General features: G+C 45.3%; 2 protein-coding genes and 1 pseudogene across 15 annotated transcripts; 2 read left to right on the top strand and 1 right to left on the bottom strand.

The window, feature by feature from the left end:
• Positions 1-33,433: 33,433 nt before the first annotated feature.
• Positions 33,434-37,340, top strand: LOC130603760 (sodium-coupled neutral amino acid transporter 7-like; annotated as a pseudogene).
• Positions 37,341-40,134: 2,794 nt separating this feature from the next.
• On the bottom strand, positions 40,135-46,673 carry LOC130603757 (sodium-coupled neutral amino acid transporter 7-like). Its single transcript, XM_057417758.1, is given in 6 exon segments — positions 40,135-40,216; positions 40,310-40,364; positions 43,183-43,391; positions 44,075-44,116; positions 44,118-44,220; positions 46,616-46,673. Coding segments are annotated over 6 exon segments (549 nt in total).
• LOC130603758 (CCR4-NOT transcription complex subunit 1-like) lies at positions 46,602-130,315 on the top strand. Of its 14 annotated transcripts, none has more exons than XM_057417771.1 (49): positions 46,602-46,749; positions 55,090-55,372; positions 59,138-59,245; positions 61,989-62,087; positions 62,620-62,688; positions 62,788-62,842; positions 63,279-63,482; positions 65,145-65,313; positions 67,485-67,611; positions 67,903-68,013; positions 69,814-69,984; positions 70,542-70,669; positions 78,419-78,659; positions 80,140-80,259; positions 81,584-81,706; positions 81,946-82,097; positions 94,222-94,372; positions 94,974-95,175; positions 96,967-97,095; positions 98,803-98,927; positions 99,707-99,993; positions 104,400-104,478; positions 105,903-106,133; positions 107,061-107,201; positions 108,070-108,249; positions 109,246-109,362; positions 109,760-109,870; positions 110,438-110,515; positions 110,817-110,991; positions 111,478-111,608; positions 112,156-112,452; positions 115,009-115,149; positions 115,252-115,356; positions 115,929-116,048; positions 116,580-116,774; positions 118,450-118,592; positions 119,162-119,270; positions 119,365-119,534; positions 120,638-120,869; positions 122,927-123,175; positions 123,786-123,949; positions 124,229-124,346; positions 124,796-124,897; positions 125,185-125,358; positions 126,682-126,831; positions 128,790-128,970; positions 129,359-129,491; positions 129,594-129,728; positions 129,873-130,315. In XM_057417771.1, exons 2-49 carry the CDS (start codon positions 55,271-55,273, stop codon positions 129,949-129,951), a joined length of 7,113 nt encoding a protein of 2,370 aa, XP_057273754.1. In that variant the 5' UTR covers positions 46,602-46,749; positions 55,090-55,270; the 3' UTR covers positions 129,952-130,315. The 14 variants fall into 14 exon arrangements, with proteins under 14 accessions (XP_057273754.1, XP_057273746.1, XP_057273753.1 ...); XM_057417763.1 differs by having other exon boundaries at positions 120,638-120,890; XM_057417770.1 differs by having other exon boundaries at positions 96,967-97,110; positions 116,583-116,774.
• Positions 130,316-143,706: the final 13,391 nt, after the last annotated feature.

The raw sequence follows: 143,706 nt of genomic DNA, 5'->3' as shown, positions 1-143,706 counted from the left end.
GTACGCACCCAAATCTGGTTCCAACTCCCATCACATCGCGTTCACAATTTATACACTAAAAATTTCGTAACTAATACATATTCAACACAGATTACGTCATTTACTAATACATATGCATCAAGGATTGCTACATCAGTCTATTACGACATCAGCCTCTTCTGCGCTTTGGCAGCCCCCTCTGGTGGTCGCCCTGATGAAGTAAGGAGTCTTCCTCAGATGAAGCAAGAAGTCCTCCTCAGGTTGTCCTCTTCACCTTTTCTCTACTTGGCTAGGTCCCAATCGTCTTGTGGATGTTAGCATTCTCTTATCTTCACCAGGATGCTTCTGGTATGCCCTTTTTGGCTATCTTAAACTTAGGTTCTGCTTGGGTAGAGTTTTACAATACATACACCCATACTCCCCTCACCATATACAGTTCTGTTAGCTCTTGCTACCAAGACTACCATTGTAACATTTAGTTATAGAGTAACTATGATACAAAACGGCAAAGTTACGACATCTTCTAATATACAAAGCCTCACTATTGATTTATAAATTTCTCAAATATAATCATTTTACTATTTTATATGATTATTTTATTGTAAAAACTTCACCCTCTCTAACATACCAAGGTCCAAGCTGTGAGAGTAATCATATTCCTGTCAACACTCTCGAAAGCATGATGCATAATTACCAGCCGCTTGTTTCCAAATATTCTAACCTATAATGGTAAAGGGAATCCACAGCTTGTCTTTAAAGGTGCAATCACAGTTTCCACTTGTTTTTCCCTAGTTTGCCCTGCTGTAGGGCAAAATCCTTCAGCCCCTGAAGAAGACACTGCGCAGTGCAAACAAGGTAACAGCCGACAGGGTCTGGAAGAGGGTTAGGATGGGAAAAAAAAAATGGTCATCCTTAAGCTCTTCCAGCATATCTTCTCAGTGAGAGGGATAGAATATGACGATAATCTGTTAAAAAGGTTGTTGCTCTGGAGTAAAGAAAAAGAGCTGATCCAGGGGGTTAAGGAAACTTTTGATCTCGGGACTTGGAAAAAAATTGGGGCACGCCTGTGGGATCAAGTTACTTGTGGGTTTAAGGAGGTGAAGTCTCTTGCTGCCCCCTGGTTACTACTAAAAGGGACTCTAGCCGCAATGAAGGCTGAGAAACAGGCGGCAAAATCCGTTTTTACAGCTCTCTCTCACTCGCCTTCACAACAGCAGGGCTCGGCACCTACATTAGATTCAGCACCCGGTGCTACAGCCATGGTAGTGTCGCCTGTTTCGGGCATAAAACATTCTGGCCAAAAAACAGCACGCAGTACAGTACGAAAATTTGAGGACCCTGCGCCTTTCCCCCATCCTGTGTCGACAACACCTTTACCGGCGGTAGCTCCAGCTGATAGGAGCCAGTAGCGGCTACTGAGCAACCGAATGTTAACCCTTTTCGTGCTGCTACTGCCCCTAAACTTAATCTCCAAGATTTTTTTGCCGGGGTGGGACTCTCCTGAGGAGGAGAGCATAACTCCGAATAAATACCCACCTCTGCCACCTACACCACCACTTGCATTGCTCCCACCGGAGCCGCAAAATGAGTGGAACTGGGGACAATGGACAAAATCCTTAGATAAACAATTGCAGGACTTGCGGGACCGTCTGGACAAATTGGGGGAGGAGAGGCAGCAAGCCCCAGAAAAAAACGGAAAAAACAGAAAAAACAGATAAGATCAGTCCGTGTGATGTGCCCTTACCACCAACTCCTACATCTAATAAAGCTAATCCGAGTGCCATGAGATGGTGAGGCTGCATTAAGGATGCGATTATAGACGGTACTATTTTACCGATAGATGTTCCCGCTGCATTCCCTGTTATTATAAATTCTCAGGGACAGTCTGTCTGGACTCCTATGGACTGGAAAGCTATGAAAGGAATTAAGGGAGCAATTACTCAGTATGGGTTGTCTTCCTCATATACACAGCAAATGTTATCTGCTTTCTTTTCTAGTAATGTTACTCCAAATGATTGTCTCAGAGTGGCTGCAATTTTATTAACTCCTTCACAGCTCCTACATTTTAAAAGTGGGTTTGAGGAGCTTGCTGCAAGGGCTGCAGATGAGAATTCAGAGTGTAATCCTCATCACCCTTTGCACGGTGTTTCATCTGAAATGTTACTGGGAAAGGGACAATTTCACCCTGATGGAGTACAAGCTTGTATGAAAATTGAAGTTTTACAGCAAGCACAGCAATTGGCTTTAGCTGCTCTGAAAGCTGTGCCGGAAGCGGGAAAACCTAATCCTTCATATACATCAGTAAAGCAGGGACCTACTGAGCCCTATATGCAATTTATTGACAGATTGACAGAGGCTATAGAAAAGAATATTGATCTGGCATCTAATGCTAAAGAATCGATGCTTATGTCTCTGGCTATGGAAAATGCTAACCCAGCTTGTAAGCGTATTTTACAGGTTTTGCCAAAATCTGCTGGTCTTCAAGAAATGATGGATGCATGTTCTAAAGTGGGCCCAGCAGAAGGAAAGGCTGGATCCATGGCTACTGCCTTCGCCGCTGCTGTTAAACCCTTTTTACAACAAGGTCAGGGTGATCGTGGGGGTACTAAAGGTATGAGATGTTATAATTGTGGACAGATGTTGCATTTTAAAAAGTAGTGTACTGTAAAGAAAATCAGTTCAGCAACCCACCCCCCTCAGTGTGGTGTTACTGATCTTGCAGACAAACGTATTAAATGTGACAAATTTGGCCACAAGACAATTGAATGTCTTTCAAAGTTTAAAAAAGACGGAACCCTGTTGGGAAACTTGAATGTGAGTGCGATGCCACCCCGTGTGACAACCCAAAATCAGGGTGTCTGGACTGCATCCCCTCCGCCACCGCAGGGAGTGCCGGAGTGGACGTGGCAACAGCAATAGATTTTACCATAACTGATACTTCTGTTCATTGTATTCCATCTAAATTAAATGGGCCTCTTGGTCATGGGTTATGTGCTTTGCTACTGGGACGATCATCAACATAAGGAAAGGAATCTTTGTATTACCCTGTGTAATTGATGCTGGCTACACTGGAAATATTGGGATCATGGTGCAAACGCATGCTCCTCCGGTCAACATCCCTGAAAATTCGAAAATAGCTCAAATCTCAAATGATGATCTGACCGATCTCATGCCCCTTTTAAAGGGTGAGTCAAAGGAAGATCAAAAAAGAGTTCTATCAAAAGCTCAGTATGAGGCCTTAGATCACATCATGACAAAAATCACTAATCTTGTCCCGATTGTCAAGGCCAAGCAGTAGGTATAGGCCTTGGAGTCAACCCTCAAGGCCTCCAGCTGTGACAAATGGATGTGACTCATGTACCCTCTTTTGGGAAAATGAAATATGTCCATGATACTATTGACACTATTCTCTTACAGGACAAGCTATTATTGAATGAAGACATCAAACTTTGAAACAGTTGTTGGAAAAAAAAAAAAAAACGGGGGAAGAAGGACTTACACCAGTAGCAAGAATACAGAAAGCTGTATATGTTATGAATTTTGTGCAATTGACAGGAGACTTTAATGACTCCCCTTCTATAATACATGGTCAGGCATTAGGTTCAGGTTATATGACTAAAACTCCAGGTATTCTGGTCCAGTAAAAGGATTTGGAAACCGGCATTTGGAAAGGTCCTGTGAAAGTAAAACTAACTGGTTGAGGTTATATATGTGTAATTACAGATTCCGGTCTGCGGTGGGTGCCAGCGCGATGGGTGAAACCCTGGAAAGAGTCAGCACTGCCCCAGGACACCCCCCTTGTCAGTGATTGAATTAATTGAAATTTCAGCTTAGGACTTCCATTTTATGGATGTTTTCAGTCCTCCTTGAAGTGAAGAGAGCAATCTTTTTTACGTTAAAGTAAAAAAAATACAAACCAAACAAAAAAAAAAAAAAAACAAACCATCCACTCCACCACCCCCCACCCCCCCCCCCGAACCTACAGGAGACAAACACAGGATACAGGCGTATTGTGTGTGTTTTTGGTGGTGGGAAGGTCGTTCGTATGCTCTTATCAGGGGTACTGGGAATACCGTGACTCATTTAATACAGTCTCTCTGTGATACTCATGAACTAGAAGTTGGTAAAAATAAGTATGTCCAGGTTTCTATCAACCTTTGGAGACTTCTGTAGATATTGCTGGCCACTTCTCCCAACATAGGCTGGCCACCTGTGTCGGAATGAGTGTGCATTTTCGTCAATATAAAAGCCCAAGCCTCATGCACTGTGGAGGAGGCAGAGCCTCTGCGGGGCCGCCCGTTAAGGTTGAGCCTGCCACCTCGCACTGCAATGATGCTTCTCAGAGCTGTTTTTCTGTTAGTCTCCACAGGGTCCTTACGCCACGTTCTGTACGTGGGACTGTGTAGTGGGAGTAATAACTGTCTTTTTATTTTTCAAATATTGTACTTGTGTGGAGTGTGCTTGTGGGATCCCACACGCATGTGTGTGTGTGTTGAGGGCAATCGGTGTTTTGTGTATTGCTGGGTTCACGTAAAAGTTTTTAACGGGTAGCTGTTTAACATTTCGGGCATGAAAGAGTTAATGTAAAAGTGCGGCTGCTGGCAGGTACTTATTGTTGCTGCTGAAGCAGGCAGGCGGCTGTAGCTGCTGCCGAGCAGGACAGCTCTTTTGCAGCGAAAAAAAAAAAAAAGAGCAATGATGCTGCAAATATGCAGTTTAACTTGTCTACTTCTCAAGAACTGATAACCTGGGGGAGGGGTATATTTGTGTCCACCTGACTACAAGTCCAAGGTCGATGGTGACTGCCTGCAAAGTTTGTCAAGCCTTGCCATGAGCTCGACAAGACAAATGGAAAAACCTGATGCTTCAGCTACAGGAGCTGACTGTGAATACCCCAAGCAGAATGAGATAGAGGAAGAGAAAAAACGAATGATTGCAAAACATCACTTGGGGGCAACTGAAAAGTAACATCCTGAATATGTGTGCTTGTAAAGTAGATATTATTAGAGGTTGTAATTTTGTGTATGAAACCACCTGTATTTGCTAGCTAGTTGCTAATAAGAAACTACACCTTGTATTGTATAGATTGGTCACTTGTAAAAGAGATGTTAGAGTATGGAAATTTGCAGTAGCTGCTAGAAAATGCTAAGGCAAAAGCTAGAAAGATTTTAATACAATGGTAGTGTTATAAAGCAGGTGATGGAACAAATTAAGAGGGGGGGAGAATTCCACTGGTAAGAAATTTCTTTGGCTACTCCCTCGCTTCCATCAGCATCTTTAACATGCTACTGCACCCTGTAATAGTTACTCTGCTAATGTAAATTTGTGTGTGCCTTGCTGTAGTAGCAACCTGTTACTGGATGAAGCAGGTGAAACTCTGCATTGACAACAAGGTGGTAGGACTGAGGCTGACAAAATGCCTGCTACCACAATCAAGGGCAAGACTGGGTTGGCCTCTGTGTTTGCCACCAAGAAGAACCTTTAGCTCCGCTGTTGGCTGCAACCCAGCAGGCGTGGAGCGGTGGGGACACAAGCCATGCCAGACCTTGATGTGAAGGATGGCCTCCCCTGTTACCAGAGAGCCATAGAGGAGAAAAAAGGGGCAGGCCCAGCAGCCTGTAGTTGGCATATGTTGGAGATATAATCTAGCCCAAATCCCCTGCTCAAGTAGGGTCACCCAAAACATATATAAAACAAAAAGGAGGAGATGTGGAGACAGTGTTCTCACAGGAGAATGCATAATTGGTACATAAACTCTGAATAATCCTGAAAGATACAGCAAGGCCATGAGAGGCCTGAAGAAGCTTAAGCAAGCAAGGTAAGAAGAAGCTGGATTTCACCAAGTTAATGAGAACTGTGGACTGTTGGCAAGCTTTTGAGGTCAAGTTCCCATGCCTGTGCTTAACCAATTATATGCTAGTTGCAAAGGGTCTTCAAGACATGTATCCAATCATAATATGCCAAATCACTGTAAGTGCATGTAAGAAATAGTATTTAAGGTGTTAAGGCTTTGTAATAAGGGGCTTTTTGTCTGATCATATTGATCTCTGAGTCCTTATATATTCTGTGGCAAGCCCCCTTCTAATATTGTCAGTGGCTGTGTTTGTGCTTGATTCTGAGTGACCAAGCCACCTGGGGGTTCACCGATTTGTTTCCAGTGTTGCAAAATGCAACCCAGTGGGGATTTCTTCATAACCCTCTATGGAGGCCGTGGTCTTGACCTCCACCCAGATTCCAGATTGTTGCAAAACACAACCTAATGGGGACCTTTTCAGGATCCTCCCGTTTGGAGGCAGTGGTACCCATGATCCTGACCTTCTCCCAGATACCAGAGTCCAAACAACCAAAACCAAACTGCCTTTTACCCACTGTGCAGGGCATCCCACTGCACCTTACGTGGAAAGGGACCAGAAAGAATGCCTTTTTCAAGAAATAAAATCAGGGGTCCTACTGAGGTCCCAAGTTGGTCTGGGGAGCTTTGGTTCCTTTCAGGGAAACTCCCCCGACGCTGGTGTGAAGGTCCCATAGACTCCTGGGATCTGTGGAAACACAGCAGAGTGTGCCTGTTCGGGAGCTAAATTATTGCTGTTGAGACAAGGAGGCACAAAATCACAAAATTAAATATAACCCTTTGTAAATAAATAGAATCTGTTTTAAGTAACATTAAGTTTGATGGCTTTGTAACAGTAGCAATGAAAAATAACTGAGGTACATGTTTCACAGAAAAAAAATTGTGGAGTGCAGCTAAAGAACATACTGAGAATTCTTGTATAAGATAAACCGTTGTAGTTGAGGTAGTTTTAGGTCCTTATGACCTTAGTACAAAATAAGAAAAACAGGATTTGGGGATGGGGAGTATCTGGGACTATCAGGTGTCCAGGATGGGCTGCAGCTAAACTAACTGATAAGTAGAAGGACAGGATGATTATTATGTCTGCAGTGTCACTGAAACAATTAAGCTGGTATAAACATTATCTACTGCACATGCTTCAAAGGCTGCCAGAAGTGATGAAGATTGTTGGAAGAAGTAAACGACCCTCAGAGACCACCACCACAATTCTGTACACATGCGGGGAACTTTCTGCAAAATTATGTAATCCATACGTAGCCTCATGAATATGTATGTATGCCCAGTGGCTATAAAAGGACGGCTTGTGTGGCAATTGGGAGACACACTTTAGGAGGAGCTATCCCCTGTGTCTCCCGGCGCTGCAATAAAGAATACCTGCTTGTCAGCTTGAAAACTTTGTTGGCAAGTTTGTTCCTGGAGTTTTCTCCGAATCAATTTGGCACCCCAGATGGGACCTCCTCTGCTCGGCTGCAGGACCCGCTGAGGACAGGGCTCCCTAGGTCACTCGGGAGTTTTTCCCGGAGGGACCCCTTGACTCATTTGGATCACTGTGGGAGCAGACAAGGACCATCTTCATAAAGGGTATTCTTTTCTTTTATATAGTCTGTAAGGTACTAAATTCAGTTGGTAAACATACGCAAGGTTAAGAAGCCTTCCATAAGCCAAGATAGGAAATCTCATAGTGTCGTGGTTTAAACCCTATCCGGACAGCTTGTTCACTCACTCCCAGTGAGTGGTGCCAGGCTGAGAGCAATCGAGGACCCCCCCCCCAGGGATCTCCCCTTCCCCGCTCCCGTGAGGGATGGGGAGGAGGATCGAAAGAGTGCAACTCCCACGGGTTGAAACAAGAACAGTCCAGCAACCAATGTACAACACAAATCACCACCGCTACTACCAATGACAACAATGATAAGAAAAAATAACAAGGGAAGAGAATACAATACCACCGGCCAAGAAATGAGTCCGACCCAGAAGCCCGTGTCCTTCCAGGTAACTCCCAGTTAACCCCCACCCCGGCCATGACGTGCTGCGGTATGGAATACCTCTTTGGCTAGCCTGGGTCAGGCGTCCTGTCTCTGTTTCCGCCCGGCTTCCCCTCCTCCCTGGCAGAGCATGAGCCTCACAAAGTCCTTGGTCAGGGTAAACATCACATAGCAACAACTGAAAACATCTGTATCACCAGCACTGTTCCCAGGCTGGAAGTCAAAACACAGCACTGCACCAGCTACCATGAAGGAGAAAAATGACTGCTACTGCTGAACCCAGGACACGTAGGTAAAGGTGTATACCCGGCTGCTAGCATCCGTTTGGTATACACCCACAAGAAGCAGGGAGCATCTTGTGGTTTGGGTCCTACAAGACGCAGGGGGTGTCTTGTGGAAGCAGTTTTGGATCTTATTGATATTCAACTTATTTTGTGGCTTGTTATACTGATGATTTTGGTCTTGTGATTTTGGTATTGGTGACAGGATGTTACAACTATGTTATTATAGAATCATAGAATAGTTAGTCTCTTTCTCAAGTGTTGTAACTGTGTGGAGTGTGCCTGTGGGATTCCTTGTGTGTGTGTGTGAATGTGAGACTGATAATGGAAAATCAGCAGAGTGGAGAGATCTTGAAAAAGAGTCCTTTGTGGTGTATTTGGGCACATTGGAAAGAATTGGGAGGGTCTCCCAGGGGCTCAGCAAATAAGAAAACGTTGATAAAATATTGTAACCAATGGTGGACTTTGTATGCTTTGGAAGATCACAATAAATGGCCTAAAAATGGAACTCTGAACTATGATTCATTGTTAAAATTAATGTTGTTTTGAGGCAACAAGGAAAATGGGATGAAGTAATGTACGCAGGTATGTTTTTCACATTGCGAAACAACCCGGCGTGACAGACAGAATGCATCCCTTAATTTTGGCTTTGTAAAAGGACAGGGAAAGCCAGAAAGCTAATCTGGGGAGATGTTGTTCAGCCTGTGATATTGGGGAAACATGTCTAAAGTAAAAAAAAACAAAAACAAAACCAGAGTAATCAGGAAGATAGTTTGGAGAATCATGTATCACAGGTATCTCTGAGAGGAGCACCCTCTGCATCTGTCCTATCTAATATTGATAAGGAGGAAGAGGTTGCTGTCACTGGCAACAAGCAGCAGGTTCACATTCAGAGTTCAGAAAGGGTTAAAGCAGAAGTGCTGTTGCAGCGGCAGGCATCTGCAGACCCTGCAGAGCAGGGTGAGCAACTGTGAAAAAATTAAAAAAGGGAAAACCAAGGGGGAAAGGAGGGGAGCTCATGCGGCTCCTGTGTTTGAGCATGGGATGAGTGCTGGGGCAGGCAGAGGTTAAAGAGTGAATTATTCTGTGGGAGCGGATCAGTGTGAATACTGTAGGGAATTTGGAGGTTGGAAGTGAGACTGCCCTAGAGGGAATACCCACAGGATGGCTCCAGTGACTGAGTTGGAACTAGACTGACAGGGACCTGGGGAACATACCCAAGCAGATCCACTGGTTAAATTAAAGCTAGGAAGAAGAGGAAATAAAGTGAAATTTTAGTGGATACAGGAGCAACATATTCAGTGTTAAACCAGAGGGAAAAGAATTTGTTACAGATGCGGGAGATAATGGCCACCAAGGAAAAAAAAAAAAAAGGCATTCTTTCTGAAACCCTTAAAGTACAAATTGAGAAAACAAATGGGAATGCATGAATTTTTATACATGCCAAAATCTCAAAAATCTTTACTAGGGTGAGAAGCAACATTTAAAAAAGGCAAAATGGAATTAAGTGTTAAAACCAATCAATTAATTGTAGGTTTGAGTTTATTTTTAATTCAACAGAAAAGCAGAAAGGAGGACCTCCCTGAAATAGAAGAAAACTTTAATCAGGTATGTCTGGGAGTATGGGCATCTGAAGTTCCAGGTAAAGTGAAAACTGCTTGGCCTGTTAAAGCAGAAATAAAAAGGGGGGCCTGCACAATTAGAATAAAACAATATCCCCTAAAATTGCAGGAAAGGGAATTAAAAAATCATTGATAAATTTTAAAATATAGATTATTAATTGAATGTGAACTGGAATATAATACTCCTATCTGGAAAATAAAGAAATATGATGGGAAAAGTTGCAGATTGGTTCAAGATCTTAGAGCAATCAGCAAAACTGCAAAGGATATTCATCCAGTAGTAGCTAATTAGTATGATTTATTGACTAAATGGAATAATAATCAGAAATGGTTTGCCATCCTGGATTTAAAGGAATCTTTCTTTTGTTTAACATTGGCCAAAGAAAGCCAGAATTTATTTGCTTTCGAATGGAAAATCTTGACACAGGAAGGGAAACTCAATTAACTTGGACGGCATTACCTCAGGGGTTTAAAAACAGTCCAGCGATTTTTGGAAATCAGCTAGCATGAGAACTAGAATCATGGAAACCACTCACTCAGATGGGGACTCTGTTACAATATGTGGATGAACTATTAATTGCCACAGAAACAAAGGAAGAATGTATCCAGTGGATGGTGGGATTATTGAATTTCCTGGGGCTGAATGGTTCTCGGGTATCCAAACAAAAGGCCCAACTAATTCAAACCTGAGTTTCCTACTTGGGATATGAAGTAACAGAAGGACAGAGAGAACTTGGAACTGCTAGAAAAGAAGCCATTTGTCAAACTCCATGACCGTCGACCGTCAGTGAGCTAGGGACGTTCCTGGGAATGACCGGATGGTGTAGACTTTGGATCCATGATTATGGAGTTCTGGGAAGACCACTATATGAACTGTTAAAAGGAAACCCTCCCTCTTTAAAATGGACTGATTCAGCAGAGGAGGCTTTTAGAAATTTAAAAACATAGCTAATGAGAGCTCCAGCTCTGCGACTTCTGGATGTGACTAAACTGTTTTGGCTATATTCCTATCAAGAACAGGGAATAACTTTGGGAGTCCTCACTCAGAAATTAGGACCCTATAGAAGGGCAGTGGCGTGTTTTTCAAAACAGCTGGATGAAACGAGCAAAGGATGGCCTGGATGCCTAAGAGCTGTGGCAGCAGTTATCATGAATATTGAAGAGGCTTGCATATTCACCTTGGGACAAAAATTACTGTACTGGTGTCCTGTAAGCGGCGAGGAGAAGCAGACAGGCCAACCCAATATGGGTGATAAGCAACTTCTACTTTATTTGTGACGCAGTTCACACATATATAGGAGTGGTATTCAGCCACTCCTTCTTGGCACAACAGTATTGGTTAGCCCCCCACAGCTTCCTCCACATTCTCCTCCCAGGTCCGGTCTCTGGCTACCTGTGGGGGCCACCCCCTGCCTTGCTTGCACAGTCCTCCAGAACTCTATGGTCCTGCTCTTAGAGTCATTCTGCAACAGTGTCCCATATTGTATCAGCAGTCCTGGAACAGAAAGGAGCCCACTGGTTATCTCCTTCACGTTTTTTTTAAAATACCAGGCCACCCTTGTGCAACACAATGATATAGAAATTGTGGTCATTAATGTGAATCCAGCATCCTCTTTGCAGGAACAATCGACAGAACCACTAACACACGACTGCTTCGCCACTATAGAGACTGTAAATTCGAACCAACCAGATTTGATTCTTGGTTTACTGACGGTAGTAGCTTTATGAAAAATGGTGAACGAAAGGCACCACTTCACAGGTAATAGAAGCTAAACCTTTACCCACAAACACCTCTGCCTAGAAGGCAGAAATAATAGCATTAATGAGAGCCCTGGAATTGGCTGAAGATAAAAGGATAAATATTTGGACTGATTCTAAATATGCATTTGGTGTGGTCCATGCACATGGTGCCATCTGGAAAGAACGAGGACTTTTGAACACACAAGGGAAACAGATTAAACATGCTACAGAAACTGCTGTTCAGCTACCTGAGGAAGTAGCTATTATGTATTGTAGATGGTATCAACAAGGTGACCCTAATCAGAAAATTGGAAATAATTTGGCCCATTTTGAGGCCAAATGAGCATCTGAACAATCTCAAATCATGTCCTTAATCCCTGATGGCAAACTAACAATTGAGAAATCTGATCCTAAATATTCAAAAGAGGATAAAAAGTTGATTGAAGATCTGAAAAGACAGGAAAACAAAGAGGGTTGGGTTCAGATACCTGATGTGCTAATTGTAATTCCCTATAATCAACTCTGGAAGCTAGTTCAGGAGGAACATAATAAAACAAATTGGGTGAAAATAGAAATCAAATTGGGACAATTGGGAGAGGAAGTTATCTGGGACAGCAGTGGCAAATAGATTTTTCTGAATTACTGAGAAAAGGAGGTTATTGATATTTGTTGGTGTTAAAAAGAATATTAGGGACAAGAGCTGTGGAGACAGTGTTCTCACGGGAGAATGCATAATTGGCACATAAACTGGATAATCCTGAAAGATACAGCAAGGCCATGAGAGGCCCGAAGAAGCTTAAGCAAGCAAGATAAGAGGCTGGAATTCACCGAGTTAATGAGAACTCTGGACTGTTGGCAAGCTTTTGAGGTCGAGTTCTCACACCTGTGTTTAACCAATTATATGTTAGTCACTAAGGGTCTTCAGGACATGTATCCAATCATAATATGCCAAATCACTGTAAGTGCATGTAAGAAATAGTATATAAGGGGTTAAGGATTTGTATAAAATGAACAAGAAGCATAACTCATATTGAGTCGTTCTCTTGATTCCGGTCGCTCTCTCCAACATTTGGCGCCCGAACAGGGACTCGAGGTTGGACTCGGACTTCTTCAAACTGTGTCCAGCTGTTGTGGCAAAGGCACAGACAGAAGAAGCGGTTGAGGTTGGACTCGGACTTCTTCAAACTGTGTCCGGCCATTGTTGCAAAGACACAGACAGAAGAAGCGGAGGAGACGACAGGTGCAGGAACGTCTACTAGCAAAAGCGGTGAAGCTCGGCTAGAAGAGACAGCTGTTGTGGACGGCGCACCCACGCCTCCACAGGTAAGACCGCACTCTAAAATCTGCTATGGATCAAGAGGCGGCACTCACACTTTTAGAACAATTACTTGCTAAGCGAGAGGCTAGTGTGAGTACGAAAAATCTCAGAGAGCTATGTCGGTGGGCGAAGGAGAAAGAACATCTTAAGGACCCACAGCTAATGTTCAGTATTACTGAATGGAGGGAAGTTGGGGACTTTTGTGGAATGCTACTATTGAAGGAAATAAAACTGCTAAAGAGGAACAGGTGGTGGTGAAGCTCCTCCAACACATTCTCTCTAAGAGAGGACTGCAATATGATAGTGCCGCCTTACAGAGGCTGTTAAAGTGGTCCTGTGATCGCGAGTTTAGTAAAGGGATCAAAGGTGCACAGAAACACTCTACACTTTGGAGATTGGTGTTTGAGACTTTGAAAGAGATGAAATTGGAAAGGGCGGAGGCAGCTTCTGTATTTGCCACCACAGCTCCAGAAGGGGTTGTCTCCCCTAACCCCCTTCATAGTGCTGCGGCTATGACTTTAGTACCTCCTGTGGTACATGGAACGGCGCCGAAAAAATCAACACCCGGAGCCGATGAAAGCAAGAGCCACGTTTGCAGATGGCCACATACCGAACAAGAGACACCTGACAAGAAAGACATAGCTGCGAACAACGGAGCACCTGAGTTTGACCCAGAATCAGACTTCGAGTCCCCTGAATCTGAGCCAGATTTATATCATCTGCTTCCAGACTCTGACTCGTCGTCTCCCGGTGTCCTGGGTTCAGCAGTAGCAGTCATGTTTTTTCCTTTGTGTTAACTGGTGCAGTGCTGTGTTTTGACTTCTAGTTTGAGAACAGCGTTGGTGAAGCCGATGTTGTCGGTTGTTGCTAAGTGATGTTTACCCTGACCAAGGACTCTGTGAGGCTCATGCTCTGCCAGGGAGGAGGGGAGGCTGTGAGGAAGCAGAGACGGGGCGCCTGACCCGGGCTAGCCGGGGAGGTATTCCATACCACAGCACGTCATGCCCGGGGTGGGGGGTAACTGGGAGTTACCCGGAAGGACAGGAGCTTCCGGGTGGAACTCGTTTTCTTGGCCGGTGGTATCGTATTCTCTTCCCTTGTTATTTTCCCTTATCATTGTTTTAGCTGATAGTAGCGGTGGTGATTTGTTGCTGGACTGTTCTTGTCTCAACCCGTAGGAGTTGCACTCTCTCGATCCTCCTCCCCGTTCCTCCGGGAGCGGGGAAGGGGAGAGCCCCGGTGCAGGGGGGGAGACAGACACGGACCTTGATTGTTGTCAGCTCGGCACCACTCACTGGGAGTGAGTGAACAAGTTACCTGACTGGGTTTAAACCACGACACCCGGGTTGGTCTGCTCAGCTCATCAGCAACTACTCACTGGCCTTTGAGACGTTCAGCTGCAATAATTGATGAAAAAGTTTGAAGCCCTAGAGATTCGGATTGAGACATCTCCATCGGCACCTCCACCTTATCCTCCGTAAAACCCCTCCTTAAAGAAGGCAAACAGGGGGAGGGGGTGGGAGAGGTATCAGGGGGCGCAAATCCTGCACACTGTTGGCACTGGTTAATCAAAGTTGCGATTATTACTGGTGAATTTTCTGCAATGGGCCTCTCTGCATATCCTGTGTTTACTACACAGCAGGGGGTTAAAGAGTGGGAAGCTTTTGATCTCAAAATAGTTAAGGAGGCGTGACAAGCGGTGACCACATATGGGATAAAATCCTCTTATACTCAAGCTGTATATGTTATGATTTTTTTTTGCGATTGACAGGAGACTTTAATGATCCCCCTGCTATAATGCATGGTCAGGCATTAGGTTCAGGCTATATGACTAAAACTCTGGGTATTCTGGTCCCGTACAAGATTTTGGAAACCGGCATTTGGAAAGGTCCTGTGGAAGTAAAACTAACTGGTTGAGGTTATATGTGTGTAATTACATTACGGTCTGCGGTGGGTGCCAGCTTGGTGGGTGAAACCCTGGAAAGAGTCATCACTGCCCAAGGAGAGCCAGGACACCCCCCTTGTCAGTGTTTGAATGAACTGAAATTTGAGCTCAGTACATCCGTTTTATGGATGTTTTCAGTCTTTCTTAAAGGGAAGCGAGATCAGCACGGGATATAGACGTATTGTGTGATTTTCTGGTGGTGGGAAGGTCTCTCGTATGTTCTTATCAGGGGTATTTGGCATACTGTGACGGACCGTGGACTTGGGACCCCATATACAACTCATTCGATACAGTCTCTCTGTGATACTCATGTACTAGAAGTTGGTAAATATAAGTATGTCCACGTTTCTATCGACCTTTGGAGACCTTTATCGATATTGCTGGCCACTTCTTCCAACATAGGCTGGCCACCTGTGTCGGAATGAGTGTGCATTTTCGTCAGTATAAAAGCCCAAGCCTCATACGACGTGGGGGAGTCAGAGCCTTTGCGGGGATGCCCGCTAAGGATGAGCCTGCCACCTCGCACTGCAATGATGCTTCTCGGAGCTGGTTTCCTGTTAGTCTCCACAGGGTCCTTGCGCCGCGTTCTGTACGTGGGACTGTGTAGTGGGAGTAATGATTGCCTGGATTTTGTGCTTCAAATATTGTAGTTGTGTGGAGTGTGCTTCTGGGATCCCACACGTGTGTGTGTGTTGAGGGCAGACGGTGTTCTGCGTATTTTTTTGTTGTTGGGTTCATGTAAAAGTTTTTAACCAGTAGCAGTTTAACATTTCAGGCAAGAAAGGGTTAATGCAAAAGTGCAGTTGCCGTCAGGTATTTTTGGTTGCTGCTGAAGCAGGCAGGCAGCTGTAGCTGCTGCCGAGCAAGCCGGCGTTTGTAGCTGTGCAAAGCAGGGTGAGCGACTTTTGGAAAAAAAAAAGAAAATGCTGACCTCTGATTCAGCTCCCAGTGCTCCACCAGCGGAACGGAATGGCCAGGATGGACGCCAGAGCCAAGGAGTGAAGGGAAAAAAAAAAAAAAAAAAAAGAGTCAAAGACGCAGCAAACTCCTTGCCGGTTAACAATATGCAGCTTAACTTGTCTACTTTTCAAGAACTGATAACCTGGGGGAGGGGGTATATTTTTGTCCTCCTGCCTACAGGTCCATGGCGACTGCCTGCAAAGTTTGTCAAGCCGTGCCATGAGCTGGACAGACGAATGGAAAAACCTGATGCCTCAGCTACAGGAGCTGACCGTGAATACCCCAAGCAGAATGAGATAGAGGAAGAGAAAAATGAATGATTGCAAAACATCACCTGGGGGCAACTGAAAAGTAACATCCTGAATATGTGTGCTTGTAAAGTAGCTATTATTAGAGGCTGTGATTTTGGGTATAAAACCACCTGTATTTACTAGCCAGTTGCTAATGAGGAACTACACCTTGAATTGTATAGATTTGTCACTTGTAAAAGAGATGTTAGAGTATGTGTCCTGGGTTCAGCAGTAGCAGTCATGTTTCTCCTCCTTGGTAGCTGGTGCAGTGCTGTGTTTTGACTTTCGGCCTGGGGACAGAGCTGGTAGCGATGTTTTGGTTTGGCCAAGGACTTTGTGAGCCTCATGCTCTGCCAGGGAGGAGGGGAAGCCGGAAGGAAGCAGGGACAGGACACCTGACCCAAGCTAGCCAAAGAGGTATTCCATACCACAGCACATCATGCCCAGGATGTAACTGGGGTTAGCCGGAAGAGCTGGGAGACTGCAGGGTTGGAGGAGGTATGAGTCAGAGCTTGGTCGGGCTTGGGGGGCGAGTTATTGGTTGGCTGGTGGTGAGGTGTTGTATTCTCTTCCCTTGTTATTTCCTTTATCACTGTTATTGGTGGTAGCAGTAGTGATTTGTGTTATACCTTAGTTACTAAACTGTTCTTATCTGAGCCCGTGGGAGTTTCATTCTTTTTGACTCTCCTCTCTGTCCCTCCAGGAGTAGGGGGAGGGAAGAAGGGGGGGAAGTGAGTGAACAAGCTGTCTGACTGGGTTTAAACCACGACAGTATGGAAATTTGCAGTAGCTGCTAGAAAATGCTAAGGCAAAAGATAGAAAGATTTTAATGCAACGGTAGTGTTATAAAGCAGATGATGGAACAAATTAAGAGGGGGGGAGAATTCCACTGGTAAGAAATTTCTTTGGATAGTCCCTCGCTGCCATCAGCATCTTCAACATGCTGCTGCACCCTGTAATAGTTACTCTGCTAATGTAAATTTGTGTGTGCCTTGCTGTAGTAGCCACTTGTTACTGGATGAAGCAGGTAAAACTCTGCATTGACAACAAGGTGGTAGGACTGAGGCTGACAAAATGCCTGCTACCACAATCAAGGGCAAGACTGGGTTGGCCTCTGTGTTTGCCACCAAGAAGAACCTTTAGCTCCGCTGTTGGCTGCAACCGAGCAGGCGTGGAGCGGTGGGGACACAAGCCATGCCAGAGCTTGATGTGAAGGATGGCCTCCCCTGTTACCAGAGAGCCATAGAGGAGAAAAAGGGGCAGGCCCAGCAGCCTGTAGTTGGCATATGTTGGAGATATAATCTAGCCCAAATCCCCTGCTCCAGTAGGGTCACCCAAAACATATATAAAACAAAAAGGAGGAGATGTGGAGACAGTGTTCTCACAGGAGAATGCATAATTGGTACATAAACTCTGAATAATCCTGAAAGATACAGCAAGGCCATGAGAGGCCTGAAGAAGCTTAAGCAAGCAAGATAAGGGGCTGGAATTCACGGAGTTAATGAGAACTCTGGACTGTTGGCAAGCTTTTGAGATCCAGTTCTCACACCTGTGTTTAACCAATTATATGTTAGTCACTAAGGGTCTTCAGGACATGTATCCAATCATAATATGCCAAATCACTGTAAGTGCATGTAAGAAATAGTATATAAGGGGTTAAGGATTTGTATAAAATGAACAAGAAGCATAACTCATAATGAGTCATTTTCTTGATTCCGGTCGCTATCTCTGACAAAGAGCAATAGTTTTTTTTTATCCGATTCACCCTTTCATATCTGGAGACTGGGTTTAAGAATATTATGCCTGTGTACAAAGAAATGCCACAGGTGTAGGTCACTATTCAAATTGCATTCACACTATTCATATAGATGGTATCATAGTTCAGTGGTGGCCCGTTCCTGAAAGGAAAGGATGGTATTGGTTATGTAGAGAACATGCTCTTGAGACTCTACCCCCAACTGGAAGGGGGCATGCACTTTAGGTGCTGAGGTACCCAATCTTACTATTATTGGCTTCACAAGGAGGGGGTTGTTCCATAATCAATGGTTCCTATATAGATCAAAGTGGCATAATTGTAATAGAACTGGAGTAAATTTGGAAACATACTGAAATATTTCATGAAATGACCAAGGATGATACCTCTTAGGGTTTTGAAGAAATATGGTAAAAGTTAACTTCATGGTTACCTAATCTCTCTTGGTTGAAGCAACTGGTGTCAGGAGTCTTAATACGAATTCTTTTAACCCTAATTACTTGTAGCATGATACAAGTGTTCTTTTTGGTGTTGTAAAAGGTCCATAATTGATTATGAGGATTGAAAAAGACATAAGGTTAGACAACAAGTTGAAAGTGGTAAATACTTTGCCAGAACTCCTTAGTACAATGGATTTATATAGCAAAAGAATTTGCAAAGGTAAAAGAAAAGGGGGGACTTGATATAAAGAATGCAAGTGCCTGGAAAACATACGGTTAAAATACTTTTAACTTAACTTAGGTCTAAGATAGAGAACAATGTTTGTGTTGTAAGTCTGTGGTGTGATGAAAGAATTTAGTAGTCTTACTAAAAAGAGTGCATTATTTCTTTCCATCCTTCTAATGAGGGAATTATTTCTTACCATCCTTCTAATTATCAGTTAGTTTGGAGACAGTGACTCCCGAACATCTGCTAGCTTAGGATATTCCTTGTCTGCCCATCCTGTTCTGCTTGCAATAGATTTTGTACAAAGCTCACGCTGTTCTAAATCTTTGCCAGCTATCAGAAAGTTACAGATACGGTTGGTTTCAGCTAATTTGTGATTACTGGGGTGTCCTGGGTTCAGCAGTAGCAGTCATGTTTTTCCTTTGTGGTAGCTGGTCCAGTGCTGTGTTTTGGCTTCCAGCCTGGGAACAATGTTGGTGAAGCCGATGTTTTCGGTTCTTGCTAAGTGATGTTTACCCTGACCAAGGACTTTGTGAGGCTCATGCTCTGCCGGGGAGGAGGGGAGGCTGTGGGGAAGTGGAGATGGGGCGCCTGACCCGGGCTGGCCGGGGAGGTATTCCATACCACAGCACGTCATGCCCAGGGTGGGGGGTAACTGGGAGTTCCCCAGAAGGACACAGGCTGGACAACAAGTTGCAGAAACTGCTGAAGGAGAGGGTGAATTGAGTCAGTTTGCCCAGGTGAAAGCCATCCAGCTGGCCCTGGACATTGCTGAATGGGAAAAGTGGCCATTACTTTATCTCTATACTGATGGATGGTGGCAAATGCCCTGTGGGGGTGGTTGCAGCAATGGAAGCAGAGCAACTGGCAACGCAGAGGTAAACCCATCTGGGCTGTTGCACTGTGGAAAGATATTGCTGCCCGGGTGCAGAACCTGGTGGTGAAGGTACGTCATGTAGATGCCCATGTACCCAAGAGTCGGGCCACTGAGGAACACCAGAACAACCAACAAGTGGATAAAGCGGCTAAGATTGAAGTGGCTCAGATGGACTTAGATTGGCAACATAAAGGTGAATTATTTTTGGCCTGGTGGGCCCATGACACTTCAGGCCATCAGGGCAGAGATGCAACATAGAGATGGTCTTGTGATCGAGGGGTGGACTTAACAATGGACACTATTGCCCAGGTTATTCATGAGTGTGAAACATGTGCTGCAATTAAACAAGCCAAGCGGTTAAAGCCTCTTTGGTATGGAGGACGATGGTTGAAGTATAAATATGGGGAGGCCTGGCAGATTGACTATATCACACTGCCACCAACCCGCCAAGGCAAGCGCCATGTGCTTACCATGGTGGAAGCAACCACCGGGTGGCTGAAAACATACGCTGTGCCCCATGCCACTGCCCGGAACACCATCCTGGGCCTAGAAAAAAAGATTTTGTGGCGACATGGCACCGCAGAGAGAATTGAGTCAGACAATGGGACTCATTTCCGGAATAACCTTATAGATATTTGGGCCAAAGAGCATGGCATTAAGTGGGTAAATCACATCCACTACCACGCACCAGCCTCTGGGAAAATCGAACGGTACAATGGGCTGTTAAAAAGCACACTGAGAGCAATGGGTGGGGGAACTTTCAAGCATTGGGATACACACTTACCAAAGGCCACCTGGTTGGTCAACACCAGAGGATCTGCCAACAGGCATGGCCCAGCCCAGTCAGAACTTTTACATATTGTAGAGGGGGACAAAGTTCCCGTGGTGCATATGAAGAAATTTCTGGGGAAGACAGTCTGGGTTATTCCTGCTTCAGGTAAAGGCAAACCCACTCGTGGGATTGCTTTTGCTCAGGGACCTGGATATACTTGGTGTTTAACGCAGGAAGATGGGGAAGTCCGATGTATACCTCAAGGGGATTTGATTTTAGGGGAAAACAGCCAGTGAAATTAATTGTATGCTGTTGCCTGCTTTGTAATACTTTTATAGCTCATCAACTAGATTTCTCCAGGTCACCAGCGACTAGCCCTGACTTCCCTCCAGCCATTATCCCAACAGAGAATGAACTTTGATAGAAACGGATGAGTTCCGCAGTAAAGGAATGACCAGCATCAGCAGGCAACGATCCAATACTGCACAAAGCCTTTCCTGCCCTGAAAGATTGTTACAAGAGATGGAACCTGACATCATGGACCAAATGGACTCGGCAGCATTATAGGGATTGGTCCATGCACTAAGAAAATGATCTCTTGCTCTTGGTCTGTGTGTATATGGATGTATATATGTGGGAGAGCGATTGAAAGTGTGGGATCTGAGCATGACGTGAATGGTATGGAATAAGGGGTGGATAATGTCCTGGGTTCAGCAGTAGCAGTCATGTTTCTCCTTCGTGGTAGCTGGTGCAGTGCTGTGTTTTGACTTCCAGCCTGGGAACAGTGTCGGTGAAACCGATGTTTTCAGTTGTTGCTATGTGATGTTTACCCTGACCAAGGACTTTGTGAGGCTCATGCTCTGCCAGGGACGAGGGGAAGCCGTGAGGAAGCAGCGACGGGGCGCCTGACCCATACTAGCCAAAGAGGTATTCCATACCACAGCACGTCATGTCCGGGGTGGGGGGTAACTGGGAGTTACCCGGAAGGACACGGGCTTCCAGGTGAGACTCGTTTCTTGGCCGGTGGTGTCGTATTCTCTTCCCTTGTTATTTTCTCTTATCATTGTTGTAGTTGGTAGTAGTGGTGGTGATTTGTGTTGTACATCGGTTGCTGGACTGTTCTTGTCTCAACCTGTAGGAGTTGCACTCTTTCGATCCTCCTCCCCTTTCCTCCGGGAGCGGGGAAGAGGAGAGCCCCGGGGGGGGGGCCTCTATTGCTTTCAGCCTGGCACCACTCACTGGGAGTGAGTGAACAAGTTGCCTGACTGGGTTTAAACCACGACACCCAGCGACAAGTATGGCAGCTACTCAGTCTCCAACCATAACAGACAGCGCAGCTACTCCACCCACAAGCACAGCAGCTACACCAGCTCCAGTGACAAGAACCGGAGCTACTCAAACTCTGACTACAACACACAACACAGCTAATCCAATTACAAGCACAGCAACTACACCAACACCACTGACAAGTACAGCACCTACCCAAACCCCGACAAGAGATATTGCAGCCACTCCAACCACAGTGATAATCACTGCAGCTAAACCAGAGGACCAATTTGTGCCAATATCATTTTCCCCTGTACGTAAGGGGAAAAGCAAAAAAGAGGCAAGAAAGATGAAGAAACAATGCACTTACTACGTGGGACAGCATCTGATCAGGAGTTATTATTACGTGAATCACAGGAAGAAGAAGAAGAAGAGGTGACTTCTAGACCTCGGACCTCAACCGAGCTACAGAATATGCAGAAAACTTTTAACCGTCAACCAGGGGAACACATCATCACCTGGTTGCTCCTACACTGGGACAATGGGGCCGACGGTCATGAAGTAGAAGGTAGGGAAGCTAAGCAATTGGATCACTTGCTAGGGAAAGGGGGATTGACAAAGCTATTGCAAAAGAAATGGTCCCTCAGCCTTTGGAGGCGGCTCTTGGCAGCTGTGAAAGAAAGGTTTCTGTACAAAGATGATTTTATGAGTTGATCAGCCAAGTGAACTATGCTAGAGAAAAGCATCCAGTCTATGAGGGAATCAGCCATTGTAGAGATGATCTATAGCAGGCCGGATAACAGCAATGCACCCATAGATCCAGACGAAGTCGAATGTAAACGCCCCATTGTTGATGCGGGAGTCACGGACAACGCAGAGACGATCAATGTGATCAAACAATTGCCAAATTTATTACAAAGCCTTAACTCCTTAAATACTATTTCTTACATGCACTTACAGTGATTTGGCATATTATATATACATGTCCTGAAGACCCTTAGTGACTAACATATAATTGGTTAAGCACAGGTGTGAGAACTTGACCTTGAAAGCTTGCCAACAGTCCACAGTTCTCATTAACTCAGTGAATTCCTGCTTCTTCTTATCTTGCTTGCTTAAGCTTCTTCAGGCCTCTCATGGCCTTGCTGTATCTTTCAGGATTATTCAGAGTTTATGTACCAATTATGCATTCTCCTGTGAGAACACTGTCTCCACACCCCATGTGGCAGGAATTTGCATGGAATGCACTGTCATCATATGCTCATTCATTGGCAGCAATAACCTGGAATGACACAGTACCACAAAGGGTGGATGAAGTGACTCGTCAACTCCGAGAGTTCGAAGACAATCATCTCACCCCTTCCATCATTTCAGCTGTGGAAAAACTGTCCCAGGAGTTTAAACAATTGAGAGATGATCTCTCCGACCTATCCAGTTCCCCACGTGTACCAACCCACATCTCAGCTATTAACAACAGGTGTCCTACTGCTCGAGCGAGAAGATATAGGAGGTACGCACCATGGGCCACCCTATGGTTTTACCTGGGAATCACAGAGAAGACATGACAAAGGAGGATGGAAAACCTACCTCAGTTCTGGAGCAATGGGTGTGAGAATTGAAGAGGAGAGCAAAGGTCAAGGCCGATCATCCCATTAAAGCTAGGGCTTCAGTCTCTGGTGAGCAGGTTCCCAGATGGAGTGGAAGAGCTGATTTTACTCCAGCTCCCGTGATAAAGAAGACTAATCCCTTCCTACAAGACCTAAGTGACCAATGTTGTGATGACTATCAGAGGGGCTCTGCCTCCAGCCAGGTGGAGGAGAGAGACAATCTGATTTACTGCACTGTGTGGATCAGATGGCCTGGCACTTCAGTCCCACAGAAGTATAAGACTCCAGTAGATACCAGTGCACAGTGTACCCTGATGCCATCAAGCTATCAAGGGGTGGAACCCATTTATATTTCTGGAGTGACAGGAGGGTCCCAAGAGTTGACTGTATTGGAGGCTGAAATCAGACTGACTGGGAAGGAGTGGCAAAAGCACCCCATCGTGACTGGTCCAGAGGTTCCATGCAACCTTGGCATAGTCTACCTCAGGAGAGGGTACTTCAAAGACCTAAATAGGTACCGATAGGCTTTTGATATAGCTGACTCAGAGAGAGAGGAAATTGAGCAGCTATCCACCTTGTCTGGTCTCTCAGAAGATCCTTCTGTTGTGGGGTTGCTGAAGGTCGAAGAACAAGTGCCAATCGCGACCTCAACAATGCACCGGCGGCAATATCGCACCAACGGAGACTCCCTGATTCCCATCCATCAGCTGATCCGTGGACTGGAGAGCCAAGGAGTGATCAGCATGGCCAAGCTCACTCTTTAATAGCCCCATTTGGCCAGTGCAAAAATCTAACAGAAGGAGGAGACTAACAGTAGACTATTAAAGCCTGAATGAAGTCACACCACCATTGAGTGCTGCGATACCGGACATACTAGAACTCCTAACAAGAACTGGAGTCAAAAGCAGCCAAGTGGGATGCCACAATTGATATTGCCAATGCCTATTTCTCAATTCCTTTGGCAGCAGAGTGCAGTCCACAGTTCATTGTTATTTGCAAGGGCATCCAGTACACTTGGAATCAATTGCATCAGGGGTGGAAACACAGCCCTACCATCTGCCATGGACTGATCCAGACTGCACAGGAACAGGGGCAAGCTCCAGAACACCTGCCATACATTGATGACATCATCGTGTGGGGCGATACAGTGGAAGAGATACAGTGGCCGATAGAGATCTGCACAACATGCTGCAGCTGGTGGGGCACAAGCTGTGGGAATAGCAAACAGAAGACGTTCAGGAGGATGTAGGAGAAGGTAGTGGAAGGTGCTGGCATTTGTCCAAGAGAAACATGAGATTGCAAGGTGGTGGGAACACGATCTTTTGTGGGAACAGTGTAAAATATGTACGTGGCTGTTGGAAAGTTACCGAATGCTTGCAATGCAAAACAATACCCTGTGTGAAGGTATATAAAGGCATGCTTTAGTACAATACAGGTCTTCTCTCTTCCCCACAAGAGTCCGTGTCATCTGTCATCACAATTCTCCCCTGCTGTCCATCAGCCCCAGCACCCTCAGGAGCTGGAGGAAGCACCAGCTTCATGCTGCCATCCTACCAGCGGAGGCACCAGTCTCCCGCATACTAGGTTCTCCAGGAGAAGGCTTTGTGAGGCAGCGGGAGGGGACCTGGGGGGCTGAGTGTTAGGGCTGCTCAGACATACTCCTCTGACCTCAGAGTCCCTGCTTCCAGCAGGCTCCATCCTACTTCATCCTCCTTCATCCTCCTTCATCCTCCTCACCTGGGGCTGGGCAACGTGTCATGGTTTAAGCCCAGCTGGCAACCCAGAACCATGCAGCCGCTTGTTCACTCCCCGCCCGCCTTCTCCCCCCGCACCCAGAGGTATGGGGAGGTGTCCTGGGTTCAGCAGTAGCAGTCATGTTTGTTTTTTTTTCCCTTTGTGCTAGCTGGTGCAGTGCTGTGTTTTGACTTCCAGCCTGAGAACAGTGTTGGTGAAGTCAATGTTTTCAGTTGTTGCTAAGTGATGTTTACCCTGACCAAGGACTTTGTGAGGCTCATGCTCTGCCAGGGAGGAGGGGAAGCCGGGAGGAAGCAGAGATGGGGCGCCTGACTCGGGCTAGCCAGGGAGGTATTCCATACCACAGCACGTCATGGCCGGGGTGGGGGGTGACTGGGAGTTACCCGGAAGGACACGGGGTTTCCGGGTGGAACTCGTCTTCTTGGCCGGTGGTATCGTATTCTCTTCCCTTGTTATTTTCCCTTATCATTGTTGTAGTTGATAGTTGCGGTGGTGATTTGTGTACATAGGTTGCTGGACTGTTCTTGTCTCAACCCGTGGGAGTTGCACTCTTTCGATCCTCCTCCCCGTTCCTCCGGGAGTGGGGGAGAACCCCGGTGGGGGGGGGGGGGGGACACGGACCTCGATTGTTGTCAGCTCGGCACCACTCACTGGGAGTGAGTGAACAAGTTACCTGACTGGGTTTAAACCACGACAGTTCTTTTTTGCGCCCAACGTGGGGCACGAGGGGTTGAGATAAGAACAGATCTGACTGGATTGGTAGTCACTTGTCACAATGCTGGTTTATTGGCTCTCAACGTTGTTCCTCTTGATCTCACAGTTTCAGTATATCGTATCTTACGTCCATCCGGTATTTGCTGTATTAGTATTTTTCAAGTGTGGGGCTTGGGCTAAGGTTTTTGTCCCATTGTACTTTATGGTAATGACTTGTAATACAATAGAATCATTGATCATGAAACTGATCTGGTTTATGTTCCCAGTGTGGTCACCACCTTTATACTTTGGGAGGTATATGATGGAGGTGCTTAGCAATTACACATCTTTTTTCTCCTTCTCAGGTGCTCAACCTGTGAAGGAGACATTCTTTTACCCTCCCAGTCGTCCCCCCAGACCATTTACATTTGAGAGTTTTGAATTTTTTGAATGGCATTTTAATGCTGTTGAGACTTGTTTGCTGATGGTGATGGGAATCACCATGCTAACACGCATACAGAGTGTGTTTTGCCCACGACTGATTTCAAGAGTTAAGCAGATTCAGGTTTGGGTCTTGTCTGGGGTCAAAAGACAATGTAGGAGGACCGAGAGATTTTCCCAGAGGCTGGACAGCCATGAGTGGCAGGGTGTGTGGGATAGTATGGGCAAGTATCTAGGTCAGTGGGCCCCTCCAGTACTTTGGAATTTCACTACCGAACAACTTCAAAATCCAGCAGAATTAGTAAAACACTTAAATGAGGTGTGTGGTCATTCTGGCCATAGCAGAGATGGACAAATCACGGCAACGTGCTGGGGCTTGGCCTATGCTTACAGGGCCTTGTTCAACACTATCCAGCACCTTCAAAAGGAAAAGAATGTCGGCGGATCTGACGGCAAAGCAACAGTCGCTACTCAAACTTTGGCTGCAATGAACTGCGCAGCTACCCCAGCAGCAAGTACAGCACCTGCTCAAACTTCAACTGCAACAGACAGCGCGGTTACCCCAGCTCCAAGCACAGCACCTGCACCACCCCCAGCAACAAGTACAGTCGCTACTCAAACTTTGGCCTCAATGAACAGAGCAGCTACCCCAGTGGCAAGTACAGCAGCTGCTCAAACTTCAACTGCAACAGACAGCGCGGTTACCCCAGCTCCAAGTACAGCAGCTACACCACCCCCAGCAACAAGTACAGTTGCTACTCAAACCACAGTGATAATCACTGCAGCCAAACCAGAGGACCAATTCGTACCAATATCGGTTGCCCCTGTACGCAAGAGAACAAGCAAAAAGGAGGCAAAAAGGGTGAAGCGAGATGAAGAACCAATGAATTCACCACCCAGTCCAGAATCTGATCAGGAGTCATCATCACATGACGAAGAAGAAGAAGAAGAGGTAACTTCTCGACCTCGAACCTCAACCGAGCTGCGGAATATGCGAAAAGATTTTACCCGTCAACCAGGGGAGCACATCATCACCTGGTTACTCCGATGCTGGGACAATGGGGCCGATGGTCACGAACTAGAAGGTACAGAAGCCAAGCAGCTGGGATCACTTGCTAGAGAAGGGGGAATTGACAAAGCAATTGCAAGAGAGAAAAAGTCCCTCAGCCTTTGGAGGAGGCTCTTGGCAGCTGTGAAAGAAAGGTTTCCGTACAAGGACGATGTTACGAGTCGTTCGGCCAAGTGGACTACTATAGACAAAGGCATCCAGTCTCTGAGGGAATCAGCCATCGTAGAGATGCTCTATCACATCAAGTCCCAATAACGGGGATACACCTATAGATCCAGATGAAGTTGAATGTACACGACCCATGTGGCGAAAACTTACACGGAATGCACCGTCATCATATGCCCATTCATTGGCAACAGTGACCTGGAATGACATAGTACCACTAACAGTGGATGAAATGGTTCATAAACTCCGAGAGTTCGAAGACAATCTCACTCCTTCCATCATCTCAGCTGTGAAAAAACTGTCCCAGGACCTCGACAAATTGAGGGACGATGTATCTGATTTATCCAGCTCCTCACGTGTACCAACACACGTCTCAGCTATTAACAAAAGACGTCCTATTATTCAAGAGAGGAGATACAGAAGGTATACGCCACGGGGTACCCTATGGTTTTACCTGCTGGATCACGGAGAAGACATGACAAAGTGGGATGGAAAACCTACTTCAGCTTTGGAGGAACGGGTGAGTGAACTGAAGAGGGGAGCAAGGGCCAAGACTGATCGTCCCATGAGAGCTACGGCTTCAGTCTCTGGTGAGCAGTTTCCCAGATGGAGTGGAAGAGCTGATTTTACTCCAGCTCCTGTGATAACGAAGAATAATCCCTTTCAACACGACTTAAGTGTCCAATGCTGTGACGACCATTAGAGGGGCCCTGCCTCCAGCCAGGTGGAGGTAGGGGACAATCGGATTTACTGGACTGTGTGGATCAGATGGCCTGGCACATCAGTCCCACAGAAGTATAAGGCTCTAGTAGATACCGGTGCACAGTGTACCCTGATGCCATCAAGCTGTCAAGGGGTGGAACCCATCTATATTTCTGGAGTAACAGGAGGATCCCAAGAGTTGACTGTGCTGGAGGCTGAAATCAGCCTGACTGGGAGGGAGTGGCAAAAGCACCCTATTGTGACTGGTCCAGAGGCTCCATGCATCCTCGGCATAGACTACCTCAAGAGAGGGTACTTCAAAGACCCAAAAGGGTACCGGTGGGCTTTTGGTATTGCTGCTTTGGAGACTGAGGAAATTGAGCAGCTGTCCACCTTGCCTGGTCTCTCAGAAGATCCCTCTGCTGTGGGGTTGCTGAAAGTTGAAGAACAACAAGTGCCAATTGCGACCACAACAGTGCACCGGCGGCAATATCGCACCAACCGAGACTCCCTGATTCCCATCCATCAGCTGATCCGTAGACTGGAGAGTCAGGGGGTGATCAGCAGGACCCGCTCACCCTTCAATAGCCCCATATGGCCAGTGCGAAAGTCTAATGGAGAATGGAGACTAACAGTAGACTATCGTGGCCTGAATGAAGTCACACCACCATTGAGTGCTGCCGTACCGGACATGCTAGAACTTCAGTATGAACTAGAGTCAAAGGCAGCCAAGTGGTATGCCACGATTGATATTGCCAATGCATTTTTCTCCATTCCTTTGGCAGCAGAGTGCAGGCCACAGTTTGCTTTTACTTGGAGGGGTGTCCAGTTCACTTGGAACCGACTGCCCCAGGGGTGGAAACACAGCCCTACCATTTGCCATGGACTGATCCAGACTGCACTGGAACAGGGGCAAGCTCCAGAACACCTGCAATACATTGATGACATTATTGTGTGGGGCGATACAGCGGAAGAAGTCTTTGAGAAAGGGAGGAAAATAATCCAAATCCTGCTGAAAGCCGGTTTTGCCATAAAACGGAGTAAGGTCAAGGGACCTGCACAGGAGATTCAGTTTTTGGGAATAAAATGGCAAGATGGACGTAGACAGATCCCCACAGATGTGATCAACAAGATAACAGCAATGTCTCCACCAACTAATAAGAAAGAAACGCAAGCTTTCTTGGGTGCAGTGGGGTTCTGGAGAATGCACATCCCAAATTACAGTTCGATTGTAAGCCCTCTCTATCATGTGACCCGGAAGAAGAATGATTTTAAATGGGGCCCTGAGCAGCAACAAGCCTTTGAGCAAATTAAACGCGAGATAGTTCATGCAGTAGCCCTTGGACCAGTCCGGACTGGGCCAGATGTAAAAAATGTGCTGTACACTGCAGCTGGGGAGAACGGTCCTACCTGGAGCCTCTGGCAGAAAGCTCCAGGGGAGACTCGAGGTCGACCCCTCGGCTTTTGGAGTCGGGGATACAAAGGATCTGAGGCCAGCTATACCCCAACTGAGAAAGAGATACTGGCAGCGTATGAAGGGGTTCGAGCTGCTTCGGAAGTGATTGGCACTGAAGCACAGCTCCTCCTGGCACCCCGGCTGCCCGTGCTGGGCTGGATGTTCAAAGGCAGGGTCTCCTCTACACATCATGCAACTGATGCTACATGGAGTAAATGGGCTGCACTAATTACACAACGAACTCGAATAGGAAATCCCAGTCGTCCAGGCATTCTAGAAGTCATCATGGACTGGCCAGAGGGCAAAGATTTCGGAATGTCACCAGAGGAGGAGGTGGTGCGTGCTGAAGAGGCCCCACCATATAATAAACTGTCAGAAAGTGAAAAGCAGTATGCCTTGTTTACTGATGGCTCTTGCCGTATTGTGGGAAAGCATCGGAGATGGAAGGCAGCTGTATGGAGTCCTGGACGACAAGTTGCAGAAACTGCTGAAGGAGAGGGTGAATCGAGTCAATTTGCCGAGGTGAAAGCCATCCAGCTGGCCCTGGACATTGCTGAACGAGAAAAGTGGCCAGTACTTTATCTCTATACTGACTCATGGATGGTGGCAAATGCCCTGTGGGGGTGGTTGAAGCAATGGAAGCAGAACAACTGGCAACGCAGAGGTAAACCCATCTGGGCTGCTGCACTGTGGAAAGATATTGCTGCCCGGGTGCAGAACCTGGTGGTGAAGGTACGTCATGTAGATGCCCATGTACCCAAGAGTCGGGCCACTGAGGAACACCAGAACAACCAACAAGTGGATAAAGCGGCTAAGATTGAAGTGGCTCAGATGGACTTAGATTGGCAACATAAAGGTGAATTATTTCTGGCCCGGTGGGCCCATGACACTTCAGGCCATCAGGGCAGAGATGCAACATACAGATGGGCCCGTGACCGAGGGGTGGACTTAACAATGGACACTATTGCCCAGGTTATTCATGAGTGTGAAACATGTGCTGCAATTAAACAAGCCAAGCGGTTAAAGCCTCTTTGGTATGGAGGACGATGGTTGAAGTATAAATATGGGGAGGCCTGGCAGATTGACTATATCACACTGCCACCAACCCGCCAAGGCAAGCGCCATGTGCTTACCATGGTGGAAGCAACCACCGGGTGGCTGGAAACATACGCTGTGCCCCATGCCACTGCCCGGAACACTATCCTGGGCCTTGAGAAACAGATTTTGTGGCGACACGGCACCCCAGAGAGAATTGAATCAGACAATGGGACTCATTTCCGGAATAACCTTATAGATATTTGGGCCAAAGAGCATGGCATTGAGTGGGTATATCACATCCCCTACCATGCACCAGCCTCTGGGAAAATCGAACGGTACAATGGGCTGTTAAAAACTACACTGAGAGCGATGGGTGGGGGAACTTTCAAGCATTGGGATACACATTTACCAAAGGCCACCTGGTTGGTCAACACCAGAGGATCTGCCAACAGGGCTGGCCCAGCCCAGTCAGAACTTTTACATATTGTAGAGGGGGACAAAGTTCCTGTGGTGCATATGAAGAATTTGCTGGGGAAGACAGTCTGGGTTATTCCTGCTTCAGGTAAAGGCAAACCCACTCGTGGGATTGCTTTTGCTCAGGGACCTGGATATACTTGGTGGGTAATGCGGGAAGATGGGGAAGTCCGATGTATACCTCAAGGGGATTTGATTTTAGGGGAAAACAGCCAGTGAACTCAATTGTATACTGTTGCCTGCTGTGTAATGCTTTTATAGCCCATCAACTAGATGTCTCCAGGTCACCAGCGACTGGCCCTGACTTCCCTCCAGCCATCATCCCAACAGAGAATGAACTTGGAACATCATGGACCGAATGGACTCGGCAGCATTATAGGGATTGGTCCATGCACTAAGAAAATGATTTTTTTCCTCTTGGTCTGTATGTATATGGATGTATATATGTGGGAGAGCGATGGTGTATTGAAAATGTGGGATCTGAGCACGACGTGAATGGTATGGAATAAGGGGTGGATAATGTCCTGGGTTCAGCAGTAGCAGTCATGTTTTTTCCTTTGTGTTAACTGGTGCAGTGCTGTGTTTTGACTTCTAGTTTGAGAACAGCGTTGGTGAAGCCGATGTTGTCGGTTGTTGCTAAGTGATGTTTACCCTGACCAAGGACTCTGTGAGGCTCATGCTCTGCCAGGGAGGAGGGGAAGCTGTGAGGAAGCAGAGACGGGGCGCCTGACCCGGGCTAGCCGGGGAGGTATTCCATACCACAGCACGTCATGCCCGGGGTGGGGGGTAACTGGGAGTTACCCGGAAGGACAGGAGCTTCCGGGTGGAACTCGTTTTCTTGGCCGGTGGTATCGTATTCTCTTCCCTTGTTATTTTCCCTTATCATTGTTTTAGCTGATAGTAGCGGTGGTGATTTGTTGCTGGACTGTTCTTGTCTCAACCCGTAGGAGTTGCACTCTCTCGATCCTCCTCCCCGTTCCTCCGGGAGCGGGGAAGGGGAGAGCCCCGGTGCAGGGGGGGGAGACGGTGGTCTAGTGGAAGCTGTCCCTGCCCATGGCAGGGGTTTGGAATCAGATGAGCTTTAAGGTCCCTTCCAACCCAAACCATTCCCTAGAATGATTCTGTCATTCAGCAGAGCAGTCTTCCTTCCTCATTCCCACCCACAGCCACTGTGTTCTCAGAGGCAGGCCAAGATGAGCTGCTCACATATCCCGAGGAGGGCTGGATGCTCCTGCTGCTCCCCAATAAGATGGCTTGCACTTGTATGGCGATGATCATTTACACAGCCCCATGCCCTCTGCTCGCTCTGATTCATTCAGATTTCCGTGCCGCTGCTGTGTCTGATGCTGTCGATGTTGTGCTGCGACCTCCCCGGGTTGCATCAAGTCCTCGCACCTCACCTGGGGCCTCGTTCCATACACGGAGCAGCGCTACCTCTCCCCCTGGCCCCGTTGCCCCTCCCCAGTTCGGGAAGGATCGCACTCCACCCCCCGGTGTGCCACGGGTGGGGTGGGGGCGGAGTGGAGCAGGCGGTGAGCGGGGCTGGAGCCGAATGGAGTGGGTGGTGAGTGGGCCGGGACACGGGGGTAACCGGAGTAGGGGGTTCGGGGAGCCCAACGACCTGCTGTGGCATCCCCGGGGACAGCGGGGTGTTCACACCAGCCCTGGAACCTGCCCCTCCCGAAGCGGGGCAGGCGTGGAGCTGTGGAGTCACCCTCGGAGCGGCACCGGCTCGCAGGGTCGGGGTGTACCGGGGCCGCTGCGGACTCACCGGTCCGGGGACCCTTCCCCGCAGGCCTGCGGGGTGTCGTGTCCCCCCCCTCGCCCCTAAGGTTTTGAAGAGGATTCCCGGCACAAGCTTGGGATTTGAGCAGCCTGCAGGTAAAGGGTGGTTTGGTCTGGAAGGGTCTTTGGAGACATTGTCTAGGGGAAAATAGAGATTTCCCTGGAAAAGAGATTTCCTTTGGCTGAGTAGATCATTCCTGCCAGGCTGTGAGAGTTGATCTTCTCCAGCTCAGAGGCACTGGGATGAGATCTGGGCTGTACAACCCCCAAGGGCTGCAGTGCTGGAAACACCAGGTCTTCAGGTCCAAAAGCTGCCAAGATGTCTCATGCTGGTGGCGCCATGGGGTGTGCTGGAATTGGCCAGCCCTTTTCCTGGTGACACGGTGTTTCTGCTGCAGGCCTGGGTTGTCCAGTTGAGCCCAGCCTTGACCTTTATCCAGGAGCATGTGCACTGCGGCTCTTGCAGAGCTTGCAGGAAATGGGGATGGAAATTGGGAAGTGAGATCTGTGACACTGGGCCTGCAGGAAGGCAAGTCTTGCCATGAGGCTGCAGCTCCCCGGCACTGCAGCCACAACTCAGTCCCCCATCTGATGTCAGCAGCGTTCTCACCCTGCATTTGGGGTATGAGAGGTGAGTTCTGCTGTATCTCTGCTGGTGTGAGGACACCTGCATGCTGTGACAGAGCTGAGACCCAAGGAACTCATTTCTACCATGTCCCCATCTGATGCTCAGGTTGTTCCTTGTTAATGGACCTTAATTAACACCATGTCCTTCTTCATTGCTTCTAGGAGTAGTGAAGCACCTCACACTGCCTGCCCGTTCGCTGCCCTCCCTGCCTGATGGAGCCACGGCTGGCACAGGACCCTCCTCAAGGCAGCCACTGGAGCCTGGTGCAGGAGCACTAGTGGGATGTGGATGGTGGCATGTGCCACTCTGGGAGGGACAATGGCTCAGGGCACTGGGAGCATCAACAGCGACAACAAGGACTGGGAGTGGAGCTCCAACACCAGGGAATGGGCCAGGCTCCTGCAGAGCCCCAGCATGGAGACAGTGACAAAGAACGGAGAGAGCCAAGGGAATGGTCTGGGGGCCATGTCAGCTTTGGGATCTGTCTTCATCATTGTTGTGGTTTAAAACCAGTCAGGTAGCTTGTTCATTCACTCCCCCCCTTCTTGGCCTCCCCCTGCTCCTGGAGGGATGGGAAGGAGAATCAAAAGAATGCAACTCCCATGGATTGAGATAAGAACAGTTTAGTAACTAAGGTATAACACAAATCACTACTGCTACCACCAATGATAATGATGATAAAGGAAATAACAAGGGAAGAGAATACAACACCTCACCACCCGCCGACCGATAACTTGCCCCCCCAGCCCCACCAAGCACTGACCGATACCTCGTCCAACCCCACAGTCCTAGCCCTTCTGGGTAATTCAGTTACATCCTGGGCATGACGTGCTGTGGTATGGAATACCTCTTTGGCTAGTTTGGGTCAGGTGTCCTATCTCTGCTTCCTCCCGGTTTCCCCTCCTCCCTGGCAGACTATGAGGCTCAGAAAGTCCTTGGCCAGACCAAACATTTGAGCAGTAACTAAAAACATCAATGCTATCAGCACCGTTCCCAGGCCGAAAGTCAAAAAACACAGCACTGCACCAGCTACCAAGGAGAAAAAATGACTGCTACTGCTGAACCCAGGACAATTGTGGTCAACACTGCCCTTGGGGCTGGGCTGCTCAACTTTCCTGCTGCCTTCAGCATGGTCAGCAGCGTGGCTACAGGCATCACACTGCAGATGGTGAGAGGTACTGAAGGGACAGTCTCCTGTCCCACCCAGGGAGGGGGCATGGGGTGACATGTGGAGCCCCAGAAGGGGCTCGGGGAGGATCCAGCTCCTGGGATGAAGACCTGTTGGGTGATGTGCAGCAGAGATGCTCAGTGTGTTTGGGGGTGGCTGCCTGGGGTGGCTTTGAGGACCTCTTCATGCTGTTGCCTCAGTATCCCCTCCCTGTCTCTTCCCCACCTCAGTGCATGTTGATCATCATCAGAGGCTTAGTCATCCTGGTGTACTGCTCACAGGCCAGCAATGAGTGAACCTACCAGGAGGTGGTGTGGGCCATCTGCGGGAAGGTGCCCGGCATGCTGTGTGAGGTGGCCATAGCCATCTACACCTTCGGTACCTGCATCACTTTCCTCATCATCATTGGAGACCAGGAAGACAAGAGTAAGTGTGTCCCATGGGGGAACAAATCCAACCACTTGCTGTCCCTTCATCTGGAAGGGGACAACCTGACCATTCTGGTTGTCCCCACAGTCATTGCTACTCTGGTGACAGAGCCCAAGAAAGCTGGGAGCAGCTGCTGATACACAGACTGCAAGTTCACCATCAGCATCACGGCCTTCCTCCTCATCCTGCCTCTCTCCATCCCCAAGGAAATTGGCTTCCAAAAATACACCAGGTGGGTGGGGAGAGTCCTCTGGTGCTGGGGGCCAGGGTGGGCCAGCCAGCGCCCACCTAAGCACCATCCCAGGGGATGGGGAGTGGAAATGCTATGGTTCCATCACCATATGTACCCACTCACCCCGAGGGGTTGGTCATCTCCTCCTCTGCCTTCCTGTGCCTCAGTTTCCCCATCTGGGAAGCACTGAGGCTGCTGAGCACCATGAGGCCACACTGTCGTACTCTGGGCTTGTGTCCCTCCCTTCTGCTCGCTGGAGGAAGTGGGGAGAGCTGCTTTCAGCTGTGTTGTGCCCTGTCTTTGGAGATGGCCATCCAGCAGAAAGCAGAACCAGTAAGGGTCTCCAGGCTGGAGGTCTGCAAGCCAGGCCTGCCCCACCAAGCATCTCTGTGTAACTTGGCTGCTGGAGCTGGACCAGGACTACCAAGGAGAGTCACTTCTTTAACACTTGACTCTTTCTCCTGCCCAAACCCCTTGCTGCCAGGTCTGCTGCTCCCAGAGCAGCAGGGTTGTATCAGCATCTGCTCTGGGGACGGTGGGTGATGGTGCCTGGCATAATCCCATGGGAAGGGAGAGCAGGGCTGGTCTTGATGGGAGGGCTAGGGTGGCCTGGGTCTGGAGATGCTGGGAGGAGATCCTCCATGGAGCAGGGAGGGAGCATGCTGATGGTCTCCTGTCCCCTCTTGCAGCTCCCTAAGTGTGATTGGCACCCGGTATGTCACAGCAGTCATTATCATCAAGTACATCTGGCCCAACAAGGAGCTGGTGCCTGTGGAGATCCCCACCAGGTAAGCACAAGAGCCATGTAGGGGTGTGGGAGTGAGGGCTGCAGAGCCTGGGGACAAATCCTTCATGAGTCCCATCCCTACACCTGGGGATGCTGCATGTTGCTGCTAGAAGCTCCCAAGTAGCTGCATTGCTGCATGTTTCAGAGGAGCAAGTGGTGATGGAGAAGGAAGAGGTGTCTTGGAGACCCCCACAGCTCCATTGCAGGTTTTGAGGAGCACAGATTGACTTTTAGCTCCAATACAGCCAGCAGGGCCCAGAGTTTCCTATGCAGTGCTTGTGCTCACATAGCAACAAGGGCTGTGCCTATTTTAGGACGGTTTTGGTTATTCCCTTGGCCACCACAGCCCCTGTGGCTTGTCCCCTCCTTCATGGTGTAGGGATGTTTCTGGACCCAGTGTGGGCAGTGTGAATTTTAGGGCAGGCAAAGTTCAGACCAGCTCTTGGCACTGCCCAAGTAGATCCTTATTTATTTACTGATGCTTTTATTGTTGTGCCAGGTCCCAGAAAAACCTTGCTCCATGCAAAGGCATCATCCTGGGTAGGGGGGACGCGGTAACAGCAGAGGAGTGAGCCCATCACTGAGCACCTCCAGCTCTGTGAAGAGAAGGCTCAGTGGGGACCTTATCTCTCTCTACAACTACCTGAAAGAAGGATGAAACTAGGAGGTGGCTGGTCTGTTCTCCTAAGGAACAAGTGATAGGACAAGAGGAAACAGCCTCAAACTGCCCCAGGGGAGGTTTATACTGAAGATTAGGAACAATTTCTTCCCCAAGAGGGTGCTTAGGCATTGGAACAGGCTGCCCAGGGCAGTGGTGGAATCACCGTCCCTGGAAGTGTTCACAAACCATGTAGATGAGGCCCTCAGTGACATGGCTTAGTGGTAGCCTTGGCAGTGCGGGGGAACAGTTGAACTTGATGATCTTGAAGGTGTTTTCCAACCTGGTTGATTCTATGATTCTATGTTCCTGCCCCAGGGCACTGGGTGGAGGGCCCTGGTCTGACCAGTGGGTGTTTCTCTCCCACCAGCCCCTCCACCTGGATGGCTGTCTTCAGTGCCATGCCCACCATCTGCTTTGGGTTCCAGGTAAGGCCACAAGTCGGGTGCTCCCCTTCCCACCCTGTGGCCACCTGGGTGGGGGACTGGCGTGGTCCAGGGATGCTCCCTTGGATGATCAGCCAAAACCCTCCCTGTGTACTCACCCCATGGCTTTATGAGGGGGCTGAAGCCAGTTTGACATCTCACCACCCCTGGATGGAGATGAATCAATTTTACCCCAGCTGGGAAATACAGGACAGCCTGTTGCCCCCCTTTTGTTCTTCAGTGACAAACCTTGGGTATCATGATATCATGACAAACCCAGGGGGATCACAAGTGGGATCTTGTGTGGATCCCTGTGACTCCAGCTCAGCTGATGTATCCACTCTCTCTCCATGTCCCTGGCAGTGCCACATGAGCAGCATGACCATCTTTAACAGCATGAAGCAGCCAGAGGTGAAGACCTGGGTTGTAGTGGTGATGGTGGATATGGTGATCACCCTCTTTGTCTACACGGGCACTGTTAAGTGAGGGGGCGCTGTGTGAGTGTGTCATGGTCCTTGGAGGGGCTGTGAGCTTCTGGAGGGCAAGGAGATTTAGACTGGACATTAGGAAGAAGCTCTTCCCTGTGAGGGTGGTGAGGCCCTGGCACAGGGTGCCCAGAGAAGCTGTGGCTGCCCCATCCCTGGCAGTGTTCAAGGCCAGATTGGATGGGGCTTGGAGCAATCTTGTCTAGTGGAAGGTGTCCCTGCCTGTGGCAGGGGGCTGGAACTGGATGAGCTTAAGGTCCCTTCCAACCCAAACCATTCTAGGATTCTATCTCTCTTCCCCAGCCCCATAGAAAGCACCTCATGCTTGCCTGGTGTACCACAAAATCATGTTTATTGACTAGAGGTCCCTCCACTTTCTGCATGTATAAAATACATTTTAAAAGGCTTGTATTTGTAAGCAGTCAGGGGAGCAGTAAGGCAAACAGAAACAGCTACACCACCTCCATACCCCCCCTGCCCTCCACCACATGGACCCCTCGGGAGGGATTGAGGGAGTCCAGCAGCTCCCAGGGTGTTCTGCTGACAGAGAGGGTATGCCACAAAGTGGCCACACACTAGCTGTATAATATGCAGAGTTTATTAAACAAGCACACTAAAGCCAATAAGCACACTAAAGCAAGCACACTAATATAAATTAGGTAAATATCTATATATATATAGTGAATAAGTACAATAAAGCAAATCAGAGATATAGGTATATTGGTACCAAAGAAAGCTAGCAATGCATGAAATCATTACCATATAGAAAGAACAGAGATTAAGAAGAAATACATCACCAATTACCATTCAATCATCATCCAGGCCCACACTTCCAGCTGGGAAGCCCCATTGCAGCTGATGCCAGGAGTCTCAGGTAATTGGGAAAATTCCTATGCAGTGCGTCCATCCATAGGTGAGGCTTCTGCCATGGCCACAATAGGGTCCTGCTTTTATACCCTTCTCAAAGCAACTGGCTTTATGCCAGATTTATAATTGTTTATTTGTGGGACCGTGCAGTTTCTCATGTGTTGGCCAGGCGACCCAGTGCAGCCAAGTATGAAGGTCACAGAACCGCCTCTTTCTGACAGTCACGATGAACATAAACATATATACTCTGCCGAATACACTGTGGCAAACAACATCCTTTGTTATGGTTCTCAATCATGAGAGAGAATCAACTCTCAGCTAGGTTCCCTATTACACAGGGTGACCACCAAAGTTGTGGGGCACTGTGTCTGCCTCCACTTCGGCCATGGGACCTCCTTGTGCCCAGCACACCTTCAGGAAAGCCAGAGCCACAAAACCCACTGGGTAACAAATCCCTTTCCATCTTGATGGGGGACAGGCACTGAAAGGCATCTCTGTGTTGGCATCTGCTGCTGGGCTCCATGGGAGGTGGCTCTCTGCTCCCCATGACCCAGGGAGCAGAGACCCTCTTATTTCGCTATCCAGAGGGATCTGGACAAGCTGGAGAGGTGGGCCAGTGCAAACCTCATGGAGTTCAACAAGGCCAAGTGCAAGGTCCTTCATCTGAGTCAGGGCAATCCCAAGCACAAATACATGCTGAGGGAGACTGTATTGAGAGCATCCCTGAGAAAGACTTAGGGGTGTTGATTGATGAGAAGCTCACAGCCTTCACAGGGTCCCCCATACATTCATGCTATGCTTGAGGCTTTTCTTCCTCCTTCTCCAAAGAGGGGCCAAGCCAGATTTTGCACAAAGCTGGGCTGGACCCTCATCACTGATGCAGATACACATGAATTCCTCCCTCACCCAGGGTTTTAGAAGCCAAACAAGGAACAAGGAAACTTAAAGACTGAACAAGAGTGGTTTGCTGTTAAGGTTTAACTCCTCAAACTGAAGATTCAGCTGGAGGAACTGCTCAACCCAGGAAAAGTAGAAGTGAAACTATCATCCAGACAGGTAACAGAGGGACATCCCAGAGCAACACCAGCCACAGAGAGTGTAAACCACCAAAGGAACAATATAAAATGGATTAATACTGACTGCTTTATCCCCAAAACATCCCTTAAAACCAACACCTGGCCTAGTCCCATTCCCTGGAAGAACAGGATTGGAAATCTGGAGAAAAGCTTTTGCTCTAGTGTAGTGTTGATAGTAGGTCAATGCAGCCACAGCACCTTCTCCATCAATTGAGCAACCCCTGGCAAGGAGAACATTGCACCAGCATGTCTGGGATTGTCCTGATCCTCCCAAGAAAAATTCAGGCTGAAGGCAACATCCTGCTTTGTAACAGGAAGTGCAGCCCAGGCAGAGGGAGATGTAAGAGTAAGGACAGGAGATGGGCAAGGTGGGCCACAGGAAAACAGAGTTCAAATCAAACCAAGCACTGACACACAAGAGGACTATGGGGGTGATGGCCCATCTGATAAACATGGCTACTAGTTCCCTTTACACAAGAGATAGTCTCCCTCCAGTGTTGGGAGGAGTTGAAGCTGTGGAGGAGTTCCACCAGCACTGGGGTACACAGAGGAGAGCAGCATGCCTTGGCAAACCCCAACTGCGACCCCTTAGTGATGTCTAAGGTAGTGATGTCTACCCTGGAGGGGCAGAAAGGGCTTGACCTAGACTACAGGTTTCCTTGTAGTGATGCTCTGGCTTCACCAGGGAGTCAGGGCTGAGAGGAGAAGTCTGACTGCCTGGTGTGTTAAGACGACAAGATACAAACCACTACAAGGCTCTCTCAGTCAAGCCGCAGATTACAACGCTCCTCTTAGATCTTCCCAACACACCAAAGTGTTTTCTTCCCACTTCCCTTTGGTCCTAGGGGAAATCTGCATCTCATCAGCAGCAGTGTGGTTCAGCCTGGAGGAATCAGGCTGTGAGATCCACAAAGATGGCAGTGGTATGTCCAAGGGTGACCATGAACACCCCGTAGCTGACCTGGGCCCACCAGCTGTGGACACAGGAGGACAGGCCTTGTTTAGAGGGGACCTTCACCCCAGTATCCACAGGGGAAGAGGGGAGAAAGGAAGCACGTTTTGGTTACCTGATTGTCCTGGTTTCTTGGATCTCAGAGAGCTTGGCTTGAATCAGGCAGAGCCCTGAAAGGCAGGGGAGGCAAATCAGACTTAGCTGAGGCCTGAGCAGACACCCCACAAGCCAGAGAGCCACACTGCCTGTTACAGAGCAGAGACTCCAGTCAAAATAGTTGGGCTGCTGACTGACCTCATGCCACACTTTTGTCCTCTAAAGACCTTCTGGTTCCTGTGTCTCCATCCTGCTCCTTCCCTCCTCAAGACACAAGGCCAAGAGATCTATGCTGGCCTGTCGTGGTTTAAAACCAGTCAGGTAATTCGTTCGCTCACTTCCCCCCCTTTCTTTCCCTCCCCCTGCTCCCAGAGGGACAGAAAGGAGAATCAAAAAGAATGCAACTCCCACGGGTTGAGATAAGAACAGTTTAGTAACTAAGGTATAACACAAATCACTACTGCTACCACCAGTAATAATAATGATAAAGGAAATAACAAGGGAAGAGAATACAACACCTCAGCACCAGCTGACCAATAACTCGCCCCCCAAGCCCGACCAAGCACCGACCGATACCTCCTCCAACCCTGCAGTCTCCCAGCCCTTCCGGCTCACTCCCAGTTACATCCTGGGCATGACGTGCTGTGGTATGGAATACCTCTTTGGTCAGTTTGGGTCAGGTGTCCTGTCTCTGCTTCCTCCTGGCTTCCCCTCCTCCCTGGCAGAGCATGAGGCTCACAAAGTCCTTGGCCAAACCAAAACATCGCTATCAGCTCTGTTCCCGAGCTGAAAGTCAAAACACAGCACTACACCAGCTACCAAGGAGGAGAAAAATGACTGCTACTGCTGAACCCAGGACATTATCCACCCCTTATTCCATACCATTCACGTCATGCTCAGATCCCACATTTTCAATATACCATCACTCTTATCTCGGTGCACTCGTATCTTAGTGCACGGACCAGTCCCTATAATGCTGCTGCGTCCATCTGGTCCATGATGTCAGGCTTCATCTCTTGTAACAGTCTTCCAGAGCAGGAGAGATTGCGTGCAGTGTTCACACTTGTGAATAACCTGGGCAATAGTGTCCATTGCTAAGTCCACCCCTCGATCATGAGTCCATCTCTATGTTGCATCTCTGCTCTGATGGCCTGAAGTGCCATGGGCCCACCAGGCTCAAAATAATTCACTGTCCCCTTCAGCAGTTTCTGCAGCTTGTTGCTGGGGACTCCATACAGCTGCCTTCCATCTCCGATGCTTCCAAAGCACTGGAGGGGCCCAGTGGACTAGATACTTGCCCATACTGTCCCACACACCCTGCCACTCATGACTGTCCAGCCTTGGGGAAAATCTCTTGGTCTCCCTATATTGTTGTCTAACCTCAGACAAGACCCAACCTGACTCTGCTTAACTTCTGAGATCAGACAAAATGGTGGTGGGTAGAACACAGCCTGTGTGTGTGCCAACATGCTGATCCCCATCACAATCAGCAGGCAGGTCCCAAGGATACCCAAAGGCCATTCAAAACCTTCAGAACTCTCAAACGATGCTGCTGTACTTGTCACTGGGGCTGGTGTAGCTGCTGTGCTTGCCAGCTCTCCCACCACCAGCTTCTCTGAGTCCAGCTCTTCCTCCTCTGCCTTGCTGGGAAATGCTGCGTGGCCTCCTGCATCCTCCTGGGGCTCGGCAGGCGGCTTCCGGGGAATGCTCTCGGCCGTCGCGGGGCTGGGCTCGGCCGCGGGGCTCGGCTCCTCCGCGGGGCTGGGCTCGGCCACCGGGCTCGGCTCGGCCGCGGGGCTCGGCTCCTCCGCCGCCTTCTCCCGCTGCTCGGCAGCCGCTTCCTTCCTCTCCTCGACCGCCCCGACCTCCTCCACCGGCAGCCGTCCCTTCGCGGCCTCCGGCCCCGCTCCCGCCGCCGCTTGGTCCCCGGGGCCGCTCTCCCGGGCCGCTTCAGCAGTCGCCGGCTCCCGGGACCGCTCCCCCTCAGTTCCCCGCAGCCTCACGAAGATGGAGAGTAGGGCGAGGGCCAGGACGGTGAAGAGCAGCCGGACGGCCAGGTACAAGTCCACGGCCACGTCCGTCCCGCCCTGCTGCTGGAGCCCGCCCGTATTACAAGCCATTGCCATAAAGCACAGTGAGACAAGAACCTTAGCCCAGGCCCCACACTTGATAAACACTAACACAGCAAATACCGGCTCTAAGTAAGTTACAACATTCTGAAGCTGTGAGATCAACAAGAACAACTCTGAGAGCCAATAAATCAGCATTGTGACGAGTGACTATTAATCCAGTCAAATCTGTCGTTAACTCAACCCTTCGTGCCCCACGATGGGCGCCAAAAAGAACTGTCATGGTTTAAAACCAGTCAGGTAATTCGTTCGCTCACTTCCCCCCCTTTCTTTCCCTCCCCCTGCTCCCAGAGGGACAGAGAGGAGAATCAAAAAGAATGCAACTCCCATGGGTTGAGATAAGAACAGTTTAGTAACTAAGGTATAACACAAATCACTACTGCTACCACCAGTAATAATAATGATAAAGGAAATAACTAGGGAAGAGAATACAACACCTCAGCACCAGCTGACCGATAACTTGCCCCCCAAGCCCGACCAAGCACCGACCGATACCTCCTCCAACCCTGCAGTCTCCCAGCCCTTCCGGCTCACTCCCAGTTACATCCTGGGCATGACGAGCTGTGGTATGGAATACCTCTTTGGTCAGTTTGGGTCAGGTGTCCTGTCTCTGCTTCCTCCTGGCTTCCCCTCCTCCCTGGCAGAGCATGAGGCTCACAAAGTCCTTGGCCAAACCAAAACATCGCTATCAGCTCTGTTCCCGAGCTGAAAGTCAAAACACAGCACTACACCAGCTACCAAGGAGGAGAAAAATGACTGCTACTGCTGACCCCAGGACATGGCCCCATAGCATCCCAGGATGCTCTACCTGGAAAGATGAAGATGAAGCAGTCAGCCAAGCCCCCAGTGACAGAGATGACTTTGCCAATGTCAGAGATGAAGAAAGCCAGGAGGAGTATCAGGATGAACCAGATGATGGTCTGAAGCAGGCACCTCCTCTGCTCCCGAACCACGTCCTCCTCCACTGTCACCCTGGTGTCACCAAGAGTCAGTAGAATAAAACTCCTTAATACCAATATAGCATTAAGAAGCAGGCATTATTTATTGCGGTGCTGGATGCACGGGGGATAGCTCCTCCTAATGCGCGTGCCGATTCTTACAGGTTTCGTGCTTATAAGAATTCATCTCATACATACACATTTTAATTCCAAGACATCTCATACATATTATCATTTTCTCCAGAACTAATTAACATAGGTTACCACCCACTAGAGCATACGCAGTTTATTTTGAGTGAGGGTCCCAAGGGACTTTGGGATCCCTGGTGGTTGTATCTTTGTTGACTTTTGGCTGAACTTCTTGTTGTCTTCCTTTTATGGTCTTAGGTTGGCTTCTCTTCTGACTTCGTGAGGAACGGTTCCCAGTTCACTGAGCTGGAGAGGCACTTTGTAAAGAATGGTTCCTAGTTCAGTGAGCTGGATAGGTAAAGAATGTTTTTTACCTTTTGTTTTGTTTCTTCTTGACATGTGCATGGTTTTGTTTAGCTAAAGTTTAACTTGTTTTTTCTCAGTTAGTAAAATGAGTCCTCTCCTATCACCAGTGTAGTGGAGCCAGAGACCCTCCAAGACAGCCCTGTGGGCACAGACCCAGGGCAGGGGGGTTCCACATGCTGCCCCTCCTGCCCACACCAGCTCCTGCCTTCTCCCAGCTCTCACCGGCCACAGAAGTGCAAGATGGGGTAGGATGTCAGCACACAGCCTGATTAAGGCCTGGGCAAGGGCAATGGGGATGTCATTGGAGGGGTAGGACATCAAGACATCCTGTTCCACACCAACTCCAAAGGTCAGAAAGCCACAGACACCTGCTGGGAAGGGAGCAGTCAGCAGGGGATGGTGACAAGCCTCTTGCACATGTGTTTGAGGGACCAGACTTGGATGGATATGGAACAGGGCATATTGCAGGGGGGAGTAGATAGACTCCACTCCCTTCCTGCTCTGTCCCTCTGCTGACAAAGGGGTCATGGAATCATAGAATGGTTTGGGTTGGAAGGGACCTTAAACATCATCTAGATCCAACCCCCTGCCATGGGCAGGGACACCTTCCACTAGACCAGGTTGCTACAAGCCCTGTCCAACCTGGCCTTGAACACTGCCAGGGATGGGGCAGCCACAGCTTCTCTGGGCACCCTGTGCCAGGGCCTCACCACCCTCACAGGGAAGAGCTTCTTTATATCTAACCTAAATCTCCCCTGTTTAAGTTTGAATCCACTGCCCCTTGTCCTATCACTACAGTTCCTGATGAAGAGTCCCTCTCCATCATCCTTGTAGGCCCTCTTCAGTTACTGGAAGCTGCTCTGAGGTCTCCACACAGCTTCTTCTCCAGGCTGAACAGCCCCAGTGTTCGCAGCCTGTCCTGGGTGGGATGAAGCTGTGTCCCAAACTTCCATCCTAGCTCTCTGAGCTTTGGGTTGGATGGTGTTGGGCCAGGGAAGGGGGGGGTTGTCAGTGCTGACCCCATGGCAACTGGGGAGGAGGTCTCTGCCAGAGCTGAGGCATTTCCTCAGTGCCTCATAATACCTCGGGGTAGCTTCATACCCGGGGGAGGTCCTGGGGGTCTCGGTGGTGTCCCCCAGGTCTGGAAGACAGCTTGTGGGGTGGCTGAGGTGGGCAGGAAGGGGTGATATAAGGAAAGCGAGTGCCTGGAAAACATAGGGTTAAAGTACATTTAACTTAGGTCTAAGATAGAGAACAATGTTTGTTTTGTAAGTCTGTGGCGTGATAACAGAATTTAGTAGTCTTACTAACAAGAGTGAATTATTTCTTTCCATCCTTCTAATGAGTGAATAATTTCTTACCATCCTTCTAATTATCAGTTAGTTTGGAGACAGTGACTCCCGAACATCTGCTAGCTTAGGATACTCCTTGTCTGCCCATCCTGTTCTGCTCGCAATAGATTTTGTATAAAGGTCGCACTGTTCTAAATCTTTGCCAGCTATCAGAAACTTGCAGATACGGTTGGTTTCAGCTAATTTGTGATAACTGGGGCAAAGGTGAAAAGTGCACGGTGAGGAAGACTGCTTACTTCATCTTGAAGACCCCTGCCCATGACCACCGGAGGGCAGTGCTCAAGCACCAAAAGGGAGGAGACTTATGATAATGAATACCTAAACTAATTGTAATATCCCCCCTGCTCTCTTGGGAACCTAATGAATATGCATGATTGTATGTAACAAATATCTGCTTGCTTAACCCCTTGGCGTGCAAGTTAGGAGGAGCGATCCCCCTTGCACCCGGCACCGTAATAAACATACCTGCTTTATAACTCTCTTTGAGTTGTAGAGTCTGATTCCATGCTTCTATTTGGCACCCTAGATGGGACCATCTCTGTCTGGCTGTGGGACCTGCTGAGGACAGGACTACTCTGTGCACCCCTGAGATTTCTCGGGAGAACTCCCCCACTCACTCAGATCACTGCAGGGGCAGACAAGGACCATCACTAGTGAATCATCAGGTATGTTTGAACCAGGTAAAGGGGATACCTATAAGTCGTAAGGAGACGTCCTACACGAGGTAAAGAGCGTGGGTGCTCTTCAGGGGCTGCTCTGGGGTGTCAGGGTGGCAACCCCAACCCTAGGGAGGGGGTGGGGTGTGACTGAGGTGCTCCCGTAACTTCCTCTGCGGGACCGGGAGCCGGAAGCGTGCAAACGGAGAGGCAGAACTGCTCGGGGAAGAAGCGCAACCCCGGGGGACAAAATGTGTGGTACCCAGGCCCTGCGATGTGCTGAGGCTGCAGGGCCCGGGAGCGTACCCGGGGGGGGGCGGGGCACTGTGCCTGGGGCCGTACCACCGCCGGGGGGGAAGACACGAGACGAGGCAAAGGTAGGAGAGTATGGGGCGAACACCATTCGAGGAGAAAGACCCACACCCACACCCACACCCACACCCACACCCACACCCACACCCACACCCACACCCACACCCACACCCACACCCACACCCACACCCACACCCACACCCACACCCACACCCACACCCACACCCACACCCACACCCACACCCACACCCCGACTCCGCGCGCACTTTGGTGCTCCCCGCTATTTCTCCTTTCCGCCCCGCCCCAGCGCCTTGCCAGTCCCAGCTGATTGGCTAAAAGAGTAGGAAGGACTCGAGCGGTGATTGGTACAGTGCAGATGGGGAGGGAATGCTCGACAGGAAGTCTCGCCTACCCGCACTCCCTCCTCTTCCGCGCTGGCGTACCGCGAAGGGACGGGGGAGGGGAAAGGTTGCGACGTGAGCGCGCGACTCCGTCCGCCATTTTGTAGCGAAACGGTGGAGGCGAGAGGATAAAAGCGCTATCAGCCACAGTCTACCGTCTGCTCTTGGCCTTTAGGGTAAGTGGTGTTTGCCGCGTACAGTCCGTTCTCGCGGAAAGGCGTCCCGCGGGTATGCTGCGCGCGCGTAAGGGGTACTGTCGCGGGACAGCGGGGCCCGAGATCTCGATATGATCGTAGGGATGGCGAGTGGTATCGAATCGTAGAATCGGCCAGGTTGGAAAAGACCTTTAAGGTCATCAAGTTCAACCGTTTTTCTAGTACTGTCAAGGCCACCACTAAGCCATGTCACTGAGGGCCTTATCTACATGGTTTGTGAACACTTCCAGGGACAGCGATTCCACCACTGCTCTGGGCAGCCTGTTCCACTGCGTGACCACTCTCTTGCGGAAGAAATTGTTCCTAATCTTCAGTCTAAGCGTCGCCTGGTGCAGTTTGAGGTCGTTTTCTCTTGTCCTATCACTTGTTATTTCAAAGAAGAAACCAGTCTCCTGGCTCCATCCTCCTTTCAGGTAGTTGTCAAAAGCGATAAGATTTCCCCCTAAGCCTTTTCTTCAGACTAACTCTCCAGGTGTTCTTCATCAGACTTATTCTTCAGGCCATTCACCAGCTCTGTTGCCCTTCTCTGGCCCTGCTCCAGCACCTCAATGTCTCTCTTGTAGTGAGGGTCCCAGAACTGAACACAGGATTCAGGGTGTGGCCTCACCAGTGATGGGTACAGGGGGATGATCACTGCCCTGGCCATGCTGTTTTTGATAGGCCAGGATGCCATTGTCCTTCTCGGCTGCCTGGGCACAAGTTGGTTCATGTTCAGCAGCTGTCAGTCAGCACCCCTAGGTCCTTTTCCATGAGTAGCTCTTCTCCAAGCCTGGAGCATTGCATGGGGTTGTTGTGGCCCAAATGCAGGACCCAGCCTTGTTGAGCCTCATAGCACTGGACACAGCCCATTGATCCAGCCTGTCCAGATCCCTCTGCAGCCTTCTTATCCTCCAGCAGATCAACATTCCCAGCCAACTTGGTGTCATCCACAAATTTACTGAGGGTGCACTCAATCCTGTCATCCAGATCATCAATGAAGATATTAACTAATACTGGCCCTAACACCCAGCCCCTGCGGGACACCACTAGTCATGGTAGTAGGTTGTCCACTAGATGTGACACCTTTCACCACTATTCTTTGGGCTCTGTCATCCAGCCAGTTTCCAACCCAGTGAGGAATACTCCTATCCAGGCCATGAGCAGCCAATTTCTCCAGGTTCTCCTATGGGAACTGTTGCTATGGGAGATAGTGTCAAATGCTTTACTAAAGTCCAAATAGATAATGTCTACAGCCTTTCCCTCATTAACCAGGTGGGTCACCTTGCCATAGAAGGAGATCAAGTTGGTCAAGCAGGACTTGCCCTTCACGAGCCCATGCTGTCTGGGCCTGATCCCTCCATTTTCCCACATGTGCTTTATGATCTCGCTTTGGATCATCTACTCCATGACCTTCCCAGCACTGAGGTCAGGCTTACAGTCCTGGAGTTCCCAGGGTCTTCCTGCCCTTTTTGTAGAGGGACTTAACATTGGCCAGCTGTCAATCCGGTGGGGCTGGTGGAAGGAGTGCACCTAGCCCTGCTGTCTCCAGGGTGTGAGTGGGGCAGCCCACGAGGTGCCTGCAGCCTGGCCTGCGCCACTCCTGGCACTGCAACCACCCGCTTCCTCAGCCCATGTCCAGTCAGCAGGAGGAGAAGCTGAGTGAACTTTGATGGGCTGTGACTCTGCTCAGGATGGGAGCAGTGTTTTGGGTCTGTTGGTGCAGGCTGTACAGTGATAATTTCTGGGTGGCATGGAGCTCTTCAGCTTTTGAACTGTTTTAATTTCTCTTCCCTGCCCACTTTTGTAGTGTTGATCGTGACAAGTAGAGCTCTGGGAGACTTGGGAAGTGGCTGATGCTGGCCCAGCCCCCTCTTCCCCTCCCCCCCCAGCCTGGCTTGGCAGCCTCCTGTGGAGATCAGCATTGCCACTTACCCAGTGAAAACCAGGAGCCTGTAAAAAGCAGCTTGTAGTAAATAATGGGTGACTGAACTTTCCTGCAGACCCCATGGAAGGAATGCTTCTCAACGCTCTCCTCCAGTTAAGGACATGCTGCCCCGTAAAATGGACTTTCTTGTTTTGAAACTAGAAATTAGCAACAGATGCTGTATTGCTAGAAATAGTTCCTTTGCAATAGTTCCCAAACTTGGGGTAGTACTATGGTCTCTTTATACAGTAAGGCTACTGAGCAGTTGTAGTTTTAATTTCAACAAACAATTTGGACTGTTTCTACAACAGAAATGAGATAAAACTAAAATACAGCACCTAGTCTGTGGGTTTGTCATGAGCTTAAACTATTTCTGAATCCCATTTGTTGGAAGGAAGGGTGGCATCTGTTCTTAATGGAACTATTTTTTTTTAAGCAGGTAGCAGAACAGGTATGACACTTGACAGGTCATTCTGAGTGCTCATAATTTAAGTGTTTCCTGTTTCTAAGGTATCTATATTGGCATCAACTAAAATTACAAGCTGGAGGAGTCCAGGTGAGGTGACTGTTGGTAGTAGACTTCATTGTCCTTTCTAGGCTTATTGTCTTGGGTATTTCTGCCCTTATGCTTTTTAATTTTGCTGTTAACTGTTGATCCTACTGCCCTGGTGTCCCCAAACCAAACTTGTAGCAAGATGCAAGGGGGTTGGATCTTTAAGGTCCCTTCCAAGTTAAATCAGTCTGTGATCTTTCCTTCTGTCCTTCTTTCTTTTTGTCTGTCCTTGACATACCTAATTCTGTTTGCTCTTCTAGCATAGTGCTGGCTAGGTGTTTAATTCCTTTTAATTGATGCTGAAATGGCTGCTGGTGGTGCTTGGTTGAGTAAGTGGAAGAGAAACTGGGCAAAGGTAACTTAAGAAAAATGGACAGTTATATTTTGTGACCCTGTGGGTCATTGCTGTGAATTATGCTGGGAATTCTTATCGTTGTACCATGGTTGAAGACAGCAATATTTTAGCCAGACTTTTTTTTTTTTTAAATAGCCACCCCTACTATATGAATACTGCAGTTCCCTTTTACTTTTTGACATAATATTTTAACTCTTCTAAACCCCATTTTGGATGGGAGAGCAGCACAAAGCCTTAGAGAGCAGGTCCCTAAATTTTCTTCACTTGCCTTCATCAGAAACTTTATCCTGCAGTGCTTTACTGAAAGGAAAGTGGGAAGTGAGAGTTTCTTGGGGGTTTTTGTGGTTTTTTGTGGATTTTTTTGTTTTTTTTTTTTTTAGTGTATACAATCCTAGCTAAGATGTGAACGTGCCTGAAGTAGCCATGTCATGATTAGTGCATGCCTGATATATTTGAGGTATGTTCCAAACTTGGAACTTGAGTGGCCTTAGCGTATGGGAGCAAACATAATGTGCTCAGTTCAGTTGCTTTCTGTAAACTAAAGTTACTGTGTGTAATCATCATTGTGGCTTCCAGTTGACTGGAATTGAATCATCCACCTGTATTTGTGCAGAGTGTTTGACACTGCCCCACCCAACATCCTGGTCTCTAAACTGGAATGATATAAATGTGATTGATGGGCACCCAGTGGATAAGGAATTGGCTGGATAGCTGCACGCAGAGATTTGTGGTCAACGGCTCAGTGTCCAACTGGAGACCAGTAACGAGTGGTGTCCTTCAGGGATCGGTGTTGGGACCAGTCTTGTTCAGTATCTCTGTTGGCGACATGGACAGTGGGATTGAGTGCACCCTCAGCAAGTTTGCTGATGACACCAAGCTGTGTGGTGTGGTTGATACACTGGAGGAAAGGGATGCCATCCAGAGGGACCTTGACATGCTTGACGTGGCCAGTGCCAACCTCATGAAGTTAAACAATGTGATGTGAAGGTCCTGCACCTGTATTGCTGCAATCTCAGTCACAGCTACAGGTTGGGTGGAGAAGTGATTCAGAGCAGCCCTGTGGAGAAGGACTTGAGGGTGTTGATTGTTGAGAAACTGAATATGAGCTGCTTCAGTGTGCACTTCCAGCCCAGAAACCAACCATGTCCTGGGCTGCATCAAAAGGAGTGTGACCAGCAGGTTGAAGGAGGTGATCCTGCCCCTCTACTCTGCTATCATGAGACCTCAGTTGGAGTATTGTGTGCAGTTCTGGTGTCCCCAACATGAAAAGGACATGGAACTGTTGGAACAAGTCCAGAGGAGGCCACAAGGATGATCAGGGGACTGGAGCACCTCCTATATGAAGATAGGCTGAGAAAGTTGGGGCTGTTCAGCCTGGAGAAGAGAAGGCCCTGTGGTGACATGCAGTACCTGTGGCCTAAAATATTCATGCCTTTTGAAACCCAGTGGGAGTTGTTAGTTACCTCTGCAAAATACTCAGAGCATCTAAAGCTCAGCTTGAAGTAATTTTGAAATTACTTTCTTTGTAAGGCTGTTTCTGAATTTGTGGAAGACTTTAGATTTGTTGTCTTCAGCAGCAAGGCTTAGTTACTCCTAGCGCTCTGCTTCAGGTTAGAGTGTTTTTGTCAAATTTGAGTGCTGATTATATATTACTGGCCCATTCTACTTCGTGATATTTTGGATTCTTGCCTAAAAATATATATCATATTTATGTTCTAATAACCCAACTGTTGAAAAGAATCTACTGAAATAGATGGCAGGTTTAGCCTTCCAGTATCTGAAGGGTGCCTATAGGGATGCTGGAGAGGGACTCTTCATTAGGGACTGTAGTGATAGGACAAGGGGTAACGGGTTGAAACTTAAACAGGGGAAGTTTAGCTTGGATATAAGGAAGAAGTTCTTTACTGTAAGGGTGGTGAGGCACTGGAATGGGTTGTCCAAGGAAGCTGTGAATGCTCCATCCTTGATGGTGTTCAAGGCCGGGTTGGACAGAGCCCTGGGTGGCATGGTTTAGTGTGAGGTGTCCCTGCCCATGGCAGGGGGTTGGAACTTGATGATCTTAAGGCCTTTTCCAACGTTATCTGTTCTATGATTCTGTCTTTTGCAGATGGCCTGTTGATTTCCTTAGAAAGCTTTGAGGCTGCTTAACAGTGTAGATTTTGGTAAATATTTTCTATGTCTCAAAAATCAGCTGTATTGAACAATATTTAATGGTAATATTGTAAGGGCTTCTGAGTCCCATGCTTCCTAGCTTAATCCTTGGCTGTATCATAGGATCTGTAGTTGAAAGTAGCTAATTTTGTCAGCAAATCTGCATTTTTGTCCTGAACTCTGGCTAAGGGCTGCCTTTTCTGAACCTGGGAAGATGGTGGGTTTCCCTATGGACTGGAAGCTGCTTGATGAATTGTTGAGGCCAGTGGAGGGAGATTTTTTTTCTCACTAAGAATATACACATCTAAAAATATGCATAGCATTCATAGCTTGTTTAATCAGTGCTGTAGTAATTGAATTTTAGCCTCACATTGAATGACCTGAGAGGTACCTGTGCACTTAGAATCATAGAATAGTTATGGTTAGAAAGGACCTTAAGATCATCTAGTTCCAGGCCCACTGCCATGGGCAGGGATACCTCCCACCAAACCATGTCACCCAAGGCTCTGTCCAACCCGGCCTTGAACACTGCCAGGGATGGAGCATTCATAACCTTCCTGGGCAACCCATTCCAGTGCCTTACCACCCTCACAGTAAAGAACTTCCTTCTTACATCCAATCTAAACTTCCCCTGTTTAAGTTTTAACCCCTTACCCCTTGTCCTATCACTACAGGCCCTAATGAAGAGTCCCTCCCCAGCATCCTTATAGGCCCCCTTCAGATACTGGAAGGCTGTTGTAAGGTCTCCACACAGCCTTCTCTTCTCCAGGCTGGACGGCCCCAACTTTCTCAGCTTCTCTTCATATGGGAGAGTCCCCTGATGATCCTCATGGCCCTCCCCTGGACTTGTTCCAACAGTTCCATGTCCTTTTTATGTTGAGGACACCAGAACTGTGCCCAGTACTCCAAGTGAGGTCTCACAAGAGCAGAATAGAGGGGCAGGATCACCTCCTTCTTGTTTTTCATGTGCCTTAGCATGTATTTTTGTTGTTGTTTTTTCTCTTGTGTGGGTTAGGTGTGATTGCTATGCTGTTTGCATCAGTCTGAGGAGCAATACCTGGAGAAATGTGGAGTTTCTTCCTAAGGGCCTGAAAGGCGAACTCTGAAACTTCTGTTGCTGCCTTATAAATGAAGTGACTAAGCTGGAGTTTTTGTCCTGAGTTTTTCAGGCTGGCTGCTGAAATCTGGTGCTCCCCCAGGGACTGAATTCCTCTTGCTCTAGCTGCTTGTGGTGGCTTTGGTAGGTGCAAGTACTGTGGCATAGTGGTCCATCTGTGTAAGCGGCGAGGAGAAGCAGACAGGCCAACCCAATATGGGTGATAAGCAAGCTTCTATTTTATTTGTGACGCAGTTCACTTATATAGGAGTGGTATTTAGCCACTCCTCCTAGGCACAACAGTATTGGTTAGACCCACACAGCTTCCTCCACATTCTCCTCCCACATCGGGTATCCAGTTACCTGTGGGGCCTGCCCCTTGCCTTGCTCACACAGGCCTCTAAGACTCCATGGCCTTGCTCTTAGAGCCATTCTGCAACACATCTGCTTCATTTTTAACTGTTTTTCAGAAGCTTTAGATTGGTCTGGTATGTTAAACCTTGCCAGTAAGAACATCTTGGAAAGTATGTACTTGCCAAGCCCAGTGACGCTTTCTGGATTATTTCAAAGAGGAATGGAGTTATTAAAAATAAAATAAATTCCGGTACTGTGCTATTGAGAAATCTTGTTAACTTTTGCGCCTCTCCTCCTTCCTACGAAGCTGTTTCAGTGAGTAGGCTTTTAAATCTGTGTATAAAGGTAATGAATTGCAGCTTGTCAGAGGTATACAAAAGAATAGGAAGTTTTCCGTAATTCTTGCTGCAGTTTTGAACACACTTTAAAATTCTTTCAGAGCACAACTGCCTTGTCATTGAAAAATGCTTTCAATAACCCCCCTTGAGAATGTCTTTTTCATGGGATGCAGGTTTTCCTGCACAAGCAGGATCTTGCATAGCTTCTAGGAGTACACAAGGGTTTCTGTGGCATGATGAAAGCCTGCAAGTCTGTTGATGATTTGACTACCCTTATAACTACTTTACCCACGTTTTTATTTAAGCTAATAAACTTTCCAAAGAGCAGAATAGTCTTCACTGCCTGCGATAGGATTTGCTGCTCCTGATGTTTTAAAATGTGGGCAGATGTTAAATAAGCTTTAGTTCTAAGTGTGAGAGAGTAAAAACCTTTGTGTGAAGGGGAAGAGTTCTTAAATTCTATGCAGCACAGCCTCTTCAGCACACCTTCATGCTGCTACTGTTTTTTTTTTTGGAAAAGCCACAGTGCTGCAGGGGCTGCTTTGAATTCATGTGACCTAAGTGTCACATGTGCTAAGTTAACACATCACCTCTGTGATCCATCTCAATGATGAGGCAGAAATCATGGACTGTATAGCCAAGACAGTAAAGCAATAATTTTAATCCTAAAATGGATCTTCAGACTCTTGGCACAAAGCCTAGTGACCTTTTGTGTTTTGATCAAGTAGAGCTTCAAAACAGTGACTCTCCAGCTTGTTTCAACCTCTGATAAATTACAGTGCTGCTTCTCAGAGCAGCTTACAGCTTTCTTTGAGACTCTTCAGACTGTTGATTATTCAGGACTTGCTTTGGGATACAATTTTATTGCATTGGCAATCTGTAATTTCACAGGCGAGATGTCAAGTGCCAAGTTTTTTGTTGTCATAGAAATTTATTAATCTGGCAAGTTCTGCTGTTGTAGCTGGAAAAAACTGTTTTAGTATAAGCCCCAAGTGAGGGTTAGTTTATTGCAGTTCCCTGTGTGTTACTCATTCACAATCATTTGTTTTGGTGTGTACAGTTGAGTGCAATGCTATTTTGATGGTGTCAATGCAAAATATTGCAAAGATGCTTAAAAAGCACTTTTTTAATAAACTTGTTATTGATGCTTTAAATGATTATGACCTGTTGCTGTGTGGTATCTAATTCATTCTGCATATGATTTTCTTCTTTCTCCCAGTATTGGAAAGGTAGTCGTTCTTAGAGAGCTGTTTACTAGCTATTGAAGCCTGGCAAAATGTAGAAACCAGTAAATGTGGTCAGGTATTGTGAAAACAACTAAGCTTGTGTTGTGAAAACTTTATAGTACTTCCTTGTAGATGTAGTTATGTCAAACAACTTCTGTAAGTGAAACTATCAGTCATGTCTGTATTACCAGTTCCTTTGTTAAACTTTAATTTACTTGTTTTACCATGTTAGCTTGGAAACAAAAAAACAAAAAAAAAAGATGTGATATTGCTTCATGTCCCAGGACACTTCAGAACTTAAATCTAATGTGATACTGTCTTTCAGGTGCCATGTTTCAGAACAGAGGAAGACAACTGAGAAAGAAGAGCTGAAAACAGTAACACAGAACCAGATAGATGCTAAGCGGGGGGGGGGGGGGGGGAATTAACCTGTCTCTGAGGTGACTAAAGGGGAATAATGGTGATTTTGCGCCAGGCTCGGCTGCCTGCTTCTGCCCCAACCAGCAATGAATCTTGACTCGCTCTCACTGGCCTTGTCTCAAATCAGCTACCTGGTGGACAATTTAACCAAGAAAAACTACCGAGCCAGCCAGCAGGAAATACAGCATGTAAGTAGACTAATGGTGCTACAAAAGAAATTCTGGAAGTGTCAAATGGAGTTTCTCTTCCCATTTGGACTGTGCTCTGCCGTGATCTCATGTGTATTGCTGTGCACTGTTTTTTGTGGTGTTGAGAATCACAGATTGTGCCTCTGATATTCCAGTTGGTTTCATCTTTCAGGTCATGGAATACAGCAGCTCAGCTGAGACTAGTATTAAGTTTGTAGTTGAATATTAGGGTTTGCTGCTCTTGGAGGGTGGTATCCAAAGCCTTCCCAACTCTTTCAGGTTAAATCTTTCAACTTTTGGACGTTCCATAGAACACTGATTGGGAGAGGGAGGAAAAAATGCATTTACTGTTCAGTTGTTGCACTGAAAGCATGAGTACGTGGATACCTACATCTGAATGTCTGAATGCTTTCACTTTGTCAGATGCAACGTTTTTGTTCTTCATCTCGCTGGATGAAGTGTGGCTTGGTGGTGAAGCCAAGCTGACTGTCTGGGCCCTGGGTTTTCAGGAGGCAGGCAGGGTAACTGCAGACTGAAACCCAAATATCTTAAGATCTGGGCAAGAATTCTGGTTTAGCTGACCTTTTTAAAAATAGCTCTGAGTAGCCGGATGGACTGAAAAGTATTATCCACAGAGAAGTGGTTAGGAGGAATTGAATGTTACAGAGTCTGTTTTAGAAACTGGTTTAGTTCAGTTCCCAGCAGACAGCTGGGCCAGTTAAATATTCCCCCCCCAGTGCAGTCCTGCAGTGATTTGCATCAGATTAAGAGGCCAGAGGGGTTATTCGGAGTGAATTTCTAGGAACAGCTGACTTTAAAAGTGCTTTTATTACTTATCTTGAGGCAAGGGGGTAATTTCAGTAGTATTCACTGCTTAAAATGATCAGGTAAGCCATGGAGATGGAATATGTTTCTTGTAACCTTTGTGAGGTTTCCATGCTTTTGCAAGTTAAGCGCTTGCAGGGAGTTCAGCTGAGATCACTATTGGTTTCAACAGCCCATTTGTCCAGCAAGGTGTCACTGAGGCATGACTTGCAGATCTGTTACAAACTTTTAGGTAAAGAATAATAAACATTGATCTGGGAGAAGATAGGGTTGATCTGCCATTCGTTTGGAATATAGATCTCTAAAATGGGGACCAATTGTTTGTTATCCTTCATGCCATACATCAGGCTCACTGTGGTGAGAGACTGGAGTCTGGTCTGTGGAAATGGCTCTTTTGTGTATGGTTATAAGGCAGATCTAGGATTTCAAGACTAAACTCTTAAAATCTCCATGATACCTTGTCCTTTTTATTGTTTTAACTTCTTGGTACTACTTTCCTTCTGTGGTTACTAGTACAATTTTTTCTTGGATGAAGAGATTATGTATGCATGCTTTAACTCTGTCTCACAGTACAGTGGTATAAATTTTTGGTGTAATTGTTTTACAAAGCTTATATCTAAGCACAATTGCATTTAAATGTATCACTCAAGCATAACACTGACAAAGCTTGAGGTACTAATTTCTGCCTAAGCATGCTCTAATTAGTCATTTAACATAGGTGATGCTTTAAGACTACCTCTGTTCTGGAGACAGGCTGAGAGAGGTGGGCTTGCTCAGCCTGGAGATGAGAAGGCTCCAGGGATACCTTAGAGTAGCTTCCAGTGCCTAAAGAATAGGAAATCTGGAGAGGGCTTTTGACAAGGGTCTGTAGGGACAGGATAAAGGGGAATGGCTTTAGCCTGACAGAGGGGAGACTGAGATGAGATCTTAAGAAGTTGTGTCTCACCATCTGTGAGCAGGGGGTTGGAACTGGATGATCTTTAAGGTCCCTTCCAACCCAAGCCATTCTGTGATTCTATGATTTTTATCTCTCTCTACAGGAAAGCTAGCAATTCTCATTCCTGTCCCCTGGAAAAGCTTTTATGTGAATGTAGTTAGAGTTGAAAGATGCTATACTGCACTTCAAGCCTTCTCTTTCCCTCTTCCTTATATATAAATTTTTTAATTATTATCCTTTTGAAGTTATTTCTGTGCAAGGAAGCAACATAATTCTGATGCAGAAAAGTTGCATTGATGGCTTTAGCACGTACAGCTTTTGTCTCTGTCCATCTGCTATGATGAATTAATTTTGGTCATAGCACCAAGTAGCTCCCTAAGAGATTACTCCAGCTTCATGCCACTCTTGTTACCACATCAAATCTACATATTTAACTGGGATTGCCTCAACAAATTGTCTGTTTTCTGAAGCCTGAGCTAACCAGTAGACCTTGCTGTCCATTCAGTTTTACTGGCTTTTGCACCATTCTGAGCATCTTCCTACCTAATCATGGGGGATGGCCGCTTTCAAAGGCAGCACTGAGCATGACTGGAGTGGGCTCTTTACTCTAGATTGATGTACCACAAGCCTCTGGTCAAGAAGCAGAGCTATATCCAACTCGGATGTTTCTTTCCAGCGGAACATAAGTTGGCAGGCACTGGAATAAGCAGGCTGAGAGGGAAAGGGAAACATAGCGTCAGGTAACTGTAGAGGAATTGTGATGGGAACAATCAGAAACAGCAGAGCTGGAGCACGCAGAATCTTTTTGCACAAAGAAGCTACTGGCAAACAAGGATATGGGTGAGGTAGTGGACTTGGTGGAGGCAGTCAGTGCACATGCAGAGCTGCTGGTTTGTGCTGGCACATGTTGTGTCTGTCCTGGGGGAGCAATGGCAAAAAACTTGCCAATAAAGGTTGGATTTGATGTTAGCTGTACTCTTTAGACAAAAGAGGCAAGCTGCTGGTGATTGTGACATCAAATTTCTGTCAGTATGGGTTTTATTAAAAACAAGGAATGCTGTTGTGTTAGATGAGATTTAAAGAAGTTAATAAGCACTGAAACATCCTGAAGATACTTCAGACAAAGCTGACCTGGTCTGTAGTCAAGAGTTAAACTTGAGGCAAATGACAGGGGATGCTAGCAAAGATGTAATGCTGTTAAGATGTAGTGATGAGTGATAGGTGTTGCAAATTAACAAATATGCAGATCATACCTTTCTGACTGAGGTGTAGAATTTGGTTGAATGACTTAGTAAAAAGTCTTAGCTGCAGGTGTTCAGCCTCTGGCATTTTATTTTATTTTATTTTTTTAAAGCTTGCTAATAAGCAAGTTTGAGATGAGCTTTTTATCTTTAGATGGCAGGAAACACTTCTTGTGTAGTATTCCCTTATGTTTTAAAAGACCCTGGAGTAACGGCAGTCAAGTCAGTCATGATCAGGAGACAATGCAGAAGCTGCCTCAAAGATCTGTGGATATGCTGTGTGGTGGCTTGGCTCTGGGATAAATTCCTGCTACACAGGCATAGCACAGAGGTGCAGGCTGTTCCATGGCTGTACTCCTGCATTTAGGCACTGTAGCTGTAGTAAAAAGTGAGGCCATGGCACTGTGTGGGTTCTGGGCTGCTTTGCTATCAGAGAAGCTTGAAATCCTTCTCTAGGTTTCTTGAAAACCCCTTTTACTTATTTTTTTAAAAATACTACCCATGAAATGCATGGCTTCTGTGTCAATGACTCATGTCTAGATCCTTTTTTTTAATCTCTTGGTTTATACTTTTAATTTGCAAATAGGGTTAATGACTTGGTTTCTAAGGTTACTGAGCAAAAAGGAACATTCTTAGCAGCTTTGTTAAAATTGTACATGACTTAACCACTAGAAGTACTGATGTGTTCACAGGACTAGACCCAGATCTTGCTCTGTAATGACTATTTACTACCAAGTTATGGTTTGGGTTTTTCTTTTCCAGATTGTGAATAGGCACGGTCCTGAGGCAGACAGGCATTTACTACGCTGCCTATTCTCGCATGTGGATTTCAGTGGCGATGGTAAAAGCAGTGGCAAAGATTTTCATCAGGTACAGTTTGTACTGAGGTATCTGCTTATTAGGTTTGTTTGTTAAAAATCTGCAATAAGATTTAAGCATGAAGGCAGGTTAGAGGTAGTAAAATCATAGAATAGTTAGGGTTGGGAAGGACCTTAAGATCATCTAGTTACAGCCCCCCTGCCATGGACAGGGTCACCTCACACTAAACCATGTCACCCAAGGCTCTGTCCAACCTGGCCTTGAACACTGCCAGGGATGGAGCATTCACAACTTCCCTGGGCAACCCATTCCAGTGCCTCACCACCCTTACAGTAAAGAATTTCTTCCTTATATCCAGTCTAAACTTCCCCTGTTTAAGTTTTAACTTGTTACCCCTTGTCCTATCACTACAGTCCCTAATGAATAGTCCATCCCCAGCATCCTTATAGGCCCCCTTCAGATACTGGAAGGCTGCTATGATGTCTCCATGCAGCCTTCTCTTCTCCAGGCTGAACAGCCCCAACTTTCTCAGCCTCTCTTCATATGGGAGGTGCTGTAGTTCCCTGATGATCCTTGTGGCCCTCCCCTGGACTTGTTCCAACAGTTCCTTGTCCTTTTTATGTTGAGGACACCAGAACTGTACACAATACTCCAATTGAGGTCTCACAGGAGCAGAGTAGAGGGGCAGGATCACTTCCTTCAACCTGCTGGTCACGCTCCTTTTGATGCAGCCCAGGATAAGGTTGGCTTTCTGGGCAGTGAGCGCACGCTGCCGCTCATGTTAAGTTTCTCATTGACCAAAACCCCCAAGTACTTCTCTGCAGAGCTGCTCTGAATCTCTTCTCTGCCCAACCTGTAGCTGTGCCTGGGATTGCTCTGACCCAGGTGTAGGACCTTGCACTTGGCATGGTTAAACTTCATGAGGCTGGCCTCAGCCCACCTCAGAAGCATGTCAAGGTCCCTCTGGATGGCATCCATTCCCTCCATCGTATCAGCTGAACCACACAGCTTGGTGTCATCAGCAAACTTGCTAAGGGCGCCCTCAATCCCACTGTCCATGTCACGGACAAAGATGTTGAACAAGACTGGTCCTGACACTGATCCCTGAGGGACACCACTCATTACTGGTCTCCAGCTGGACATTGAGCCATTGGCTGCAACTCTTTGGGAGCAGCCATCCAGCCAGTTCTTTATCCACTGAGTGGTCCACATATCAAATTGATGTCTCTCCAATTTAGAGAGAAGGATGTTGTGTGGGACAGTGTCGAATGCTTTGCACAAGTGCAGGTAGAAGACATCAACTGCTCTGCCCTTGTCCATCAGTTCCATAGCCCCATCATAGATGGCCACCAAATTGGTCAGGCAGGATTTCCCCGTAGTGAAGCCATGCTGGCTGTCACCAAGCACCTTATTTTTCATATGCCTTAGCATACCTTCCAGGAGAATGTGCTCCCAGATTCTGCCAGGCACAGAGGTGAGACTGACTGGTCTGTAATTCCTTGGGTCATCCATTTTCCCCTTCTTGAAAATGGGGGTTATATTTCCTTTTTTTCCAGTCATCGGGAACTTCACCTGGCTGCCATGATTTTTCAAATATGATGGATAGTGGCTTAGCAGCTTCATTCGCCAGCTCCTTCAGGTCCTGTGGTTGGATTTCATCAGGTCCCATGGACTTGTGCACGTTCAGGTTTTTAAGATGGTCTTGAACCAGATCCTCTCCTACAGTGGACCTAAAGTCTTCATTCTCACAGTCCCCGTGTCTGCCTTCCAAGACTTGGGTGGTGTGGTCAGAGCCTTTGTCTGTGAAGACCGAGGCAAAGAAGTCATTGAGAACCTCAGCCTTCTCCAAATCCTGTGTAGTCAGTTCTCCTGATAGCTTCCAGAGAAGGCCCACATTGTCCCTAGTCTGTCTTTTATTTGCAATGTACCTATAGAATCCCTTCCTGTTATCCTTAATATCCCTAGCCAAATTTAACTCTAACTGGGCCTTAGCTTTCCTAACCTGGTCCTGAGCTTCCCGGACAACATCCCTGTATTCTTCCCAGGCTGGCTGTCTTTGCTTCCACCTTTTATAAGCCTCTTTTTTTTCCTTTGAATTTTCCTTAGCAACTCCTTATCCATCCAAGGAGGTCTCCTGGCCCTCCTGCTGCACTCCCTTCTAGTTGGGATGCAACACTCTTGGGCTTGTAGCAGGTGATCTTTTAGTAGCTTTAAGCTAACTTTTTTTGTGGTCTGTGGCCTTTGAACTGCAAGCATGTTTTGCTGGTCCTTAGTCAGAAGACAACAAATTGTTGGTATCTGACTCTTACAGTTGCTTGATCTGGAAAACCAATACAATTTTACTTCAGTACAATTGCTTTTTCCAGCATGTGCATTGCTCTATTTTTAAAGTCTTTCTTTGTTTTTTAAAACTTTGTCCAATTCCCCTAACTGACACTTCTGGTGTCCTCTCAGGTGTGTGTTCATCCTCTAAGCCTTTTTGCCCCAGGCTTTTTAGCTCATAAATGGGAATCAAATATTCTTAGATTGTCTTTTGCTATGTGGGAAGATGCTTGCAGAAAATGAAATATTGCACATATGATAGAGGTTGTTTGATCACTTAGTCTTAAAAGGGAAAACTAACCAAACCTGAAAAAAACTGGAATAAAAAACTTTACCATTAATGAGAATTTGTGCAGTTAAGAAGACCTTATCTTTGTTTAATTTTACTGTATGCAGTGGACAGTAGAAGCTATGTTTTATTGTCCTGTTATGAAGCAATGTGAGGGTTTTCAAGTTATCTTGTTCTTTTCAGACTCAGTTTCTGATCCAGGAGTGTTTATTGCTGGTTACAAAACCAAACTTTATCTCGACGCTGTCCTACGCCGTTGACAATCCATTGCACTATCAGAAGGTTTGTGTTTCTTGAAGGGGATCCCAGTTTCAGTAACTGCAGTGAATTTGTCTGTAGGAAACCAGCTGGTTTTACCTTGGGTTTTTCCTGGGTTGTTTTTTTATGGCTAAGATAGGTTGCACTTAAGTCTTCAAAAAATTTAGATTGTCCCCAAGTTGGATTTGTTAAACAGAGCGAGTTAATCACTTGGAATGGCTGCAAACTAATTTTAAAGCTTAATCTAAGGCTAGTAGTTTATGGCTTGTTTGTGGTAGCAAGGACCAAAATAATTCATCAGTGCTTCTCTTTCAATATCAAAGCCATGATAATGGTTTGATAGTGGAAGAGTGGGATATGCAGAAGAAGGTTTTAGTTTAGATGTATCTAAAAGTAGTTCCAAAGATGTATGTTTAGCCACATAAACTTTGTGGTAACCTACAGCAGAAGAGTTCCTAATATTACAGATATACAAATGAACTCTGGATAGACTGCTGCATTTCAATAGACACTAATTTCATAACGGCTTCCATTTAACTCTTCTTGTCTATTTCAGAGTCTAAAGCCTTCACCCCACTTATTTGCCCAATTGAGTAAAGTCATCAAACTAAGTAAGGTTCAAGAGGTAGGTGAACACTTATTTTGAAAATACTTTAATGTTTTTTGACTAAGCTTGTTAGCAAGGATGATGTCCCCTTACTGTGATACTCATTCTTGTTTGTAGGTGATTTTTGGTCTTGCTTTACTGAACTCTTTCAGCTCAGATCTACGAGGTTTTGGTAAGTGAAGTTTCTGAAGTACTGCAGCAGGGACGCATTTTCTTTTTAAGTCGTTGAGCTGTCTAGAGAGAAGGATAGATGTGTGTCTGCGTGACCTGAGTAATGCAAGGCCTTGCAATTAGTAGTGCCATTTGAGTCTAACACCATTTTGAGAGGGGCAGTAGATAGCACAGTCACCTTGTCTTATATGAAGTTGAAGGTTTCTTCCATGAATGACTTGCTAGATAATGAATCATATTGAGGTACTGTGGTATTTTCTTTTAGCTGTCCAGTAATATTTGAGTTCTGAGGTATGGGTTAAGACTTCTGTTTAACTCTTAACTGTTGTGGCTTGCAGTAAACAAACTCGGATTAAGAGAACAGTACCTAGCTAAAAAGAGTCTTCATGTTAAAAAGAAATTCAGGTTTTGATTCTTGCCTCTTTTGTCTTCAAAAGCTGCCCAGTTTATCAAACAGAAACTCCCGGATCTTTTGCGCTCTTACGTTGACGCGGACGTCAGTGGAAGTCAAGGAGGTGGCTTCCAAGATATTGCAATAGAGGTCCTGCACCTTCTTCTCTCTCATCTCCTTTTTGGGCAGAAGGGAGCCTTTGGGGTAGGACAGGAACAGATTGACGCTTTCCTCAAAACATTACGTAGAGGTAAGTGTGGTGGTTGTCAGGAAGCCTGACTAAATGCAAACTTTGAAATGGATTTTTGTAACTTACTGCCAGTGCAGTATGTTACGGATGGTGGGGAGCTTGTACGTTTTCAGAACTCTATCAACTGACAGAAAAATTCCACTGTCCTGGCATAACGTACTGGATTTTATTTCAATGAGCAGTAATGTGGTATCATGTTTGGTTTTTCTGAGGAGTGATAAATCAGTATTAAGTAGGGGATATTTGAATCTATGCTTGTGGGGGATGGTATTTGTAGATTTAACTTAAAGCAACTCAGTGCAAGGTAGTTGAAAAACTTGAGCTCCTTACAGCATAAGGAACAAACATTTCAAACAGGTATAGTATATTTTAAGCACTGGGTTGTGTATATTGGGTGCAGATCTATGAGGAAACACTAGCACAGGGAGGGAAGTGCTTTTGAATAAAACTGGTTCATGTCCTGGAAGCTACCATGGTCCTTGTGATGGCAGGGGTAGTGTCTTCCTTTCTGAAACAGTGTTTGCTGTAAACCCATCAGAATAAGGAATGGGACTTCAGAAACTAACTGGATTTAACTGGTCCCACTCCCTGGCTCTCTCCAGACCTAGAGCAAGGCACCCCTTATACAAGAGCAAAATATTTATTTTTTGTTGAAGTATTAACTAAGAAGTTATACTTAAATGAAGATTTAGTGTATTAGCTTCTGTAATTCCCCCCAACTTTGTTTTGGGAAATTCGGAACTCTTATCTGAGTGTCTTCAAAGAGTATGGAGACATTATGCTTCACCTTAACTAAGGATAATGCTGTTTCAGGAAAGCCCACCCATGAGGTGTCTTTGCTGCTTTCCACTGTGGACTGAACTCCCACCCACACATCTGGTTCTCTTGTTACTGTGTCTCCCTTAGACTTTGCTTCCCAGGGAGGAAGAAGGGAGCATTCTCTCTTTTCATGCCAAGTGCCTGGTTTAGATTGCCTAGACTTCTTAGACTCAATAGCAGGTCCTTTGTTTCCTAATACTTCCTGAGTTGGAGGAGAAGCTTTTACTGTCCTACTTGTGTTGTTTCTTGCTCTGTGCTCAGTTTGTTTTTTGTTTTTGTTTATAACTGCTGTTACTGACAATCCAGTTCTAAACTTGCTATTAGCCCTTTTGGGCAGCTGCAGTTGACTCTGTGGGAACCCAGTCTATTCTATGTTCTTATTCTCTAGGAATACAAGGGCCTATAGAGACAGGATGGGGAATGACTTTAAACTAACAGAGGGAAGATTTAGATCAGATATTAGGAAGAAATTCTTCCCTGTGGGGGTGGTGAGGCCTTGGCACAGGTTGTCCAGAGTAGCTGTGGCTGCCCCATCCCTGGCAATGTTCAAGGCCAGGTTGGACGGGGCTTGGAGCAACCTTGTCTAGTGGAAGGTGTCCCTGCCTGTGGCAGGGGTTTGGAACTGGATGAGCTTTAAGGTCCCTTCCAACCCAAACTATTCTATGAATATTCAAGTGCCTGTAGAGAACGAGGAGGTGGGATGGAGGGATGCTGCATGAGTGAGTGCCCTCTTGATTTCTGCATCAGTGGGGAAACTAGCACAGCAGTCAAATTATTTCAAAGTCACTTGCATGCAACTAGTGTTCTGTTTTTTTTTTTGACACTTTTTTTTCTTGCCTTCAGATTTTCCCCAGGAGTGTTGTCCTGTGGTGCTTTCACCACTTCTATACCCTGAAAAACAGGACATTCTAATGGACAGGATCCTGGCCGATTCTGGAGGGATAGCCAAAACCATAATGGAGAGTTCTCTGGCAGATTTCATGCAAGAAGTTGGCTATGGCTTTTGTACCAGGTTTGTAGGCATCTTGTGTGGTGGTGGTTTTCCTTCTTGTTTCTTGAGACAAAGGGTAAAGAACACTTGCAGTACTAAAATAACTGGAACCTCATTGAGTATTGTGAGGTCTCTTGTTTTAATTCCTGTTTTATATTTTGCTTTCTTCTAATGTGTGTAGCATGTCTGTTGAGATTGTGTAGCATTTTGTCATGAGAAGGGCTAGGTAAAGGTATTCAAATTCTTCATGAAGGTTTTATAAGAATTTGACAATTGCCCTTTCTTGTTTTAAGTAAAACCAAAGTGGGTAGGCAGAATAAATCCCAACTAAATCTTACTAGATCTTTGGAAGAACTTTGTTTTTTGTGCCAGGCTCCTCTTAGCTCCCTTTTCATATGAAACGGGTTACAGGAGAGCTGAATGTAATAGTCTTGCTTCAAGAGTTGGCCAGCAGCAGCTTTCTGTTTGTACTGGGGTTTGATCAGTGTGGTAGACAGTATGACTGAGATCATTTGTAGCTGTAGGATCTAATTATGATAGTGAAATGCTAGAGTATCTTCACAGCTGTGTCTTTCCCTGCTTAGGCTTATTTTGGTAAAATACAGCTCTTAAACTCACCCTGGATCTGCACATATGTTTGTAGGAATACATGACCCACGTCTTCAATAGTGTTCCATATTCTTGCTCTGTGCCCCTAATCTGAAATGTTAGATGGGAAGCTGTCACTTGGACTTGCTGGAGCCATGCAAAATGGGCTGTCATGTACAGAACCCCATGGGTTTGCAGGTGTGGCCTCAGTAGGACTGAAGAGCTTTGCATATGGCATAAGTATTGTGTTATATGGGCTATTTGTTTATATGCAGGTTGGAATAGTTACTAGAAAAGCATGAGAAGCTAGACTACTTCGAAGCTTTCTATCGAAGAGTTAATTTGGCTGTATTACATTATTCATTATATATTGAATGTCTTTCCTGCTGTATACCTACTGTCTGCACAAATCCAGCTCAATTTCTGAATGCTGTTTTTAAGGATTTAGGAGTGCTCTAATAATGGTAGTGGTAACAGGAGCCTGCAAGCCTGTGGCTGGTTTTGATGGGGGCCTTAGTCTTAGCCCTCAATATGAACCTAATGTGTTGTGTGGTGGTTTTTTTTTTTTTGTTTGTTTGGTTGTTTTTTTGTTTGGTTGTTTGGTGTTTTTATTATTATTTTTTTTTTTTTTTTTGTGGGGTGTGTGTTTTGGTGTTTTTTTTTTGTTTGTTTGGTTTTTAGGAAGATCCATTTAAGAAGCATAAGCTAAGAGAACTAAATGTATTTTAAAGACTAGTGACTACTTTTGGGGAGGTGATAAAATCTGTTTTTTCACATAAGTTTCTGCTCAAATAGGGAAATGAAGAAACACAATATAAATGTGTTGGAAGATGTTGAAAATTTTCCTTTGTTAAACACTGCTTTAGGAGGCATATGTTATCTGTACTGATGCTGTATGCATCTTGTTGGCCTAAAGAAGTGTTCACAAAGTGAAATGCATTGCAAAAAAGGGCTTTCAGTTCTAAAATTGAAACTTCAGCATCTGCTCATTGTTTGCTTTTGGGGCTCCTCAAAGTTTTTTTGTTAGCAACCTCTGCTCAGAGACACCTGGCCTTGCACCAGACCGGAAGGCATCCATACTTTCACAGCTTATCTTTTGAACAGTGCATGTCATTGGTTTGAACATGCATTCTCAAAGCCTTTGTTTTACTTTTAGCTAGCAAAAACTTCACTCTCTGAAGCTGTGTAACAGGTCAATGCATGGAAGTGTTTCTAACAGCAAACTGCTAAACCTACCCTGTGCTTTTGCTTTGACAGAGCATAGCCTGTGAAACATCTCTTGCTGTCACTTAAGTCGACCTAGCTTTGAACTGAATACATGGCACAGCATGTTTCATTTAAATAACTGCATGGAGCTTCTACTGAATTTCTCTTCTTGCTTCTCATGGAATTTTATTATATTGGATCATTTGACTAATGTGACTGAGGCTGAGTGAATGGTTGTACTTAAGTTTGTGATTAGTTTCTCCCAACCATACTTACAGGTCTTGTTTTGGTCTGTCTTATGTTGTGCCATAGTGAAACCTGCTTTTGAATTAAGATCTCCCTGGGTTTTTGTGTGTTTTTATTTGTTTGTTTTTTTTTTGTTTTTTTTTATATCTTAGCATGGAAGAATGTCGCAACATAATCATGCAGTTTGGTGTTCGGGAAGTCACGGCTGCCCAGGTTGCCAGGGTTTTGGGGATGATGGCTCGAACTCATTCGGGGTTGACGGATGGTATTCCATTACAAGTGAGTGACCTGTTGGGCTTAGATATATTTTAATCAGCAGATAATGAGGAGTTAAAATGCTGTTCTCTAGTAGTTCAAGACTTGCTTTTACTATTCAACACTTACAAGTCTAACTGTTCTGCTGAAAATGTCTAGAACACATTCTTGAATGAAAGATTCTCGGTTGTGTGCAACTGGTGACATTACTGGTCTGAACTTTTTGCCTTTATAGTGCTGGGAATTATGTAGCTAGGAGCTTTTGAGACTGCTTTATTCTTACCTAGTATTTGATGGAGTGTATTTAACTTGCAGTCTATTTCGGCTCCTGGCAGTGGGATTTGGAGTGATGGGAAAGATAAAAGTGATGGAGCACAAGCCCATACCTGGAATGTGGAGGTCTTAATTGATGTTCTTAAAGAGCTGGTAAGTTTTGTGAGCATCTTGGCCTTTATGCAGAATATCTGCAAGGAGGGCATGTCTCGGTGTGAACATAAAGCACTTTAAGCTCCTAGCAGCCTGAATGGCTTTCAATCTTATATAATTGTGTTGCTGTACTTAAATGACTAGTAGTGTTCTTTCCTCATGAACAAGAATATTTTGAGGAGTTGTGGAGAAAAAGCTGTCTGAATGGCAAACTTGGATGCAGCTTCAGATTTTATTCCACATTGCTCCCATGTACTCCAGCATATGTCCTCTGAGGGCTTGTGTGCTTGAACTTACTTCTGGCAGTGGAAAGTTTAGTGCATCAGGCACCTTGTTTTGAAAAACATCTCGCTGTAGGAATTGATGATGAAAAGGCAAAATATTTTCGTAGCTACTCATTCCAAAACACTAAATGTTTCTTGTGTGTGATGAGGCTTCAGTAATAGGAAACTTTCTCCACCACTTCTAAGCAGCATTTTTTGCAATTAACTCAGTGAAATGTGAGTACCATTTCCTTTGCCTACCTTATATTGGGTGATTTTTATTTTTTTTTTTGTATGTCATCTCTAATCTATGCAGGAGTCCCTGCTTTATTTTCCTAAATCTTGGAACATAGAACTAGCTTTCTTTGGTGCTCGTGTATCTCTGAAATGAGTGGTCTGTGATCCACAGTGGCCATGGTTCCCTCCAAGCTCCCCCATCCTTATGATTTCACGCTATTGCTGAAAATCAAATAGGTGCTTTGCAATTACTTGCAGTGTACATTATCCAAAAGGAAAAGCAAGTTCTGCTTGCCAGCAGGTCAGACCCTTTTGCCTTTTATTGGAGGGCATATGGAAGCCTACAAAAGGAATGAGTTAGCATGCTAAGAAAGGGGTTGTGTGTTTGGGGGTGGTGTTGTTTTTTTTTTTTGGGGGGGGGGTTAGGACTTGTTAATGAAATGTTTGGAAGGATAGACATTACTGCCTGTGGTGCTGGGGAAGTGCAGTCTCACAGGCTAGTTTCAGACATTAACTTGCATGAAGTTCTCACAGCTATCTAAATCCTGTTCTTTTTAAAACCAAAGCCCTTTCTTTCAGCTAGAAGTCAGGTGTGTGTTAAGCTGGGTAAATTATAGATAAAGAGGGTTTCTTACAAGACAGTATTGAAGACTCTAATGTTTAAGACTGTGTCGTGGTTTAAACCCAGTCAGGTAACTTGTTCACTCACTCCCAGTGAGTGGTGCCCAGTCAGGTAACTGACAACAATCGAGGTTCGCGTCCGTCTCCCCCCCCCCCCCGCACCGGGGCTCTCTCCCCTTCCCCGCTCCCGGAGGAACGGGGAGGAGGATCGAGAGAGTGCAACTCCTACGGGTTGAGACAAGAACAGTCCAGCAACAAATCACCACCGCTACTATCAGCTAAAACAATGATAAGGGAAAATAACAAGAGAAGAGAATACGATACCACCGGCCAAGAAACGAGTCCCACCCGGAAGCCCGTGTCCTTCCGGGTAACTCCCAGTTACCCCCCACCCCGGGCATGACGTGCTGTGGTATGGAATACCTCCCCGGCTAGCCTGGGTCAGGCGCCCCGTCTCTGCTTCCTCACAGCTTCCCCTCCTCCCTGGCAGAGCATGAGCCTCACAGAGTCCTTGGTCAGGCTAAACATCACTTAGCAACAACCGAAAACATCGGCTTCACCAACACTGTTCTCAAACTAGAAGTCAAAACACAGCACTGCACCAGTTAACACAAAGGAAAAAACATGACTGCTACTGCTGAACCCAGGACAGACTGACTACTTGTTTTTCTGGTTGCAGAATCCTAGCCTAGACTTCAAAGTAGTAACCTATGAATTGGACCATCTGGGATTTCAGATTCGTGACAGCAAGGGCCTCCATATTGTGGTGTTTGGCATCCAGAGAGGGCTGGGCATGGAAGTTTTTCCTGTTAATGCCATATATAGACCTTGGAAGCATGCAGAGGGCCAGGTAAGCGTTACCAGCGTTTCTGCTGTATCATTACAACACCTGCCAAGTTCCTGGCTTTATTGAAAGGTAAATGTGGATTGGTAATGTGAATTTTGAGACAAGCCACACTGGAGAACTTGGCCTGTTAAGGCGTAGGCCTCAGGTATGTTACTGAAATACAGTCTGTTAATCGAGCAGTGTCTTCATTGTTTGAGAGGAGATGGTCACTTGCTGTACATGTGTGGCAGCACCTTTGGTTTTAGCAGAATCCTGGTGCATGATTCAGCTGAGTGTAGAACTGTTGCTGCACAGTTGTGCTGTGAGCTTTTTTTTACCTGGCTACACAAAAGGGCTACATCTTTGTGCAGACAAGTCCTCTCAGAACATCTGTATCTGTTGTTTTCAGAAATTCTGGGGGAAGTGTGAGGTTCAGTCTTATGTAAAACACTGATAATATATCTTGGCTCACCTCTACTGATTCATTGATTTGCATCATTTTCAGAAATGTGGCAGTTGATAAAGTGGAAGGAACCCTAAATTCTAAATATCTAAACTATTTCTGCTGTCTTTTATTCCAGCTCTCCTTCATTCAGCATTCCCTCATAAACCCTGACATCTTCTGTTTTGCCGACTACCCTTGTCATACTGTTGCCACAGACATCCTGAAGGCACCACCAGAGGATGACAACAGGGAAATCGCTACATGGTAAACCTGCTTCCAACTGCTTTTCATACCTAGTGAAAGATTACTTGTCTGGTCAAATGTGGCTTTGTAGTCATGGAGCCAGATTTATTTTTAGCTGTGTATATCCCAAGACTTCAGCCATTAGTATTTGAACAATGTTTGACTGATGAAAGTTCTCATGTTATCCAAACTTCTCATGTGTTAACATAATATTTGAAAGTGTACTGCTAGTTCTTGCTTTTAATGGAGTCATCCAGTTCTCTGGAGAATTTCTGCTGATATATTTTGGGACATACTGTGAGCTGGTAGAAAGGTTTAGAGGTGGTATGAATTTAAATGTATTTCCCAGGATGAAATTAGGGAAACCTGCTGTACTTGTGTCGTGGCTTAAGCCTAGCCATGCAGCTCGCTCTCTCACTCCCCCCCCCCCCCCTCCTCCCTCCCACTCCTGGAGGGATGGGGAGGAGAACTGAAAGAATATAACTCCCATGGGTTAAGATAAGAACAGTCCAATAACTAAGGTATAACACAAAACCACTACTGCTACCACCAATAACAATAATGATAAGGGAAATAACAAGGGAAGAGAATACAACCACTCAGCACCCGCTGACCAATATCCAGCCGGACCGAGCAGTGATCTAGGCCTTTCGGGTAACTGCTCCCAGTTCTACATCCTGGGCATGACGTGCTGTGGTATGGAATATCTCTTTGGCTAGTTTGGGTCAGGTGTCCTGTCTCTGCTTCCTCCTGGCTTCACCTCCTCCCTGGCAGAGCATGAGATTCAGAAAGTCCTTGCTCAGAGTAAACATTACTGAGCAACAACTAAAAACGTTGGTGTTATCAGCGCTGTTCCCAGGCTGAAAGTCAAAAACACAGCACTGCACCAACTACTAAGAAGGAGAAAAATGACTGCTACTGCTGAAACCTGGACAGCATCCACCACTTATTCCAAACCATTCACGTCATGCTCAGATCCCACATTTTCAATATACAATTGCTCTTATCTCATATATATATATATATATATATACACACACATATATGTACATCCACAGAGAGAGAAATTATTCCGTAGTGCATGGACCAATCCCTGTAAAGCTGCTGAGTCCATTCAGTCCATGATGTCAGGCTCCATCTCTTGTAACAGTCTTTCAGAGCAGGAGAGGATGTGTGCAGTGTTGGATTGTTGCCTGCTAATGCTGATCGTTCCTTTACCGCAGTACTCGTCTGCTTTCATCAAAGTTTATTCTCTGTTGGGATGATGGTCAGAGGGAAGTCAGGGCCAGTCGCTGGTGACCTGAAGGCGTCTAGTTGGTGGGCTATAAAAGTGCTACATAACAGGCAAAAACATGCAATTGAGTTCATTGGCTGCTTTCCCCTAAACTCAAATCCCTTTGGGGTATACATCGGACTTTATCACGCATTAGCCACCAAGTATATCTGGGTCCCTGAGCAAAAGGAGTCCCACAAGTGGGTTTGCCTTCACCTGAAGCAGGAATAACCCAGACAGTTTTCCCCAGCAAATTCTTCATATGCACCACAGGAACTTTGTCCCCCTCTACAGTACATAAAAGTTCTGACTGGGCTGGGCCAGGCCTGTTGGCAGATCCTCTGGTGTTGACCAATCAGGTGGCCTTTGGTAAATGTGTATCCCAGTGTTTCAAAGTCTCACCACCCATTGCTCTCAGTGTAGTTTTTAACGGCCCACTGTACCATTCAGTTTTTACAGAGGCTGGTGCATGGTAGGAGTTGTGATATACCCACTCAATGCTATGCTCTTTGGCCCAAATGTTTATAAGGCTGTTCCAGAAATGAGTCCCATTGCCTGACTCAGTTCTGTCTAGGGTGCCGTGTTGCCACAGTCTGTTTCTCAAGGCCCAGGATAGTGTTCCGGGCAGTGGTGTGGGGCACAGCGTATGTTTCCAGACATCCGGTGGGTGGTTCCACCATGGTAAGCACATTGCGCTTGCTTTGGCAGTTCAGTGGGAGAGTGATATGATCAATCTGCCATGTTTATACTTCAGCCATCATCCTCCGTACCAGAGAGGCTTTAACTGCTTGGCTTGCTTAATTAGAGCACATTTCACATTCCTGAATAACTTGAGCAATACTGTCCATTGTTAAGTTCACTTTCGGTCATGAGCCCATATATATCTCGTATATCTCTGCCTTGATGTTATGGTGTCATGGGCCCACCAGGCCAAAAATAATTCACCCTTATGTTGCCAATCTAAATCCATCTGAACCACCTCAGTCTTAGCAGCTTGATTCACCTGTTGGTTGTCCTGATGTTCCTCAGTGTCCTGACTCTTGGGTACATGAGCATCTACATGGCGTACCTTCACCACCAGGCTCTGCACTTGGGCAGTGATATGTTGCCAGAGTGCAGCAGCCCAGATGGGTTTCCCTCTGTGTTGCCAGTTACTCTGCTTCCATTGCTGCAACCACCCCCAGAGGGCATTTGCCACCATCCATGAGTCAGTAGAGAGATAAAGTACTGGCCACATTTCTCATTCAGCAATGTCCAAGGCCAGCTGGATGGCTTTCACCTCGGCAAACTGACTCGATTCACCCTCTCCTTCAGCAGTTTCTGCAACTTGTCATAAGGGACTCCATACAGCTGCCTTCCATCTCTGATGCTTTCCCACAATACGGCAGGACCCAACAGTACACAATACTGCTTTTCACTTTCTGACAGTTTATTATGTGGTGGGGCCTCTTGAGCACACATCACCTCCTCCTCTGGTGACATTCCAAAATCTTTGCCCTCTGGCCAGTCCATGATGACTTCTAGAATTCCTGGACGACTGGGATTTACTGTTCGAGCTTGTTGTGTTATTACTGTGGCCCGCTTACTCCATGTAGCATTGGTTGCATGATGTGTAGAGGAGACCCTGCCTTTGAACATCCAGCCCGGCATGGGCAACCAGGGTGCCAGGCGGAGCTGTGCTTCAGCGCCAATCACTTCCGAAGCAGCTCGATCCCCTTGATAGGCTGCCAGTATCTCTTTCTCAGTTGGGGTATAGCTGGCCTCAGATCCTTTGTATCCCCAACTCTAAATGCTGAGGGTTTGACCTCGAGTCTCCCCTGGAGCTTTCTGCCAGAGGCTCCAGGTAAGACCATTCTCCCCAGCTGCAGTGTAGAGCACATTTTTTACATCTGGCCCTGTCCAGACTGATCCAAGGGCTACTGCATGAACTATCTCATGTTTAATTTGCTCAAAGGCTTGTTGTTGCTCAGGGCCCCATTTGAAATATTTCTTCTTCCAGGTCACAAGAAAGAGAGGCCTTACAGTTGAGCTGTAATTTGGGATGTGCATTCTCCTGAACACCCCAGCACCTAGGAAAGCTTGTGTTTCATTCTTGTTAGTTGGTGGGGACGTTGCTGTTATCTTGTTGATCACATCTGTGGGGATCTGGTAATGTCCATCTTGCCATTTTATTCCCAAAAAATGAATCTCCTGTGCAGGTCCCTTGACCTTACTTTGTTTTATAGCAAAACTGGCTTTCAGCAGGATTTGGATTATTTGGATTATTTTCCTCCCTTTCTCAAAGACTTCTTCCACTGTATCACCCCACACAATAATGTCATCAATGTTGTGTTTGGCACTTGTTCTTCGACCTTCAGCAACACCACAACAGAAGGATCTTCTGAGAGACCAGGGAAGGTGGGCATCTGCTTCATTTTCCCGTCTCCAGAGCAGCAATACCATAAACCCATTGGTACCCTTTTGGGTCTTTGAAGTACCCTCTCCTGAGGTAGTCTATGCCGAGGATGCATGGAGCCTTTGTACCAGTCACAATGGGGTGCTTTTGCCATTCCCTCCCTGTCAGGCTGATTTCAGCCTCCAGTACAGTCAACTCTTGGGATCCTCCTGTCACTCCAGAAATATAGATGGGTTCCTCACCCCGACAGCTTGATAGCATCAGGGTACACTGTGCACTGCTATCTACTAGAGCCTTATAGTTCTGTGGTACTGATGTGCCAGGCCGTGTGCTCCACACAGTCCAGGAAACCCAGTTGTCCCTCTCCTCCACCTGGCTGGAAGCAGGGCCTCTCTAATAGAGATCTTAAGATTTTTCACTTAAATCTTGTAGAAAGGGATTAGTATGCCTTATCACAGGAGCTGGAGTAAAATCAGCTCTTCCGCTCCATCTGGGAACCTGCTCACCAGAGACTGAAGCCGCAGCTTTCAATGGATGATCGTCCTTGACCTCTGTTCTCCTCTTCAGTTCTCACACCCGTTGCTCCAGAACTGAGGTAGGTTTTCCATCCCACTTCGTCATGTCTTCTCTGTGAGCCCGCAGGTAAGACCATAGGGTGGCCCGTGGCATATACCTTCTATATCTTCTCCCTCGAACAGTAGGATACCTTTTGTTAATAGCTGAGACGTTTGTTGGTACACGCGAGGAGCTGTATAGATCAGATTGATCGTCTTTCAATTGGGTGAGCTCCTGGGAGAGTTTTTCCACAGCTGAGATGATGGAAGGGGTGAGATTATCTTTGACCTCTCGGAGTTTATGAACCATTTCATCCACTGTTAGTGTCACTGTGTCATTCCAGGTTACTGTTGTCAGTGAATGGGCGTATGATGTAATGGTGCATTCCATGTAAATTCCCATTACATGGGTTGTGTAAGTTGACTTCATCTGGATCTTTGGGGTGCTTCCCTGTTATTCGGCTTGATGTGATAGATCATCTCTACAATGGCTGATTCCCTCAGAGGCTGGATGCCTTTCTCTAGTGTAATCCACTTAGCCGAATGACTCATAACATCATCCTTGTATGGAAACCTTTTTTTTTCCACAGCTGCTAAGAGCCTCTTCCAAAGGCTGAGGGACCCTTTCTCGTTTGCAATTGTTTTGTCAACTCCCTCTTCCCTAGCAAGTGATGCCAGCTGCTTGGCTTCCCTACCTTCTGGTTCATGACTGTTGGCCCCATTACCCAATATCGGAGCCACCAGGTGATGATGTGCTCTCCTGGTTGATGGATAACATCTTTTCTCATATTATGTACCTTGGTTGAGGTCCGGGGTCGAGAAGTCACCTTTTCTTCTTCTTTATGTGATGATGACTCCTGATCAGATGCTGTCCCGGGTAGAAAATGCATTTCCATTGCTTCTTCATCTTGTTCCTTCATCTTTCCTGTTTTTTTGTTTTTTTTTTTGGCTTTTCCCCTTGTGTACAGGAGCAACCGATAATGGTACGAATTAGTCCTCTAGTTTAGCTGCAGTATCTGTTGTCGGGATTTGGGTAGCTCCTGTACTTGTCGCTGGGATTTGAGTAGCTACTGTACTTGTCGCTAGGGCTGGTGTAGCTGCTGTGCTTGGTCCTGGAGTAGGTGCGCTGCCATCGGATCCAGGGACGTTTTCTTCCCTTTCAAGGTGCTCGATAGTGTTGAACAGGGCTCTGTAAGCATAGGCCAAGCCCCAGCACATTGCCATAATTTGTCCCTCTCTGGTATGATCAGGATGACAACACACCTCATTTAAGCGTTTTACTAATTTTTCTGGATTTTGCACTTGTTCGGTGGTGAAGATCCAAACCGGTGGAGGGGCCCACTGGCATTGATACTTGCCCATACTATCCCATACACCCTGCCACTCATAACTGTCCTGCCTCGGAGAAAATCTCTTGGTCCTCTTATATTGTCATCTAATCCTAGAGAAGGCCCAAACCCCACTCTTCCCAGCTCTTGATATGAGACGTTATGGTCATTGGTAAAACACACTGTGTATGTGTGCCAACATGGTGATCCCCATCACAATCAGCAGGCAGGTCTCAAGGGTACCCAAAGGCCATTCAAAACCTTCAGAACTCTCAAATGAAGCTGTAAATGGTCTGATTTATGGGTCTGGGAGCATGAGGGAATGTCTCCTTCACAGGTTGACCACCCGAGGAAGAGAAAAAAAGGTGTGTAATTGTTAAACACTTCTATTATATACCTTCCAAAGTATAGAGGTGATGACCACACTGGGAATGCAAGCCGGATCAGTTTCATGATCAATGAGTCTATTGTATTACAAATCACTACCATAAAGTACAATGAAACAAGATCCTTAGCCGATAAACACTAAAAGAGCAAATACTGGCTATAAGTAAGGTACGACATGCTGAAACTGTGAGATCAAGAGCAACAACTTTGAGAGCCAGTAAATCAGCATTGTGACAAGTGACTGTTAATCCAAAACTATGAATGCTTGTCAAAAATAGTTAGACCCACTCTATTCAGATCTGTTGTTATCTCAACCCTTAGTGTCTCACATTGGGCGCCACAAAGAACTGTCATGGTTTAAGCCCAGCCATGCAGCTCGCTCTCTCACTCCCCCCCTTCCTTCCTCTCTGCTCCTGGAGGGATGGGGAGGAGAATTGAATGAGTCTAACTCCCATTGGTTGAGATCAGAACAGTACAGTAACTAAGGTATAGCACAAAATCAGTACTGCTACCACCAATAATAATAATGATAAGGGAAATAACAAGGGAAGAGAATACAACCACTCAGCACCTGCTGACCAATACCCAGCCTGACTGAGCAGTGATCTAGCCCTTTCGGGTAACTGCCCCCAGTTCTATATCCTGGGCATGATGTGCTGTGGTATGGAATACCTCTTTGGCTAGTTTGGGTCAGATGTCCTGTCTCTGCTTTTTCCTGGCTTCCCCTCCTCCCTGGCAGAGCATGAAACTCAGAAAATCTTTGGTCAGAGTAAACATTACTTAATTCTGATGTTTTTAGTTGTTGCACGCAGTGCTGTTCCCAGGCTGAAAGTCAAAAACACAGCACTGCACCAACTACTAAGAAGGAGAAAAATGGCTGCTACTGATGAACCCAGGGTAACTTCTATGAAAGAATTCCTGGGATTTAAACAGTAAATTTATATAGCTATTGTGGAGTTGTTGCATAAAGCTGATGAGCTGACTCTTACACCCCTTCTTTTGATACAGCTGTGTAGCTCATTTCAGTGAATATATTGAGTTTTATTTCCATTGTATGGCCAAGAAGAGGAAATTGGGGGTGGAGAATGTGGGTACATTGGGGAAGGTGGCAATGATTGTTTGTCTGTAAAGCTGATGAAAAAAGTAGAATGTCTTCACTAAGTTTCGCAGGTGGGGACTTTGAGGTGTTCTAAAAAGGTGTATTCCATTTCTGGAAGGAAGTATGTTTCAACGTAAATTATCTACTTCAGGTTTAATTGTTTTTCAAACATAAGGTTTTACTTTTCCCCCTTCCTTAACAGAATCCGAAGCTCTTAAGCTCTTAAATGGGTTTGTAAGCAAAGACAAACAAACAAACAAGCAAACACCCCACACAAAAAAACCAAACAAAAATGTAAAAGTATTAATTTTCATGGTTAAGAATGGCCTTGTAAGCTTAATTCTATGTGACAAGAGCTGCAACATCAGGTTTCATAGAATCATAGAATCCCAGACTGGTTTGGGTTGGAAGGGATGTGAAAGCTCATCCAGTTACAACCCCGTGCCACAGGCAGGGACACCTTCCACTAGACCAGGTTGCTTCAAGGTCCAGCCTGGCCTTAAACACTGCCAGGGATGGGGCAGCCACAGCTTCTCCAGGCAACCTGTGCCAGGGCCTCACCACCCTCACTGTGACAAACTTCCTAATGTCTAATCTAAATTAGGTTTGCAGCAGGCATTGCTTTATATTATCTCGGTTCTACAAAATGCTGGAATCCTGGATCCTGTAAGCTGACTTCTTTAATTAGTTTTTTTTTCTCCCTTTGTGTGTGTGGTGTTTCTGTCTTTTGTTAGGAAGAGCCTAGATTTGATTGAGTCTCTGTTACGTTTGGCAGAAGTGGGACAGTATGAGCAGGTTAAGCAGCTCTTCAGTTTTCCTATCAAGCATTGCCCAGATATGTTGGTGTTGGCCTTACTACAGATCAACACATCCTGGCATACCTTGCGCCACGAACTCATCTCCACACTCATGCCAATTTTCCTTGGCAACCATCCCAACTCTGCCATCATTTTGCACTATGCATGGCATGGACAAGTAAGTATTTTCACTGTAGTGTGTGTGTGGCTTGCTCAGGTAACTGAAAGCTTGTTAAGTGATTTGGACAGTTAAAACAACAATGCTTGTATTAGTTTATGAACTGTGTAATTTAAAACCCAAGAAGTGGTTAATGCAAAGTAATATGAGTTGAAGCAAACTGTTGTGATTTGATTTTTCTTTGGGGAAATATATTCAGAACGAAGAAATAATGGTCACTGAGAAAATATTCCTGTAAAAATAAAGATCAAATTTAAGTTTGACTGTTTTAACCATTCAGTTTTAACTAAAGTTGACCACAGTTTGTTTGCTTGTTTTTAAACAAACACCAAAAATCTCACAACAGCAACACTTCCCCCCCCCCTCCCCCCCCAAACTCTCTACCTTACACATTTGAAGTGTAAAAACCTGAAGCAGTAAGAGGTGAGGAGGTTTAAACCAAAATTATCTCCATTGTCCTTGTGAAAAGATGGAGGCTATTCTAGGTATAAAGAAACTATTTATACTCTTAAGAGCCTAGGATGTTTTCTGAAAACTTAGGATTTGCTGCTGAGCTTTTTCAAGGAGAGCTTCCATGTAGAGACGGGGTAAATACATATGCAAATCCATGCTTTTAATAGGGAAACAAGTAGGCCTTTTGGTATGGCCTTCATTATTGCATCCACTGGTAATAAAGCAAATAGGAGTCATAAGAAGAAACTTAAAGCAGTGGAAGCCTCTGGGGTTGGAGGGAATCTGCAGTGGAAAACATCTTGTCCTGTTAGAGTAGCATTAATAAGAAGCTTAGTCCACATTCACTGCAAAATGATGGCTATTTGCTAGCTGGAGTGCTATGAACATTTTATATTTTTCCTGATAACTTTTTAAAAATTGTAGAATGAGGGGTAGGATATAAGTGGTGTGCTTTTTGCATAAGGTCTTGAAATGGCAGCATATGCAATTTTCCCACAGGGTAGGCTTCAGAATTAAGTACGCAATGATGGCTGCCATGTTACACAGTGCCATTCCACAACTTGAGGATGTTTCACTTCCCCAGATGAGGAAACCTTTTAAGCAAAACCCTTGCTGCCATCACAATCCTATTTGTGCTGTAGTTTCAAAATGTCCCTGTAAAGATCTAGGTACTGTTTTCCATGTTAAGATGTGACATTGCCATTCTCACTTCAGGACATCATGTCAAGCATAACATGTTGTAAATGATTTGCATATTTCAAAAGCAGTTTCTCTACAATTGAGAAGAATTAGAGCTGTACGCTTAGAGATGGGGTTCTACATACTTGCCATTCTTAGTCATTCTGCATCCTTTAGTAGCTCCAGGATAGTTTGTTATTGCACAAAATCCCAACTTAGAGGTTCTGAAGCTAAAGAGCAAATAACGTTTGCATGTTAACCTTTAGAAGTAAAATATCCTACTTAATTTTCACGTAGTTGATCCTTTTCCTAGAGGCATTAAGTACAATCATAATGTAATTCTCCTTAGGGTCAGTCTCCTTCGATTCGTCAGCTGATCATGCATGCAATGGCAGAATGGTACATGAGAGGGGAGCAGTATGACCAGGCAAAACTCTCACGTATTCTTGATGTGGCACAAGACTTGAAGGTGAGTTTTCTAGAGCAGTGCTGTTATTTTCTGTCCAGTGTCTTATGCAGACTTGCTCATCTTTTAACAAAAGCTACGTTTAACTTAGTTGTGACTCATTTAGTAAGGATTACTTTGTTTAAGCATGTCTAAATTCAGTTGTTACTACTGTACCTAGTCTTAGTTTAAAAAAAAATAAAAGAGAAAAAGAAATCCTATGCTCATGTGGATTTTAAGTGCTCTTCAGCTGAGCTGTGGTATCTGACTACATATGCTTTCTAGGGTGCAAGTGCTGTCCACTTATGAGCCCAAGACATTTCACTTGGTGTTTGCAGTAGAGTTGGTTACGTAGCTTAGTTGACAAGTTACTTGGGAAGCAGTATAATAGACCTGCTTGCTATGTGAATGTACTGTAAATCCAGGAAGAGCTTTGACTGTTTTAACCTTGAATACCATTAAAATTAGAACGTAGTAAATATCCATCAGGTATTTGTGTGAAGGTGGCACTGCTAAGACTCATGGAACAGGGATTTCTTAACAATACTACTACTTCTCAGCTGTTTACACATTCACAAAAGAGACTGGAAGTTGTGACTGACTTCTTTGAGGCCTTTACTGCTTCCTAAAGTTAGATGCAAAATAATTGCATGTCTCAGTACAGAAGCATCAACTGCTGCTTGAAGACAGTTTTGTTGTAGCAGTTTCTGTTTTAAAAGTTGAACGCTTTGAGGAGATAGCACATTCAAAGAAGCTCTGAAGGGGTTGAGCCCTGTTTACAGGGAGGTGACAGGCTCTTCTGATTAATTTTGTTGTGCTATCAACTTGATAGCTCCACTTGCTGGTGGATATTCATAAAGAGGAGTTTAACTGTCAACACAAGGTGGCTTCAAAGAAGGGGTAGGGTCATGATTTGAAATGAGAGCTCTTGCTTATTTCTTTCCTGAGCAAGCTATAAGTGAAGCTTGTAGTACCAATTTTTTTGTTGACTAAGAAAAGCATAGTAGCATGAAGAAAATTCTTCATAGTGAGGGTGGTGAGGCGCTGGCACAGGTTGCCCAGAGAAGCTGTGGCTGCCCCATCCCTGGCAGTATTCAAGGCCAGGTTGGATGGGGCTTGGTGCAGCCTGATCTAGTGGAAGGTGTCCCTGCCCGTGGCACGGGGTTGGAGCTGGATGGGCTTTCAGGTCCTTTCCAACCCAAACCAATCTGGGATTCTATGTGATAGCAAGTTTTCTTTAGTAAGAAACATATAGGGATTAAAAAGGGAAGAAAGGAGATGGGGTATCCTTGTGTCTTCACTAGTAGTCTTCTGATTATTTTTTTTTTTCCTACCCCCCCCCCTTTAGGCCTTGTCAATGCTGCTAAATGGTACTCCATTTGCTTTTGTTATTGACCTTGCTGCACTTGCCTCTCGACGGGAATACCTCAAACTTGACAAATGGCTCACAGATAAAATTCGGGAGCATGGGGTAAACCAGGTTTTTTTCTTATTTCTTCACTCTGTCAGTGATTAACTGAAGTCACTTTAACAATCTTATAAGTAGCTTTAATGTTGTGGAAAGTGTCCATGGTCTGATAGTTCAATGTATTCACTGAACTATAATAGCTTAGTGCAATTCTTTCCATGGTGCAGTTGCCAAGTTTGAAATAGTGGCTTGGATGCTGTTTGGGCAATTAAGAGAACGTTACTTTTTCCCCCCACCCTTAGGAGCCTTTCATCCAGGCCTGTATGACTTTTTTAAAGAGAAGATGTCCATCTATCCTGGGTGGCCTTGCTCCAGAAAAAGATCAGCCCAAAAGTGCTCAACTCCCACCAGAAACCTTGGCAACTATGTTGGCATGTCTTCAAGCTTGTGCTGGGTAAGGATTATACTTATGTGGAATGCGTAATCTCTTTGCAGTTTATTTGCTGGCACATGGTCATAGGTGGTTTGGAATTTCACACAGAGAATGGGGTTCATGAGAGTAAATAAGCTTGCAGGCATTGATCCAGATGTATGTTTAATTTTGCACTGTGACTTCTCTTGTAGGGTAGGCAGAGTCAAGACAAGAGCTTCAGTGTTCTTTTCTTTATAATCAAACAAGTGAGCTGAGCTTTGAGGGATGGCTGGTTAGTCAGATCCTGGGTTGTTAATGACTAGATACAGAGCTGTAATTTGGACAGAAAGGGATACAGGCCATAATTACAGAATGTGACAGCATGCAGTGACTGTGGAAAGGATTTTGTGGTTGTGTTAAGCCAAATGCCTCTGTGTGTGGTTGCTACCCTAGCAGAAAGGGCTAATGCAATCATTATGTGTTGGAGCAAAGCGGTAAGTGATGATTGTAATGTAATTGAGACTGAAACTAGACATATGTAACTTCTGTTGTCTTCATTTGGGATAGTCTGGAAATAGAGTGAAAAATATCTAAGATCTTTTTCAAGCCAGATTGTTCAGCTGAGGTCCAGAATCAAAAGTGTGTGTCATGCATGTCTAGCAGTTTTATCTGCTAGAGGGAGGGGTGGATGACAGAAAGGCTGATGGAAACTGGAATTGGGCAAACCATTTTTTAAATACTGTGTTCACGTTTTGTAAAAATGGCTGATTGTAAAATATTTGTGGTGTCACTTCTTGCTGCTGTCGGATCAAGCTGGTATTTAACTGCAGCACTATTTGAGGTAACTAGGTGTAGCATAGTGTGACATGTGAGCCAGAGGGACTGAAAGCTAGAGATAATGCTAGTTTTGGTGTTAAAGTTTAACACCAAAAGAGACTGCCATGTCTCAGTAACAACGTGTGTTACCTGATCTAAGGCTTCTGTTGTGTTCCCTGGTTTAGCCAGTGTTGTCTTGAAAAATTTAAGAAACACTTTAAAGGTATCCAGGATGATTCATGCCTCTGATGTAGATGACAGGAAATGAGTATCGACATACATTTGTCATGATAGATATTTGATCTAGAAGGGAATTTGGGGTAGCTTTAAGTTTTTAAGGTAAAGGATTCTCCTGATTTCTACAGGGACCTGTGCAGTTAAACTCCAAAAAGCTGTTTGAATATTGCTTCTGAAATATAATGGCCTAGCATGCCTCTTGAACTGAGAAGATGGCTGTTACTTTTCAACTCAAAGTGCTTCTTCTAAGACTACAGCTCACAAATTAACTTTTATTTTGCATGCTACCACATTCAGATTTAGCGGTTTAATAGTTAACTCTAGGCTTGGCTTGCATCTAATGTCACTGTTCTGGATCTTAATGTGTTACCAAGTTTTATTTATTAATTTAATTCCAAGAGCTCACTAGTTCTCTACTGGCATAATTCTCTCAGCTTTTGGTTTCTTTTTATAGCTACTTGTATTCCCTTTTATGCAAGAATGTGACCTACTTGCAGTCATTTTCCATTACTTATTCTCTTTGAGCTTTAAAAAGAAAATGCTTGTATTTCTTTCATGAAGCAGTTGCTTTGATTAGCTCAGGTTTCAGTCACGAATGGAAGCAAGCATTGTTAAGACGAGAAGATTAAGATGGCAGTAAGCATTAAATACGTCTGGGAAGGTAGTTCCACTTGACCACCTGAAGTCTGCCATCTCCTAAATCAGTGGATTTAGGAGCCTGCTCTTTAATTAGGCTGTAGTTATTACTTATCTCTCTGGACACAAACCAGGATGCTGCTTTTAGCCACCAGGACCCTGTATGTTCTGGGACTCTTTATTTTTGGGGCCACTTCTTTATCACTGGTGAGCATTGTAGTTGTGGCATCATGTAGCAGAGAGGCTTCAAAAAGCAACGTATTCCTTCTATTACTGAGGGCTTTTATAGTAAAATTGGGGTGCTTGTGGGCACTACGGGCTGACCAAGCTTGTGACTTGGTCACAAACTACGTATGAGAAGCCTTCCTCTGAAGGAGCTAGTGAGTTGAGAGGGCAGCAGTGCTTCTTCCATGCTGTCATGTCCAACTCCACCCTCACCACCTCCCCCCCCCAGTAGATATACTGGGCATGATGTGCTGTGGTATGGAACACCCCTTTGGCTAGTTTGGGTCAGGTGTCCTGTCTCTGCTTCCTCCTGGCTTCCCATGCCTCTCCTCCCTGCAGACCACGAGACTGAAAAGTCCTAGGTTGAAGTAAGTATTACTTAGCAACAGCTAAAAGCATTACTGTATTATCAGCATTGTTCTCAGACTAAAGCTGAAAACACAGCACTGCACCAGCTACTAAGAAGGAAAAAAAAAATAACTGTTACAGCTGAACCCAGGACAGTGTCCACCCCTTACTCCATACCATTTACGTCATGCTCATACTTTTTTTTTTTATATACCATCGCTTCTTGTCACACACACGCACACATGCACAGATAACATTACATAGTCCATGGACAATCCCTCTAAAGTTGCTGAATTCATCCAGTCCATGATGTTAGGTGCCATCTCTTGTAACAATCTTTCAGGGCAGGAGAGATGGTGTGTAGTATTGGATTGTTGCCTGCTGATGACACCGCTGAACTCATCTGGTCACTGCTGAGCTCGTCTGATTCCATGAAAGTTCATTCTTTGGGGTGATATTGGAGGCAAGTTAGGGTCAGTTGATGGTGACCTGAGGACAGTTCTGCTGCTGCTGGATTTTCCCATGACTTGATTCTCTGCTGATGATCATGACAGCACATATCTTTTTTTCAAAGCCCAAAGTGGCAGAGATGGGCATCTAGCTATTGGGCTATGGAAGTGCTACATAGCAGGCAACAGCTTATAGTTGAATTCATTGGATGTTTTCCCCAAAATTAAATCTCCTTGAGATAAACACTGGATTTCCCCATTTTCCCACATTACCCACCCATGAGTGGCTTTCCCTTTACCTGTAGCAGGAATAACCAAGACTCTGTTCCCCAAAAAGTTCTTTATGTGCACCACAGAAACTTTATACCCTTCTACAGTATGCAAAAGTACTGACTGGGCTGGGCCAGCCCTGCTGGCAGATCCTCTGGTGTTGACCAACCAGGTGACTTTTGGTAAATGTGTATCCCAGTGTTTCAAAGTCTCACCACCCATTGCTCTCAGTGTTGTTTTTAACAGCCCATTGTACCATTCAATTTTCACAGAGGCTGGTGCATGGTAGGGGATGTGATATACCCACTTGGTGGTGTGCTCTTTGGTCCAAGTGTTGTGTCTTGTGCTATGTCACCACGAGACTTGTTTCTCATGGCCCAGGATAGTGTTCCAGGCAGTGGTGTGGGGCACAGCGTATGTTTCCAGACATCCGGTGGGTGGTTCCACCATGGTAAGCACATGGCGCTTGCTTTGGCAGTTCAGTGGGAGAGTGATATGATCAATCTGCCATGTTTATACTTCAGCCATCATCCTCCGTACCAGAGAGGCTTTAACTGCTTGGCTTGCTTAATTGGAGCACATTTCACATTCCTGAATAACTTGGGCAATACTGTCCATTGTTAAGTTCACTTTCGGTCATGAGCCCATATATATCTCGTATATCTCTGCCTTGATGTTATGGTGTCATGGGCCCACCAGGCCAAAAATAATTCACCCTTATGTTGCCAATCTAAATCCATCTGAACCACCTCAGTCTTAGCAGCTTGATTCACCTGTTGGTTGTCCTGATGTTCCTCAGTGTCCTGACTCTTGGGTACATGAGCATCTACATGGCGTACCTTCACCACCAGGCTCTGCACTTGGGCAGTGATATGTTGCCAGAGTGCAGCAGCCCAGATGGGTTTCCCTCTGTGTTGCCAGTTACTCTGCTTCCATTGCTGCAACCACCCCCAGAGGGCATTTGCCACCATCCATGAGTCAGTAGAGAGATAAAGTACTGGCCACATTTCTCATTCAGCAATGTCCAAGGCCAGCTGGATGGCTTTCACCTCGGCAAACTGACTCAATTCACCCTCTCCTTCAGCAGTTTCTGCAACTTGTCATAAGGGACTCCATACAGCTGCCTTCCATCTCTGATGCTTTCCCACAATACGGCAGGACCCAACAGTACACAATACTGCTTTTCACTTTCTGACAGTTTATTATGTGGTGGGGCCTCTTGAGCACACATCACCTCCTCCTCTGGTGACATTCCAAAATCTTTGCCCTCTGGCCAGTCCATGATGACTTCTAGAATTCCTGGACGACTGGGATTTACTGTTCGAGCTTGTTGTGTTATTACTGTGGCCCGCTTACTCCATGTAGCATTGGTTGCATGATGTGTAGAGGAGACCCTGCCTTTGAACATCCAGCCCGGCATGGGCAACCAGGGTGCCAGGCGGAGCTGTGCTTCAGCGCCAATCACTTCCGAAGCAGCTCGATCCCCTTGATAGGCTGCCAGTATCTCTTTCTCAGTTGGGGTATAGCTGGCCTCAGATCCTTTGTATCCCCAACTCTAAATGCTGAGGGTTTGACCTCGAGTCTCCCCTGGAGCTTTCTGCCAGAGGCTCCAGGTAAGACCATTCTCCCCAGCTGCAGTGTAGAGCACATTTTTTACATCTGGCCCTGTCCAGACTGGTCCAAGGGCTACTGCATGAACTATCTCATGTTTAATTTGCATTCTTTCGATTCTCCCCCCCCCCCCCCATCCTTCTGGAGGCGGGGAAGGGGAGAGCCCTGGGGGGGGACAGGACAGGGACGATGACATGCGGGCCTCGAGTGCTTCTAGCCCGGCACCACTCACTGGGAGTGAGTGAATGAGCTGGCTGGCTGGCTTTAACCCACGACATTTGTTCAAAGGCTCATTGTTTCTGTGGGACCATTTGAAATCATTCTTCTGGGTCATGTGACAGAGGGCTTATAATCAGACTGTAATTTGGGATGTGCCTTCTCCAGAACCCCACAACACCTAAACAGCTTATTTTTCATTCTTGTTAGTTGGTGGGGACATTGCTGTTATCTTATTGATCACATCTGTGGGGATCTGGTAATGTCCATCTTGCCATTTTATTCCCAAAAATTGAATCTCCTGTGCAGGTCCCTTGATCTTATTCCGTTTTATGGCAAATCCAACCTTCAGCAGGATTTGGATTATATTCCTCCCTTTCTCAAAAACTTCTTTAACTGTATCATAGAATCATAGAATTGTTAGGATTGGAAAGGACCTTAAGATCATCTAGTTACAGCCCCCTGCCATCGACAGGGACACCTCCCACTAAACCCTGTCACCCAAGGCTCTGGCCAAACAGGCCTTTAACAGTGCTAGGGTTGGAGCATTCAAAATTTGGGCAACCCATTCCAGTGCTTCACCACCCTCACAGTAAAGGACTTCTTCCTTATATCCAATCTAAACCACAGCTTGGTTTCATCAGCCAACTTGCTGAGGGTGCACTCAATCCCACTGTCCATGTTGAAGAAGACCTGTCCCAACACCAACTCCTGAGGGATGCCTCTCGTTACTGGTTTCCAGCTGGAAATTGAGCCATTGACCACAACTCTTTGTGTGCAGCCATCCAGCCAGTTCTTTATCCACTGAGTGGTCCACATATCAAATTGATGTCTCTCCAATTTAGAGAGAAGGATGTCATGTGGGCCAGTGTTGAACGCTGTGCACAAGTCCATGTAGGTAACACCGGCTGCTCTACTCCTGTCCATCAGTTCTGTAGCCCCATCATAGAAGGCCACCAAATTGGTGAGGCAGGATTTCCCCTTAGTGAAGCCATGCTGGCTGTCACCAAGCACCTTGTTGTTTTTCATGTGCCTTAGCATGCCTTCCAGGAGAATCTGCTCCCAGATTTTGCCAGGCACAGAGGTGAGACTGACTGGTCTGTAGTTCCTTGGGTTATCCCTTTTCTCCTTCTTTAAAATGGGGGTTATATTTCCTTTTTTCCAGTCAATGGGAACTTCACCTGACTGCCATGATTCCTCAAATATGATGGACAGCGGCTTCGCAACTTCATTCGCCAGCTCCTTCAGGACCCGCAGATGGATCTCATCAGGATCCACGGACTTGTGCACGTTCAGATTTTTAAGATGGTCTCGAACCAGTTCCTCTCCTACAGTGGGCCTAAGGTCTTCATTCTCACAGTCCCTGCATCTGCCTTCCAAGATTTAGGTGGTGTGCTCAGCGCATCTGCCTGTGAAGACTGAGTCAAAGAAGTCATTGAGAACCTCAGCCTTCTCAAAATCCAGGGTAGCCAGTTATCCTGATAGCTTCTGGAGAGGGCCCACATTGTCCCTAATCCATCTTTCTTTTGCTATTTACCTTTAGAATCCCTTCCTGTTATCTTTCACATCCCTAGCCAAGTTTAATTCTAACTGGGCCTTAGCTTTCCTAACCTGGTCCTGAGCTTCCCAGACAACATCCCTGTATTCTTCCCAGGCTGGCTGTCTTTGCTTCCACCTTTTATAAGCCTTTTTTTCCTTTGAGTTTTCTTCAGCAGCTCCTTATCCATCCAAGGAGGTCTCCTGGCCCTCCTGCTGCACTTCCTTCTAGCTGGGATGCAACACTCATGGGCTTTTATCAGGTGATCCTTGAATATCAACCAACAGTCTTGGGTCCCCCTACCGTCTAGGGCTATATCCCATGAAACCTTACTAAGCAGGTTCCTGAAGAGGCCAAAGTCTGCTCTCTTGAAGTCCAGGGCAGTGAGCTTGCTGCATGCTGTTCTCACTGTCCTGAGGATCTCAAATTCAAGCATGTCATGATCGCTGCATCCAAGGCTGCCCTGGAGAGTCACATTTCCAACGAGCCCTTCCCTGTTGGTGAGCACGAGGTCCAGCATGGTACCTCTCTTTGTCAGCTCCTGTATTGCCTGCAGAAGGAAGTTGTCTTCCACACAATCAATGTACCGCCTGGATTTTTTGTGCTGGGCTGTACCGTCCTTCCAACAGATATTAGGGTGGTTGAAGTCCCCCATGAGGACAAGAGCCTGAGAGTGTGAGGCTGTTCCTATTTGTCTATAGAGCGCTTGATCCACAGACTCCTCTTGATCAGGCGGTCTGTGACAGCTCTCCACAGTTATGTCTCCTTTACCTGTTCTCCCTTTAACCCTGACCCACAAACTCTCTGTTAACTGCTCACCTGTCCCCAGACAGAGTTCCATACTCTCCAGCCTGTCCCTAACATAAATAGGCCCAGCAGGCGGGGAGGGGGACTTGCTGTCTTTTCTAAAGAGCCTGTAACCTTCTATTCCAACACTCCAGTCATAGGAGCCATCCCACCATGTTTCTGTGTTAGCTATTATATCATATCTGTGTACTTGTGCATGCATCTCTAATTCCTCTTGTTTGTTCCCCATGCTATGGGTGTTTGTATAGAGGCATCTGAGCCGAGCTCCAAATGGAGCTGCCTCATTGGCTGGAGTGACTGGAATATCTCTATATTGCTTCAAGCATTTATTATAAGTGCTGGCAACTGACTGGGTGTGTTGGGATGGAATGATGCCCCCCTCTCCCAATACATCTGCTTTAAAGCTTTCTTGACCATTCTGGCAAGCCTCCTGCCAAAACTGCTCTTTCCCCTTTTTTGTCAGACCAGCTCCACCATCCTCCAGTGGACCTGGCTTCCCAAATCGAGGTGCATATTCTAGATACCCAAACCTCTGACTACGCATCACATACCGTAATGTCAACAAGGTATTGCAGGTGTTCTGGAGCTTGCCTTTTTTCCAGTGCAGTCTGGATCATTCCATGGCAGATGATAGGGCCATGTTTCCACTTCAGGGCTGTCGGTTCCAAGTGTACTGGATTGCCCCTCCATGTAAAAGCGAACTGTAGCCTGCACTCTGATGCCAAATGGATTTAGAAAAATGCATTGGCAGTATCAGTTGTGGTATCCCACTTGGCTGCCTTTGACTCCAGTTCATTGTTCTAGTTCTAGCATGTCAAGTTAGCATAGTTCAAGCGTATTTCAAGTTCTAGCATGTCTGGTCCATCGGCACTCAATGGTGATGTGGCTTCATTCAGGCCACAATAGTGTACTTTTAGTCTCCTCTCTCTGTTAGTTTTTCGCACTGGCCATATGGGGCTCTTAAAGGGTGAGCGAGCCTTGCTGATCACTCCTTGACTCTCCAGTCTATGGATCAGCTTATGAATGGGAATCAGGGAGTCTTGGTTGGTGTGATATTGATGCTGGTGCACTGTTGTGGTCACGATTGGCACTTGTTGTTCTTCGCCCTTCAGCAACCCCACAACAGAAGGTTCCTCTGAGAGACCAGGCAAGGTGGACAGCTGCTTCATTTTCTCCATCTCTAAGGCAGCAATACCAAATGCCCAGCGGTACCCTTTTTGGGTCTTTGAAGTACCCTCTCTTGAGGTAGTCTATGCCAAGGATGCACCGAGTGTCTGGACCAGTCAGAGTAGGGTGCTTTTGCCACTTCTTCCCTGTCAGGCTGATTTCAGCCTCCAGTACAGTCAACTCATATATAAATATAATATATATAATATAAATGGGTTCTACCCCTTGACAGCTTGATGGTATCAGGGTACACTGTGCACCGACATCTACTAGAGCCTTATAGTTCTGTGGGACTGATGTGCCAGGCCATCTGATCCACACAGTCCAGGAAACCCAGTTGTCCCTCACCTCCACTTGTATGCAGGCAGGGCCCCTCTAATAACAATGATAACAATTGGAGTGAAATCAGCTTTTTCATCCCATCTTGGAAGCTGCTCACAGAAGACTGGAGCAGCAACTTTCTTAGGATGATCATCCTTGACCTTTGTTCTCCTCTTCAGTTCACATACCTGTTCCTCCAGAACTGAGGTAGGCTTTCCAGCCCACTCTCTCATGTCTTCTCCATGATCCGACAGGTAAAATCGTAGGGTAGCCTGTGGCATGTGCCTTCTCTGTCTTCTATCTCGGGCTGTTAATAGCTGAGACATGGGTTGGTACATGTGAGGAGCTGGATAGATCAGATAGATTGTCTCTCTCTTGTTTCAACTCCTGGGTCAGGAGTATTTCCACAGCTGAAATAATGGAAGGGGTGAGATTGTCTTCAAACTCTTGTAGATGATGACTCACTTGGTGGTGCTGCCTCACTCCAGGTCATTGATGTCAATGAGTGGGCATATGATGATGGTGCACTCCTTGTAAGCTTCTGCCACATGGGTCGTGTACATTCGACTTCATCTGGATCTACGGGCACATTCCCTGCATCCAGCTTACAAGAGATCATCTCTAGAGTGACTGATTCTCTCAGGGCCTGGATACCTCTATCGTGGTCCTCTTGTTTGAGTGACACATTACATTGTCCTTGTAGGGAAACCTTTCCTTCACAGCTGCCAAGAGCCACCTCCAAAGGCTGAGGGACCGTTTGTCTTTTGCAGTCACTTTGTCAATTCCCCCTTCCCTAGCAAGTGATCCCAGCTGCTTAGCTTCCCTATCTTCTAGTTTGCGAGTGTCAGCCCCATTGTCCCAGCATCAGAGCAACCTTGCGACCCTGTGCTCCCTTGGAAGATGGCTGAAATATTTGTATATTCCACAGCTCAGTCGAGGTTCCTCTTCCTGTGATTCCTGTAGTAATAACTTGTTCAGATGCTGTCCCCTCTAGTGTGCCCATTGGGTCTTCATCTTTCTTTACTGCACAAGTTACTCTTCTTGGGCTCTCGTTTGCTTTTCTCCCTACTTATTGGGGAAACTGATATTGGCATGGCTTGGTCCTTTGGCTTAGCTGCAGCGTCTGTCACTGTGCTTGGAGCAGCTTTAGTGTCTGTCACTGTGGTTGGAGTGGGTGTTTTGTTTGGGGGGTGAGTAGCTGTGTTGTCTGTTGCTTTTTTTTTTTTTTTTTTTGATCCAGAGACATCTTTTTACTGCTCCTTACAAAACAGGGCTCTGTAGGCATAGGCCAAGCCCCAGCATGTTGCAGCTAGTTGTCCCTCTCTGGTATTGTCAGGACGACAGCTCATCTCATCTTAGTCTTCTGCTAGTTTTTCTGCTTTTTGCACTTGTTCAGGGGTGAAATTCCAAAGCACTGGAGGGGCCCACTGCCCTAGTTACTTGCCCATACTATCCTGCACACCCTGCCACTCATGACTGTCCAGCCTTGGGGGAAAATCTCATGCTAGTCCTTTTAGATTGTCATTTAACCTTAGACAAGACTCAAGCCCAACCCTGCTTAACTTTTGAGATCATATGAGATTGGGCGTTCTCAGGGTGGTATTGCCATGGGTAAAACATGCCGTATATGTGGCAACATATTGACCTCCAGCAAAAGCAGCAGGCAGGTTTCAAGGAAATCAGGAGGACATCCAAAACCTTTAAAATTCTTAAATGCTGCTTTAAATAACCTGGTTGTAGAGTGGAGGGTGTGAGGGAATGTCTCCTTCATACATTGCCATGAGAATGAAAAAAAAGACGTGTAATTGCTAACAATTCCTACTACTTGCCTCCCAAAGTATAGAGGTTATGGCCATGCTGAGAGTGTAAGCCAGACCAGTTTCGTGATCAGTGATTCTGTTGTATTACAAATCATTACCATGAAGTACAGCGAAACAAGAACCTTAGCCCAGGCCCCCCAAGATGATAAACAGTAAAACAGCAAATACTGGCTGCAAGTAAGGTGCAACATGCTGAAACTCTGAGATCAAGCACAACAACTCTGAGAGCAAATAGTGACTATTAATCCAAAACAATGAATGCTGATCACAAATATGATTAGACACTCTGCTCGGATCTGTTGCTATCTCAAACCTTTGAGCCTCACGTTGGTCACCACAAAGGACTGTTGTGGTTTAAGCCCAACTGGTAACTCAGCACCACGCAGCTGCTTGCTTGCTTTCCCCCTTCTTCCCCCCCCCTGCTCCCAGAGGGTTGGGGAGGAGAATCAAAAGAGTGTAAATTCTGCGGGTTGAGATAAGAACAGTCCAGTAAGTAAGGTACAAAACAAAACTATTACTACCACCATCAATAATAATAATGAGAGCAAATTTAAAACTAAAAGGGGAAAAGGAAAAGAACCCAATAAACCCAAGTGATGCCCAATACAATTGCTTACCACCTGCCGACTGATACCCAGCCCAACCTGAGAAGTGATCTGGGCCTTCTGGGTAACTCCCCCCAGTTTCTATACTGGACATGATGTGCTGTGCTATGGAATACCCCTTTGGCTAGTTTGGGTCAGGTGTCCTATCTCTGCTTCCTCCTGGCATCCCCTGCCCCTCCTCACTGGCAGAGCATGAGACTAAAGTCCTTTGTCAGAGTAAACATTACTTTGCAATAACTAAAACCGTCAGTGTGTTATCACCGTTGTTCTTGGAGTAAAGTTGAAAACACAGCACTGCACCAGCTGCTAAGAAGGAGAAAAATAACTGTTACAGCTGAACCCAGGACACGAAGTTTGAGTTTTCTGTTGGCTTTTGAATACAATTTCCTTGATTAGTTAGGCTTCCTCTCTGTTTTGGTTTAATGTAGGTGCATTAATATGTCTTTCACTTTTATAGACAGATGAATTTCAGTAAAGCAGGTGATGGTATTCGTTTCTCATCCTTTTTTGTCTTTTGAGTGTATAGCTAAAGCTTTAGTCATGTTGTGTCTGCTTTTTAGGAGAGACCTTGTGTGTAATGAGGTTCAGAATGGGAATAATTGCCAATTGTGGTGTCTGGGACAGGAACAGGCCTTGAGGAGCAGATTTAAATAAGGGATCACAGCATCAGTTATTGTGTGGTTAAATTCATGAGGCTGAACTGTATGGACCCTATAATGTGGACATCAGCAGACTAAGTGTTGTAGATAGTCTGCTCTTTCAAGGACTGCTGGAGCCATGTATGCACATATCACAGTTTTCTGTAAGTCATTACTTTCTCCGGCAGCTGTAAAAGTAGTATTTGCATTAGTGGAAACACAAGAATATGCTGTTGGAGATGAATTTTTAGAAATACAGTTTAGAATTTTCTATTTAAATATAGCATGTTTCTCTTGAGACATGCTCTAATATAAGTTTTGCAAATAACAATGTAACTTCTGCTGGGGCTGTTTTGCAGCTTCTATTTGTGAAATGTGGCCCTATTTTCTATAGGAAAACCAAATAAATTAGGGGGTTTAGTTTGATTGTTGCATGGCTCACTGTCCTACTTCCCTGTTCTAGGAGTGTTTCTCAGGAGCTGTCGGAGATGATCCTCACCATGGTAGCTAACTGCAGCAATGTCATGAACAAGGCCAGGCAGCCACCACCTGGAGTTATGCCGAAAGGACGCCCGCCCAGCGCTAGCAGCTTGGATGCCATCTCTCCAGTACAGGTAGATGAATAACATGACATGTTTTTAGAAGCTGGTGTTGATTTACCACTAGTTCCACTGCACTATTTGAGCTCTTCAGCAGGACTAAGTAAAACATCATCTGGCTCCCTTAGTTTTATGCTGGCATGTCTAGATAACTTGTAATTACTAGAGTAATACCTGAGGGTTGTATTTCAGAACTGTCTTTCACTTCACAAATGTCTGCGAGAAGTAACTCAAGTATAGGAGGATCAAGTATAGCACTGAGGAGGGATAGAGATTTGGTTTATTTAAAATAACTGAGTGTTCCTTTGAAGTGCTAAAATTTACTAAATCTTTTGAGAATTAAGCACTGCCTTTGAACCTCATGTCTCGTTTGTAGCTTCACTGGCCAAGCAAGAGTTCTAGAGCATAAGGACTTGTTATAATTGGGGCTCTTCCACTCTCAACTGCTAATCTTTTGCAGGTGATCTGGATGACTTGAGAATCATGCAGTAACCATGCAGAAAAGCTCTTCTCAGGAATGTCTTGATATGTTGCTGTCTGTATACAAAACCTGCCAAAAATCAGCTTGATTGGGGTTTATGGATGTCTGTGTATAAATCTTCCTTTCTTCATTCAGATCGACTCAATTGCAGGAATGGCATCTCTTAGCTTAAGTGGCTCAGCTGCTCCTCACACTCAGAGCATGCAAGGCTTCCCTCCAAACCTGGGCTCTGCATTCAGTACTCCTCAGTCACCAGCAAAAGCATTCCCCCCTCTTTCTACCCAAAACCAGACAACAGGTTTCAGTGGCATTGGAGGACTGTCTTCACAGCTTCCAGGTACTGCTATCCCAGCGGAGTGGTTTGTATCTATGGCATATTGGAACTAAAACACTATTACTGCTGTAGTTGGAAATACTAGGTAGAGAGTTGTTTTATTATACAGTCCTTGCTCCTAGGTTGGGAGCTCGGGCTCGGGCTCGGTTAGTGCTTGGATGGGAAGACCGCCTGGGAATCCCGGGTGCTGGATGTTGACAGATCCTCTGGTGTTGACCAACCAGGTGGCCTTTGGAAAGTGTGTATCCCAGTGCTTGAAAGTTCCCCCGCCCATTGCTCTCAGTGTAGTTTTTAACAGCCCATTGTACCATTCGATTTTCCCAGAGGCTGGTGCGTGGTAGGGGATGTGATATACCCACTCAATGCCATGCTCTTTGACCCAAATATCTATAAGGTTATTCCGGAAATGAGTCCCATTGTCTGACTCAGTTCTCTCTGGGGTGCTGTGTCGCCACAAAATCTGTTTCTCAAGGCCCAGGATGCAACTTGTCGTCCAGGACTCATGGTGTATCCTCTTTGGTCAGTTTGGGTCAGGTGTCCTGTCTCTGCTTCCTCCCGGCTTCCCCTCCTCCCTGGCAGAGCATGAGACTCTTAATCTCAGGGTTGTGGGTTCGAGCCCCACGTTGGGTGTCATGTAGATACCCATGTTCCCAAGAGTCGGGCCACTGAGGAACACCAGAACAACCAACAAGTGGATATACTTGATGAGTGATGGGGGAAGGGGGGGGGGGGGGGGGGGCAGGAAAGGCTGTGTGCAGTATTGGATCGTTGCCTGCTGCCAGGGGAGAGCGTGAACGCAGTCCCCCACTAGCACAAATTATGCAGTAGACACCATGATCAAACAGGCGGTTTTCCCAGGGCGAGGCTTATCCCTTGCACTCTGGGTGTGCTGACCCCTGCGATTTCCCCAAATGCGGGAAACTTGACTGGCTAGGAGGGTGTCCTTTGGCCAAGGACTTTGTGAGCTTCATGCTCTGCCAGGGAGGAGGAGAAGCCGGGAGGAAGCAGAGACAGGACACCTGACCCAAACTGACCAAAGAGACTGAATAATTTGAGCCTGGTGGGATGTCGGCAGATCCTATGCTGTTGCCTGCTGTGTAATACTTTTATAGCTCATCAACTAGATGTCTCCAGGTCACCAGCGACTAGCCCTGACTTCCCTCCAACCATCATCCCAACAGCCAATGAACTTAATTGTATTCCATACCACAGCAAGTCATGCTGAGGATGTAACTGGGAGTTAGCCGGAAGGGCTGGTGCACTGCGGGGTTGGAGGAGGTATGGGTCGGTGCTTGGTCGGGCTGGGGGGTGGCGAGTTATTGGTTGGCTGGTGGTGAGGTGATGTATTCTCTTCCCTTGTTATTTCCTTTATCAGTTATTATTGGTGGTAGTAGTAGTGATCTGTGTTATACCTTAGTTACTAAACTGTTCTTATCTCAACCCATGGGAGTTGCATTATTTTCGATTCTCCTCTCTGTCCCTCCGGTAGTAGGGGGAGGGAAAGAAGGGAGGGAGTGAGTGAACGAGCCCTCTGCCTGGTTTTAAACCATGGCAGTGATGAAACTTTGGAATGGTGCAACTGCAGTAGAAGTTTGAGAATCAACAGGGGGGTGATTTTTGACAGATTTTGGCAGCCTTATTTTAGATTAGGACAGAGATTAATTGCTTGAGAGAAAACTGCTTGATACTAGACTGCTATGAGGCTCTAGAGCTCTGATTTGGAAATTTCAAGTCCCTGGAGTGATTTACTGCAAAAGGTACAACCGAGATAATCAACTGTTTCCTTTTCAGTAGGAGGTCTTACTACGGGTAGCCTGACTGGCATAGGGACTGGAGCCCTGGGCCTTCCTGCGGTGAACAATGACCCCTTTGTGCAAAGGAAGCTGAGCACATCTGGACTGAACCAACCTACATTCCAGCAGAGTAAGATGAAACCTTGTAAGTGGTAGTGTTGTCTGTGGCTGTGAAGTGTGACAGTGGTCTGCAGTTAATCTGCATTTCCTTCAGGAGAGGCTTGGATCTGTAGGTGGTAAATGTTAGCAAAGTGGCTCCTGTATTATGCCATTAGTCTGGAAAAGTTGCTTCTGAACTTCTATATTGAAAGCTTGCCAAGTGGCTGGGGAGAGGGTTAAAAAGCTATTAGCATAAAAATATAACATGCGATGGATTTACATGAACAATGTGTGTCCTTTTTTTGTTGTGCTGTGTTTTGGACAGAAGTGTTCTTTTTACAGAGAAGCATATGCATCTGGTAAGAAGGTGATTTTGGGTTTGTCACAAGGTGTCATAGTTTAAGCCCAGCCAGTAACTCGGCACCATGCAGCTGTTTGCTCACTCCCCCACTTAGTTCCCCCACCCCCTCCAGGCAGGATGGGGAGGAGAATTGAAAGAATGTAATCCCCCACGGGTTGAGATAAGAACAGTCCAAGAACTAAAGCATAATACAAAACTACTACTACTACCATTAATAATGAAAAGGGAAATAACAAGGGGAGAGAATATAAAACTAAAAGGGGAAAAGGAACAGAAAACAATAAACCCATGTGATGCCCAATACAATTGCTCACCATCCACTGCCCGACCCAAGCAGCGATCTGGGCCTTCCGGGTAACTCCCCCCAGTTTCTATACTGGACATGATGTGCTGTGGTATGGAATACCCCTTTGGCTAGTTTGGGTAAGGTATCCTGTCTCTGCTTCCTCCTGGCTTCCCCTGCCCCTCCTCATTGGCAGATCATGAGACTGAAAAGTCCTTGATCGGGGTAAGCATTACTTAGCAACAGCTAAACCATAGGTGTGTTATCAGCATTGTTTTCAGACTAAAGCTGAAACACACTTACTAGGAAGAAGAATACAGTTGAATTCAGGACACAAGGTTAAACAAAGCTACTCTGGGGTAAGGTGCTCTTGCAGCAGACAACTTGACAGGTGAAGCAGTGAATCAGACTGAAATATTGGATGCAAATAAGACTAACAGAAGTTGGTGGGGAGATGGTTTTTTGGAAGGAATAATTTGGTTCCTAATACTGACCCATTATCTTTAATTCATTTATGCCTCTGAAGTATGCTGACGATGAAATATTCAGGAAATCAACTGTTGTCTTTAGGAAGCATAGCCATATGCTAAACCTTCCACACTGCTCTTACTGTGTGTTTCTTTTGATAGCTTCTCCATGAAAGCAAAGTTACATCTCTACGGATGGAAGCAGCTGTAGTAACCTTTGGTTAAAATTTTTGGGCTTGAACATCCAGTGCAAACTTGCTCAAAGCTTGCTGGCTGGCCTGAAAGTTTCTCTGCATGTTAGTTTTGTGTAGCATGCTTTAGTCTGTTTGCATTCATCTAGTTCAGGCATCAGCTGAGGTTAGTTTGGGATGCAGTAGGTTCTAGGAATGCATCAGTAGGAGGTTAATTCTATCATCTTAAGATTTAATTCTTTTGCATAAATACAATATATTGTATATATATTTTTAAGTAAGTAATAGTTTCTGACTACTGGAAAGGTTAAATATCCTGTTCTTCAGGAGAACTAGCAGGTTCTGTATAGATTGTTCAAAGAGTTGAATAGGACTAGATGAAATCCTGATTGCTTCAGGTTGTTCTGAGCATGATAACTGTTCTCTTTTTTAATAGCTGACTTATCTCAGGTGTGGCCAGAGGCTAATCAGCACTTTAGCAAAGAAATAGATGATGAGGCAAACAGCTACTTTCAGCGTATTTACAACCATCCACCACATCCAACCATGTCAGTAGATGAGGTGAGTACCCTTCAGTAGCAGTTGCATCACCTGTCCAATGACTTGCTATAAACTTGATGGTAATTATTCCTACATAAGCCTTAGTGGAAAATAATAAAGGGCTCATGGTAGATGCTTGCAGCATTGCTTTTTTGCTTGAAGTTGTGTATTTCTAAGAGAGGATGATTTTGCTGTAAAGTTGCAGTTGGTAGTTACATTCAGCTTTGACTTTTAGATGTCTAACACTCCTGAAATGATGCTGACTGGGAAGAGTTTGACATGGAGTGGAAGTTTGTGTCTTCAAAATAAGTGCTAAAGTGTGCCTTTAAGTAGTCTCTAAGTTACACTTATTTTGAATATGTTTAAAGTATCTAAAAATTGCTACAGCTTCCAAATATATAAAGGTGCCTGAAGCTCTACCTTCAGAGCTTTGGTAATTATTTTGGTTAGTCTCAATGAGAGTAATTATCAGTCTGATGTACTTGCTCTTTGAAGTATTTCAAGTTTATTTGAATATATTTGTGTGACTATGAATTATGGAAGGCACTGAACGTTAATTAAGTTTTACATGAAGACAGTTACTGAAAAGAAAGGGGAGAAAACTGAAGCCTGAAGAGAAAGCTGCTTGTAGTGGTGTAGTGTCTAATGGCTAATATGAGGGGTTTTGAAGCAGCTATTTTGCAGTGGAGCTTGTGGTAGTACAATTTACCTTAGTAGCTGCAAGCACTCTTGAAACCTCAAGATGCAGAAGGGCTGAAATAAAGCAAATCTGTTGGTAATAATTTACCATTCCTTTGCAGGTCTTAGAAATGCTGCAGAGGTTTAAGGACTCCAACATAAAACGGGAACGAGAAGTGTTTAACTGTATGCTGAGGAACTTGTTTGAGGAATACCGCTTCTTTCCCCAGTACCCAGATAAAGAGCTGCACATAACAGCCTGCCTCTTTGGTGGGATCATAGAGAAAGGACTGGTTACTTATATGGCATTGGGCCTGGCCCTGCGCTATGTTCTTGAAGCCTTACGAAAGCCTTTTGCGTCAAAAATGTACTATTTTGGTATTGCTGCACTAGATAGATTTAAAAATAGGTAAGTGTGGGTTTTGGTAATATTTTAACAAGGCATTATATGTACTGTTACACCTTGAACCTGCTCTAATTATGCAGTGCAAGAGTGCTTATGTGCTAGAAATTTACACATCTCAACTTCAGTATTACTTTTAAGATATTCTGAGATGAAACAAAATGTGCTCATGTACTATTTAAAGGGTCACTTTTAAACACCAAAATGTTCAGTGTAGTACCTGTATAAATGCAAGGTAAAGTGAGATGTTGAAACTACTTAGTGAACTTGCTGACAAAAATAATTGGGGAAGTATTGAGTTAGATGAAGTTGTCAGCTTGTTGGAAACAGGGTGAATGGAATTACTCTTTACAGGTGCATTCTAATGGAGTGCTGTTTGCACTGTTCATTACTGAAAGCTGGCTAGGAATTAGCTCTAGGACTTTGGTTTAACACAGAAATCTCAAGTATGGCAAAATGTCTTTAAAAAAGAAAAATAAAAGCTTTCTCAAAGCTTTTACTGGGTTGCAGGGAGAGGAGTCTCTCAAGGCAGGCTGCTGTAGTAGGCAGGATTATACACCCATGGGGAAAAATCTCCATTCTGATCAAGGAGAACCTGCGAATGAAGCACTCCATAGACAGATAGGAAAAGCCTCATGCTCGCAGGACCTTCTTCTCATGGGTGACTTCAACCACCCTGACATCTGTTGGAAGGATGGGACGGTATGGCCCAGCACAAGCAATCCAGGAGGTTCCTCGATTGTGTAGAAGACAACTTCCTTCTGCAAGTAATAGAGGAGCCGACAAGGACAGGTGCATGCTTGACCTCGTGCTCACCAACAGGGAAGGGCTCGTTGGAAATGTGACTCTCCAGGGCAGCCTTGGATGCAGCGATCATGACATGCTTGAATTTGAGATCCTCAGGACAGTGAGAACAGCATGCAGCAAGCTCACTGCCCTGGACTTCAAGAGAGCAGACTTTGGCCTCTTCAGGAACCTGCTTAGTAAGGTTTCATGGGATACAGCCCTAGAGGGCAGGGGGGCCCAAGACTGTTGGTTGATATTCAAGGATCACCTGATGAAAGCTCAGGAGTGTTGCATCCCAACTAGAAGGAAGTGCAGGAGGAGGGCCAGGAGACCTCCTTGGATGGATAAGGAGCTGCTGAAGAAAATTCAAAGGAAAAAAAAAAGGCTTATAAAAGGTGGAAGCAAAGACAGCCAGCCTGGGAAGAATACAGGGATGTTGTCTGGGAAGCTCAGGACCAGGTTAGGAAAGCTAAGGCCCAGTTAGAATTAAACTTGGCTAGGGATGTGAAAGATAACAGGAAGGGATTCTAAAGGTAAATAGCAAAAGAAAGATGGATTAGGGACAATGTGGGCCCTCTCCAGAAGCTATCAGGATAACTGGCTACCCTGGATTTTGAGAAGGCTGAGGTTCTCAATGACTTCTTTGACTCAGTCTTCACAGGCAGATGCGCTGAGCACACCACCTAAATCTTGGAAGGCAGATGCAGGGACTGTGAGAATGAAGACCTTAGGCCCACTGTAGGAGAGGAACTGGTTCGAGACCATCTTAAAAATCTGAACGTGCACAAGTCCGTGGATCCTGATGAGATCCATCTGCGGGTCCTGAAGGAGCTGGCGAATGAAGTTGCGAAGCTGCTGTCCATCATATTTGAGGAATCATGGCAGTCAGGTGAAGTTCCCGATGACTGGAAAAAAAGGAAAATATAACCCCCATTTTCAAGAAGGGGAAAATGGATGACCCAAGGAATTACAGACCAGTCAGTCTCGCCCCTGTGCCTGGCAAAATCTGGGAGCAGATTCTCCTGGAAGGCATGCTAAGGCACATGAAAAACAACAAGGTGCTTGGTGACAGCCAGCATGGCTTCACTAAGGGGAAATCCTGCCTGACCAATTTGGTGGCCTTCTATGATGGGGCTACAGAACTGATGGACAGGGGTAGAGCAGCAGATGTCTTCTACCTGGACTTGTGCACAGCGTTCGACGCTGTCCCACACGACATCCTTGTCCCTAAATTGGAGAGATATCAATTTGATGGATGGACCACTCAGTGGATAAATAACTGGCTAGATGGCCGCACGCAAAGAGTTGTGGTCAATGTCTCAATGTCCGGCTGGAGACCAGTAATGAGTGGTGTCCCTCAGGGATCAGTGTTGGGATCGGTCTTGTTTAACATCTTTGTTGCTGACATGGACAGTGGGATTGAGTGCGCCCTCAGCAAGTTTGCCGATGCCACCAAGCTGTGTGGTTCGGTTGATACCCTGGAGGGAAGGAATGCCATCCAGAGGGACCCTGACACACTTGTGAGGTGGGCTGATGCCAACTTCATGAAGTTTAACCATGCCAAGTGCAAGGTCCTACACCTGGGTCAGAGCGATCCCAGGCACAGGTATGGGTTGGGCAAAGAAGTGATTCAGAGCAGCCCTGTGGAGAAGGACTTGGGGGTGTTGGTTGATGAGAATATGAACATGGGCCAGCAGCGTGTGCTTGCAGCCCAAAACACCAACTGTATCCTGGGCCGCATCAAAAGGAGCGTGACCAGCAGGTCAAAGGAGGTGATCCTGCCCCTTTACCTGGAGTGTTGTGTGCAGTTCTGTTGTCCTCAACATATAAAGGACATGGAACTGTTGGAACAAGTCTAGAGAAGGGCCACAAGGATGATCAGGTGACTGGAGCACCTCCCGTATGAAGACAGGCTGAGGATGTTCAGCCTGGAGAAGAGAAGGCTGCGCGGAGACCTCATAGCAGCCTTCCAGTATCTGAAGGGGGCCTATAGGGATGCTGGAGAGGGACTCTTCATTAGAGACTGCAGTGATAGGATAAGGGGTAACAGGTTAAAACTTAAACAGGGGAAGTTTAGATTGGATATAAGGAGGAAAATCTTTCCTGTTAGGGTGGTGAGGCACTGGAATGGGTTGCCCAGGGAAGTTGTGGATGTTCCATCCCTGGCAGTGTTCAAGGCCAGGTTGGACAAGGCCTTGGGTGATATGATTTAGTGTAAGGTGTCCCTGCCCGTGGCAGGGGGGTTGGAACTAGATGATCTTAAGGTCCTTTCCAACTCTGATTGTTCTGTGATTCTATCATTCTAAGAAGATAATTGAACTTGAAAATCATTAGAAAGCTTCCTGCAATTAGTTAATGAGTAGAAATGTGTGGACTCATAAGCAAGCAGCACATTATCTTCTAGCCTTATTCTTCTTTTATAGTTCATCTGCCCTGAATTATTTAATCTTTAGTAAAAGCTGTTGCTTGCAGCATTCGTGGTTGGATACTGTGTTATGGAGTTAGCTGAGCAGGATGAATAAAGACTCTTAAGGCTGACATGCTTGAAACTTAGCTGTATTCTTACTCCTCTTAAGAACCGTTTTAAGCAGGACCTAAAGATTTTACTCTCAAGGAGTAGTAGCAGCATCTAGCATTCATAAGTAGAACTTTAATAATTGGTGTACATAGGTGATGCTTCTGTTTTGGGTTTTGGGGTACTCTGGTTTGCTGTTTAAAATACACTGAGCCAGGCTACAAGTTACTTATCCAACAATCTTACTGCAAAAACTGAATATAAATACAAGCTCTGAGTAGCAGGATGGACTGAAAAGCATTATCCACAGAGAAGTGCTTAGGAGGAAGTGAATTGTGTGCTCAGTCAGAAGCATAGAGATGTAGGATAAGTTGCTGTGAATAAACCTTGTGTTTTCCTGTTAAATTAATTAATTTCAAATGAGTTTTGCACCAAAATGTAATTTGTAGAAGATGCTTTGCTTTTAGCTGTCCTAGGTTCAGCTGTAACTGTTATTTTTCAGTATATAACAGTACAATACAAAACTAGTACTACTACCAATAGTGATAATAATGATAAGGGAAATAACAAGAAGAGAGAAAAAAAAAAAAAGAGGAAAAGGAAAAAAAAACCCAAGCCAATAAACACAAGTGATGCCCAATACAATTGCTCAGCACCCACGAACCAATACCCAGCCTGACCTCAGCAGCGATCTGGCCTTCTGGGTAACTCCCCCCAGTTTCTATACTGGGCATGATGTGCTGTGGTATGGAATACCCCTTTGGCTAGTTTGGGTCAAGTGTCCTGTCTTTGCTTCCTCCCAGCTTCCCCTCCTTCCTGCCAGAGCATGAGACTGAGAAAGTCCTTGGTCAGAGTCAACATTACTTAATACACCAATGTTTTTAGTTGTTGCTATCAGCATTGTTCTCAGACTAAAGTCAAAAACACAGCACTGCACCAGCTTCTAGGAAGGAGAAAAAAACCTGCTACAGCTGAACCCAGGACAATAGCACAGCTGTTGCAAGGAGTCCAGAAGTAATTCTGTGATGCAGCATGGGAATGACACACCACTGTTGTATTTCTCTGTGATACTGTTTCTGAACTGTGCTTATGCATCTGTTCTATCTGACAGATTGAAGGACTATCCTCAGTATTGTCAGCACTTGGCTTCTATTAGTCACTTTATACAGTTCCCTCATCACTTACAAGAGGTGAGTGTTTGTGTTAGCACACTGGCTTTCTATGATTTTAATTTTTTTTGAGCAAATTCCTTTTTTCCTTTGGAAACATAGTCTCACCTGTCACAGTTTTAGGCAGTGTACATCCACAGAGTCAAATGCCTTTTCTTTAAAGGTTTTGCTGTGTGGTAGGGTGGGCAGTTGAAGGTGGTTATATGGTACCTCTTCTGTTTCCATAAACATGTTTGGGTTGCTTGTGTAGAAATAACAGCCTGACTATAACTGCATGATCAACCAGTGCACACCGCTGTGCGCAAAGGTTTTCAAGTGCTTCAGTGGATTCATATTCCAGTCCCTCAGTGGATTCATATTCCAGTCCCTTAAGGATTTTGAGTTTTCCTCTAAAATAGAAGGCATTCAGTGAGGTTTATATGGTTTCATACTTAGACCTGTCAAAATAATCCAGATAAAGGTGAGGAAAAAAAAGAAAAATTTCATTCCTGAAGGTCTGATCAGAGTAATAGGAATACTCTGCAGTCCAAACCAGTGTTAATCATGGTGTCTGCCTCGAAGGTGCTTTCATTGATAGAAATACAGAAAAACTAATCCCACTGGCAGAGCTTGAGAGCATGATCTAACTGAGGAAAAATGGTCAGCTCTAACATGAAAATAGAGAGGCCATCTCCCCAAAGCTGCACAATCCAATATAGTCTGAAACCTATTAGTGAAATTCTGTTCTCTGATGTTACCACTTTCTGGGTAAATTTATTACATGGAGGAAGGAACTAATTTTCTACTGTAGAAGATGTAAAATCTTGAAGTCTCTGTTTCAGAACTGTGGTTTTGCTTAATAATTGTGAACTTCAGACTTTACCATGTCTATGTAGCTGTAGGATTCTTTGGGTAAGACTTCTTACCTGCTTTGTTGCCAGCTGCATAGAATCATAGAATGGTTTAGGTGGGAAGGGACCTTATAGCTCATCCAGTTCTGACCCCCTGCCACAGGGACACCTTCCACTAGAGCAGGTTGCTCCAAGCCCTGTCCAATCTGGCCTTGAACACTGCCAGGGATGGGGCAGCCACAGCTTCTCTGGGCAACCTTTGTGAGTATCGAGAAACTGGCACGTTTTTTTTTTGGCTCTTCCCCTCTTTTGCTCTGCTATCCTAGGCTTGCAGGGGTGGGTTTTTTTTTTGCGCAGTGCTCTAAAATTTTTAACGCTCTTGATGCTTTGTTGAGGTCAGAGGTAGAGCTTGAGGCTCCTCTCCAGTAAGAAAGTAAATAGTGACGAGATCTGCTTTATAAGTCTGAAGTTGTAGTTTGCAGATTCTTTTAATGGCATTAATGTCAATTATTTTAAAGATTGTTGGCAAACCTTTATTCTGCTCATGCTAAAACTCAGCCTGTATTTCTGTAGCTGCATGTGAACTTATGTATGTGCTTGTTCATCCATTTTCAGTACATAGAATATGGACAGCAATCCAGAGATCCTCCTGTGAAGATGCAGGGTTCAATCACCACCCCTGGAAGTATCGCACTTGCCCAGGCTCAGGCCCAGGCCCAAGTTCCAGCAAAAACTCCTCTTGCTGGCCAAGTCAGCACTATAGCAACCACCTCAACCACCACCACTGTTGCAAAAACTATTACAATCACCCGACCAACTGGAGTCAGCTTCAAGAAAGATGTGCCGGTAAGCAGTCTGTCACGCCACTGCTTTTACTGGAGCAGGAGCAGAGTTATGTTGCTTATCTGGATTGAGTACATACAGACAAAATCCACTTTAATTTCTGCACAACTGTGTTCCAGATTATATATCTAAAGGGTGTAACCTTTTAAAATATGGCTAATGCTTTTGTAGAGAGAAGGCATTTTTGATCATGAAACTGCAGACTCATTATAGTGTCAGGTAGAAATGTGTTTATCGAGGCTTTCATTATTAAAACAGAGAGCCATCATTTCTGTTAATGACTTGCAATAAGACTCTTAAAATAGTTGGCAGCTGGTATTCTGCTTGGGGCTTGAGAACACTTGCCGCACACTAAATCACATTTGACCTAGCAGTTGTCACTGCTTTAGGTTTTCCAGATCTTTAGTCACTTCCATAAACAAACCTTTGAACTGCCAGTCAGAGTCAGGGTTGGCAGAATCGGGGCTGGCAGATTCTGTTCCACAGAAAGTGCTGAGGTCTCGTGTGTAGAGCTGTTACTGTGTGGTAACTGATGCACTGTAAAGTCAAGTCGAGCCTGTCTTGTTCCCTGTTACTGTCTTTGTGTAGTTCTCTTAAAATAAGCTCTTCAAACTTGAAGGAGGCAAAAACTAAAGGTAGCTGAAAGTGTTGTGAACAAATTGGGGGGACAGTCCATAGTATAGCTATTAATGTCTTTCACACCTGATTATGTTATGTAGATAGTAGCATTCTTCTGCTGTGTATTGATCATGGTCTGTAGAGTAAGAAACCCACTTGGCTCTGTTAGAATGCTGCTGATAATGCGTCTGAAACAGTAGATGTCACCTCATGGAACTCAAGTCTTTTTTTCACTTGACAGAACAGAGCAAAAGTTTCTTTTGATGTCTCCTCAAGATATTGTCCATTTTTAACTTCCTGTTCTCCCTCCAGCCTTCCATTAATACTACCAACATTGATACATTGTTAGTAGCAACAGATCAAGCTGAGAGAATTGTGGAACCTCCAGAGAATGTCCAGGAAAAAATTGCTTTCATCTTCAATAATCTGTCTCAGTCAAATATGACACAGAAGGCAAGTATGGAAGAACTCTAGTAAAGTCAGTTTTTCATATATTTCTGGAAATGCATTCTAAAGTGGTGGGTGATGATGTTTCTACAAAAATTCCAACTTGCAAAAAATTGGGAGGGAGCACACTGTAAAGAAATGGTAGTTTCCAGCACTCTGCTTGAATCTCTTTGGAGATATAATTTTTCAGGGAAAGGAGAGCTGGGTAAAAGATAGCTGATCTTCATCTTGCTTTCTCCTACAAGTTTCCTTGCTTTCTCCTACAAGTTTCCTTGCTTCTGTATAGCCATATCCTTTGTACTGAAGTGTTCTAGGTCAGTAATGCTCTGTTTTCAGGAAAGCACTTCTATTAGATGCCCAGAGTAATTGCTGGATAGTCCTTCCTGATTATTTGTCATTTGAATGAACTGTAAAATACTAATGCAAGTTTCTGAAAAACATTAATACAAGTTTGAACAAATACATCATAAGTGGGCTGAGTACCATTTAATATTGCAAGGTTCAGCTGATGGACTCTTGTATTTCAGGCTGGATTTTTAGTGAACCAGTGGAGGTCTGCAGTACTGCTGCCAGCTGAGCTGTCTGGTGGACAGATGGCTTTAACCTAAAATGCCTATATTTATTTTGCAGTTACCTGGTAAATAGCTAAGTGAGGGAGAATTAAACTATTATGTTGTGCTGATTTCATGATTGTCCTTATTGGTTGAGCAGATCTTTGGATAATGAGATGCTGATTTCAAAGCATTTTTTTAAAAAGCAACCTAGTGTTAAAAGCAATTGACTGGCCATGATTATGTGTCAGAGCTAACCCCAGAAGTTTTTGGTCATCGCCTTACATATTCTGTGGCTTGCTTTTTCTTTGGTATGGAGACAGGTTGAAGAGTTGAAGGAAACAGTGAAAGAAGAGTTCATGCCTTGGGTATCACAGTATCTTGTGATGAAGAGAGTCAGTATTGAGCCCAACTTTCACAGCTTGTATTCAAACTTCCTTGACACACTTAAGAATCCAGAGTTTAATAAAATGGTTCTGAATGAAACCTACAGAAATATCAAGGTAAGTAGCACAAGTTTTCTAATACTGGGGTAGGTTTACAGATTTAGGAAGGTTCTCCTCCTGCTACTTGCTTACTATGTTGGTGATCTTCATATATGGAATATCATTCAAAAATCTTCTTACTAACTTAGAATTGAACTAACAGATTACCTTTATGAATACTAAGATTCTTCTGTTTTCCATCAAGAATGTACCAAAGACTTAATTTGGATTGTATAATGAGACAGCAAATCTGCATTTGAATTCATTTATGTAGGTGGACCCTAAATTTATGTGAAGCTTGTAAATTATAACCTAGGGGAAAATTGATTATGGTCTAGTTCTTTTGTGTGGGGAAAGTGTAGAGATAAGAAAACCACACTTGTAAAAGATGGGGCGTAACAACCAAAATTTACTGGAGGGCTAAGATAATGTAAAGGGGAGGAGGTGGGAGAAGCAAGCAGAAGAGATGAGGGGGTGAAACAAGTTTGTCAAGCAAGCACTTTTTTCAAACCTGACCACCATGGGTTACACTATTAGCGCAAAAGAATCTCCTGGCTCTCTGGAGCACAGCTGACCTTGCTCTGTTCAGCTCCTGCTTCTCCGAAGCTAAGGAACAGAAATAACAGGCAGAATACTTGTGAGCCTTGAAATGTGAATTAAATGGCTTCCCAAGAAGTGCTTTCAGGTCTGTGGTGGAGCATTAAGAAGTAGCAGTGCCTTGCCAAGTTAGAGTTTAGTAATTGAGTAGTTGTAACAGTCTTGACAGTAAATGGGAAGGTCTGGGAAAGTGTAACCCTCCTTTTTGACCCTCTTGAAAGAAAAGGATTTTGAGATCATTACAGAGCAGATTTACAGGGTGCTGCTGAGATGTGAAGGCTGCTCTTGAGTATCTCTGTAATGTGATTGGAGCTCAGAACTTCATGTTCCAAAACTTTGTCTTCAGTCAGATCAGCTGTTGGATTTGGATTTTGAGTCTGATTATGATTGTTGCTTGAGTTGCTTTTATTTCATTAGGTGCTACTGACATCAGATAAAGCTGCAGCCAACTTCTCAGACCGTTCCTTGTTAAAGAACCTTGGTCACTGGCTGGGAATGATTACACTGGCTAAAAATAAGCCTATCTTGCACACGGTGAGCTTTTGTCTTTATGGATTTGTTTGGTGGAAATTGATAGCCTATGCTATTGCATAACAGCATGTTTGGGACATTTTATCACCCTACTGGTGCCACTTTTTTGTGTGCTTAGTACAATGTATGATTCCAGAGTTGGTCATTTAAGACGTCTAAATATTATATTAGAAAAGTTAGTAAAGTTCTTGCCAAAATAAATTCTTTGTAAAAACGTATATCTGTAACTCTGTTAAAGAAGTAACTGCTGCTATGTAAGTGTATGTCAAATTTAAGTACTGTCGTGGCTCAGCCTTGCCAGTATGTCCTATAAGGAAATAGGGTTTAAGTAGAATTTTTTCAGTGTGGTTGCTGTTTTCTCCACCCTCTTCCCCTTATCAGTTGTTGATGTATTTTTCAGGATTTGGATGTGAAATCGCTACTGCTGGAAGCATACGTAAAGGGACAGCAGGAATTGCTTTATGTAGTGCCATTTGTTGCCAAAGTCTTAGAATCTAGTGTCAGGAGTGTGGTAAGTGACTTTGTGCTGACAGAGTTATTGCTCAAGTGGCAAAGCAAGTATGACAGAAAGTAGATTGAATTTCATGGAGAGAAAGAAAAGGGATGACAGGGCTTGAAGTGAAGGAGTTCTGTTTTGAGGGAAAGTACATGGCCTGTGCATTTTTGCAGTCTAGGTCATGTGAGCTGAACTGCACTGTTATATCCCTGAACAGAACTCTATTGAGAAACAGATGCCATTGAAGAGGTTCTAGGATATATTCTTTTATTTATTTTTATTATTATTATTATTATTATTTTATTCCCCCATTCCTCTTTGACCCTGATCAGATCTTGTCAGTTCTGCTTGACATAGAACTGATCTCACAGAAGGACTGGGTCATTGTGTTTTCAGTTTAATGTTCAGCTAGCTTCCTAATCTAGTTCCAGTCAGAGTACTAAATGCAACCCTAATTGCAGCTGTACAAGCTTTTCTATGGCTGTGTGCACACATAGCTGTTCATATTTCACAAATTTCTAGTCCTAAGTTACCCAGATGATTCAAGGAGTTTGTCATGCTGCTTTCCTCTGTCTCTTGTAGGTCTTCAGGCCTCCAAATCCATGGACAATGGCCATTATGAATGTTTTAGCTGAGCTACATCAAGAACATGATCTAAAAGTAAACTTCTGTTTCTCTTTCCTATACCTACTGAATGTGAGGTTTTCTTGACATATTGGTCAAGAGGGGTGTGTTGTGAAGGACCAGATTTCACCTCTCACTTTATCATGGGGAGAATTAGGCATTGCTTAATTTGGTAGAACTTGGATGAAATTCTTCTCCTGTGAGGTCCGTATGCAAGATATTCGTGTAATCCTCAGTCTCTAAAAGGCCTGGGGTTAGAATGGGAAGCTTGGGAATCAAGCATCCCAGTAAACGTTTTGGGTATTGTGATGTAACCTAAACTAGACTTGTTGTGCAGTTGAATCTGAAGTTTGAGATTGAGGTGCTCTGCAAGAATCTTGCACTAGACATCAATGAACTGAAGCCTGGAAGCCTCCTGAAAGATAAGGATCGTCTGAAAAATCTAGATGAGCAGCTGTCTGCTCCAAAGAAGGACATGAAGCAGCTGGAAGAGCTACCACCCATCACAACTAGTAAGTACATCCAGAATCCAGAGCTGCATTCTAGAAGTTCATATAAGGCAGGTTATGCTACTGCAAAGAAAAATGTGAAGCTATATATGCTATTGTAACATTGCTAAATGCTTGAGAGCCCTTTGATAGTTTTGTGAAAGATGGGAAGGGAATGGAAGCCATCCTGAGGGCTAATTCTACATATGCTCTGTGTAGCTACTCCTTAGAAGGGAGTGAAGCAGGATGGTCTATTAACAGGACATCGGGAGCTAAGCTGTGTCATAACAAACAGCTCTGTTAAAATGTGCTGAAGCTAGTTTGGTACTAATCATTGGGAAAACGGAGAATAAAAATTGCTTGATAAGTTTAGGAGGCTTCATGATCAAAGTGCAAAGCTTCTTGATCACTTACTGGTTTATTGCTGGTTTAAATGAGAATCACATACTTCCACTTATAAGCATTTGCTTTTCAGTAATGGTTCAATACAAACGTTCTTGTATTCTACAGCTGCTTCTACAACTCCAGCTACCAGTGCCACTTGTACAGCCACGGTTCCTCCACAGCCCCAGTACAGTTACCATGACATCAACGTCTATTCTTTAGGAGGGTTGGCTCCACACATTACCTTAAATCCAACAGTAAGTTTTAGAGCTGATTTGCTTTGCTATAAAAATTCTTACCACCAGTGTCACCACAGAACTCAGCTGGTGGGAGCAGCAGTTTGTAAGTTGAAGTTATTGGAGAGTCACTTCTCAAAAGTAATGGAGTGGGTGCATGCTAACAAGTAATCAAATGGAGAACTTTGGGGGTGGTTAGTAGTTGCATTAGCAGTCTTGATGGTCAAGTGATCTTTCACTGTGATATTAGTATCAAGTTTTTTTCTGGCAATAAGTGTCAGTTGGGATAGTTGCTCTTGGGGCTTAAGCTTAAAAGGAACTTCCATGCTCCCTTTGACCAGTCAGTGACCTTGCTCTTAAGTTAGTCTTTGCATTGTGCAACTTTGGAAAAAAAATGGTCATGTCCCAGTTAAAGATTTGTCAAATATTGTAATAGCTTCATGTGGAACATGGGAGTGCCATGCTGCAAATGAGCTATGACGGTAAACTTTAAAGTAAATTAGAATCCCATCTACCCTAAACATTCACAGTTTCTGAACTTTTTCTCACTTCCCTAACCCTTCTCCAGATCCTGCTGTTCCAAGCCCACCCACAGTTGAAGCAGTGTGTGCGGCAGGCAATCGAGCGAGCAGTGCAAGAGCTTGTCCATCCAGTGGTGGATCGATCTATTAAGATTGCCATGACTACTTGTGAGCAGATAGTCAGGAAGGACTTTGCACTGGATTCAGAGGAGTCTCGAATGCGTGTGGCCGCGCACCATATGATGCGGAACCTGACTGCTGGGATGGCCATGATCACGTGCAGGGAACCTTTGCTGATGAGCATAGCTACCAACTTGAAAAACAGTTTTGTTACTGCACTGAGGGTAAGAGCCGCATATATCATCTGAAGCTTATTTCCAACTTGCAGGACTGTAGACATCCAGCACTAGCAAATCAGTTCTCCACACTGTAGACTTGCTGATTAATTATGTATCTTAACTAGTGTGGAGCTTAATTTAGTGGACAAAAATTTCATTATTCTTGTAGAACTACAGCAGAAAGACTGCTGAGATTACAGCTCATGTCAAGCACTCTAAAGCCTGTAAAGTGGATCTTGCTTTATTGCACACAAACTTCGCAACTACCTTTTCATTTTGCCAACCTTTTCTCTCCAGTTTGATCACATTATGAAGCCTTGGAGTGCTTATCTTTCTGTGGGCTTTGAGGTAGAATAGAGTGGGAGGACAGAATTGATTCTGGGACCTTCTGGTGATGTCTTGGGTTGTTTCAGCATGCACGCTTGAGGCAGATTTTATTCACTTGTGCTGTTAGCAGATATATAAAGACTCTTCTGCACAGCTTGTGAATTCATTGGGTTTTGTAGAGGCTATTTTCAGGTCTCTTAATGAACAAAGTTTGAGCTGAAGTGGTAGCTTTACCTTCTTGACTAAATGGAACAGTTCATGACGTACTGGCCAGAACAGCAGCTGCTACCTAGAGTAGTTGCTGTGCTTACCATTGGTGTCAGCACAGACACAAGAGCATAAAGATCTCTGAAAGATCAAGGCATAGATCCTTTCAGGGATTTAAAAGAGAAATAGTTCAGGGACTGCCTATCTCTTGGTTAAGGGCATGTTACTGTCTCCCATCTCATAGGGAGTGACAGTGCAAAGGACCTTTTGCAGTGGCATTGCTCTCTTGCATAGTAACTGCCTTGAGGGCAGGATTTAATGTTCTGAAGGGATTGCAGAATATTACAGAGAACAGTATCTGCAGGTATGGGATGGATAGTCCATGCTGTAACTCCCAGACCTCAAACAATTGACCCTTCATATACAGGACTTCAGGTAACATGATTGCTGAGATGAAGACCAGGAAAAGCATACAAGTTAATCTTGTTCTATCCATCTTAAACACAAGGATGGGAGTAAACAGTTTTAGTATTGCGCAGGGCCACCTTCCACTAGAGCAGGTTGCTCCAAGGTCCAACCTGGCCTTGAACACTGCCAGGGATGGGGCAGCCACAGCTTCTCTGGGCAACCTGTGCCAGGGCCTCACCACCCTCACAGGGAAAGAAGATCTCATCTGAGTCTCCCTTCTGTCAGGTTAAAGCCATTCCCCTTTGTCTTGTCCCTACAGACCCTTGTCAAAAGCCCCTCTCCAGCTTTCTTGTAGCCCCTTTAGGCACTGGAGCTGCTCTAAGGTCTCCCTGGAGCCTTCTCTTCTCTGGGCTGAACAAACCCAGCTCTCTCAGCCTGTCTCCAGAGCAGAGGTGCTCCAGCCCTCAGAACATCTTCATGGCCTCCTCTAGACTCGCTCGAGCAGGTCCATATCCGTCTTGCATTGGGGGCCCCAGAGCTGAACACAGTAAGGTATCAGATAAGACTACAGTTCAGACAGGGAGGCCCTTGGAGAATTCTGGTTATATCTTGGGTGGTATCCAAGAGAAAGTAGCAATGTGGCAGTTGTGGAGGGAGGGTGAGCATAGACCAGTGTTAAAGCCGGGCATATCTACCAGGTGTAATGTGCCCCTGAAGGATATGTGTAAGCAAAAGTAACCCAAGTTTTGTGGAAGACTTAGTGCTGTGTAGTGCAGTGCTTGCAAAATGTGATAAATGCTGTGAAAATGTAACATAGTAGTAAATTTTTTTTATCCCTGAAGATCTGGCATTGATACAGGGCCAGTTGTAATCCAATGAAGTTTTCTTTAAGGGGTAATTATAAAAACATTGTCTTGCAGAAAAAGTACTGTACAGGACATCTAGAAATTGACATCTGGCTTATTTTGTGAAGTGAGTTAACAAGAATTTCTTTTCAGAGAAGTAGTTTAGTTCTCGGGGATTAATGAAAGAGGGGTAGATCTTAATGGGCAAGCAAATCCAAGTAGACTGGATTGTTTGCTGTCTTATGTATATTCTATTTCCAGTGGGAATTACTGCTTTGCACCCTGGAAAGTAAGTCCAGCTGTTCAGGGTTCTCTTAAAACAGACTCCAAGAAGGAAATAAAATCCGTATCAGAAACGGAACCCACTGAAAAGGGTTAGGATTACTCTTCCATTTAGTGATGCACCTTTGTATCTATTGATTACAACATAGGAAGTGGGAGAACTTTTACACTCTGATGTGAGGTTTGTTTTTCCTGCATTAGCATCCATCATAGGTGCATCATTCCAAAACAGAGCCCTGGAGATAGGTTGGTGGTGAAGATGAAGAACCTCCTGCTGTGCTGTTCCTTGTTTGAAAGTCTTTGCTGTTGTTTTGCCTCCATGTTTTATTCAAAGTTATGCAAAATGAAATTTACTGTTGTATATTCCATGCAAAGAGAGTGCATTCCTAAGAGCATTCCTTTTTATTGCTTATGTTTGGTACAGACAGTGGTACCGATTTTAAGGCTGTTAATAATATTTACAGCCTTCACTGATGATTGTGGTTTTCAATAGGCAGCCTCTCCACAACAGAGGGACATGATAGAGCAGGCAACAGCCCAGATAGCACAGGACAACTGTGAGCTGGCCTGCTGCTTTATCCAAAAGACAGCTGTGGAAAAAGCAGGCCCTGAGATGGACAAGAGGCTTGCAACTGTAAGTATGGGACTGCTGCCTTTTAGAAGCATTATATGTGCTCATATACATCCAGACTCAGCATCTAAAAATCAGTGTGGTGTTTGGGTTTTTTCCCCCCAGGAATTTGAGCTCAGAAAACATGCTAGACAAGAGGGTCGTCGGTACTGTGATCCTGTTGTGTTAACTTACCAGGCTGAGAGGATGCCAGAACAGATCAGGTTAAAGGTGAGGATATTAACTGAGCCACACTGATGTGGTGGTTATCCCCCTCCTGATAATCAAAAGCAGATGGCACAGTCTCAGCTGAGCAATCCTGTGTATTGCTAGTTTTGTCTATTAGTGCAACTATTAGTTTGATTAGTAATGGAAATGCATGAATATGTTTTTCTGCAATGAGTGTTCATTTTCCTCAATTCCTTGAGGATATTGGAAGTCCTGTCTCTTGTGCTGTACTGTTCCTTTCACTGAAAAGTGACTAGTCTGTTTCGTTGTCTTATCTCATGTTTTCTTCCCTTAAAGGACATATCTTGTGCTCTCAGCAGAGCATTTCTTGTGTGTTAAATGTGCATGAAGCTGCTATTCAGTTGTTCCTTCTTCTGGGAATGCGAGTTGCATTTGTGGAGAAAAATCCTCTTGTTAGAAGGTGTGGCTGAAGACATAGGACCTCGGGGCAGAGCAGCTGAATCCTACTCAGTTTAAGAGTGTGACTGAGCAGCTACCTGTTACACAAACTACCCTCATTTCTTACCTGCCACTGTTTAACAATGAGGTTAATGCCTGTTCTTTTCTTTGCAAAGGTTGGAGGTGTGGACCCAAAACAACTGGCTGTTTACGAAGAGTTTGCACGCAATGTTCCTGGCTTCCTGCCTACCAATGACTTAACTCAGCCCACAGGATTCTTGGCTCAGCCTATGAAGGTAGAGATTTCTGAATTAATCGGTTTGTGAGTACTATAGCCCTGTTGGTGAATATTGTGGAACTTGTGTCCTTTGCTAGAAGAATAGTAAAAATCAGGCTTGGGAGTAGGGGCTGTAAGATGCATTAGTTTTATGTTGCTATTAGTTTAACATTAAAACTTATATCCAGTCTTAAGGGGTTGTAACACAAATTGGGACAAGATCTGCAAATTGTAATTACCACATGTAATTTTAGTAGCAGTGAAATATTTTATTCAAATCCCATGTTACTTTTGTGGGAAGGCCATGGATGGCAAGCATGGATTTTGAGATAAACAGGTTTTTATATGCAGTCTTGATCTTATGGACTGCTGGAATTGTTTGGTAGCTATTTCCACAGTTTAATTTTCACATATTTGTGTATTTAAAATGCCAGCATAACTAACCACAGTACTGTAGAGGTCTAAATTCTGGATACAAAATAGCCAGTTAGTATTTGAATTTCATAAATATGATCCTTGCAAAAATCACTCATTCCCACTTTCTCTCAAGCAGCAAGCTTGGGCTACAGATGATGTAGCACAAATCTATGACAAATGTATGACAGAACTGGAGCAGCACCTGCAGTCCATTCCGCACACCCTGGCCATGAATCCTCAAGCTCAAGCATTGCGCAGCCTCTTGGAGGCTGTAGTAGTGGCTCGGAACTCCCGAGATGCTATTGCTGCACTTGGACTACTGCAGAAGGTGAGTGTTAGCAACTCTTCTCCTGTAACAGCTCACCCAGGGTTTATTACTCACCTGGCTTGTGGATTGCCTTGCTGGTGACTGTTTACCTTTACGCATCCTGTGGAACTTGCTTGGTGAACAGTACTAAGCAACTGCTGTCTTTGGAAATTCAGTAAATAAAATTGGAAGAGGGTCATGGTGTTCACTTGGTGTTTTGTACACTTGGTGGCCAGGCTGCTGTGGAACGAAGCAGGTACAGAATCCTGGGACATAGTTTTGTTCAGATGGGGCAAGTAGAGAGTTATTGCACTCAGGAATAGTCTTTGATTTCAGGATGATTTGGAGGGTAAGACAACGTTTGAACTGCCTGTGTAGGTAGATAATTACTGAGCATAGGACTGGATTTATAGTGGTACACTTGGGGATTGTATTTTGCAGTAACTGATAAATGAGTGTGCCTGGTGGGTTGGCCCTGGCTAACGGCCTAGCATCCATCCCATCTGCTCGCTCATTCTGCTCCTCTGAAGGACAAGGAGAAAATAAAGGGAAGGCAGGCTGACTTGTTCATTCAGGTTATGGCAGTTTAGTAGGGAAAGAAAAGCCATGTGCACAAACAGAACAAAAATAAAAATTACTACTTCCTATCAGCAGGTAGCTGTCTAGCCACTCCTGAAGCAGGGCTTCAGCACATGGAACATTTGCTTGGGAAGGCAAACATGGCTATGAATACCCCTTTTGTTCTCCTTTCCCCAAGCTTTTATTGCTGAGCATGATGTCATATGATATGGAACATCCATTGATTCAGTTTGAGTCAGCTGTCCTAGCTGTGTTGCTTCCCAGCCTCTTGCCCATCTCCAGCCTACCAACTGGTGTGGGAAAGAAAACCTTGATGCTGTGCAAGAGCTGTTCAGCAATTGGCAAGACACTGGTGTGTTGTCAACTGTTTCAGCACAAATCCAAAGCACAGCACCATATGGGCTGCTAGGAAGCAAATTAACTCCATCTCAGCCAGAACTAGTAGACTATACCAGGTGGGGAGTGTCACAGTGAGTTCTGAGCTGATATCTGTGCCTGGTTAGTAGTGCAGAGTGTAGTGACGTGTGGAGAAAAATCCATTTGAGGAGAGTGGAAGGATATGGAGCCGTCTACCTGAGCATCCAAGAACAGTGGAGGAACACAAGTACTGAAAGCTGGAGGGAAACTCTTTATTCTTGGCTAGTAGTGCTTGTACCTATTAAAGGATCTAATCCTGACTAGGACTTGCCCATGTAAATTGTGCCGCCCCTGTAAGACTCATCTTCCATTTGCTATAGACTGGTACAGATTCATCTCAGAGCTGACCTCTGGCAGGTTCTGCAAATCTCCTTCCATGTTATTTTTCATGAGCCATGTGCAGAATTGCTTGTGAGGAGGCATTTACTTATAGAAGCTGCAGTACAAACTAATGCAACCTTTCAGACTGGTGCCAGTGGGGTGTAGAGAGGCTTGTTTGTGATAGGACAGCTGAGTGCAATGAACATGTAGATGCCATAGTAGCTGATAAAATCTCACATAGTCTCATTAAGGGGTCAACACCATGACTAAATTGGTTTTAGCAAATCTGAGTCTTCTGGTGATAACTCTTGCTGATGTAATTTGCAGAAGATTTAGAAGAGGACTTGTTTCCTCTGCTAACAGGGTGCATTTGTTCTAGGCTGTAGAAGGCTTACTGGATGCCACCAGTGGGGCAGATGCTGACCTTCTGCTTCGCTATCGTGAGTGTCATCTGCTTGTGCTGAAGGCTCTGCAGGATGGCCGTGCCTATGGATCTCCCTGGTGTAATAAACAAATTACTAGGTCAGTTATGAGACAACAGGAACATTGATGTAGCTTTCATTGCCTTTTGGGAGTTCCTGTGTTATTCTGAATCTCTTGCCTGTTAAGATTTTGCATTGCTGCAGTTTGGACAAAAATAACTAGCTGTCTTTGCCAAAAGTAACTAGATCTTCTGATAATGCTGCTTCATCTAGAACATGATGGGAATCTTCAATGGAATTAGACATTGGAAATGCTTGGGGGGGGGCTCATTTTACAGAGAATCTGAGCTGTTGCAAACTATGTGACATGGCATATGCCTGCAGCAGGAGCACTGGTGTTTCAGCAAGGTAACTGCCACTTTGTCCTCAGAAGAGAGGCTGCTTCTGCTGAAGCTCTTGAAGGGCTGTTGTGACCAGTTGTGCAGGGCAACAAATGGTTGAGGCTGATGGCTGTTCTGCACTCAAACATTACCTCAGAGAATGCTCTAGAAGAGGCTTCTTTTGGAGCCAAGTAACTTATCATGGTGAATGACAGTTTCTGAAGTATTAGATTTGAGTTGCTTCACTTAAGTGTTAAGTACACCTTATAAAAGCAGTCCAATTTTTCAGGTGCCTGATTGAATGCAGAGATGAGTACAAGTACAATGTGGAAGCTGTGGAGCTGCTTATCCGCAATCACCTTGTTAACATGCAGCAGTATGACCTCCACTTGGCTCAGGTAAAGGGAACCTGCTCTTTTGTAAGAGAATCGTAATGGTCAGTTCACTGCAAAGTTTGTGATTGAACTTTAATTTCCTTTTTTATATTGACAGTCAATGGAGAATGGCTTGAACTACATGGCTGTGGCATTTGCCATGCAGTTGGTAAAGATCCTGTTGGTGGATGAGAGAAGTGTTGCCCATGTAACAGAGGCAGATCTGTTTCACACAATTGAGACACTCATGAGGATTAATGCTCATTCCAGAGGAAATGCCCCAGAAGGGTGAGATTGAAATACTGTGCAATATATTGCTACTTATTCTCATTTATGATTTGAATGTTATATAGACAGTGTCTCAAATCATACAGCTTTAAATTTTCTCCAGGGCTGCAGTCCTATGTCAAAGCTGTTACTCCAATGTAATTGTGCTGATTTTTATGTCAAAATAGAGGCAGCTGCAGCATCATGGCAAACTGAATGCTTGATCAGGAAAATCCTTCTATGCACTGTGCTCCAAAATACCTTGGTACTGTGAGAAACCTGCTTGAATTCTTGCCTCATCTCAAATTTAGGAAAAAATTTTATGTTTGGATGTTCAGTATCTAGTTGTTAATATGCTTATTTATTAATCACAAGCAGTTAATCAAATTAGACAATCCTATTTGCTTCTTTAGACAATTTTGTTTGGAGTCTACAAAGCAATTATCCACCAATCTTGTGTGGCTTGTGTATCCACCAGCAGATAATTGGGCAGCAAACAGCCACTGCATCTGGAAATACCTTTTGGACTTGCAGGCCTCCTGTTACTAAGGTGGAAGCAATTGCTGCTGAGTCTGAGGAAAAAAATTGATTGGAGCTTGGAGAACTTGGGATTTCTGTGAGAGCAACCAGCACCTGGTGCTGGTGCTAGCAGTGGCTGCCACTACCAACACAACTGCTAATGGGAGGTCCTAAAACAGAAGTCCTTTAGCCTGCAGTTTGGTTGCACTGTCTTTGCTGTATGACTTGACTTTCACTGCAGCCAGATGTAGTGCCCCAGCTGTCAGTGCTGTTTAGCACTGACAACTCACTGTCTCAGAGCATTTTAGGGCTTCTGAAGCCTGCAAAAGTGAAGTTATTTCTAGTACTTGTGGTGCTTTGTTGCAGCACACTACTGGATAAATTGGAGTGGAACTTCAAAGCTTGGATGATTTCAGTGTTCCTTCTTTCATCATAAGTGTATCTGCATCCATGACTTTTCTGCTGTTCCAGTGAGGACTGGAAGATACGAAGATTTAGTATAAGAAATAATTTGCTTTCTTTCAACTATATTTGACTGAGGTTTCCGGTTCCTGCACCTTCTGGGGGAGGAGAAATTCTAACCCAGCTCTTGCTCTGTTTGTTAGGTTACCCCAGCTGATGGAAGTGGTCCGATCAAACTATGAAGCAATGATTGACCGTGCTCATGGAGGTCCCAATTTCATGATGCATTCAGGAATTTCCCAAGCCTCTGAGTATGATGACCCACCAGGTCTGAGGGAGAAGGCAGAATACCTGCTGAGGGAGTGGGTGAACCTCTACCATTCAGCTGCAGCAGGCCGTGACAGTACCAAAGCATTTTCTGCATTTGTTGGACAGGTAGAGATTTTGGAAAGAAAGGTGCTTTTTATTCAACATCAGTAGGGTATGATGCCCTTTGTTTTAAAGTATCCTTTTGAAACTTTCAGGTGTATGGCAGTTGACTATCAAAATCTTGCCTGGTTTTGATGGTAAAGTTCTGCAGAAACTCCTATCCTTCACAAAATCATGCTCTTCAGATACTGTAGCAACAAGCTGTCGGTTCAGTTTTGGGTTAAGTTTGGTGGGAGAGCTTCAGCTGAGATAGCTCTTGGGAATAGTTCTGACATGCTCCGTGTAATGAAGCTTGACTAGTGTTGCCCCTTATGGGTAACAGGTAAAAGCTCTTACAGCCTGCAGAAGGAAATTGCTACTAAATAGAGTTGCAAGTGAATTGTTTCAGACCATGTGAACAAGGGAATCCTTTTTCTAACTGGAATAATTCATTAGAGTGAGGAAAAACTTGAAACTTCATTAGCTAAAGAGGTGCCTAAATTTTTAAATGGCCTCCAACATTTTTCTCCAGGACACCTTAACAGCTGTGATGAACAGCACACATCTGCCTTCCAGCTGTGACTGAGCAGGAAGATGCCCTCAGTAGCCAAACAAGTGGTACCAAAATCCCTATATATTTGCAGTCATCATCATAAAACTGTCTTACAGGCAGCTCCTTGACTGCAGCTGTAAGGAAGCCCCTGACTTAGTGTATTTGCAGTGCTTTCTCAGTTTTCTGTTGGTCTGACTTCTCCTGCATAGTGTCTTTTTGAAATGTTTTCAATGGGTCTTGTGTTAAACTCACTTTTTAAACATAAATTTTACTTCTTCATGTGACCTTCCTCTTTTTATACCTTAAAGTATGCTTATAAAACATACTTCAGTATAGTGTACTCATAATGCTCAATGCAATTTTGTCTTGCTTCGCTCTTATCACAATTTTTTGCTTACCTTTTGTACATACTTAATCAGATTTGAAATAGCAAATGCAATATATCAAAGTGCAGTGTTAATATATAATTTTTTCCTTACAGGCATTAGATATGGGTTTTTTTGAGGAATATTTTGTAATAACTGTGTTAAACAAGGCCTTGTTACTGAACTTAACCATAATTTTGGCTGCTTAAAATGTGTTGCTTTCCTTGCACTAGTCTTTAGAACAAGGAGCATAGAACTTTGAAGGCAGATACATGAATTCCTTTTCTAAAACAAAGGTTTCTCCAGGAATAGTTCTCTAAGAGTTAGCAGTTATACTGTTTATACAGCTTCATGTCTGTGCAGTAGGATTTTAGAAGATGCTTTATTCAAAACACAGAGGTTTTCTGCAATGTAATTTATTTCATTTTGATGGCTTTAATGCTACAGATGATAAATAAAAAAAAGTCTATTTAAGATGTATGTTACTAAAAACAAACCTCAATGCAAAACAAACAAAAAAGCCCACCCAGTCTTTCTCTGCATGTAATGTTCCTGTAAGGAAAGTTCAATCTCCATATGCACATGGCTTCTGCAGTCTTCTGCTTCATCCCTGGCAGTATTCAAGGCCAGGTTGGACACAGGGGCTTGGGAGCAACCTGCTCTAGTGGAAGGTGTCCCTGCCTGTGGCAGGGGTTAGAACTGGATGAGCTTTAAGGTCCCTTCCAACCCAAACCAGTCTGGGATTCTATGTTGCCGCAAAGTAGCAATGGTTCCTGAGCTAGCAGCTGAAGTCTGCCCTGAAGGCCAGAGACTGAACTGCTGCTGCCTCTTGCTTGACCTTCATGCAAGTTTGAGTGCTGGTGGCAGAACTGATACTGAAACAGGTTCCTCAGCTATGATGATGGTTGAAAAGAACCTGGATCAAAAAGACTCTTATTTGGGAGTAAATGCCTTCACTGAAACTGTGTTGCCGCCTTCATATTGCCTTGAAAATACTCATATTTGGGAGGAGTAGCAGAGATAGCTTTGCTACCCATCTCCCTTTAAGAGAAGGGTAAAAATTGTGCCAGGCAAGGTGGGTTCTTTGTAAAGTGTGTTGTTTGAAATAAGTTATGGAACGCACTTTCTGTGGTTATAGTTCTGGGTTTTTTTCTTTTCCTGGATAGATGCACCAGCAAGGAATCCTGAAAACCGATGACCTGATCACCCGCTTTTTCCGCCTCTGCACCGAAATGTGTGTTGAAATCAGCTATCGTGCTCAAGCTGAGCAGCAGCATAACCCCGCTGCCAACCCCACTATGATTCGAGCCAAGTGCTACCACAATCTGGATGCCTTTGTGCGACTTATTGCACTGCTAGTGAAGCACTCTGGGGAGGCAACCAACACAGTTACAAAGATCAACCTTCTGAATAAGGTTGGGAACCCTTTTTGTACTCCTTGCATTTAAAGTGCAGAATTGGGTGTGCCTTTGCTGATTAATGTGAAATGTAGACTTTAATGCAGGCTACTGCTGATGGATCAGATTGAGGACTTGATAAACTGTTGAGTTTATCAGGAGCCTCAGGATGCCAAGTGGCTTTCTTGTTCACAAAGAATTCATATCAAACAAACCTGAAGTTCACCTTTGTGCCTTGAAATGAAAAAGTCCTCTGCTGTTGTTTTGAGGCACTAAAAGTATGCTTTAAAGTAGGTGATTCTTGGGTGTCTGCCTTGATTTTGTGAGGGCCTTGCCTATACTCTTACACTACTGTTTATGGCTAGGTGGCCTTAGGTAGCTAAGGTCTCCCAACACTGCCCAGTCAGTCATTGTAGCCCATGGGACAGGGAGAACAAAGTATCATGGTTGGGAGTTGCTGATACAAATTATATTAATTTGCAGAACACTGCCAATAACTGAAAGTTTTGGTTCTTGTTAGAATCTGCAGGTTATATTTTTTTTTTTACCTGGTGGTTAAAGTATTACCTGTAGGTTGACTTGCAAAGTAATTCTTGGTGTCACCACTGACATGCCTTGATCTCTCTAGGTCCTTGGTATTGTGGTGGGAGTTCTTCTACAAGACCATGATGTTCGGCAGAGTGAGTTTCAGCAACTTCCTTACCATCGTATTTTCATCATGCTGCTGTTGGAATTAAATGCTCCTGAGCATGTGCTAGAAACCATCAACTTCCAGACACTCACAGCTTTCTGGTATGTATTTGAGATTGGCCACAATGCTCATTCTTTCCTGGTAGGATCAAGATTTTTTTAATCCAAAAGCTATCTCACTGTTCTTTTGTGGTGGCTTAATAACATTTGGAGTAACTGGTTCTCCTATGTACTGTCTACTTGCTTGTTTTAAGGAAGATAACTGGTAAAACCCAGGAGGCTAAAATGCCTTGCTTCTAGGGCTGTGTATGTTTTCTTTCAATGTTATGAAAAGTAATCTTATTGCTGTGCACTTCTAACCTGCTCTAACTTTTCTTTCAGTAACACATTTCACATCCTGAGGCCTACAAAAGCTCCAGGTTTTGTTTATGCCTGGCTGGAACTGATCTCCCATCGGATATTTATTGCAAGAATGCTGGCACATACACCACAGCAGAAGGTGTGGCTGCAGTTTATCTCTTCTGAACTAAAAAGCTCACACAGATGTTTATCTGGTGTGGTGCTGTTTCACATCTCTTGAAGTGTACTAGTAGCATAGCTGTTCTGTGTTGTTGTCTTCCATATTCAGAGTCACCTAACTGCATGGAGGAGAATCTTTGTGTCAATAATTCACCCTACAGCCCATAGTTTGAAGTTAATAAACATGCCTTTGTCAAAGTCTGGAAGAGCTGTAGTCCAGCCCAAATGCTGTTGACTCAGAATGGCATGTAGAGTGTTCTGGAAACACCCTTAGTATACAGTGTGCAGCTAAAGCTGTGCTGCACTCACTGCTAGAGCTAGCAGTGGGGCATAACTCCGATCCAGGTTTATGAAGACCAATCGAATTATGGTTTTGAAGTTAACTGCTCTTCATTGCACATTTTCCATCTGCTGTTTTTCTCTTGGCAGGGTTGGCCTATGTACGCTCAGTTACTGATCGATCTCTTCAAGTACTTGGCTCCTTTCCTTAGGAATGTGGAACTTGCTAAACCTATGCAAATTCTTTACAAGGTAAAAAAAACAAAAAAAAACAAAAAAAAACCCAAAAAGCCAGCTAATAGATGCTGCTTCCACCCAAAGTGGTCTGAAAGTAGAGGTGTTCTGGTAGCAAAATAGTATTTACTGTGCTTTTAGAATTTTTATCTTAAAATTAAATGCAAATCCAGTGTGAGATAGAAACTGGCTAGCCCCCCCCCCCCCCCCCCCCCCCCCCCCCCCGATGAATTTCTTCCTGTTAATGTTGACCACATGACATAGAAGGATGGCTTTGCAAGCTCTCTCATATTGTATTTTTCCAGGGCACTCTGCGTGTGTTGCTGGTCTTGTTGCATGATTTCCCAGAATTTCTTTGTGACTACCACTATGGTTTCTGTGATGTGATCCCACCTAACTGTATTCAGCTAAGGAATCTGATCCTGAGCGCCTTCCCACGGAACATGAGGCTTCCAGACCCTTTCACCCCCAATCTAAAGGTAGGACTCCATTTCATGAGTTTGATAATGGGAAGCTTTAATGCTCTAAGTACTCTTCATTCTTTTATTTTTTGTGGAGACTGTGGAATTTTGGGAACAGTTTAACTGATACTTGAATTAATGCTATCATTTAGATGTTAATGGGTAATAGGAAACATAGCAGCTAGCAGAACAGTGGGTTTTTTGTGTTTTGTTGTTTTTTTTTTCTTAAGCAGGTAGGTTTCAGTTATGTTTGTAACACTTAATGTTTGAAGTTTTCCACACAGAGCAGGATACAGGCTTGTCTGCATGAAATCTGTTGCAGTTGGAAGCATAAAGCTTGCCTCTTTCTATATGGCTTCGTTGGCACCCCTAGACATTTAGCTCGCTTGCAAGGTCTGTGCAGGTTCAACCTGAAAGGACAGGCTGGTGAGACCTTTCCTGAGTACCCAGCTTTTGCATGGGAAACCGGAGGGCTTTTCTTTTCCCAAAGGGAGACTGGTTTTATGATGTTCCTAAATCTGACAGGCATACCATGTTGGAGCAAGAGCATCTTTTTTCCTGTCTCATTTGTCACTGAAAAACAGACTACTTAAGCAGTCTTTGTGGCATTGCTGTTGAAAAGTCAGATGACAGTTCCTGCTCACGCTGAATTGTACAGTTTGTGCTCCACAAGATGTGTGGGGACTGGAGTTCAGTTAACTAATGGTTGAAGAGCACTATGTAACTGCAAATCTTTTGGATTAGAAACATAGATTCCATTTTATCTTGAAAATAATGAGATAAACTACAAGCCTCTTGCATAATGAGAGACTTTGAGAAGTGTTAATGTTACCTAATTAAATCTTTGTGCCAATGCCAGGCTCCTCATCATGGAATGATTAGAAGCAAACTTTCTCACACTGTTAAAGCATTGTCCTATTATTCTTCCTTGTCTGAGCTGTGCAGGGTGATGGGAGCAAAGCTGCAATACTTAGTACTTCTTGAGACTGAAGAGGACTCTTCCTGACTTGTGTGGATGTTGGTGCTTTCTTAAACTACCAAACTGTCTTGAGTGTAGATAGGGAGACTTCAGAGGCTGCAATTGAATTCCCCTGTGGCCTTCAACCTTGAATTCTTTTATCCTCTACTCTCCATTCCTTGACATGGTCATCTAACAGGTTTGTACATTAGAGACCAAGTTTCTTCTGGAATCTGCAAAAGCCTAGTGTTTCCTTTTCATTGCTGGTAGGAAAAAGTGATCAACAGCAGTAGTTGATGTAATAATTACTTACAGATCTGCTTTTGCAGTTTGTCCCTTTAGAGATTGCTTATGGTTTAGCTGACCGGGTTTTCTCTCCACAGGTAGACATGTTAAGTGAGATTAATATAGCGCCACGAATACTCACAAATTTCACTGGAGTGATGCCACCTCAGTTCAAGAAAGACTTGGATTCCTATCTCAAAACCCGCTCTCCTGTCACTTTTTTGTCTGACTTGCGCAGCAACCTACAGGTGAGTGGTTTTTGAGGATGCTTAATTCAAATAGCATGGAACAGATGATTTCACTGCCTGAGTCGCCCTCCTTCTTTGCAGGAATTTTGTTTGGTGTGTAGCAAGCATGTGTTCCAGGCAGTAGTAAAGACCTGTGAAATGCATAGGGAATGTTGACTTTAAGGACCCTAAAATGATTTAATTTAAAAGCAGATGGTTTTATCTACATGAGCTGCCAAATGCTTGTGGTGAAAATGTAAGGTGGTCTCTTCTCCTTGTATGTCTCCAGTGTACAACCTTGCAAATCTTAGTGAAGAATGTACTTGGAGCTGCTTGCATCAAGCTTGCTTGGGGTTTTTTTTTGGTCTTCAACCTTTGGGTGATGAAGAATCTTGTGGCTTCTATCATGACTCCAGCACTGCTTACCAAGGCATTGTCCGAGTTTCAACAGGGTTTATGGAACTTGAGTGAATCTTTTTAGAATCTGATAAAATTTTTATTCAAAATTGATTCATTGTTCTAGAAATCTGTGAATCTGCATGCTAATGCTTTAGGAGTTAAAGCTAAATTATCTAAAGGCCACCTCAGAATTATTAGCCAGCCATATTTCATACATCACAGGGCTTGGCTTGCAATAGACTTCATGGCTGGAGTTGGGCTTACTCAGAAAATTGCCCATATGGAAGCATTTCCATAGGTCATGTGTGTTTCAGCCAGCCTCTGGCACTGCTGGTGAATTCGCATTGCCTTTACCTTTTGTAGGGAGTACAGACATTTATCCATTGGGTCTTTCAACACTTTTCTGATGCTTTTGAATACACACACACACACACACACACACAGATATATATATAGATATATATATAGATATATATATATATAATCATAGAATAGTTAGGATTGGAAAGGGCCTTAAGATCATCTAGTTCCAACCCCCCTGCCATGGACAGGGACACCTCACACTAAACCATGCCACACAAGGCTTTGTTCAACCTGGCCTTGAACACTGCCAGGGATGGAGCACTGACGACCTCCCTGGGCAACCCATTCCAGTGCCTCACCACCCTAACAGGAAAGAATTTCTTCCTTATATCCAATCTAAACTTCCCCTGTTTAAGTTTCAACCCGTTACCCCTTGTCCTATCACTACAGTCCCTAATGAATAGTCCATCCCCAGAATCCCTATAGGCCCCCTTCAGATACTGGAAGGCTGCTATGAGGTCTCCACACAGCCTTCTCTTCTCCAGGCTGAACAGCCCCAACTTTCTCAGCCTCTCTTCATATAGGAGGTGCTCCAGTCCCCTGATCATCCTCGTGGCCCTCCTCTGGACTTGTTCCAACAGTTCCTTGTCCTTTATATGTTGAGGACACCAGAACTGTACACAATACTCCAAGTGAGGTCTCACAACAGCAGAGTAGAGGGGCAGGATCACCTCCTTCAACCTGCTGGTCATGCTCCTTTTGATGCAGCCCAGGATAGGGTTGGCTTTCTGGGCTGTGAGTGCACACTGCTGCTCATGTTAAGTTTCTCATCAACCAGCACCCCAAGTCCTTCTCTGCAGGGCTGCTCTGAATCTCTTCTCTGCCCAACCTGTAGCTGTGCCTGGGATTGCTCTGACCCAGGTGTAGGACCTTGCACTTGGCATGGTTAAACTTCATGAGGTTGGCATCAGCCCACCTCAGAAGTGTGCCAAGGTCCCTCTGGATGCCATCCATTCCCTCCATCGTATCAGCTGAACCACACAGCTTGGTGTCATCGGGAAATTTGGTGAGGGCGCACTCAATCCCCCTGTCCATGTCACCGTCAAAGATGTTGAACAAGACAAAAGGATAAATGCTAAATTGAATTTGTGGATGCCCTGAGCGTGTTCTTTTCTGTATAGTCAAGAGGAGTCTTGGATGCTGTTGTTGTATGTGCTGTACCTTTGGTTGCTGAAGGGAATATCGACTGTTAATGCTTTTTCTATCTTTGCTATTAGGTATCAAATGAACCTGGCAACCGCTACAACATCCAGCTGATTAATGCCCTAGTGCTCTACGTAGGCACTCAAGCTATTGCGCACATTCACAACAAAGGCAGCACACCCTCTATGAGTACCATTACTCACTCAGCTCACATGGACATCTTCCAGAATTTGGCAGTAGACCTTGATACTGAAGGTGAGCTGGAAATGCTTCTATTTCATGAGATGTCAAATATAACAGCAGATTATCTGTTGGCACTATGAGAAATACAGGTGGGGGTTTTATGTAGCTGCTAGGGAATTTACAGCAAGTCATGCTATGTTAGAATGTTCATACCAAATGTCTGGGATATTCAAGGGAATGAGAAATAAGTTTAATTAAGAGGAATTGAGTTCTTCCTGCCACATCAGGTGTTGGGATTTTATTTTTTTTATTTTTTTTTTCCTTTCATATTATCAGTTGGCTTTGTTTCTTCTACCTTCGTAATGCAGGCTCACAAACCTTCATCTCAATACTAGTTGCTGCTTATTTCTTTCTGCGTGTGTGTAAGGGAGACCATCTGTACTCTCTGCTTCTTCTGCAGGCCGGTACCTTTTCTTGAACGCAATTGCCAACCAGTTGCGATACCCCAACAGTCACACCCACTACTTCAGTTGCACCATGCTCTACCTGTTTGCAGAGGCCAACACTGAGTCCATCCAGGAGCAGATCACTAGGTGAGATAGAAGGTGTTTTGTGTGCCAGCATCCAGCTTTTTACTTTCCTTCCTTGTGTGTTGGTTCTTTTGAGCTCTAACTGGTTTTACTTTTGGATTTCAGGGTTCTCTTGGAACGACTGATTGTAAACAGGCCTCATCCTTGGGGTCTTCTTATTACTTTCATTGAGCTGATAAAAAATCCAGCGTTTAAATTCTGGAACCATGAGTTTGTTCACTGCGCCCCAGAAATTGAGAAGTGAGTATAAGTTAACCACAAAATTAACTGAAACTATGTATCTGAAGCAGGGGCTGCGTTGCACTGTGAGTTTTTGGTGCTTCATAGTGGAAGCACCGCTTGCTGCCATAAATGCATCTAGCACTGCTTTGCTTCTGTGTCCAGGTTGTTCCAGTCAGTCGCACAGTGCTGCATGGGACAGAAGCAAGCCCAGCAAGTGATGGAAGGGACTGGTGCCAGTTAGATGAACCACATGTCATGTTGTAAGTGTGCCAGCCTGGGGGTCCTCATCCCATCCACAGCCAGAAGACTCTGTAAGACTCCTCCTGACCTTCCCAGCCCCCTTGATTGGGTAGACACAACCAATCCTGCGTGAAAGTTGTTCTAAAAATTTCAGTCATTCAAAAATGTTCCAAAGTTTGAAACCAATTTTTTTTGACTTTTGGCCAAATTCAGACAATTCTGTGAATATCATTTTGAACTAGTGTAAGTACAAGGAACAGAAACGTTTGTCTGGACTTCTGGGTTTGCGCAAATTGTGTAAAAGGCAGGTGGGTAACTGGTGCCTGTCCAGGTGGTAATAAAGGGGCAGCTGCTGATGCCAAGCACTTGTCTGGAGCAAACCTCCATGTCCTTATGTTCCCAGACTCCCAAAGAATATTGAAAAGCCAGTTGTTATATCTTATTTTTCTTTATGTGGATGGGGGACCTTTAAATCACCAAGTTGTTTTATCAAAAAAAAAAAGTGGATGTGTTTGGAATGTGGGAATACTATGGAACATGGGGAAGGGAGGGGGTTAAGGTTCAGTGTTGCTTTTTCATCAAATGTTGATAAGATAGTGAGTGGAGCGGCAGGCAGAGAATACCTCCCTTCTGTTGGAGATGACATCTCAGGCATGCCCTTTGGGAGAGGGTCAGCTGGTTTTAGTAAAGAATCCAGGGACCAGGACTATAGCTTTTTTTTTTGGGGGGGGGGGGTATGTTTATTTGACACTTGTAAATTTTGTAATGTAGGGGGGGTTAAATCTAGACCTTTTCCCACCCTCCACCCTGTGACCACACATTATAAGTTTGCAAAGAAAAGGAAAAAACAAACAAAACCCAATAAAACAAAAAATCCCAAAGGACCAATGCAGCCCATTTTGTAAGGATTTTGAATATTTTTTTAAAGTATTGGTCCATGTGTTGTATTTTGTAGCCTTTCTAGTTCTTGGGCTTTAGTTCTACCACTTCTTGTATGTATGTATACTGTAGTTACACATTAAAGTCATGACACGCACCTGTCACTGTTCTTATTCTCTCCAGTTCCATCCCGCCCGGCCAGTTGGCCTTCCAAAGTCTGTTCCACCCATTCAAAACCTGTGGTTTTCCAGTGTTTTGGGCCTACCTATTGAAAGCAGCTGGGTTTTCTAGGTGAGGTCTAAGGGGACAACTGTTGGGACTAGATAGGGTCTTGCTTTGATGTGCAAAGGGGAAGGTCAGTTGTGTGGAGAGAGAAATATCTTAGTTGCAAGATCAGGAGCAGGGTTTGTCCCTGACACAGTTGTGCTACAAAGGATTGTGCTTGCAACATTGGAATGCTGAGCACAAACAGCAGCTCAGATTCATTTCTAATGACTTGTACCCTGCTATGATATTCTCTTCAGCAACGATCTCTGCAAGGTTGCTAGTTAGCTGGAATAAGGATAGGTGGCTTCAGTGTTGCCAATACTGCAAAATCCTGAGCCTCACAGCTTAGCAGATACTAGGAAACAGCTCCACTTCTTCTTCTTTGGATAACATGGCTAGTTTGTTAAAGCTAGTTGGCTGCTAGTTTTAAGAGAGGAGAGGTCAGGATTTCCAGCTCAGGTTTAAGGGATTGTGTACCTGGTATGCTTTACCTGCAGAGCAAAAACCAGCTCCGAGGGACCATGGAGCCAGCTGTACCGGGGACTGCAGCTCAAGGAGGATTTTCTACCTAGGACCTGTTTCTAGGTGGTGTGTTTGAGTCATTGGTGTGTCAAAGAGCAGTTTCTTGCCAGTTCCTACAATTCCCTGGGATTTTTTTTTTTTTTTTTAGGACAGCAGTTGTGTTGAAACTGAGTCTTTTGAAGTGGATTTTTTTTGTTCTGGTGTTGAAAATCCAGCTTGCTCCTCTTCCTGTATTGGGTTAGGATACAGAGGATTACCAGCAACCAGTTTTTATCTAGACTGGATGCCATGGGACTTTTTTTCCTGCCATTTGTCTCTAACAAACCTTATGCAGAGCTTACTGACTTGTCTAATGACTCAAAGCTCAGAAGTCTCTCTGTTTCTGTACTAATGCTGCTGTCCATGGCTGGTTCCCTTGAGGCTTTAAGAACTGCTAAGCTGGTGTAAAGAGGGGTTTGGAAGGTGGACAGGACTTAGCCAGGATCCCAGTAATTTGAGTTGGGCTGGTAAGGTTAGAGGCCGCTATACTTCATACCCTCTCTTGGCAGGTAAGGAACCCACAGCTGGTACTGTCAACGTAAATCATGCTCATGTCCCTACCAGCAGAGGCCCTGGGTATAATTCATGTTTAAGGAATGAAGACTGACCTTTTGCGCCACTGTGTATGCCTAGTTTTAAATCCAGTCTGCTGTAGGGAGAGAAGTAGCACCAAGACAGCAGGCTGGACTCCAACTAGCCACTGCATTGCACCACTCCACAAGGGGAATTAAACAAAGCGACCCTGGCTAATGTGAAATCACCCTGGCTCTAAGCAGTGCAAGTAGGGCTGTAGCTGATCTTGATCTACACAAGTACAGTTCGGGTTTTTCTCGTTTGCAGTACTTCAAACTGCAGCATCAGCAAAGATCCCCCCTCTTACATGGAGCTCTGCACCCTGTTGAAGTAGATTGCACTTCTAGCTGCACCACTTGCTTGGCCTGCAAACCTCCAGTGATCTGTCATGCAGAAACTGCTGAGGGAAAAGGTATTAGTATAGCTAAACATGATGCAGAGCAGTGCCTGAGGTCAGGGAAGAACCATATTAACCAGAGGGTGTGCAGAACTGTGGCAGTGCTCCTTCAGAGCAGTCCCAAGCCCATACAGAAATGCCTTTTATAAAGGTAAAAGGAGATACCTGTTCTGTTGAGCCTATGTGAAAACCAGATGGATGGGCTTGTACTCTAAAATGCTCAGTATTAGCCAAGTATAGTTGAAGAGTTCAGTGTTGTCAGCATCCCCACCTGTCAGATGTTTACTCTGAACAATAAGGTGTAAGAGTTACCAGCTGGATTTCTGCTGGACAAGGAGGAATTCTTGCCTTAAATTTCTGGTGCTACATGAGAGAACCCACTTGCTGTTCTGACAGTGTACATTTGCCTTCCTAAAGCAGCCATGAAGAGATGGCTGAAGGCAAGCTTCCTCCCCTTCCTGCACACAGCTCCAGGCAGTTAATTTCCAGGAGCAGTGAGGTTTCTAGTGTACCAGCTTCAGCAGCATATTCAAGATCCTTTTCTGTCTGTAACATGCAAAGCTTGCTGCTCCCTTCAACTCAGTTTCTCATAAGCCTCCTTGTTATTTAGCAAGTCCTGCTCTGCTTTCAAGTCTGACCCGTAGGACTCTAGAGTGAGCAGCACACTGTCATAAAGGAGCTGCTTGCAGTATCTGAAGGGGGCCTATAAGGATTCTGGGGATGGACTATTCACTAGGGACTGTAGTGATAGGACAAGGGGTAATGGGTTCAAACCTAAACAGGGGAAGTTTAGGTTAGATATAATGAGGAAGTTCTTTACTGTGATGGTGGTGAGGCACTGGAATGGGTTGCCCAGGGAAGTTGTGAATGCTCCATCCCTGGCAGTGTTCAAGGCCAGGTTGGATAGAGCCTTGGGTGATATGGTTTAGTGTGAGGTGTTCCTGCCCATGGCAGGGGGGTTGGAACTCGATGATCTTAAGGTCCTTTGCAACCCTAACTATTTTGTGATTATTCCAATGGCTGATTGTTCTCATTGTGAAATTTTTTTCTCTTGTGCCTAGGAGTAAGCTGTAAATTTACTTCCCAGGAGTAAATTGTGCCCATCACCCCTTGTCTTTTCCATGGGACTCTTTGTAAAAGCGTAGTCTCCCTCTTCTTTGTGGCCACCCTTTAAGTAATAAAACATTGGGCATAAGGTCTCCCCTGACCTTTGCTCCAGGCTGAAAAGTCCCAGCTCTCTCTGCTTTACCTCACACGGCTTCCCAGCCCTTGGATCATCTTTGTGGCCCTTTTCTGGACCCTTCTCCAGCCTGTGTAGTGGGCTAAGATGTCCTTTACCATTGCTACCAACACCCAGGTTTGCTGTTTATATGTTCTAACTCAGAAGTTATTTGTGATTAGGTATCCGAGTCAGTTTTACTCTTACCTTTAGTGCAGCTGAGGAATCATAGAATCGTTAGGGTTGGAAAGGACCTTAAGATCATCTAATTCCAACTCCCCTGCCGTGGGCAGGGACACCTTACGCTAAATCATATCACCCAAGCCCTCGTCCAACCTGGCCTTGAACACTGCCAGGGATGGAGAATTCACAACCTCCCTGGGCAACCTATTCCAGTGCCTCACCACCCTAACAGTAAAGAACTTCCTCATTATATCTAACCTAAACTTCCCCTGTTTAGGTTTGAACCCATTACCCCTTGTCCTATCACTACAGTCCCTAGTGAATATTTAATATATTCATCAATGATTTAGATGAGGGAATTGAGTGTACTATCAGCAAGTTTGCTGATGACACTAAGCTGGGAGGAGTGGCTGCCACGCCAGAAGGCTGTGCTGCTATCCAGCGAGACCTGGACAGGCTGGAGAGTTGGGCAGGGAGTAACTTGATGAAATATAACAAGGGAAAGTGTAGAGTCCTGCATCTGGGCAGGAACAACCCCAGGTTCCAGTATAGGTTGGGGAACGACCTGTTAGAGAGCAGTGTAGGGGAGAGGGACCTGGGGGTCCTAGTGGACAACAGGATGACCATGAGCCAACACTGTGCCCTTGTGGCCAAGAAGGCCAATGGCATCCTGGGGTGTATTAGAAGGGGGTGGTTAGTAGGTCGAGAGAGGTCCTCCTTCCCCTCTACTCTGCCCTGGTGAGACCGCATCTGGAATATTGTGTCCAGTTCTGGGCCCCTCAGTTCAAGAAGGACAGGGAGCTGCTGGAGAGAGTCCAGCGCAGGGCAACGAAGATGATTAAGGGAGTGGAGCATCTCCCTTATGAGGAAAGACTGAGGGAGCTGGGTCTCTATAGTTTAGAGAAGAGGAGACTGAGGGGTGACCTTATAAGTGTCTATAAATATATAAAGGGGGAGTGTCACGAGGATGGAGCCAGGCTCTACTCGGTGGCAAACAATGATAGGACAAGGGGTAATGGGTTCAAACTGGAACACAAGAGGTTCCACTTAAACTTGAGAAGAAACTTCTTCTCAGTGAGGGTGACGGAACACTGGAACAGGCTGCCCAGGGAGGTTGTGGAGTCTCCTTCCCTGGAGACATTCAAAACCCGCCTGGACACATTCCTGTGTAACATTATCTAGGTGTTCCTGCTCCGGCAGGGGGATTGGACTAGATGATCTTTCGAGGTCCCTTCCAATCTCTAGCATACTGTGATACTGTGATCCCCAGAATCCTTATAGGCCCCCTTCAGATACTGGAAGGCTGCTATGAGGTCTCCACACAGCCTTCTCTTCTCCAGGCTGAACGGTCCCAACTTTCTCAGCCTCTCTTCATACGGGAGGTGCTCCAGTTCCCTGATCATCCTCATGGCCCTTCTCTGGACTTGTTCCAACAGTTCCATGTCCTTTTCATGTTGAGGACACCAGAACTGCACACAATACTCCAAGTTAAGGTCTCACGACAGCAGAGTAGAGGGGCAGGATCACCTCCTTCAACCTGCTGGTCACGCTCCTTTTGATGCAGCCCAGGATAGGCTTGGCTTTCTGGGCTGCAAGCCCACACTGAAGCCATCTCATGTTAAGTTACTCATGGACCAACACCCCAAGTCCCTCTCCGCAGGGGGGCTGCTCTGAATCTCTTCTTTGCCCAACCTTTAGCTGTGCCTGGGATTGCTCTGACCCAGGTGTAGGACCTTGCACTTAGCATGGTTAAACTTCATGAGGTTGGCATCAGCCCACCCCACAAGCGTGTCAAGGTCCCTCTGGATAGCATTCCTTCCCTCCAGCATATCAGCTGAACCACACAGCTTGGTGTCATCGGGAAATTTGGTGAGGGTGCACTCAATCCCACTGTCCATGTCACCCACAAAGTTCTTGAACAAGACTGGTCCCAACACTGATCCCTGAGGGACACCACTCATTACTGGTCTCCAGACGGACACTGAGCCATTGACCACAACTCTTTGCGTGCGGCCATCCAGATGAGTGGTCCATCCATCAGATTTATGTCTCTCCAATTTAAAGACAAGGATGTCATGTGGGACAGTGTCGACCGCTTTGCACAAGTCCACGTAGATGTCGTCAACTGCTCTACCCCTGTCCACCAGTTCTGTAGCCCCATCATAGAAGGCCACCAAATTGGTCAGGCAGAATTTCCCCTTAGTAAAGCCATGCTGGTTGTCACCAAGCGCCTTGTTTTTAATGTGCTTTATCATGCCTTCCAGGAGAATCTGCTCCAAGATTTTGCCAGGCACAGAGGTGAGACTGACTAGTCTTTAGTTCCCTGGGTCATTCATTTTCCCCTTCTTGAAAATGGGGGTTATATTTCCCTTTTTCCAGTCATCAGAAACTTCACCTGACTGCCCTGATTTTTCAAATATGATGGACAGTGTCTTAGTAACTTCATTTGCCAGCTCCTTCAGGACTCACAGAAGGATTTAATCAGGTCCCATGGACTTGTGCACATTCAAGTTATTAAGATGGTCTTGAACCAGGTCTTCTCCTACAGTGGGCCTAAGGTCTTAATTCTCACAGTCCCTGTGTCTGCCTTCCGAGACTTGGGTGGTGTGGTCAGAGCATTTGGCAGTGAAGACCGAGGCAAAGAATTCAGTAAGCACCTCAGTCTTCGCTAAATCCAGGGTATCCAGTTCTCCTGATAGCTTCTGGAGAGGGCCCACATTGTCCCTAGTCTGTTTTTTATTTGCTATTGACGTGGCTTAAACCAAACCAGACAACTCGTTCACTCACTTCCCCCCCTTTCTTGCCCTCCCCCTGCTCCCAGAGGGACAGAGAGGAGAATCGAAAAGAATGCAACTCCCACAGGTTGAGATAAGAACAGTTTAGTAACTAAGGTATAACACAAATCACTACTGCTACCACCAATAATAATAATGATAAAGGAAGTAACAAGGGAAGAGAATACATCACCTCACCACCAGCCAACCGATAACTCGCCCCCCCCCCCAGCCCAACGAAGCACCGACTGATACCTCCTCCAACCCTGCAGACTCCCCCCCTTCCAGCTAACTCCCAGTTACCTCCTGGGCATGATGTGCTGTGGTATGGAATACCTCTTTGGTCACTTTGAGTCAGGTGTCCTGTCTCTGCTTCCTCCCGGGTTCCCCTCCTCCCTGGCAGAGCATGAGGCTCACAAAGTCCTTGGCCCAACCAAAACATCATTGTTATCAGCTCTGTTCCCAAGCCGAAAGTCAAAACACAACACTGCGCCAGCTACCAAGAAGGAGAAAAATGACTGCTACTGCTGAACCCAGGACAGCTATGTACCTGTAGAATCCATTCCTGTTATCCTTAATATCCCTAGCCAAGTTTAATTCTAACTGGGCCTTAGCTTTTCTAACCGGGTCCCTAGCTTCCCGGTCAACATCCCTGTATTCTTCCCAGGCTGGCTGTCTTTGCTTCCACCTTTTATAAGCCTCTTTTTCCTTTGAATTTTCCTCAGGACCTCCTTATCCATCCAAGGAGGTCTCCTGGCCCTCCTGCTGTACTTCTTTCTAGTTGGGATGCAACACTCCTGAGGTTGTAGCAGGTGATCCTTGAATGTCAACCAATAGTCTTGGGCCCCCCTGCCCTCTAGGGCTTTATCCCATGGAACCTGACTAAGCAGGTTCCTGAAGACGGGTTGTGGTTTAAACCCATACACGCAGCTTGTTCAGTCGCTTCCCCTCTTCCTCCGTCTTTCTTTATCCCCTCCCCCCCCCCCAACCTCCCCACTTGAGGGATGGGGAGGAGAATGGAAAGAATGTAACTCCCACGGGTTGAGATAAGAGCAGTCCGGTAACTAAGGTATAATACAAATCACTACTGCTCCGACCAATGATAATAATGATAAGAAAAAATAAGGGAGGAGAATACAATACCACCCACCGAAATGAGTCTGACACCCAAAAGAGAGCCTGTGACCTTCCGGGTAACTCCCAGTTTTACCTCCCAGCCATGACATGCTGTGGTATGGAATATCTTTTTGGCTAGCTTGGGTTAGGTGTCCTTCCTGAGGAAGGAGGGGAGTGAGTGAACGAGCTGTGTGGTTGGGTTTAAACCATGACAGTTCTTTTTGGCACCCAACGTGGGGCACAAGGGGTTGAGATAACGACAGATCTGACGAGAGTGTGTCTAATCGTTTTTGTGATAAGCATTCATTGTTTTAGATTGTCACTCGTCACAATGCTGATTTATTGGCTCTCAAAGTTGTTCCTCTTGATCTCACAGTTTCAATATATCATACCTTACTTCCAGACGGTATTTGCTGTATTAGCGTTTTTCAAGTGTGGGGTTGGGGCTAAGGTTCTTGCCTCATTGTAGTTTATGGTAATGACTTGTAATACAATAGAATCTTTGATCATGAAACTGATCTGGCTTATGTTCCCAGTGTGGTCACCACCTTTATACTTTGGGAGGTATATAATAAAAGTGCTTAGCAATTACACATCTTTTTTCTCCTTCTCGGGTGGTCACCTGTGAAGGAGACATTCTTTTACCCTCCTAGTCCTCCCCCCAGACTGTTTACAGCATCATTTGAGAGTTTTGAAGTTTTTGAATGGCCTTTTAATGCTGTTGAGACTTGTTTGCTGATCGTAATGGGGAGCACCATGTTGGTACACATACAGAGTGTATTTTGCCCGTGGCCATTTTGTCTGATTTCAAGAGTTAAGCAGAATCAGGTTTGGGTTTGTCTGGGGTTAAACGACGATATAGGAGGACCAAGAGTTTTTCCCTGAGGCTGGACAGCCATGAGTGGCAGGGTGTGTGGGATAGTATGGGCAAGTATCTAGGTCAGTGGGCCCCTCCAGTACTTTGGAATTTCACCACCGAACAAGTGGAAAATCCAGAAGAATTAGTAAAACACTGAAATGAGGTGTGTGGTCATTCTGGCCATACCATAGACGGACAAATCATGGCAACGTGCTGGGGCTTGGCTTATGCTTACAGGGCCTTGTTCAATACTATCGAGTACCTTCAAAGGAAAAAAAATGTCCCTGGATCTGAGGGCAAAGCAACAGTCAGCACAGGTACTCTGGCTCTAAGCACGGCAGCTACACCAACCCCCGCGACAAGTACAGTCGCTACCCAAATTTTGGAGGCAATGAACTTACCCCAGGGCAAGTACAACAGCTACTCAAACTTCAACTGCAACAGACAGTGCAGCTACCGCAACTCCAAGCACAGCAGCTATACCACCCCCAGGAACAAGTACAGTCGCTACTTAATCCACAGTGATAATCACTGCAGCCAAACCAGAGGACCAATTCATACCAATATCAGTTGCCCCTGTACGCAAGAGAAAAAGCAAAAAAGAGGCAAGAAGGGTGAAGCAAGATGAAGAAACAATGTATTCACCACCTGGTCTAGCATCTGATCAGGAGTCTTCATCACATGACGAAGAAGAAGAGGTAATTTCTCCATCTCAGACCTCAACCGAGCTACGGAATATGCGAAAAGATTTTACCCGTCAACCAGGGGAGGACATCATCACCTGGTTACTCCGATGCTGGGACAATGGGGCCGATGGTCACGAACTAGAAGGTACAGAAGCCAAGCAGCCTGGATCACTTGCTAGAGAAGGGGGAATTGACAAAGCAATTGCAAGAGAGAAAAAATCCTTCAGTCATTGGAGGCAGCTCTTGGCAGCTGTGAAAGAAAGATTTCCATACAAGGACAATGTTATGAGTCGTTCGGCCATGTGGACTACTATAGACAAAGGCATCCAGTCTCTGAGGGAATCAGCCATCGTAGAGATGATCTATCACATCAAGCCACACAACAGGGATATACCCATAGACCCAGATGAAGTTGAATGTACACAACCCATGTGGCAAAAACTTACACGGAACGCACCATCATCATATGTCCATTCATTGGCAACAGTAACCTGGAATGACATAGTACAGTTAACAGTGGATGAAATGGTTCATAAACTCTGAGAGTTTGAAGACAATCTCACCCCTTCCATCATCTCAGCTGTAGAAAAGCTGTCCCAGGATCTCAAACAATTGAGGGACAGTCTATCTGATTTACCCAGCTCCTCACGTGTACCAACACAGCTATTAACAAAAGGCATTCTATTGTTCGAGAGTGAAGACACAGGAGGTATACGCTATGGGCCACCGTATGGTTTTACCTGCTGGATCACGGAGAAGACATGACTAAATGGGATGGTAAACCTACTTCAGTTCTGGAGGAACGGGTGAATGAATTGAAAAGGGGAGCAACGGCCAAGACTGATCATCCCATGAGAACTACGGCTTCAGTCTCTGGTGAGCAGTTTCCCAGATGGAGTGGAAGAGCTGATTTTACTCCAGCTCCTGTGAAAATGAAGAATAATACCTTTTACCACGACTTAAGTGTCCAATGCTGTGATGACTATTAGAGGGGCCCTGCCTCCAGCCAGTGGAGGTAGGGGACAATCAGATTTACTGGACTGTGTGGATCAGATGGCCTGGCACATCAGTCCCACAGAAGTATAAGGTTCTAGTAGATACCGGTGCACAGTGTACCCTGATGCCATCAAGCTGTCAAGGGGTGGAACCCATCTATATTTCTGGAGTAACAGGAGGATCCCAAGAATTGACTGTGCTGGAGGCTTAAATCAGCCTGACTGGGAGGGAATGGCAAAAGCACCCTATTGTGACTGGTCCAGAGGCTACATGCATCCTTGGTATAGACTACCTCAGGAGAGGGTACTTCGAAGACCCAAAAGGGTACCGATGGGCTTTTGGTATTGCTGCTTTGGAGAGAGAGGAAGTTGGGCAACTGTCCACCTTGCCTGGTCTCTCAGAAGATCCTTCTGTTGTGGGGTTGCTTAAAGTCGAAGAACAGCAAGTGCCAATAAACGACCACAAGAGTGCACCAGTGGCAATATCGCACCAACCGAGACTCCCTGATTCCCATTCATAAGCTGATCCATAGACTGGAGAGCCAAGGAGTTATCAGTAGGACCCGCTCACTCTTTAATAGCCCTACATGGCCAGTGAGAAAGTCTAATGGAGAGTGTAGACTAACTATAGATTATCATGGCCTGAATGAAGTCACACCACCATTGAGTGCTGCCGTACCGGACATGCTAGAACTTCAGGATGAATTAGAATCAAAGGCAGCCAAGTGGGATGCCACGATTGATATTGCCAATGCATTTTTCTCAAACAATTTGGCAGCAGAGTGCAGGCCACAGTTTGCTTTTACTTGGAGGGGTGTCCATTACACTTGGCATCGACTGCCCTACCATTTGCCAAGGACTGATCCAGACTGCACAGGAACAGGGGCAAGCTCCAGAACACCTGCAATACGTTGATGACATTATTGTGTGGGGTGATGCAGTGGAGGAAGTCTTTGAGAAAGGGAGGAAAATAATCCAAATCCTGCTGAAAGCTGGTTTTGCCATAAAACGGAGTAATGTCAAGGGATGTGCCCAGGAGATTCAGTTTTTGGGAATAAAATGACAGGATCCCCTCAGATGTGATCAACAAGATAACGTCTCCACCAACTAACAAAATGGAAACACAAGCTTTCTTGGGTGCAGTGGGGTTCTGGAGAATGCACATCCCAAATTACAGTTCAATTGTAAGCCCTCTCTATCATGTAACCCGGAAGAAGAATGATTTTAAATGGGGCCCTGAGCAACAGCAAGCCTTTGAGAAAATTAAACGTGAGATAGTTCATGCAGTAGCCCTTGGACCAGTCTGGACAGGGAAGATGTGGAAAAATGTGCTTAACACCGCAGCCAGGGAGAATGGTCTTTTCTAGCCTCTGGTAGAAAACTCCAGGGGGGACTTGAGGTCGACTCCTCGGCTTTTGGAGTCGGGGATACAGAGGATCTGAGGCCAGTTATACCCCAACTGAGAAAGAGATACTGGCAGCTTCCTCCACATTCTCCTCCCACATCTGGTATCCAGTTACCTGTGGGGCCTGCCCCTTGCCTTGCTCACACAGGCCTCTAAGGCTCCATGGCCTTGGTCTTAGAGCCATTCTGCAACAATTCCCCCCTTTTTCTTTGTGCGAGCAAGGCATTGTGGGTTATTCTGTTCACCTGTTTTATCACACAACTATAAGCAAGTCTAATAGTTACAATGATTAACCTAACAATGATACATAAGCGCAGTACTTCAAATAGCAGTGTTTTAAGTCAACCTGTAATGCCCCATGAGGACAACCATTTAGTTATCCCTAGGTCACTGCTCACTTGCAGTTGCTGGGTAAGCTGAGCCAGGGTTTTCAGCTGTGCATGTATCAAATTAAAATGACCAGAAAGATTCATACAACACATTCCATCAAACTCTTCACATCCATGTCCCTGTTCCAACAACAAAAGGTTCTGCAGTGTTGCATGTCTTAGAGTCAACATTTAAACAACAAATCAGAAACTGCCTTCGATGTAGTATTTGTCTGCTTAGCAACTCAGCAACTCAGTCTGCTTAGTTGAGCCAAGGCCCTGGCTGAAGCACTTACAGTGATTTGGCATATTATGATTGGATACATGTTTTGAAGACCCTTAATGACTAACATATAATTGGTTAAACACAGGTGTGAGAACTCAACCTTGAAAGCTTGCCAACAGTCCACAGTTCTCATTAACTTGGTGAATTCCAGCCTCTTATCTTGCTTGCTTAAGCTTCTTTGGGCCTCTCATGGCCTTGCTGTATCTTTCAGAACTATTCAAAGTTTAGGTACCAATTATGCATTCTCCCGTGAGAACACTGTCTCCACATCTCCCCCCTTTTGTTTTATCCAGTAACAAGTCACTACTACAGCAAGGCACACACACATTTACATTAGCAGAGTAACTATTACAGGGTGCAGCAGCATGTTGAAGATGCTGATGGCAGCAAGGGACTAGCCAAAGAAATTTCTTACCAGTGGAATTCTCCCACCCTCTTAATTTGTTCTATCACCTGCTTTATAAGACTACCATTGTATTAAAATCTTTCTAGCTTTTGCCTTAGCATTTTCTAGCAGCTACTGCAAATTTCCATACTCTAACATCTCTTTTACAAGTGACAAATCTATACAATACAAGGTGCAGTTTCTTATTAGCAACTAGCTAGTAAATACAGGTGGTTTTATACACAAAATCACAACCTCTAATAATAGCTACTTTACAAGCACACATATTCAGGATGTTACTTTTCAGTTGTCCCCAAGTGATGTTTTGCAGTTATTCGTTCTTTCTCTTCCTCTATCTCATTCTGCTTGGGGTAGTCACGGTCAGCTCCTCTAGCTGAGGCATCAGGTTTTTCCATTCGTCTGTCCAGCTCATGGCAAGGCTTCACAAACTTTTCAGGCAGTCACCATGGACCTGTAGGCAGGAGGACACAAATATACCCCCTCCCCTAGGTTATCAGTTCTTCGGTTCTTGAGAAGTAGACAGGTTAAATGCAGCATCATTACTCTCCCCCCCCCCCCCCCCCCCCCTTTTTTTTTTTTTTTTTTTTTTTTAATCCCTGCAAAAGCCTGCTGGGCAGCAACTATAGGCCTGCCTGCTTCAGCAGCAACCAAAAATACCCACTGGCAACCGCACTTTTACGTTAACCCTTTCATGCCCGAAATGTTAAACAGCTACCCGTTGAAAGCTTTTACATGAACCCAACAACAAGAAAAATACACAGAACACCGTCTGCCCTCAACAC

This window comes from Pezoporus wallicus, unplaced genomic scaffold (assembly GCF_028554395.1).
Source record: "Pezoporus wallicus isolate ANWC-B61680 ecotype Strahan unplaced genomic scaffold, APGP_CSIRO_Pwel_v1 contig_2545, whole genome shotgun sequence".
Classification (NCBI taxonomy): domain Eukaryota; kingdom Metazoa; phylum Chordata; class Aves; order Psittaciformes; family Psittacidae; genus Pezoporus; species Pezoporus wallicus.
Note: the sequence above shows the minus strand (reverse complement) of the source record. Positions and strands in the feature narration are given on the sequence as shown.

Bases quoted from the DNA above. Each gene is read 5' to 3' on its own strand.
- LOC130603758 (XM_057417759.1), top strand. From the start codon at position 55,271: ATGAATCTTGACTCGCTCTCACTGGCCTTGTCTCAAATCAGCTACCTG. The intron at 68,014-69,813 runs GTAAGTTTTGTG...TTCTGGTTGCAG, and splicing joins TTGATGTTCTTAAAGAGCTG to AATCCTAGCCTAGACTTCAA. The intron at 98,928-99,706 runs GTGAGTACCCTT...ATTCCTTTGCAG, and splicing joins CAACCATGTCAGTAGATGAG to GTCTTAGAAATGCTGCAGAG.